General features: G+C 39.0%; 6 protein-coding genes across 8 annotated transcripts; 5 read left to right on the top strand and 1 right to left on the bottom strand.

Annotated features, from left to right (window-relative positions):
* The first annotated feature begins 7,504 nt into the window (after nt 1–7,504).
* LOC135477610 (solute carrier family 23 member 1-like) lies at nt 7,505–27,529 on the top strand. 2 transcript variants are annotated; one of them, XM_064757776.1, is made up of 15 exons: nt 7,505–7,678; nt 12,639–12,731; nt 13,519–13,676; nt 14,487–14,580; nt 15,188–15,274; nt 15,868–16,049; nt 17,218–17,338; nt 17,952–18,108; nt 18,806–18,955; nt 19,800–19,903; nt 20,489–20,618; nt 20,957–21,100; nt 23,182–23,277; nt 24,511–24,762; nt 27,318–27,529. In XM_064757776.1, exons 1-15 carry the CDS (start codon nt 7,634–7,636, stop codon nt 27,422–27,424), a joined length of 1,920 nt encoding a protein of 639 aa, XP_064613846.1. In that variant the 5' UTR covers nt 7,505–7,633; the 3' UTR covers nt 27,425–27,529. The 2 variants fall into 2 exon arrangements, with proteins under 2 accessions (XP_064613846.1, XP_064613847.1); XM_064757777.1 differs by lacking the exon at nt 27,318–27,529 and having other exon boundaries at nt 24,511–26,968.
* Nucleotides 27,530–33,673: 6,144 nt separating this feature from the next.
* LOC135478095 (solute carrier family 23 member 1-like) lies at nt 33,674–51,698 on the top strand. Its single transcript, XM_064758366.1, has 14 exons — nt 33,674–33,712; nt 34,366–34,458; nt 36,685–36,842; nt 37,688–37,782; nt 38,925–39,007; nt 39,670–39,851; nt 40,542–40,662; nt 45,650–45,806; nt 46,393–46,542; nt 46,822–46,925; nt 47,942–48,071; nt 49,529–49,672; nt 50,367–50,462; nt 50,986–51,698. Exons 1-14 carry the CDS (start codon nt 33,674–33,676, stop codon nt 51,294–51,296), a joined length of 1,863 nt encoding a protein of 620 aa, XP_064614436.1. The 3' UTR covers nt 51,297–51,698.
* An 11,094-nt stretch (nt 51,699–62,792) lies between these two features.
* LOC135477849 (uncharacterized) lies at nt 62,793–68,538 on the top strand. 2 transcript variants are annotated; one of them, XM_064758054.1, is made up of 6 exons: nt 62,793–62,864; nt 64,130–64,197; nt 64,855–64,884; nt 67,117–67,182; nt 68,030–68,077; nt 68,339–68,535. In XM_064758054.1, the coding sequence occupies exons 1-6, from the start codon at nt 62,856–62,858 to the stop codon at nt 68,379–68,381; spliced, it is 264 nt and encodes an 87-aa protein (XP_064614124.1). In that variant the 5' UTR covers nt 62,793–62,855; the 3' UTR covers nt 68,382–68,535. The 2 variants fall into 2 exon arrangements, with proteins under 2 accessions (XP_064614124.1, XP_064614125.1); XM_064758055.1 differs by lacking the exon at nt 62,793–62,864 and adding an exon at nt 63,652–63,798 and having other exon boundaries at nt 68,339–68,538.
* Nucleotides 68,539–69,184: 646 nt separating this feature from the next.
* Nucleotides 69,185–72,311, top strand: LOC135477848 (uncharacterized). The gene is made up of 5 exons (XM_064758053.1): nt 69,185–69,314; nt 69,758–69,847; nt 70,642–70,743; nt 71,083–71,187; nt 71,986–72,311. Exons 2-5 carry the CDS (start codon nt 69,831–69,833, stop codon nt 72,146–72,148), a joined length of 387 nt encoding a protein of 128 aa, XP_064614123.1. The 5' UTR covers nt 69,185–69,314; nt 69,758–69,830; the 3' UTR covers nt 72,149–72,311.
* Nucleotides 72,312–74,418: 2,107 nt separating this feature from the next.
* LOC135478094 (uncharacterized) lies at nt 74,419–83,897 on the top strand. Its single transcript, XM_064758365.1, has 7 exons — nt 74,419–74,464; nt 78,387–78,410; nt 79,358–79,387; nt 79,672–79,752; nt 80,950–81,039; nt 81,736–81,822; nt 83,744–83,897. The coding sequence occupies exons 4-7, from the start codon at nt 79,700–79,702 to the stop codon at nt 83,895–83,897; spliced, it is 384 nt and encodes a 127-aa protein (XP_064614435.1). The 5' UTR covers nt 74,419–74,464; nt 78,387–78,410; nt 79,358–79,387; nt 79,672–79,699.
* A 7,100-nt stretch (nt 83,898–90,997) lies between these two features.
* Nucleotides 90,998–130,272, bottom strand: LOC135478093 (solute carrier family 23 member 1-like). Its single transcript, XM_064758364.1, has 15 exons — nt 130,228–130,272; nt 127,129–127,224; nt 126,544–126,701; nt 121,987–122,081; nt 106,970–107,052; nt 104,700–104,881; nt 104,116–104,123; nt 103,512–103,642; nt 102,781–102,937; nt 101,095–101,244; nt 100,153–100,256; nt 96,450–96,579; nt 95,333–95,476; nt 94,555–94,650; nt 90,998–91,305 (listed from the first exon to the last, which is right to left on the bottom strand). Exons 1-15 carry the CDS (start codon nt 130,270–130,272, stop codon nt 90,998–91,000), a joined length of 1,887 nt encoding a protein of 628 aa, XP_064614434.1.
* Nucleotides 130,273–132,149: the final 1,877 nt, after the last annotated feature.

The raw sequence follows: 132,149 nt of genomic DNA, 5'->3' as shown, positions 1-132,149 counted from the left end.
CTGCGTACGTATAGCAGAGCAGACTACACCTTTCGATCAAAATTTGGGCTTGCTGTCAGGTAATTCGATTTTTTTTTAACCAATCTTACCTTTGTTAAGTCTACCCTTTCACCTGAAAGAGTCGTCTAACACGTATACATAGCAGAGACAGCGGAAGGATTAGATTGTGACATAGGGCCAGTTCATGTCTTGGAGTGCGCAGGCGCGGCTGACCTGTGACTGAAAAGTAGACATAAACAAACCTGTGTCAAGTGTGTCACAAATACATACATATATACGGCTATGTCACGTGTGCTTTCCATAACTTCTGTTTAACTTGTACACTCACTGGCGTTTGTGGATCCCCTTTTTATGGAGTACATGTGTATTAGTAGGGTAAGTTCATGATACACATAAATTTCTTTAATTATTGGTCACTTCAGTTTGGATCTGAGTCACTATTGCGCGGGGAAAATCCACCATTGAGCAGTTGGTCGATTATACTTTGTGACGGCGTCTATACCTTGACACAGACTTTTGCCCTAATTGACAGTTTCAAAGGCTGTTCGCTGCGCATGTGCAGGTTTGGTTGGGGGTTTGGTGCGCAGGACGGTTGATATGATTGGGTAAATGTGAACATTCCTTGTGTTTCTTTTTTTGCTAACTACAATTGAATAGGGTAATACACCAAAGAAGCTTGGGCCGTATAAAATTGAATGTTCACGTTTCCTCAACACCAAGATGGACAGTTTTGCGTTTGATGTATGGCAAATTGTAAATTAGCGTGGCACCGGTGATAGCCTGCCCAGATATTTAGTTTTTCTATGTTCTTTTCAGACCTGGGTTCAGTTTGTTATGTAGTGTATGTAGCGAATCTTAAGCTAGTGTGGTACCAGCGTTAGACCGCCCAGATATTTAGTTCTGTCTACTTTCTGTGTGATTTCCTTGAATATGTTTCAGCTTGAACTCACATCCTATATGATGCAGTTTGATATTTTAACTGTGCGATCTTGACTATTGTACTGAACATACGTCACGGTTAAACCTTACACTGGAATTAAGATAGCCCAGCCTCACGTCAACACCCTGTACGATGACGGTAGTGGGGAGAGGGCTGCTAGCGCGGTGTAATGGCTTAAGAGTCTCCCACCAATCCGGACGCTGTGAGTTCAAGTCCATCTCATGTTGGCTTCGTCTCAGGTCGTACGTGATAAGGCCTGTCAAAAACCTGCGGATAGTTGTGGGTTTCCTTGGCTGTGCCCGGTTTTCTCCTTTCATAATGCTGGCCGCCTTCGTATAAGAGAAATATTCTTGAGTACGGCGTAAAACACCAGTCAAATAAATAAATAAATATTAAATGTTTATATTACAAAACAAAGACGTCTTACATGAATGCCAGACGCTAATTCCTCTAACCCATATTTTAGTGTTAACCAGCGTACCTAACTCGGAAAAATCCAACTCTGGTGAAACGAAAATTAAAACTTTTTTGTATAACTTTCTAAAATTTATCCGTATTAGATTAATCGGTTTTCAAGTATAAATGAAATATTAATGCGCATGTCAGACATACAGCATTTGGATTTGGTAACATATAAGGTGATTTTCACAATACACAGCAAAACCGGAACTGTTAGTATGTTATTTACAAATCCCAAATCGTACCTATCTACGTATTTTGTAGATATACTGTGACATTTTATATCACGGTACATGTCAAAGTGACCGAATGTCACAAAGTTGCTGGAAAACACGTAATGCGGCTTGCAGCTGGGCCTTGGACAGGGAAGTTGTCGATTTCCCCGTTCTTACCGCAGTGCAGCCTTCGTTGAAGATCACGTACGTGTCTTCCATCATTGTGGTATGCATTTTTTGTAAATCAACCGAGAGAAACTTTGCCAGTAACTTGCCAAAGGTCAGTGGTTTACCCCCGTACACTCCTGTTTCTTCCAACCGTAAAACTGACCACCATCGTGTATATATGTGAAAATTTCTTCATTATAGCGTTTAACAATCATCAAAAAAATAAATCGAATATTATCGTGTTACAGGGACACGGGACTATAAAATCAATCAAGCTAGTTGCTTCTACTTCTGCTTGAAGTAAAGATATGGCAATTAAGTTGGTCTTACATGAAGTTCGTTTAAGGTCATTCGCCTTCAACACATATGACTTGCACATTAAACCATAGAGTCACTTACCTTCAACACGTATGACTTACACATTAAACTATAGAGTCACTTACCTTCAACACATATGACGTGCACATTAAACTATAGAGTCACTTACCTTCAACACGTATGACTTACACATTAAACTATAGAGTCACTTACCTTCAACACATATGACTTGCACATTAAACTATCGAGTCACTTACCTTCAACACATATGACTTGCACATTAAACTATGGAGTCGCTTCCCAAACACTCAGTTTGAAGGGGTGCTCCGTTTTTGTTTTTATTTTTTGTTGTTCACTACAACAGACCGACGTTTAAAGTGAAATATTCCTTATTATATGATTAACAAGCCTTTATTCTCTATGTTTTCTTTGCAGATGCAGATAAACATGCGTTTTTTATTGTTCCAACTCTTTATGACTTCATGGTCAGCAAACCGTTTGCTAACCTCGGGATGCTCCATTGCCGGAGAGTGGAAGCGACTGTCCGTTGAGGAGAGGATGTTCCTGTTCGATATTGTCGTGGTAGGCACCGATGTTCAGCACGTAAAGAACAACGGAACAGACTTCTACGACAGCGAGTTCAGGGTTAGTTGTGTGTTAAAAGGCGACGGCAAAGAAATCGGCGAAAACATCACGATTCCAGATATACAGCCTGAGAACAGCTGCTTGCGAACGGTTTTGACGGCTGGAGAAGACTTCATCGTTGGACTTGAACGCACACCTACAGGCTATCGAAGACACATAGTCAATGTTAATCAGCCGGTTTCATTCCCAAACACGACGGAATATTTACAGATTGCTTCGACAGTATGCGGATTACAGTCACCAAAACGACCGAATGGGACTATTCCGATGAGTTATGATTTCTGCCAAGCTCAAAATCAAACTGGGCCCTGTTTTTCGGGAAGCGGAAGAAACGGATATGTAACTGGTGTAATTATGGCAACGCTGCCTGTTGCTTTCATCTTGAATTTGTTGTAGCAGTAAGAGATTCTTCCTAGTTGTTGTTGTTATTTGTGCGTAGGGGTTTATGTATGCGTTTGGCAACAGAAGGATATGTGTGTATATATGTATATATAATTGTAAACAATGTTTATGAAGCCTATTATTGGGCCTTATGCATGATCTGTTGACTTTGTAACAATAAATGAACAAAGCATGTTTATAGATTTTATATATTTTTATATATTATAGCGACTGAATATCATTGGAGTCTTGTTGAGATCTTGTCAGAATATCGCGTTGTCCTCCACATCTCGACTGAATCGCGACTAAATCGCGTAGTGTCATTCCTTTGTTACCCGTCTGAGGTCCGCGCCTGAAAGAGAGATTGCCACTCTTGACCCCCCATAATACAGTGATAAAACGTGCTCACTTGGATGTACACGCAGTTTTGTGTCATTATTTCTCGTGCACCTGCCTCACTGTTATTTTGCAATTGTACCGTTAGAAAAAAAACTGACAAGAGAATTTAACTGATGACGTGTGGCCACACTGTTAGCACTGCTCTGATTTTGCTATCTATGAAGTAGTCTTTCATAGTATATTTTATATTGATATACATAAGTTGTTGTAGCTTTAGCCAGCTTTGTTATTTCAATTTCGTACATTTATTGTACAGTTCTTTGTCTTCATTTCTCCACTAACTTTATACATTTGTAAACCGCTATATTATTGTTCTGATCGTATTATTAATTCGGATATGTATACAGGGTACATAGATATGATAACTCTGGGTACGACACTAAGTTATGTATGTATGATGTTTACTATATTGTGTCAGCATAACTGTGCACTTGTGAATTATATCGACAGTCATAATAATATATTTATATCTGTTTCAGATATATTGTGCTAGAGGATGTCTTACTTACAGCAACTTAAACCTTTGCATAAACAATTAGAACATATCCCCGCAACAGGTAAATTGACAAGAGGCCATATTTCACTCGTTACATGTGACCATTTGCAAACTATCACACTGTCGTCGCTGCTCTCGTTTTACTCTGTATGTTGTAAGTCTTCTTTTATATTTGACGCACATGGTGGATAGGTCAAGAGGGGATTCATTTTTCCTTCGATCAGAGTCTCCGATGGCCCAGTGGGGTACTTCTCAACATTTGTCACAACGTTACGACCAGTAACTGGGATCGACTCAGCTGACTTCTTTTGAGCTTACTCATGAAATAAAAGCATGCCAATCAACAGATGTCTTCCCTTCATTCATTTGTAGGCAAACTATATGTAGGTCACCAAAAAACACCAGATATGACACTCCAGTTACATTATACTGACACCGGGCCAACCAGTCGTGTTTCCGTGATCTAACTTCTTAGTGCTGAGCGCCATTAGGCCACCGAAGCGGTTCGCTATCTGCGGAGTGCTACATCCAGGATCTTAGCCCTCAGTTACAAATGGGAAAACCCATTTTCCGTGACGGAGATATCTCTATCAGCGGCTGTATGTCGATAGCTGAATTACTGGCCCTGCATACGAGGCGATTGGTTCAAAATAGGTCCATAATAGGTTCAAATAGGTGCATGGCTTTGTTTATTGTCTCTCTTTCAAATGGTTTTCAAATGGTTTTCGGCAAAAGTTTATCTCTTTCTACAATTCAACAAGAGGGGGCTTATTTACAGTTTTACGGCAGGATCAAATCTTGCAGTCCACTTCATAGATCGGAGGTCAAAGGCCTTCCTTTGCAGGTCGAATAAATTTATTTATTTATTTATTTATTTATTTCATTGATGTTTTACGCCGTACTCAAGAATGGAATAAATTTATAAATGGATGATAATAATACTTTGAACCATATTATCAGTACTTCTGTCTTGGTCATAACTTGTTTATATCAAGATAAATATAAGTTAACAAACAACTAGAGAGCAATGAAAATGTCTAACAAAACCGAACGCTAAAATACACAATCTTTGCAAATCTATTCACCTTGTAGCCAAGAGTAGAATGGAAAATTAAATCACAAATCTTTGTAGTTTGGTTGAACTACATTTGTTAACCAGGCTAATGAATTAGGCAAGTTTGTAGCAAATAGCCGGCACTCATGAGAGGGATCGCGAGGATCTGTCTTTCGATTAAATCTGGATGATGCGTTGTGTCTGCTGAGCATGTCTGGTGCCGGCACTCCATTTGTTTCATGAGCGGGACCACGAGGATCTGTCTCATCTGTTGGATCTGGATGATCCGTTGTGTATGCTGAGCATGTCTGGTGCCGGCACTCCGTTTGTTTCATGAGAGGGATCACGAGGATCTGTCTGTTCCTTTGGATCTGGATGATCCGTTGTGTATGCTGAGCATGTCTGGTGCCGGCACTCCATTTGCTTCATGAGCGGGACCACGAGGATCTGTCTCATCTGTTGGATCTGGATGATCCGTTGTGAATGCTGAGCATGTCTGGTGCCGGCACTCCGTTTGCTTCATGAGAGGGATCACGAGGATCTGTCTCTTTGGATCTTGATCCATCGGTTGGATCTGGGCGGTCCGTTGTGTATGCTGAGCATGTCTGGTGTCGGCACTCCGTTTGCTTCGTGAGAGGGAACACGAGGATCTGTCTGTTCGGTTGGATTTGGATGATCCGTTGTGTATGCTGAGCATGTCTGGTGCCGGCACTCCGTTTGCTTCATGAGCGGGATCAAGAGGATCCGTCTCTTCGGTTGGATCTGGATGATCCGTTGTGTATGTTGAGCATGTCTGGTGCCGGCACTCCGTTTGCTTCATGAGAGGATCACGAGGATCTGTCTCTTCGGCTGGATCTGGGTGATCCGTTGTGTATGTTGAGCATGTCTGGTGCCGGCCACTCCGTATGCTTCATGAGCCGGACCAAGAGGATCCGTCTCTTCGGTCGGATCTGGATGATCCGTTGTGTATGCTGAGTATGTCTGGTGCCGGCACTCCGTCTGTTTCATGAGAGGGATCTCGAGGATCTGTCTGTTTGGTTGGATCTGGATGATCCGTTGTGTATGCTGAGCATGTCTGGTGCCGGCACTCCGTCTGTTTCATGAGAGATTTCAAGAGGATCTGTCTCTTCGGTTGGATCTGGATGATCCGTTGTGTATGCTGAGCATGCCTGGTGCCGGCACTCCGTCTGTTTCATGAGAGGGATCACGAGGATCTGTGTCTTCGGTTGGATCTGGATAATCCGTTGTGTATGTTGAGCATGCTTGGTGCCGGCACTCCGTCTGTTTTATGGAGGGATCAACAGGATCCGTCTCTTCGGTTGGATCTGGATGATCCGTTGTGTATGTTGAATAATTCTGGTAACTGGAATTCTGCTGTCACTGCAGACTGTCCACCATGGGCCAGACATTATCCAAAATCCATTTTAGTCAAGTCAAGGACTTAGGTGTATTTATGAAGTAAATGTAAGCTCAAAAATAACGTTTGGGGATAAAACTCAACTTATGGCCCTAAAACTTATATCAGGGCTCCACGTGACTTGAAGTTATAAGGAAGGATGAAGGCTCGCAGAATCAAGGCATTTTGGAATCAAATTGGCTAAAAGACAAATGAATTCTGAGAGGTGTCCCAGTTCTTCCCCGTCCCAATTTACTCCACTCTCCTCTATTACTGCGCACACGAAAAATCCCAGATGTCGGGAATCTTTGGGTTGTTTGACATTTTATATGATTGAATATAATAAAAGCACAGCACTCTGAAAATTCTCGACCAGTGACATTCAGTAAATCGCAATTCACAACACCGCATTTTGTACATAACTCTGCTTAATCCTTGATGCTGGGGAATATACCCCTTACTACTTTGTAAGCATTTATATCAACGGTTACATGTATAAAAATAAAACCCTAAGTAAGTTAAATTGACAGTTTCATTGCTTCCATATGATTTTTTATTAAATGCGAGGTTAAATTTGAGTAACTCCAGATCAGTGACGACCAATAAATTGCACTTAACACCACTGCAAATTTTTCTACCTATTTTTTTTAAGCCATAGCACTGCATGTATGGGTGTGCAAGTTGATATTATTTAAGCATTTATATGAACAGTTAGAATAAAATGCTAACTGAAATAATTTGACAAGAGGCCATATTTCACCATTTACCAGCTAATGCATTGTGGTCGCTGTTCTGGTTTTACTTTCAATGCTGTTTACTGTTATATTAAAATGTGAGTTTATAGTGTTCATAATTTTTCATCATTGCCTCTTTACTGATACTCTACCTGGCCGGTTTAAAGCACACATGTTAAAACAGTAAACCGTCGGTATAAACCTTGTTTAGTAGTCCTTTATTAGCACATTACCTGCCCTAATTTTGAATGTCAAACGTTCAAAGTACATGTACTTCTCGGTCTTTGTTCACAAAATGGCTGCCCAATGTAGCCCCGTGGATATCTCGCTGTCATACTTGTATTTTAACAGGTGAATTATCAATAGGCTGGTCACATTTACAAGTAACCTTTCACTGCGGGACCACATCGATTAAGACATCGTGCATAATGACTGGTGACAACAGCCAGTTACCTGAGGGGAACCCAGCCCAGGTAAGCCAATGCAGTCATGAACCTGTACGGTGAGCTGGGCCCAATGGATAGCCCAGCACAGTGAATGGATTTTTCACCTGTTTCACCTAGTGTTAATTGTTGCTAATCTCTGTTTCATACGATGCATAGATAAGCCAAATATGCTGTTTGAAAAAAGGCAGTTGTTATCGTCTAAAACCCGAACCCAAAATGTGCTCTAATGGGTTGACTGAGTTCCTGTGCTTTATACATTCTGAAATCTGTATTTCCTGAATTATAAACATACCTAATAATTAAAAGTATTGGTGATTATCTAAATTAATAGAAAATATTTGAATGAATTTGCGCCACTCAGTTTATTAACCGTAGAGGAATTCACTGTACAACAGTGATCAGGGTTAAGACTGAGAGACATCGCGTAGAGCAAAGAAAAAGTTCACTCACTACGCAGTGGATTCCGGCGAAATGGTTCGTCAGTGACAAAAGGTTGAGACAAAAGCTTGGCTTTAAGTCTCATGAGCCAGCGACAGGCATTTCATGGACAAATGTATGTTTGTATTCCTAATGGGCAGATATTGCTAGAATTCAAACAAATTATTTCCTTGCCCGAAGTTTACGGATACAGAGAATACTCACGCTGCCACTATGGTGTAACAATTTTTTAACTGTCTACATTTTACTGCTGTGTAGAAACATAGATATTCATATTCCAGTCCAATAGTGTATCACAGCTTCTAATCCCACAGCCTGGTTTGTAATAAGTGTGTCCCACCGTCCAGTCAATAGTGTATCACAGCTTGTAACCCCACAGCCTGGTTGTAATAAGTCTGTCCCACCGTCCAGTCAATAGTGTATCACAGCTTGTAATCCCACAGCTTGGTTGTAATAAGTGTGTTCCACCGTCCAGTCAATAGTGTATCACAGCTTCTGGTCCCACAGCCTGGCTGTAATTAGTGTGTCCGTCAGCCTGGTTGTAATAACTCTCTCCCACAGCCTGGCTGTAATAAATGTGTTTCACAGCCTGGTTGTAATCAGTCCGTCGCACAGCCTGGCTGTAATAAATGTGTTTCATAGCGTGGCTGTAATCAGTCTGTCCCACAGGCCTGGTTGTAATAAATGTGTTCCACAGACTGGTTGTCATCAGTCCCGTCCAACAGCCTGACTGTAATAAATGTGTTCCACAGCCTGGTTGTAATCAGCCTGTCCCACAGCCGGGGTATAATATATGTGTTCCACAGCCTGGTTGTAATAAGTCTGCCCCGCAGCCTGGCTGTAATAAATGTGTTCCACAGCCTGGTTGTAAGCAGTCTGTCTAACAGCCTGGCTGTAATAAATGTGTTCCACAGCATGGCTGTAATGAGTCCGTCCCACAGCCTGGCTGTAATAAATGTGTTCCACAGCCTGGTTGTCATCAGTCAGTCCAACAGCCTGGCTGTAATAAATGTGTTCCACAGCCTGGCTGTAATCAGTCCGTCCAACAGCCTGGCTGTAGTAAATGTGTTCCACAGCGTGGTTGTAATCAGTCTGTCCCACAGCCTGGCTGTAATAAATGTGTTCCACAGCCTGGTTGTAATCAGTCTGTCCAACAGCATGGCTGTAGCTTTAATAAATCTGTCTCCGAGCCTGACTGTCATAAATCTGTCCCAACAGTCCGGTTGCAATAAGTATGTCACATAGCCCGAGTCTCATAGGCCGGCTGTAGCTGTAATAAGTCTGTCCGACAGGCTGACTCTAATAAATTTCTCTTACAGGCTGGATATAAGTCTGTCTTACGGCCTGGCTGTAATCAATCTGTCCCACAATCCGACTCTAATAAGTTTGCCTTACAGCCTGGCTGTAATAAGTGTGTTCCACAGCCCGGCTGTGAAAAATAAGTTTCTTAACTTGTTTGGAATAAGTCTATCCCATAGTTTGGCTATAATCGGTCTGTCTAACGGCCTGGCTATAATATTTATTTATTTATTTATTTATTTATTTATTTATTTGATGTGTGTTGTCGATGTTCGCCGTACTCTAGAATATTTCACCTATACGACGGCAGCCAGCATTATGGTGGGAGGAAACCGGACACAGCCCGGAGGCCTGGCTGTAATCCTGCAGCGCGATTGTAGCTGTAATAAATCTGTTCCATAGCCTGACTGTCATAAAGTTGTTCCATTCCTGACATCCTTGTAAGCTGCATTATTGCTCTTCTGCCTGCATCATTGTAAGCTGTATTATTGCTCTTCTGCCTGCATTGCTGTAAGCAGCATTATTGCTCTTCGGCCTGCATCATTGAAGCTGCGTTATTGCTCTTCTGCCAGCATCACTGTAAGTTGCATTAATTGCCCTTCTGCCAGCATCATTATAAGCTGTATTATTGCCCCTCTGCCTGCATCATTGTAAGCTGCATTGTTGCTCTGCGCCCTGCATCATTGTAAGCTGCATTATTGCTCTTCTGTCTGGATCATTGTAAGCTACATTGATTGCCCTTCTGCCAGCATTATTGTAAGCTGCATTATTGCTCTCGGCCTGCATTATTGTAAGCTGCGTTATTGTATGCTCTTCTGCCTGTGCCATTGTAAGCTGCATTATTGCTGTTCTGCCTGCATCACTGTAAGTTGCATTATTACCCTTCTGTCTGCATCACTGTAAGCTGCATTATTCCTCTTCTGCCTGCATCATTGTAAACTGTATTATTGCTCTTCTGCCTACATCACTGTAAGCAGCATTATTGCTCTTCTGCCTGCATCATTGTAAGCTGCATTATTGCTCTTCTGCCTGCATCACTGTAAGCTGCATTATTGCTCTTCTGTCTGCATCATTGTAAGCTGCATTGTTGCTCTTCTGCCTGCATCATTGTAAACTGTATTATTGCCCCTCTGCCTGCATCATTGTAAGCTGTATTGTTGCTCTGCGCCCTGCATCATTGTAAGCTGCATTATTGCTCTTCTGTCTGGATCATTGTAAGCTGCATTATTGGTCTTCTGCCAGCATCACTGTAAGCTGCATTGATTGCCCTTCTGCCAGCATTATTGTAAGCTGCATTATTGCTCTCGGCCTGCATTATTGTAAGCTGCATTATTGTATGCTCTTCTGCCTGTATCATTGTAAGCTGCATTATTGCTCTTCTGCCTGCATCATTGTAAACTGTATTATTCCTGTTCTGCCTGCATTATTCTAAGCTGCATGATTGCCCTTCGGCCTGCATCATTGTAAGCTGCATTATTGCTCTCGGCCTGCATTATTCTAAACTGCATTATTGCTCTTCTGCCGGCATCATTGTAAGCAACATTATTCCTCTTCTGCCTGCATTATTCTCAGCTGCATTATCGCTCTTTAGTCTGCATTATTGTAAGATGCATTATTGTATGCTCTTCTGCCTGCGTCATTGTAAGCTGCATTATTCCTCTCCGCCTACATCACTGTAAGCTTCATTATTGTATGCTCTTCTGTCTGTATCGTTTCCATTCCTACACGTGTTATCTCCTGTCAGCACCACACTTTTCGCCTACACCGTACCACGCTAGCCACTATCCCCTGTGTGATGGGGAGAATACGCGCGCAGCCTTAAGGTTGCCCCTGACAAAATTACAAACAAGTATGCATTCGATTATTTCAGCAAAAAATAATGCCGCTGCTATTTCCATAGCACTCAGTTTCTGTTATCCCAAGCACTTTTTTTGCGCCTCAGCCAATCCGATTCGAAGTAGTCATGGCCTTTTAGGTTGCATTTTACGTTTTAAATCGCATAGAGCCAATTATTCTCACGACCCTTCCACCTGTATGACTGTAAACGTGCTTACGATTCTTTAGCTGCTACCATTACGCCTTCATTGAATTTGCTCTCAAAATATAACAGTGCTCACACAGACGAGAGCGATCGCCCTGTTCAAACATTTTTATACACATGTGTCTCTCCGTTCTGTTTAACCAGTCGCAATTACCTGCCTGAGCAGTGTACACATCCTCTTCCTCAATACAAGGAATCCCTTGCCCCCACGACCCCTAGACACTACTCATAAACCGCTCACTATCATTTGTACTAAGTGACTGGGACAAACAAATTTCCAATAACTCCTTTCCTTAAACAGAGAAAATTATATATCTCTAGCTACATGAAAACGAGCAGACGGTTAGTTCTACCCGCCGTCTACATAATGTCACAATTGTACGTTACAGATAAAGTTTGTCTTTGGAAACAATTCATAAATTTTCTAAAAAAAATTATAGGTTTTTTTTTAACTCCTATTTTGGATAGATAGAAACCATCTTTATTACAAAGCCCCATATCCAGAATGAGTGCAATTGTATACTTTGCTTCGTTACATTGTTTTCTGCAAGTCTTGTGTTTCTTATTTATTTATTTCTTTTAATGACGTAAAATGTCATTTTAATGAAGGATTTATCACTTATTTGGCCTTCACGCATTCTGTCGTGGCGCAAACTCGAGCAAAAGTGTTCTGTAACTGACAAAAACGACTGTAGTGTGAAGGGGTGGGGTGTCGTGTTTGGTGTCTTCGGCACGGCGTTCCAGTGAGGCAGCTCCATAGCTGTATCGGCACTGGGTCTGACCTCCTACAGAGAGACTCCATCTTGATATGACCTAAATAATTTTAAACAACACAAACCTGATTTATTTATTTATTATTTTTTTTTTTTTGATTGGTGTTTTACGCAGTACTCAAGAATATTTCACTTATACGGCCAGCATTATGGTGGGAGGAAACAGGGCAGCTCCCGGGCGAAACCCACGACCATCCGCAGGTTGTTGACGTTCCCACTTACGGCCGGAGAGGAAGCCAGCATGAGCTGGACTTGAATTCACAGCGAACGCATTCGTTAGAGACCTCTGGGTCATTACGCCCCCACACAAACCTGACCGACATTATATACGTTAATTACTCTTCAGTACGACTATAACACCAATCAAATAAAAAATAAATATTACCATAGACCTACGAAAAGAATTAGAGAACAAATTTTCATGTGCATGTTACAGGATGAGAGAAATAAACCAGGAGGGCCACGTGACCTACTGTACTCAGTGGATGAAAACCCACCGTGGTATTTCTGTATCGCTCTTGGACTACAGGTATTTATTTACCTTTTTTACTTACTACTGATAGTTTTGAGTTATTTGGTAGGCTAACTAACTTGGAAAATTGACTGCACGTTTTACTGTGTGGGAACTTTCAAGTCATTTCAGCCAATCAGTGTGATGGCTGGTAACTGATCACACGTAAAACATTGACATAGGGCCTCTTGTCAATTTACCTAAGCTCAGGGGTTTGTATTAACTGTTTATCTAAATCTTTAAATAGTTGCGACTCTCATGCCCCTAGCACATGACTTAGACGGAATTATGCCAAAAAAAATGCGGTGATGTCAGTTGCAATTTTTTAGACGTCAGTGGCCTTGAATTCTCATAATGCAGTGTTATCGTCACGCTAACCTTTACTGAGGTCAACTGACACGAGACTTCTATCAATTACCTGTATTTTTTGTTTACCTATGACACTGTCGCCGCTGCTCTGATTTTATTCGCTTTCCTGTTGTCTTTTGACTTACCAGAGGTAAACAAGCTTCCAATGGCTTCTTTTTGAGTATTCAGCCACTTTTTCCATGTAAGGGCAAGTATCATCGAAACATATGAGAGTAAATCTGATTTGATGTTTATTCTCTAAGAGTTCATATGCTAAAAAAAAATCTGCACATGGGAAATTCTTTTTTGCATATGTAACCTAAATGTTTATTGCACAGATGTAAAAATTCGTCGGGTGATGGAACGATGGTACGATGATACGATTATGGCCTTACCGGCTTGCCATGCACACACCTTCCTGCATTAAACAGAAAATCATATGAAATTTCTCTTTCAGCAATATTTGACGGCGTTTGGGGGGATCTTGACGGTGCCGTTGTTGTTGGCACCGTATTTCTGTATGGCGGACGATCATCTCAGCGTCAGTCAGCTGATCTGCACCATATTCTTCGTGTCCGGAATCTGCACCTTACTCCAGACTACTGTAGGATGCAGGTATTTATTTATTTATTTATTTATTTATTTATTTGATTGGTGTTTTACGCCGTACTCAAGAATATTATACTTATACGGCGACCAGCATTATGGTGGGTGGAAACCGGGCAGAGCCCGGGGGAAACCCACGATCATCCGCAGGTTGCTGCCAGACCTTCCCACTTACGGCCGGAGAGGAAGCCAGCATGAGCCGGACTTGAACTCACAGCGACCGCATTGGTGAGAGACTCCTGGGTCATTACGCTACGTTAGCGCGATAACCAACTAAGACACAGAGGCCCCATAGGATGCAGGTACACTTACTATACGTTGCGATGAGAAAGACTTCAACACATAATATAAAAACCAGAGCTGCGACTATAGCGTGATAGCTGACAAACGGTTACAGGTCTTTTTGTCTTATGACCTCAGTCAAGGTTTTATTCCAACTGTTCATGTAAATAACTGAACAGTATAAGTATGCACGCCTTCTATCACCATGAATTAAACAGAGTTTTGTTAAGAAAAATGCAGTGATGTTAATAGTGAGCCCTTAATCCAGCCGCTGCCTCCCACTAGTAAACCAGGTTACCACAGAGGAGTACATACATGAGTACAGTGCTAATCATCAGTCTATAACATTTAACCAAATAAAATAAATAAATAAATAAATAAAAACAGATCTACATGAATACACAAATGAATAAATGAAAATGTAAATATTTCATTAACTCTCTTGCCAATTCATTTGAACATTGAAGCTCAATATATTACCGATACGGTTTCCTATTCCTGTTCAATTTTCTGTTGACTAACATCCTCTGTGTTCAGGTTGCCGATCGTCAAGGTGGGACGTTTTCCTTCCTTACCCCTACAATCGCCATTTTGTCTCTACCCAAGTGGTGCTGTCCATTCACTGATACAGGTAAATTTTATTGCATATTACAAAATATCCACGTGACTGACTTGGCTGAATTGTACATTTTGACCCATGACCAGAGGTTTCACGGCTGCTGTTAAAAAATATGGAAAATCAAATTAACAGCCGTCTGCAAGGTGTAAATCTAAATACTGAAGACCCGCTATAATAGGATTTTGTGTCTCTGACACATTTCCACGCAAGACAGATATAAGAGACATTAAGTTAATTCGGTGTTTAATGTTGTAATTTTTGTGTCTTTTCTGTTATGACAAAAATTCCACTGACTTCTACACGAAGCTCGGGATTACGGGTTTACGTGACATAAATGGCCTCTCTCGACAATGATCATAAGGGGTTCTTTATAAGAGTTAGCCTTCAGGGAGAAACACGAACAGAGAGCGAACAGAACTTAGGGCCAGATTCGGTTTTCGTTATTCGAATATCGAATATCATGCCAGCACCACATTCTTTATTCGAAAAACGAAAAGCGAATCTGGTGCTAACTTCCGGTCGACCAGTTTCCTCCCATCATAATGTCGTATATAATATATAAAATAAATAAATAAATATATCATTAACACATTACTCTTTGTACTATCTCCAACCTCAGATTACTGTGGCCTTAACGGGACGTCTATACCGATCCCCGGGGGTGATGAGCAAGCATCGGCCACTGTGGCAGGCTAGAGTGCGGGAAGTAAGTCATGTGTACATCAATATTAGCCTTATCGGGAGAATAATAAACCCTGGAGAATATCTCTTATTACTAAAGTATTCATAACTTACGAATCTGTCGTATTACTGGAATGATTATCTCTTAAGAAGCAGCTTTATTGCTGGAATGATCTTCATAAGATAATCTGTCATATGACTCGAATAATCATCACTTACGAATCTGTCTTATTACTAGAGTGATAATGATTTAAGAATCTGTCTTTTGACCTGAGATTTCATCGCTTAAGAATCTGCCTTTTGACTGGAGCAATCATCACTTACGAATCTGCCTTATGACTGGAGTGATAATGATTTAAGAATCTGTCGTATTGCTAGAGTGATAATCACTTTGGAAACAAATGACTATCTCGGATCTTCCTGTTACTGTTACACTTGTAAACTATTTCCCCTGTTTAGGGATGATATTAGATTATTAAAACCAAACATTTGTTGGCCGCGGCTATAAGGGCTTGTGGGAAGAAAACCAAACGCCTTATTTTATCGCATTTTGTGTTTTTTAACGGATCAAAAAAAAAAAAAAAAAAAAACTGGCTCACTGCGTGTTGTTTTTCCCAGATTCAAGGGGCGATAACCGTGTCAGCTTTGTTCCAAGTTGTGATAGGATTCAGCGGTTTTATGGGCTTTATCTTGCGGTTTATTGGGCCGTTAGCGATAACTCCTACCATCAGTCTTATCGGGCTGTCACTGTTCGCATCTGCTTCTGAGCAAGCCTCACAGTTTTGGTGGGTCGCTGTCATGTAAGTTGCTGAAATGCATCAATGTCTGACGTCCATAACTTTATAAGAATTAAATAAGTAAAATACGATCCGTGACAGTAACATCACATGATTATATAACAACTTCTAAGTTTTAAAGTAAAAGAAAGCTTGAATATGAAGTAAGGTTCATCTTACAGACAACTAAAAACTATGCGTAAAAATACTTTCATTTATTTTTTCAGATTTTTTTTAACCGTGTTGAAAGGCATTTAAACAGGAGTAGGCTTATGAGCCGTACTGACGCTGTCTAGGAACTCCGACGTTATATCACCTTTTTTCGTGATGTTCACCAAAAAGAAAGGAATTTTTGGTGACATTGTTTCAGTAATCTTTTACTCATGGGTGTAAACAGTTATCCCAACATGCAGTGTCGTGATTAGAGTTGAAAAAACTGTCTGTGACGTCAGAGTTCCTAACCTCTGATAGTATAGCCGTAAAGTCCACCATAAAATTCACATGTTGGCCTTTAACTCTATTCACGAAAATCTAAAAATAATAAATGATAGTATATCTATGTATAGTTTGAAGTGATCTATTTAGTGATGCCTACTTCGACTTTTGGAGGCCTTTTCCTTTAAATGACTTAGTTTTAAGTGTTGCGATCTAATAAATCAAAAGTTTGCGAAGAATGAATAGTTTAAAAAAAAAACTACCTACATATTTTTGCCTACAGCTAATTTATATTATGTGCAACTTTATCCAAAAGCAATACTTTCAAATTATTTGCAAAAGATTGTTTCTCTGATTAGTCTGAAGCCTAATGGTGAACTAGCGTTAACGATGTTAAAATAATTATTCATATGTTAAAATTAATTAGTTATACTTAATATTAATTTTTATTACATGTACTTGTGGTGTAATTGCTTGTAAATACTATAATTTGCCTTTATCAGTTTCCTTGGGACTATGAGAAGCCATGTGCACAGTCAAATGTCGAAAATCAGTTATCTTCCAGCAATAGTGCTGAAAAAAATGTTAAGTACAACGTTAAACCCAAACACTCACTCACTCCAGTAACATTGTGCACGTTAGTTTTTCACATTCGAGACAGTTCACCCTGTTACGGCGGTGTAAAATGCCGGTATGGTTTTCAACGACTGTCATGTAAGTAAATAAATATATGCTATTTACAACCAATTATTTTCAGGACGATATTCTTTATAGCCCTGTTTTCACAGTATCTTCGCGAATTAAAATTTCCTTTACCTGTGTACAAGAGAGGAAAGGGATTTAGAATCGGTCGTTTCCCTTTGTTGCGATTATTTCCTGTAAGTATACACATTGTTATACGTTAGTGCTTTAGTTACCTTTACAAATTTCTCTATTGCTACATGAATACAAGGGGATATCTAGTTTTTTACCAGTAAGTGAAAAAGTATGGTGACAAGTTCGAATCCAACTGTCATTGTTTCGTTGGCACAATTAAGTAACAAGAGGGGAACGGGGGGTGAGGGTGGGGTGGGTAGTTTATTTCTGGCTTTTCCTGAAGTCTCATAAGTTTGATGTTTAATCAGAAATTGGAGATACCAAAGGTAAAGTGGAGGCTTCTAAATACTCATAAACTCTAATAATACAGATATGCGATGAGTGGAAAATACAAGCGTCCTCCATGCAGACTTTGCGGTGAAAAGTTGTCGGAGTATAGGCGTATTTCAGTATATCTAATTCATGATCCTAAATCTAGGTTTATCATCGGTATTTTACATTGCTGCTTTGAGCACTCCCCATTGCACCATTACTGACAAAAAAAAGCCATATGGCAATACACTTCCATAAGCGGATTTCAAAAGAGAGCATTGCGGGAGAAGGCAACCAGTTACAAAATCAATAAGTGCTATAATATATATTGGTTTCTATGATAAAGCAAACCTTTTCGCCCAGGTTCTTCTCGGTATGTGCCTGTCCTGGTTGGTGTGTTATATTCTGACGGTGTCTGGGGCCCTGACCTCTGACCCCGATGGCTGGGGCTATCAAGCCAGGACCGACTCCAGGATAGTGGTGCTGAACAGCGCCCCCTGGTTCCGATTTCCATACCCAGGTTATTACTAGTTTTGTTTTTCCCTTGTTTTCATTTTCTATTCGGTAAAACACAAGCAATAAAGAATCACGTCTAGAGAAACGACATTATTCAAACTATCGATAGTTGTCACAGTTTGGAAAGTTTTCAGATTTATACCATCTTTATATCTTTGACAGCTGTTTTTACATTTTCCAACGATAGAAAATATCTGAAACAAATAATTTTCTATGTTTACGATATATGTAGATTTGAAAAAAATCTTTGTACCCCAACCTACCTATACTAATTTCATTTGAGTGAATATCACACAATAAAAATACCTATTTTGTGAAGTGTGAATTTAGAAATGAACCATGCATTCTCACCTGGGAAGACATAGCATATCCTGAAATAGTATGTCATTTTGGCATGTTATAACACAAAACTGAGGGGGGGAAACGGTAAAACTGTAACCTCTTTATTCATGACAGGAAAAAATACATATACATATTATGGAAAGAATATAATTAAAGGATTTAGATAACTAAAACTATGGACATATGTTTTTTTTAAAAAAACCTCTGGTTGTGAGATATTTATTAAAGTGTGGCTTCCTAAGTTCATCGAAATGTTATTTTTAGGCCTGGTGGGTAGTTGTTGTTTTGTACCTCAACCAGCATTGCTCTCTCTTTTTCGGATCCATAGGCCTATATCTCTCTCACATTTCACATCACAGGACAATGGGGTACCCCAACAGTCAGTACAGCAGGAGTATTTGCCATGCTGGCAGGTGTCCTGGCATCAATGGTAGAGTCCGTGGGAGATTACTACGCCTGTGCACGGTTAAGCGGCGCTCCTCCGCCACCTGATCACGCCATTAACAGAGGTGATAAACCCCACAGCTCCATCCCAGTAAATTATTAACTGTATAACTCACCCAGGAATTTCTGATGAAATCATTCTCTTGTCAGTTTCCGCCAGTTTTCCGTTCATGTAAATGCTTAACTGGTAAGGCATTATACCCGCCTCTAAACTGAATTACCTAAAAATACACTGCAGTGATGTTAATTGCATTAATTAGAAGAACTCAACATTATGTCAGGTCAACACATCTTATACACAATAACATGAAAACAATACAAAGGAACCAGCTTTCGGCGATGTTTCATGTCCCTATATCTAAGAATCTATGTGCAGAGTAATTAACCTATGATAATTGCATTATTTAGGCAGCGAGTAGCATTGAATAAATCGTACTATGTCGGCACATACAAGACTATATATATCAGGTGGAGTCAGGTGGAGCTGATCTTCCGCTTTGGTATTGCTTTAAGCTCCAATCGTCTGAGATACTGACAATATGGACGTTACACGAACACAAAGTTTTCGATTTAAGCGTAAATTGATATGGCTTTGCTTCCGAACATTTGCCATATGCCTGACGAGGTGAGGTGATTTCACATACATGTAGTCCGTTTCTGTAGCTAAACAACTGTTTATGTAACGCTTACCAACGATGATCTTTGCACCGATTCTTATACTGTTTACTATGTTGCAAAAAGATAAGGAGATATCTAAGCCCCAACAATAGACAACTTAGCAATATCATGCAACAAGATAGCAATATCATACAACAAAAATAGCAATATCATGCAACAAGATAGCAACAGCATGCAACAAGATACCGATATCATGCATCAAGTGAGAAGTAGTTACATTGTTGCTAACAGGGATCGGTATTGAAGGTATTGGCTGCATACTTGCTGGTGTTTGGGGTTCAGGGAATGGCACCACGTCGTACAGCGAGAATATTGGAGCTATCGGCATCACTAAGGTAAAAGATTAACTACTAAAGATGAATCTTCTTGCAGTAAATAACGAAATGTGACAGCTAGAGGTTTCTATAGTTTGATTGATTACATGTTAATTTCCATACACCAATCCCGAAATGTTTCGTCGGATTCTTTCCGTAGCTGTAGAAATTCTATGAGCTACTCTTAACACAAAATACTAACATACAACAATTGTTAAGATGACAAAATAGACTTCAGTGTAATAGACTACAGCATACAGTGTAAAACCAAAACGGCAGCGACAGTGTAATAGTTGGCAAATGGTCACTGCCTCGTGCAAATTAACCTCAGTTATTTTTTATTTTAATTGTTCGTGTAAATGCTTAAATACTACAACTTACACACCCACTACAGCAACCATGGTTAAGAAAAGATACACTGATGGTAATTGCAGTTTATTACTCGTCACTGGTCTAGTGTAACTCAACGTATCGTGTCGCTATGCAATAACTCACGTCACCTACTGCACAGACAGCGTTTCAACTAATGTCAAATCCCGGGTAAATGTTACAAAATATAACTTATATTTTCAATACCCCCCCCCCCCCCCCCGTAAATGTTTCCAGGTTGGCAGTCGTCGGGTTATTCAGGCGGGTGGTGTGATTATGATCGTGCTGGGATGTTTGGGCAAATTCGGGGCTCTCTTCGTAACTATCCCAACTCCTGTTGTCGGTGGGATGTTCATGGTAACATTTGGTAAGATGTGAAATATTTCTTCCCACAACTCTCCTCGAACCTATGTTTATATGGTGTGATGTATGTGTCCTTTTGTTCTGCTTCTATCGAGCAGCTACCACGATTGTCGGTTTTAAGATCTCTAGTGTGATACAACTTTGCGCTGAATACAGGCATCTGACCTTGAACCAAGAACTCACAAAGTGGATAGCTCAACGTTGTAATGTGATTCTTGTGACCTTCTTGAATTCTTCAAGCAAAAAGCGACGGACAAAAGAAATCATAAGCTTCACAGATTTTCCGAAATAAACGATGTCTGATTGGATATGTTCGATTCTCTGACAGCTCTCATTTTTCAGGAATGGTGGCAGCGGTGGGATTGTCGAACCTTCAGTTCGTGGACCTGAACTCCTCTAGGAATCTCTTTATTCTCGGCTTTTCAACTTTTTTCGGCTTGAGTTTACCGGAGTGGATTGATAAACATCCTGACGCTATTCAAACAGGTTAGCGGCAACTATTTACTAGTAGCTATTACTCTATTTTCATGATTTAGAAACACTTCAGCAATCACGCGCGACACGTCCATAAGGGGCCCTTTTAACAATGCTGCCACATAAATACCAAAAGCTTTCACTTCACATTCATGTTCTGTGGTTCACAGCAGTCTATACTAATACAATGTGTTTTGAAATGAAAACAAAAGAAAAACATATTTAGTTTTTTGCATATAATACACAAAAAAGAACCTTGATTTACTTGTTCATTTACAAACTAAAACACACACACACACACACACACACACACACACACACAGATATATATATATATATATATATATATATATATATATATATATATATATATATATATATATATATATATATATATATATATATATATATATATATATATATATATATATATATATTGATGACATACATACAGAAAGAAAAAAGCAGTAGCAGCATTTATTTTTCATGCTGAACACAATGTGAAACGCTCTGCATACTGATGTCTGATTAAATTAAAAGTTCACAGTTGATGTCTTTCATTTTTTACCATCTTTATTTTGGCAAAATAAAGATGGTAGGTGACAGCGTTTTGGGTATAATACAGATCAAACAAGTACTGCACCATTAAAAAGTTGTGAGGAAAAGTTTACGTCACTTCCTTTGTGTCTTGTTACATGTGTTCCGTCCCCAGTCGTGTTGCTCGTGTGGGCATTTTGTCGATTCTTCAAAATAATAAAATGTGGTGGGCTTTTACCCGGCTCTGGAAATCAGTTTTTCCTCACCTGAGTATACAAAATAAAACTATGTGTACATGCACATAAAGTGCAAATATACTTAAACCAGTTATCTTATTAGCCAGAATTAATATTCACATTACGGAAACGGAATAACATTAAATCTCAAACACATAAGAAAAAACAACGGTACAAAACGTTACTCTACATTAACCTGCGTGTTCATGAAGAACTACGCATTTCACAATGAAATGTTTACATATTTAAAAAGGAATACTTAAATCAATTTCAACCATGAGCTGGGGCTTCTGCTTCCCCTTTGTATCAGATTTCACTGCCTGCTCAACTTTACTCATATTACCGTGTTATAACTGTATTACTTCAATGCCACTTTTCTTTTTTGGCTTTTATGAAATCAGAAAGAAAAAGTAAAGGTCAAGGTCAGTAATCTTTAATGGTAAATGTCCAATTATTCAACAACTTCTATTAATGCAGCCTATCAGAGTAATTTAAATTAGAATTCAAAAACACTAGGGCAGAGCAAATGATGTCTATTTGTGGGGATAGTGAAACAAACAAAACAGTGACTGTGTGTGTACTGAACCTGCTAAGACACGGCTAACATGTCACTGACTGTACCGGATGCCATGATATGAGGATAATCTAGCATGCTATCTTTGGCTTTGGCTATGAAAAAAAAAACTATTTTTTAATAATGCTGGCTTCGTCTCTGGCCGTACGTTGAAAGGTCTGTCAGCAATCTGTCAGATGGTCGTGGGGTTCCCCGGGTTTCCTTCCTCCATAATGTTGGTCGCCGTCGTAAAAGTGACAAACTCTTTAGTACGACATAAAACATCAATCAAACAAACGAATAAATAAATTCATGTCCCTACATTTCAAGGACGCTAGTAGCTGTATATGTGGTTTTCTTCTACCTCCATTGACAACGTACAGGTCAGTAGACACAAACTGTTCAAGGTATATTGTATATTGTATTGTACTCCCATGTATATAGAAGAAGATCCGTGGAGGAATTTTCCTCCAGACGCCATTCTTTATATACCTCATCAGTTCTCAGACTCTTATCTGTAATAGAGAGGACATTTATATGCTTTACATGAATTTTGGTGGAAATCACCTATTCCAGCAATACGGCATACACGGCAAGCTCTTTTCTGCAACGCATACTATTTGCTTTATGTGCGACAACACATATAGTTGCTTGCTTAAGGTCACTGGTTTATGCCGAGATCTGTTTCCTGCATTCAGTCCTACACACATACTGTATCAAAATGTACATTAAATCTTTTCAATATCTTTCGTTTTACTGGTCTCCAGGAAGCCAGGTAGCTGATCAGATCCTGACTGTCTTGTGCGGTACCAGTATGTTTGTTGGTGGATTCTTTGGTTTCCTGATGGACAACACAATTCCCGGTGAGCTTTTATTACTAATGGGCCGCCATCCTCCAGTTTATACATGTACTAATCTCAGTTTGAACTGAGGGAGACGGCAGTTCCTGATCAACTGAATGGTTTGAACTAAGATGGAGGAAGTTCTTGACCAAATTTATAAGCGACAATTTTTATTCCACATCTCTCCCTATGGCCAAGACAACCGACTCTATAATAAAGGGTAAAAGAAGGTGGAAATTTGGAGTGACAGCATTGAAATCCCTGACGCACAGAGCAATCCCATTAAATCCGCCCTAAGCAAAATTATACCTCGTTGTGCATGTCTGCAGATATGGGACAAGCACGGGTAGAGTCAGGAATGTTAGGGTCACGGAGTATCACATATAATATAAGCCAGATATCGGATTTAGAGCCTTTTGGAAAATGTTAGTTCCCCTTTATGTTGATCATGAGGTTCACTTCAAGCGACGGCCCCTCCGATACACAGGAGAACATTATATCCCGTGATATTTAAATTTAGGGGCCTCCGTGGCTCAGTTGATTGGCGCGCTAGCGCAGCGTAATGATCCACCAATGCGGTCCCTGTGAGTTCAAGCCCAGCTCATGCTGGCTTCCTCTCTGTCTGTGAGTGGGAAGGTCTACCCGGCTTCCTCCCACCGTAATGCTGGCCGCCGTCGTATAAGTGAAACATTCCTGAGTACGGCGTAAAACACCAGTCAAATAAATAAATACAATAAATGAACTTGTGGAAACATACCTGCAAGAAAAAATAACCGATACCATGGATTTATTTCTGCACGTTTTGATGACGTGGATTGTAGTATCAATAGGCCGGTAACACTCTGGGAGAATTCTCCATCTTATCCATTGGCATCCAGTCTGTTTCGTACGAGGACCGGGATATGATTGAGACGAAGGTATTCACTATTTTCAACTCGGTTTGTGGCAATTTCCAGTTGTCCATTCTTCCAAGGGAAAGGCTGCGATGAGCGATATTTCACATAAAAACTAGTGCGCACCTTAAATTAGAACAACTGAATGATAAAAGAAAATGATGCAACCGAAAAGCCCAGAAACATGTATAAATAAACTGTTAGTATAGTTGCTTATCACATCTTGGTGAATTAGCATCTGTGATGAGATGTTACTAAAAGATATTAGACTGAACTGACCAAATGCTCTTTAGTGTTGCAATGTCGTTTAACGAAGGAATGATTTGCTAAAATAAGCTGTGTTACACATTTTAATTAATAGGTACTGATGAGGAAAGAGGGATTCTGAAATGGCGCCAGATTGTTCATACGACCACGGAACAAGCCTCGGGTAAAAATGCGGCGGACTACAGCACTTACGACTTTCCCCTCGTTCAAAAGTTCTTTAACAGATGGAGCTGGATGAGTTATGTCCCCTTCTGTCCAACTTTCCAAGGATTTCGCCGGTGTTCCGGAGATCGTTTGAAGCCATCATCGGATAACGAGGCACAAGGAACGGACAACTTTGGATATGGTAATGAGGTTGAAGACTCAGAAAGTGTAGAGAAGCAGATGACAAGGCTGTGAATCTTATCTCATACATCGGGGATATGGTGCTTAATTCACTATATGTAGGACTGCTTGTAAATATTCCTCTCTCACTGTTGTTGTGCAACCCTGGTGACAATAACCGGTGGACGACGGCTGTGGCTTTTTGCGTCATCAGACGTTTGCTGAGGACTACATGTTTTCCTCCAGTATGAGGTGCACATCTGAACGTCACATATATATGCTAAAGTTCGTCAGAGACTTGCCAAAAATAGGTGGCTTGATGACCCCGGTAGCTGGCTTTCCTCTACCCATATTACTGATCATCATCGTTATGGACAATCAAATAAATGATTAAATGTATAAATCAAAACAGGGACGAATCAAGGGGTGGAAACATCAGCCGTCAACTATAATGCACTTTCTGGTTCATAAAACACAGGACAAGTTTCACAACAACCTTCAACACTAACCCTCAAAGAAACTAGGACGGATTCCTGCAAAGATAAGCTGTGAATCACAGAAACACAAGTTTATAATGCTGAGGGCAAGGCCCGACGAATATTATATGATACTAAATGAAATCAGTTCCAAATTTTGTATCATGTTAGCTCATGCAATATGTAATTTTGCCGATAAATGTCTATGAATTTTGATGAATGTCAGTGAACGTGAACTTTCTAAATATATGTTTTGTTTACGTGGTCTAAATTATTGTTTTATTATTCGTATAGAGTGTATTGACTATAGGTTTACAAATGGTCAGTTCTTTCCGGAATCGGCTTTCTGGGGTTTTTTTTTCTAAAAAGTTCATCGTGCCGAAGAGAATATTGGTAAAGGCTTGACCATGACTTTAGGTTTAGAAACGGTCTATTAGTCCGTTAAGTATGAGTTTTCCGGACTTTATTTAAAAAAAGGTGCATCATTATGAAACTTGGTAATCACGTGACCACGACAACTTTCTTGACTACTTCCTGTTTCATTCATTCGCGAAAAAATATGGCCGTTCTTGATTCGTGTTGGACATCGACAGTTTTGCGAACTTTTGTAAAACAAAACAGTTTATCCGTATTGAAAGTAAACATAGTATAAAGCTTTACCTTGAAGAGTTCAAGGTCAAGTTCGAGTTTCGGATCATTTCGTTAAATTTTAACAAAATTATGGCCATTCTGGCCAAGTTGTTGTCTGTAAGTTTTCCGGGCTTTCTTCAAATATGGTTTGTCGTATAAATGTAGAACGGAAACTTGAATAGTGGGCTCATCGTTAACACGTTAACATATCGAGTTCGTTTCGTTCATTTTCATCAAAATTGTGGCCGTTAGATTTTCTTTCAAAATTCTTACACAATTTTTACAATCTGGTAAAATTCGCATACAGCTTCATCATTGAAAACTTTGTCATGGCTACAATTCTGACGGCTCAATCCGTAAGGGGACAGGTTTTGCGAAATTAATACTACCAGAATGTTTGGTATTGTGTAAGAAGCAAGCATTCGCCTCTCCAGAGAGCGCGTGGGGACTGTCAGTGTACAATATTGTAACCATGCCAAGCATCGTTTATCTGTTCTTATGTTATTACACGTTAATTTGTCGTTGCCCTCGGGGGAGTACTAAAATATGCACGTCACAGCTCGTTGGTTAACAAAGGCAATTAGCTCAGACAAAATTCAGTGTAGATATACATTGCATGCTCCATGTCATGAAAAAACTTATACATGTTTCAATTTATCTGTTCAGAAAATAAAAAGAAAAACGCTTAAAAAGTTTTAGTGAAAATTCATAGCGGTACATGTATGAATCAGAAAGAAACATAACACTGAAAATGAAAGCGTTTTCTTTCCTTACGTCTATACGGTCTCTTTTTATTTCGGTTTTCCACATTTGAACGCTTGTTTACGGTAAGTACTCTGGGTAAGTCTCCATGATGCCCCTACCACCCACCAATCAACCCAATATCCCCCCCCCCCCCCCCCAGGTTTAGTGTATAAACCTTTTTTCGCCTGAGTGTACACAAATGCTATATTTTGACTTACCACTGATTAATTTACAACTCTGATAAAAATTTGTTTCTCCATGCAGAATTAAGATCCTAATAAAATATGTACAGCCTGCAGGGCTGTTTGGTTAATGGGGTACGCCGACGTCATCAGACTGAGGCGCTACATCCGGTGACAGTGTCCTGGAACCAGGCCGACTAATCCATGCATTTCTCTTAACGATATACTGTTTACATGACTCCGTAGGACAAAAGTATAGGTTGTACATAAAAAGCACGTCTTTATATGTCTAACTGCAGACTTTTAACATCCATGTTGGCTTGCGTTACTACACAAAATTATTTATTTCCTTTATTTATTTATTAATTTATTTATTTATGCGACGGCGGCAAAACCTACTTCATTGAAGTCTACAGTGCACTATTACAATAACACTGATATGAGATGTACTTTCTGATTTTAAGGTAAACAAAAAAATTTTGTTTACCTATTTAATTATTTACTTGCTTGTTGTTTTCAATAATATTTCACTTATACAACGGTAGTCAGCATGAGGAAACCGGGCAAAGCCCGCAAATATCCACAGGTTGCTGGCGGATTTTCCCACGTATCGAGAAGAAGCCAGCATGAGTTGGACTTGAAGTCACAGTGACAGCATTGGTGAGTGTACCTGGTGTCACTCTGCTACGCACTACTTTTTTCTGAAAAAAGTGTCACAAATTGTAACGTTTCGTATTAATGAAACAGATATTTGAGTCTGGACATGAGTGTAATATATGGCATGAAAACGAATTTTGTCCCTTTGTACGACATTCCGATAATTTTAATACTTTCAACCATCTGGGTGAATGCAAATTAAATCTTGTCTTCCCGTTTTCTGACTTAATTATGTTAATTTTTTTATACCGTGGGGGGTTTGTATTGTGACCTTAAATTTTGCATAAATATAGTTATTTAAAACTTTAGTACATAACAACCACACGGCAGATAACCTTAACACGTTGATGTGATCAGCCGAGTGGAGCTTCTGTTGAAAACAAGTGAAAAAAAGGCTTCAATTTTGATAAAACCCCAGGGAACTGTCGTTTTATTTTATTAACGATATATCATACGAGAAATATACTTATGTCAGTTAATTTATGCGTTTGTCTTGATAAGCAAGTGATAATTTGAACTGAAAACTGTCAGTGGTAAATTTATTTATTTATCTGTTTGAAGAGTGCGTGATACCTGCCAGCATTATGAAGGGTGAAAACCGGACGGAAACACACGCCCATCCGCAGGCTATAGGGTACTAGCTTTACGTCAGAAGGTTTATCAGGTGTCTTTACACCACCCACATTCATCAACAAATAAAGAGGACAGATGTGCTTACCTGTAAATTGTACTTGTTCTTCAGTCACTTGCCAGTGTTCCGTTGTGTATCCTGGGTACACTGGTTTCCTCCACCTGTCTGTCATAGTGTATCCCGGGTACACTGGTTTCCTCCACCTGTCTGTCATAGTGTATCCCCGGTACACTGGTTTCCTCCACCTGTCTGTCATAGTGTATCCCGGGTATACTGGTTTCCTCCACCTGTCTGTCATAGTGTATCCCGGGTACACTGGTTTCCTCCACCTGTCTGTCATAGTGTATCCCGGGCACACTGGTTTCCTCCACCTGTCTGCCATTGTGCCATAAGCGAAAAATTCTCAACAAATAATTGTTATTGCAGACTACACGCCTGGTTTTCATTTATCTATTATATATTCTCTTTTAACTTCTAAATGCCCCAGTCCCCTGGAATTGTCGCCAACTCAGTCCTCTGGAATTGTCGCCAACCCAGTCCTCTGGAATTTTGGCCAACCCAGTCCTCTGGAATTGTCTCCAACTCAGTCCTCTGGAATTGTCGCCAACCCAGTCCTCTGGAATTGTCTCCAACTCAGTCCTCTGGAATTGTCGCCAACCCAGTCCTCTGGAATTGTCGCCAACCCAGTCCTCTGGAATTTTGGCCAACCCAGTCCTCTGGAATTTTGGCCAACCCAGTCCTTTAGAATTGTCGCCAACTCAGTCCTCTAGAATTGTCGCCAACCCAGTCCTCTGGAATTGTCGCCAACCCAGTCCTCTGGAATTGTCGCCAACAAAGACCTCTGGAATTGTCGCCAACCAAGTCCTCTGGAATTGTCACAAACCAAGTCCTCTAGAATGTTGGCAATATCATTCTGTGTACTGTATATACATATGTTGTGCAAAGCTGTTTTGTGTATCCGAGCAAATGAAAACCATATTTTGTCTTTCTGGAAATTGAACTATGTGTTTGTTTCCCTTGCATGAATGACCTCTATATATTATTTGGGCAAATCTCTGAGTCAAGCCGTTTTTTATCTGTCCTTGAAAATTACTGGAGCTCCAGAGTTGAACAAATCGCGTGATTTGTCCCATATTTTTAAGGAAAAATTAACAATATATGTGCAGAAGTATTCCAGTACTGTATAAGATCTCAGTGTCTCCCAAATCTTGAACAGTGGAAAATACTTACAAAACATACTGCTATATATAGGCTATACAGTGTTTTTATCAGTATGCTTCCGTTGCGGTATGATAGTTGGTGCAGACCCAGAAGCCTCTCACCAATGCGGCTGTTGTGAGTTCAAGTCTAGCTCATGCTGGCTTCCTCTCCGTTCGTAAGTGGGAAAGTCATCCAGCAACCTGCTGATGATCGTGGGTTTTCTTCAGGCTCTACCCGGTTTCCTCTACCCACAATGCTGGGCGCCGTATCCAGTATAAGTGAAATCTTACTGAGTACGGCCTCAAACATATCTCAATCAAATAAATAAATCAATAATATCAGATATATATTGCCTAGAGCTGTCGCTCAATTTTTTGTATCTTTTTTTATGACAGCTAGTAGTATGTGATTGTCATTGGTGACGTACTACGTACGCAAGGGTTTTATTGTGCAGATACAATATTACATTACACGTTCCATGTGAGTAGTTAAAGGAAAAGACATCTAAGAATCGTAAGAAAAGTATTCACCAATGAATAGACCACTTAAAACTAAGCATAAATATACTTTCATTTTTTGGATTTTTGTGAAAAGAGTTAAGGTGTTTAAATATTTGAATTTTAAGGTGGGCTCTATAAACCATGCTATCAGGGTTTAGGAACCCTGACGTCACAGGAAGTTTTTCCAACTCTAATCACGACACTGAAGGTTGGACTGACTCTTTATATCCATGTGTAAAATATTACTGAAATAATGTTCCCAAAGATTTCTTACTTCTGGTGATCGTCGGGAAAGAAGGTGATGTGATGTCAGAGTTCCTAAATACCGTTAGTATGGCTCATAAAGTCCACCATAGTATTTAAATATGCAAATGCCTTTCAACACTCTTAAAAGATCTGAAAAACATAAATGAAAGTACTTTTACGCGTAGTTTTCAGTTGTCTGTATAATGAACCCTCCGTCAAACTTTAGCTTTCTTTTACTATAACAACATAGTAATAAAATGAATGTGACGCTAGAATGAGCTTATATTTTAGCTTTAACCATTTCCATGGTCATAGACGAAAGAAATGCTAGATTTAGATCTGTGAAGAGTTCCCAAGTGTTAATGTAAAACGGAATACAGCTTACAGTGTAACTTATAAAATGTATTTATTTGATTGTTGTGTAACAGCATACGGAAGAAGTATACCGAAGCAAAAACGTCAATCTTTGGCAAGTTACCGACGAATTTTCCCACATATGACGTACAGATATGCACACAATAATTGTGGCAGATAAGTGGTCTTGAACGAATGTTGGACTGTGTTAACGGCAACACTAGCGTTGTAGAAATCTGATTTTCACAAAGGCTCCACAAGTAGTGAGAGCAGGGAAATATTAAATTTGTATGACAGAGTAAAGGAAAAAATTAAACAAATAAAAACGAATTCATTTTGTATAATTTTCAGTACTTTCATTCCTTTGTGCCCAGTTATTTATACACTTGTTTTAACAGTGTAAATAAAACATATAAAGAGATGTCACAGTTTACTGACCCTAGTTAGTTTCACATCATAAAAAGTTTCAAAATGATGGAAATTGTGATGGAAAGTCAATTTTAGCCTCTGTCTTGCTGTAGAGAAGCCTTGAAGCATAATTTAGCCTAACAGAAAATCTCTCATGCAGATATGAAATGTGATAAAAATGTGAAAAAAAAACACAACAACAAAAGATGTTTTGAACGCAGTGAATACGTGACAATGAATAATTTAAAAAGAGTTCAAATGTTGTCTAACGTTGCATTTAGCAGAATTTTCCGATTAAAAATCTGACGTTTCGATGAGAAAATTGTTAAACATGCCTTAGCAGAAGTATATTTTCCCTCGCTGTGGCTATTCAGGTCCAAGCCGCTTTGACCATTATCCTCTTGTACGACGGGCCTCCGTGGCTCAGTCGGTTAGCGCGTTGTAATGACCCAGGAGCCTCTCACCAATGCGGTCGCTGTGAGTTGAAGTCCAGCTCACGCTGGCTTCCTCTCCGGCCTTAAGTGGGAAGGTCTTTCGGCAACCTGCGGATGGTCGTGGGTTTCTCCCGGTCTGTGCCCGGTTTTCCCATTTCTGTGCCCGGTTTCCACCCACCGTAATGCTGGCCGCCGTCGTATAAGTGAAATATTCTTGAGTACGGCGTAAAACACCAATCAAAAAAAAAAAATCTTGTACGACATTACTAATTTGCCCACTAAATAATGATGTCACAAGGGTAATAATGATTTACACATCTGTCACGATGAAAAAAAGAAATAGCGTATTTCGAGACATATCTTCGGCAAAAAAAATATAAAATAGAACTGTATATCAATTATAGCCCTCTAAATTTAATGTCGAAAAATGTTCTGATCTAGAAATGCTATCCCTGAAATAGGATACCTAAATGACGACGATTTAGTTGGCTGAACAGCTACGATACGTCGCTTCAGTGAACAAATGTACAGTAAAAGTGATTACGCTTTGTGTGGTAGGGGGAACTTCCCACTTAACATAACAAATCTTGCAGTATCGCAGATGGACCAGTAGATATCAGTTGCATGAGTTTGGATCGTTTTATGCGCATCACGTATCCTTGATGACTCCGGACAGACACATACGTTTTAAGTGAAATTCTATTAACAGCTTTTCTCGTAGAGACGCGTGTCCCAATGTGGTGGCCGAGTTTTAAGTCCGAGACAACATGGGGGCAAATGTTTTAAAACATAGATTGTTATTTCGTGGCTACATGTTAACACCGCGCAGTGTGAAAATACTGGCTCGAGTGAGACTCGAACTCACGACCCACTCGACCCACAATTTCACCAAGACAATATTTTCAGTCTCTCGTAATACTTATTTTCAATTTCGGAAGTTCAACATACATTGATGTATTCCCTGATGGCGACGGCAGTTGTAATTAATAGGTCTTATCGACTATTCGACACGCTTGCATATTAGGCTAAGCCTGATTTGGATATGAGGAGGCGTGTAATTTGTTACCATTGAAGTACCTACATGAACATTTAGTAAACTGACAGGTGGCATCGAACATATATCATTGTTGACTGCGCAGACTTTGGTCATAATCGGTCTTCACAGTCGAATCTATATTCAATTTATTTAGCGGCATTACTGACGATGCTGTCATTAGGTATTTGAAGGCAACTAACCTTTATCATAAAATGTCGTTCTTTATTATATATACAGATGTATTTATTTATTTATTTATTAAATTTATTGGTGTTTTACGCCGTACCCAAGAATATTTCACGACGGAGGCCAGCATTATGGTGGGAGGAAACCGGGTATACAGACATATCATTTGTATCAACATGCGACTTTCTAGATTATACATTATACAATAGTGTAGTTTTTGAGTTTTATCTGTTTGGTTCTTTTTAACTGGTTTTAAACATGTTCGTCTGTTTTTGTTTTATTTTTGGTGTTTTCATATCTAAAGTCCATTCCCTGGCTCCTATTTTGAACTTGTTCTCGCCAAGATATGGTTGAAAAATTGCTGATGTGTCGTTAAGCCATAATCATTCATCCGTTCATCCATTCACGTAAATGCTTAAAAAGTAACAAATTACACGCCCCCTAACACCAAGTGTTAAAAAATGTGTGGTGATATTAAAGAGAAAAGACTAAACTGAAGTATATATTAGTATGTCAGTAACAAAGTGTAAGAAAGACCATTACGCACTGTTCAGGACAATAGCTTAATTTATATGTTAATTACTTGTCCACCCGTTTAATTTTAAAGCATTAATTTCTAAGGTGATCCGTAGTGACACGGTGGATGCCACAGTGATGTCACATCAACCTGTTTACTTGAAAGGGCTAGATCCAACGTCCATTCGGCGAATGCATTCATAGATGTGTATACATTTAGAACGATGGAATCTCGCAGTCTGTGTATGTTAAGTGGCAAACACCCGTTGTGACGTCACAGGCCCCAGTATATAATCACAAAAGGCCACTGTTGAATCCAAAATTTAAAATATATTGGTTATATAATGTGTTAAAAAAAAACAAATTCAGTTATTTTGTGGACAATGTTTAATGGTTTTTAATCTGAAATATATTTTACGCTGGTGTTTTCTTGGCCTTTTAAAACATCTAAGAGGTGTAAAAGTTGCCAAGCTGCCTAATTCTGTCATATGTCCAGAGCGTGTACCTTGTTTATAGCGACTTGTACATTCTTTCCCTGAATCAATACAAACTTCGCATTAAATTGGAGTGTTCATAACCCTGTGATTAAGTTGAAAGTTTCTGGTGGAAATAGGCCTACATTTAGCCTACTTTATCCGACCCTGTATCATGACGCCACGCTTGTTCACGGTTATGTATATGTCAATCTGTATACACGTACGACACACAGCAGCCACGTTAACTGATGTGAAATATGACCCCAGGAGCGCAAGATCGGGAATATGGTATTGAGGTGAGGGAGACTTAATTCTCCACGCATGGATCAATATGTATTTTATGACCTGTCACTGCTTGTATGACCTTGCTGATAATATGCAAACGGCCGTAAACAAGTCAGTTTTCTAGACTAACCTGGAATCAAGTGTCCGGGCATGTTTTCAGCCTTTTGCACAGCACAGAATCGGTCATTGCAAAACATGTCTTTCGTGGAGGACAAGACTAAATCTTCAGCAATACATATACAAACATTCCACGAGCACAAGTGTCATTTTGTGCAAACAAGAATGCAGATTTGCCAAAACATTGTGTTTGAAAGCATGGAAAAGCCCAAAGAGTATTTTTAGATTCTATGTATTGTACTATTGCAATAATGGAAAATTTATAATGTAAAGTATTTACTCAAAAAGCTCTTTTGACCGATTCTTGAGCCATTTTGGGACAGTATAGAGATATTGGTAGCTGTACAGTTTTTGATAATATGATAACTATTAAACCGTTTTTATGTGAACTAACATATTTTAACAACTTTAAAAGTTGTTCGGCTCTTAACAAAAGTATTCGGCTCTAAAACTTAACAAGTCCACACCCTGAGTGAAAAAAAAATAACCCGTCCTGATCCTTACACCCGTGTTTATCATCGATAATATTTACAACATTTGATTTCAGGAAGAGAATCCCACCACAGACGAATCACATGACCTGCTGTATTCCGTGGAAGATGTGTCGCCTTGGTACCTGTGCATCGGCCTCGGACTTCAGGTAAACCCATGAGCATATCGATGCAAACAGTCCACAAATGTGCAATTTTCACTGGCCTCAGCTACACTACCTTGTGAACAAGTAACTCTCATAACAGGTCATAGATAACAGTTTTTCAAGACCATGCAAAAGCATTCTGTATCGGATGGGGAATTGCCTGGTTTAGATGGACGTGATCGTTAATGATTAACTCCTAAATATACCAGGAAAACCAAAGCCCTATTTTATTTCCGAGATATCAATGGAGTGTGTATATTTTAGAACCAAGTCATTAGTTATAGGACAGCGGCCAACATTATGGTCAAAGAAAACCGGGCAGGATCCGGTGAAAACCAGAGGAAGTAAGCACGAAATGGGCTTAAACTCACGCCGACCGCGTCTGCTCCACTAGCGCGCTAACTACCAGACTGCGGGACTCCCTATGTCATTTGGAAGCATTTCACGCGGTTCATTACGTCACGATTTTCTGTCATTCCACAACCTCGTTTTGCTGAAGTAGCTATTACTAGTACCCGATTAGTTGATGTACTTGTGGTCGTTTATAAAAGATTGAAGAAACGATTAGTGCGCATCGCCACTTTGACAGCATTTCAGTGAGATACAGACAGTGAGATTTTTGAACAAGGAATTAAAGAAGGAATCAATGAGCCAAACGCTGTACTTGCTCTATTTGAGAGTTTTAGAATCAGCAAAGTTACAGCTTCCAACATGAGTATTATACCACCTACAACGACAGCACAAATACGACGAATGATTTCAGCCAGAAATGTCACAACATAGAATTTAGCGAGGAATGGTTGACAGCTTTGACCCAAATACTTTTAGCCAGCCAAAACTTGCGGATCGTCCATTTTACCGACTGACTGAGCCCATCTATCTGTTCACAGCCCACATGTCAGGAAAAAATGTCAAAGTAGATTTTAAAGATGAATTATCAACAGAGTATGTTGGCTGGAAATGCCACAAAACAAAAAAGTTTCAATTAATTCACTGGCTGCATAGGCGCCTCACTCACTTTTTTGTCACAAAACTTGCGTCCAATCACTTTGATGAACGGATTGATCGTCTGTCTAACCCAAATAACCTGCCAGAACAATCTGCCTTCCATTTGTCCGATTGACAGACTGACTCAGTCACTCATGTTACGAACCCCGTCCTTAAATATTGTATTATATTTTTTATTTTACCGGGCCAATGTCTGACCTACTTTTTACCCTTTAAGTACGTTATAGCCTGCATTATAATTCAGTCGGGGGTTCTCGAGACTTCAGTCTTTGTGAGTTTCGTGTCATTCTAAATAGGGTATACATTGTGGAAATATGTATCGGTGTTGTAAACATGTTACGATCGAATCATTCACAACTTTTCCTTACGTTAGTGTATAAATATGAGAGACGTAGTTGTGAAGCTCGCAGTCATTTATTCAAGTCCACTTGAGAGCAGTTATATTTACTGTCATTCACTGTGAAGGACTTTACCGAGTTTAGAGACATCGGCTTCCACGCCATTCGTCAGTTATACCCATTTTCCCTACAGAGCACTTTGTGAGCTTGTGTTTTGCCACTTGCTAATTATCTGAGGCCTTATTATGAAGCTTGTATCGCTCATCGTCTCTTTGTGCGATTACGTACATTTCTTCCCAGTTTACCCTGAAAATGACTTTGTGCATATTTCCGAGGAGTGAAACATACATCGCCAGTTCGGCATCACGGACGCTACTGTCAACGCGTCGGCCTTGAGATGTTACACCTTCACAGGCAGTTGGGGATCAACCATCACCAGCGTGCCGTACCCACTACAGCTTGTCACTTATCTGACTGTCTTCCTGCGATTGGGTATTAATTTTCAACGTTTATCGCACATGTAGCTGGATTTATATTAACACGTAATTTTGACCTCTCTCGTCTAACTTGTTTAATGATGTCCAGAATCAATAGAGCCCATGCATCCAAAGGTCTGAAGATAGTTCATAAATACTTATAGTAAACAGGAGTTTGCAACAACATTACATGGATTATTTTATTACTGTGGATCGTTGCTACAGGCATTTCCGAAACAGTCCTAGTTTACAGCTTTTCAACTGAAATTGAAAACACTTTGAGATGAAGGGAGTTCAAGTTCATTCTTAAAGTTTCAACATTTGTTTCGAGTTGAAAGTACCGTGGACGAACAAAATCCACTCCATTTTTACCAATGAACACATATCCATGTTGTTTGTACTTTCAGCAATATTTGACGGTATTCGGTGCCACCCTGACTGTCCCTTTGTTGCTGGTCCCGAAGTTTTGTATGGCAGAGGATTACTTGAGCATTAGTCAGCTCATCAGCACGGTTTTCTTTGTATCCGGAATCTGCACACTCCTTCAAACTACCATAGGAAGCAGGTACACTTAACATATATTGCCATATTATATTATTTATGTTCAACATCATCAAGCAATTCCTAATGATTTCTGTTTAACTTGTTCTTTCGATGTCTGAAACAAAATCCTGGGTGAAGAGCGACATATTCAAATGTAAACATATAACATTTCGGAAATGTAAGTGAAAAACAAAATACGTACCACAAAAGTGTAATAGTCATTGACAATATTTTCATTTCTACAAGTATGCGTTAAACAAACCTTATCTCTTGTTATTTATCTTTTCATTACTTGCGGTTTAACACAGCTTCAAATATTTGTCTCTCACATTTATTTATTTATTTATTTATTTATTTATTTATTTATTTATTTATTTATTTATTTATTTATTTATTTATTTATTTATTTATTTATCTGAATGGTGTTTTACGTCGTACTCAGGAATATTTCACTTATACGACGCTAGCCAGGCAGCATTATGGTTGGAGGTAACCGGACGGAACCCAGGGGAAACGAACAGCCACCCGTATGCATCCGCAAACCTTCCCATGTACGACCGGAGTTTTTACCCTCTGTAGTTACTTCGCCTGTATAACAACGGCATCCTCTTGTAGTATCCTCTCAAAATTATAGTCCTGCCTCACTGGAATACCATGCCGATGATACGAGGCATGCCACTCAAAACAATCCACTGACACCAGACCAGTACTTGTTCCTACCCCATATGCTCATCCCCAAAATGAGGGATATATACCCGATGAATTCTGCCTAATTCCGCGAAACATTGACACATTTCTACGAGATGAAAAAAGATGAAAATACAACTCCGAAGTTCTAACGATAGTTATATAATTCATTTTCCCCAGGCTGCCCATCATTCAGTCTACTTCGTTTTCCTTTGTGGCCCCGGCCATTGCCATTCTATCCCTGCCAAGATGGTGTTGCCCATACACGGATGTAGGTAAGGCTGATTTAGCAGTACAATAGTGATACCTACATATATATATATATACACAACAGACAAGAAGGTTTATTTTCTGGAAAATTTCTGCATTAGTGACGAAATGCTTAAAATTTATTACAAATTAAAATTTACAGTTTTGCCTTATTTCTTTCACCAATAGCGTCAATTTAAAAAAGAGACAACTCACTTGCCAATATTTATAAATGACAATATTAAACAATATTAAACACTATGTCAAATTGTATCGACACCATGATGAGTCACGCGCATGAATGTGTATGGCATGTGTAGATGTCATTTAGAAAGTGGATTAAGTAACATAATTGTCCTTGTGAGGGATTACACTTTCTGAATAAAGCAGTGGTCTCAGCCAACTTTCAGCGATAGAATCTGTGCTATATATCTGGGGGGGGGGGGGGGGAGGGCAGTTATGTATGTATGCTTGGGGTTTTACGTAGTACTTAGCAATTTTTCAGTAATACATGTATGACGACGAGGAGTCAGTGTGTACATGTACCGTGTCTTCTTGGGGCAGGGCGAATCGATGCCAAAGTGCTGCCGCCACCGAAGCATAACATGCCGAAAACACCAGACATGAGACACCCCATGCAGTCATATTATACGGACTCTACGCCAACCAGTCATGTTTACTTGCACTAACCTCTCAATACTGAGCACCAAGCGAGGCAGCAACAAGTGCCATTTTTAAAGTCTTTGTTTTGGCAGGTCTCCAGACATTACGCTCTCACCATTAGGATTCATTAGGATACGGTGATATATCAGTTCTCAGAGCCGCAGAAACATTAAATCATATCCCAGAACGAGATATTATTTCACCTAGAAACGCTCTGATGGAATAGACAGGTCTAACATCTTCAATTCTGTGTCATATTGCAATTTTGCGTTTCAAGCATGATGGAAGTGTTGTAGTACATTCAGTAACGACGTATTTTTAAGACAGCCTCTAAGCCGATATCTCTAAGTCACCTCTACCTCTGAGCCACCAGTGCCTCTTAGAGATCTATTTTGGTACATCTCATTTCGCTCCTATTAGTGTTTTTTGACAGTTTCGTTTCGGTACTCAAACGTGTATACGGCAAGCAAGAAAATACATAATAATATTTCCACTTTGCCATCAGATCGCTGTGGTCTGAACGAGACGGACATACCGACTGTGGGTAGTGAAGAACATCGGTCCATGTGGCAGGCGAGAATTACCGAAGTAAGAAAGCGCTCTTAAATTATAAATGGTATATCTTTGCACTGGACAAAAAGTGGTTGACATTACGGTGTCTCAAAATCGAAATATTTGAAAAAAACTACATTGGGAGTAGTTAAATCTGTAATTCGTTCACCTTAGGTTAATCATTTTTATTTCTCATTTCATAATTTTTAACAATTTTGTGAAGCAAACATTGGCTCATTGAATGTCGATATTTATGATAGATGTTCTTCAAAGCACAACGAGATAAATATCGCCTTGAGAAAATCATTACAGGTGCTTCATTCATAACGAAGGTAATACATGTCCATAACATACAATATTCAGAGGTGAACAAAATGTGATCCGTCGATTTTAATCCGATGAGATTTTTTAGTATTGCTTTACGGTGAATGACACGATGTATATTTACCAAATTGGGAGCGCTTATTACCTGGTCACACGTTCCCAGTATTTATATCAAGGACGTGATTAAGAAATGTATGCCTGAAAAATGGACTCTTTTGTCGAATTGTTTGCTATATCTTTTTTTAATTTTCCTTAAAATCGTAATCTTCGTTTTATAATACCTCTTCATGAATCTTTTAATGCATGACCAACAGCTCCGTATTAACTGCAACTCGGACAGTATGATACAGATACCTAACATGTTGTCTTTCCAGATTCAAGGCGCGATTACGATTTCTGCATTGTTTGAGGTGGTGATCGGCTTTAGCGGCCTCATTGGCTTTCTCTTGAGGTTCATCGGGCCACTGGCCGTAGTCCCTACCGTCAGCCTTATTGGACTGTCTTTGTTCAAATCTGCTGCTAATCAAGCGTCAGACTATTGGTGGATTGCTGTCATGTAAGTTGTCTAATATTTAAAAGAAATTTTAGTTGCATGAGCATGATTTAGAACCGTGGGTGAAAGCAGACCCTAACTGTCACAGCCATCTTATTCTGACGTGGTTTGTAATCATCGCAGCCATGTTACGGCAACCGGAAACACCATGTCGCGTCACCCATACCCCTCGTACATGTGTTTGAAAGACAAAACAAGGTTCGGGTGACGTCAGCGGTAACAGCAGAGTCTTCGGGTTATAGAAATAATTCGCGCCTGATTGGTTAAAACTGATAACGTGGTAGAGCTTTCCACTGATACAACGTGCACGATTTTGTTTACTTTAAACTGCTATATCTCCGTTGTACAACATCACAAAAATCTAAAGCCATGCTGTTTAAAGCCCTCTTTGATATTTTATCGAAGCACATATATATATTTGGGGTTGTTGATATATAAAAATATCGCCTTGCCCAACCGACCATTGTCTTTAAAAGTTTCTTAGGAAAATTAAAATATCTTGGTTTGTACATCAATGATATTTTTAAAAAAATCTTCGGTTGAGCTACAGATTAAAAAAGGTTGTTGAATCGTTACGTGTACAGTAGGTCAGTGTGTAACACCGATTCATGAGTGTCTAGCCACTTAGTCGCCTTAAGACAATTGCTACATTTAAAAGTTTCAAAATTTTGATATCTCGTTCGTCTCTTCCAGGACTATGTTCCTAATTGCCCTCTTTTCCCAGTATCTTCGTGACTTACCCTTTCCTATACCAATATATAAGAAAGGTCAGGGATGGGGGATCAGCCGTTTTGCTCCTTTGAAATTATTTCCTGTAAGTACATCTTGTATTTGTTTTTACGGCATTTCCACTTTTTTGTTTTTCACACATTGGACAGTTATTAGGTTAGTGAGGAATTGCCTGTGTCAGGGCTTCTGAAACGCAGCAGTTCGAGTTCTAAGAATTAAGCCGTTTATAAAAAAAATCGCTTAATTCTAAGATTGTCTCGAAGCCCCCTTAAGCTGATTAAGGACAAAAATGTGATAATTAGCAATCTTCAAATTTGAAATTATTTCTTGACCCCTTCCTCGTGATGTTTACCTTGGATTAAGATATTTTACATGTATGTGGACGTGATAATGTTAAAGCCACTCCTTACAAATTGATGTCTCTATCGTATCGCTAACAGACGAACTTCTAAAAAAATAAGGCAGGACTGAAATCATCTGGGTGTTTGTGAACTAAATTTATGGATGGATAATCAACTGTATAAGAAACACCGTCTCATTTCTATTCGGAAATCTCATATAAACGAACTTTGCGGTTACTGGATCACTGCTTGTCTTGTTAACCCAGACATGGGGTTTGCTACAACCCCACTGTGCCGCAGTCTCTCAGACAGAGGCACGTAAGAATTATGGCCCGGGCTGGTGCGGGACGACCATTCAAATTATGACCAGGCAGAGCGTCCCGGGGCGTAATAATAGTATATGGTTGATATTCTAGGGCGTGAGGAGAATGTAAATATCTGAATCTCTATGCAGACTGATGATGATGATGTCTGTAGTCTTATGGCGACGAGCTCCATTCTATCAAATGGTGTGCGCCAAGCCATTGGTATATATGTTCAACACAACACATCCATTGTAGCTACACTAAATGTACCCACCATGACAACGAAAAATATGTAAAAAAATATACCAAATTAGACTAGACCATTCAAAAGCAAAACAAGAAACAAAATCACCCATAACCATGAAAATATCCGTCATTATGAATCTACAAAAGACACACGTACATGGGCAGGGTGTATAACTGGACTTAAGGAAAACGTAATCAATATCTCCCATGCGAATAGGTGTGTGCATATTGGTATACCTTAATAAAGATGTACAACACTCATATGCTGTTAACCACAGTTAACAGAGCCTACCCGTATGTTACCTGTTAGACGAATAGAGACAATCTTGCCTATGTTAGATTAATCTCATATACACATATATGACATGATCTAAGCTTGGACAGAACCTAATTTTGGCCACCCATATAAGACGTTCCAACGTTTAGATTGTTTCAGCACCTTGACAACTTAGTATGGACCCATGGTACTAAAATTTCTGGCACCTAGTTAGAACGAAGGCCAGAACTTGGAAACTATTTTGACAGATTGATCCTCTATTTCCATAGAGGATAAACCCTAGAGAAAAGTGTCCGGAATGCAGGTTACAGAACAAAACGAAGAACAAAACGGAAACGAGGCCAGAATGACAGACCGACTAAGTATATAGACAGGATTACCCAGGAGTCGGCTACAAGGGGTGGGTAAACTGAACCATGTAACATACACGTTCATCATAAACTACTGCATGGGCACTCAAGAACACTTACTAAATAAATCGCGTCTCAAACTACTCAGAAATGATAATGTACTATATCAACTGTTTTGACATTATTGGTTCGATATCAACGAGCTCACTGAAGAAGGACGCGACCCAGATCCCTCGGCTCGGAAGTACTGTTCGAGTTACGTGACCACAACGGCAAGACAAGCTCTGTCGGTAACCAACTGAAAATGTCCTCCGTGGCCAACGATTCCGGCCTATTCATAAAGCAGACGTGAAATTATTTCTGGATGAGTCTATATTTAGATAGAAATGTTTTTTCACATTAGTTTCCTTTGTGGAAGGTAATTTACAATAATTTCTGCCTTGCTGAAACTTACATACAGCCTGTCGGTCATTGCGTCTTTACACCAGACCTAAAAGATCTATCGATAATGTTTACTATAGAGGCATTAACGTATAAAGCTCGTTATCGAGAGAATCGTTAAGTTTATCCCCGGCATTCTGAAGAGGTGATCCCAATTCTTGCTGACCTGCCTGGATAGCACAGTTGCAAGAGCGTCCGCTTCGGAGCGGTAGATCCTGGATCAATCCTGGGTCGAGTCACACCTAAGACCTTAAAAGAGGAAGTTGTAACTTCCTCGCTTGGCGTTCAGCATGAAGGGGGTAGTGCAACGACTGGTTGACCCGTATCAGTATGATGGGTCGGGCGAGGCGGCTTACTTGCCTTCGGTAAGTCGTCTCAGTGAAGCAGTACTAGGTAAAAGAGTGGTGGAAATCCGTCCTGCAACGCGGAGGTACATTACATACACCCTAAGTATTCCTTCGTCGTCATATGAATGAAAAATTGTTGAGCACGTTAAACCCCAAGCACTCGCACTCGCCACCAATTCTTGCTCTTCTCCTGCTGCGCCCTGAGGAGACTCCACGCCCTGGTCTGTTGCTGATTTGGTAGACTTGCGCAGATCGTGAAGCTCAGACACTATCTGCTGTTTGTAGCTCTGCACAATTTATTTTGACTGTGGATCAGTCAACCTTTGGCCGTTGACATACACGTCAACGGAAACCTCGATGTTTTCACGCGAAATCTGGATATCTTTGCAGAAGTGTATGAATGACTTCCGAATTGCTTTCTTGGATGTTTTGCCTGCTGAGTCAATAGATTTCAGCAAAAAGAACTCTGATTAATATTAATACATCGCAGGGTACTTAATTAGGAGTAGACATTTTGCGAAGCTCTACATGTGACATTGTTTCTCACAAAAAATTACACAATCATAATGACATAAATGTTTCATTTTAACTATACAATTGTTTTTGTATGAACATTTTTGTGATGTGAATAGGAACGTCATCTGAAAGCTGATCGCCTCCCTGGATGCCGAACTCCAGACCGGGTCACGGAGTTAACCTTAATCCCTAGAGCAAATGTAAATAAGACTAAAATTTACGATGAATCCACGAGTGAACTCGGGGCCTCCGTGGCTCAGTCGGTTAAAGCGCTAGGGCAGCGTAATGACCCAGGAGTCTCTCACTAATGCGGTCGCTGTGAGTTCACGTCCAGCTCATGCTGGCTTCCTTTCCGGCCGTACGTGGGAAGGTCTGTCAGCAACCTGCGGATGGTCGTGGGTTTCCCCCGGGCTCTGCCCGGTTTCCACCCACCATAATGCTGGCCACCGTCGTATAAGTGAAATATTCTTGAGTACGGCGTAAAACACCAATCAAAAAAAAAACAAAAAAAACGAGTGAGCTCTAGATAAGACAGACTCTAGATGAGATAAGTTGTTTTGCCTTCCGTCTTTCAAATCCCCATTATTTATTCATTACATGGTATGGACGTGTTAAACTTCTTAATGGTAGAAGCAGTAAACCAATTATGGCATCAAATTATACCATACAGTTTTAGCAATTTGTGTCTTAGGTAGTATATCAATCTATTCCTGTTTTCCTTACAGAAATGGGAATGTTTGGTATCTGTTTCATCTTATGGGAATAAGATATTAGCTCGGCGCATTTCATTGACGTGACATAAGCATAGCCTGCACGAATCGCAGAATTACGCTCACCCATGCACACCACTAGGATATGTTGAAGTGTGCAATATTTTGTGAATATAGAGGCAGGGTGTTATTGTAACATGACTTAGAACACGACCTTGAAATATTCATGATTAATTTTATTACCCAAACGTAACACACTTAAAGATATGTCAAAATGAGATACGGTTTGTTCTCAATTTTCTCTAGTGCTGTGGAAATATAGTAATTGTTATAGTACATGTAATATACACGTTATTAATAAATATCTCCAGTAGATGTCAATTTATGTACTGCAAAGCAATTTTAATGAGGTTGACAGGAAAAAACTTTCTTGTATTTCTGGAAACTATGCACAAACTATGATTTGATCTCTAGACCTCTGTTCAACCTTAAACTGATTCGATTTTTCACAACTTGTAGTCGATATCGAAGTGTTTGGGGATGTATTTGTTACATTCAGCGTGTGACTATAAGTTAGCGGACATGTGTATGGAGAAACGACTACATAAATATATGTTGTTCATTCAAAACTTTTTTAAAAATATAACACGTGTTGTTCCAACCTAGGTAACGTTCCTGCATGTACACTACTTTGTCTGATGACCTATTGTATCTTATACATGTACGTACATCTGTAATGTGTGCTTTCATGAAAACATATAGGTTCTGTGCTTGTACTCCTCTTTTTAAAGTAAAGTTTCAAAATGTATCTTTGATTTCTGGTTACTCTTATGGGTTCGATTGTAACGAACAATGCCTTGTTAAATATTTTTCCTTGTAGTATTTGGAACGCATGTTCCTGTCATTCGCGACCTAGTTTTATCTAGTTTTACAATGAATTCAAGGGAGCCTTAGGGGAAAGGCCATTCAGTCGGAACCGGTCCGATATAGTTGTACTGGAAAATATCATTGCGCACCATGCTATCCACATCAATCTCTCCTGATAGCATAAATCGAGGTAATGTATTATGAATAGAAAGGATGGATGTTGAGTAGTCTAGACCCGATAGTAAGTTTAATCGGTCCAATATATTCTTTGTGTGGATGCTAATGTCTCGCGTCGTACACTACGCATACGCTTAATTATTACGCCCCGGGCGCTAGACTAGGTCATAATACGAATTGTCGTCCCGTGTCAGTCCGGGTCGTAATTCTTACGCGCCGGGTCTGAGTGATCGCGAGAAAATAGGGTTACAGCAAACCGCCTGCACGTGTTAACAAGACAAGCAGTGATACTGTCACGACAAAGTTCGCTTACATGAGATTTCCGCTCAGAAATGAGGCGGTGTTAAGAATTAGATTGTATTATTTGCTACACGTTTGAACAAGATAAATACACGTCATCCATTGTAAAGTAAAAGATAAATCGTTACGCGTCGTTACGCCATTGCACGGTCTTGCACATCCCCGTGTCTGAACTGTAAATTTTGCCTTATCCAGGTGTTGCTGGGAATCTGCCTGTCCTGGTTGGTGTGTTACATCCTGACAGTAACCAATGCGCTCACCTCTGACCCAGAGGAATGGGGTTACCGGGCTAAGACAGATTCCAGGATATTTGTGCTGGACAGCGCCCCGTGGTTCCGGTTCCCTTATCCAGGTCATTTTGGTTTTTAAATGTTGCTAAGCAGGGTTGGGAAGATCGAATAGAAGCTCTTCGTATAATACCCACTTTTTGAAATCTTTCATGACCGAGACGGGAGGGATAATCATGCGTCAGGGAGAGTAAAGCTGCTTTGTGTTTTACGTTCAACATCTTTCTTTTATCGCTTTGATGAAACAGTAGGCAAGGCAAATGACGTGAATTATCCAAGGAAACGAGATGAACAATGATTGATTATATATGTATGCTTGTGTTTTATGTCGTACTCCAATGTTTTCAGTCATATGACGACGATAATTGGTTATAATTGAGACAAAAACGTCTGGGCTAATCTTGCCTTAAGACAAATCAGGAAAATTCAGCACATATTTTGTTTCTATGCAATTCAAGCAGGCACAATTATTTTCATCTCAACAAAACTGGCATATATTTTTCCATCAATCAGCAATTAACTTTACAGGTTTGTGGAAATTTAGAAAGGCTAATTTCCTCTTGAGAGCTGTTTCCGTCAATAAAATGAACTACCACTTACCTAACATAGTTGTGTTTCACACAATAATATCTTCCACTTTTTGCACCACAGGACAATGCGGGACTCCAACGATCAGTACGGCTGGAGTGTTCGCTATGCTAGCCGGTGTTCTCTCATCAATGGTAGAGTCAGTGGGAGATTACTACGCTCGTGCCCGATTGAGTGGCGCGCCTCCGCCACCTGATCACGCCCTTAACAGAGGTAAATGAATCTGATCTCTAGATTCCATACCCCAAGCTCTATATAAAAAAAACAACGATTTGAATGGTGTTCCTTTCAAGCCATAATTACGATGCAGAGCCAATAATTATAACAAAGATATTTATCGATGCAGCCATTTCATCTTTTCCATGAACATAACAAATGCCCGGTTAAGTTAGATTACCATAGAACATCCAGGACTTCGTGAAGTGTAATTAATCACTGGTAATAGTTTTAAAGTTTGGGATACATTTCGATAACTTTAGAACTTTTCACCAGGAATCGGTTTCGAGGGCATTGGCTGTGTCCTAGCCGGTGTTTGGGGTTCAGGAAATGGAACTACGTCCCATAGTGAGAACATCGGAGCTATTGGAATCACCAAGGTAACAGAAACTTTCTGGCATACCTTTAGTTAGCCTACCTGTTTTTTTGTTGTTGTTTTTTTGTGTTTTGTTTTTGTTTTGACAAAAACTAACACCCACCATGCACCTTTCGTAAAGCAAATTATTGAAATGCATACTAGTATTGAAGACAAAAAATACTGTAAGTTAGAAGAAATGCATGAATGGGTGAGCAATTTACACGGTAGTAAGCAGGAACTGAGAGGGCATGGCATTAAAAACTTTAAAAAACGTATGAGAAACCAAAAACATGTTTTAAATAACATGTAAATTACAACAAAAGGTACATGTAACTAAAAACGACAAAGTATAAACAGTTTTACAATTCTGTACATATTATTTAATGGTGGCTGCCGTCGTATAAGTCAGATATTCTTGAGTACGGCGTAAAACACAAGTCAAATAAATAAATAAATGTATATATTATTTTTTAAAATTTTACATTCCTTAGAAGTTTTGATGTCAAGCTTTGTCTTGTTTAAAATTACATGTATACAAATGAAACCTACATGGGTATATGAACATGTACATACCCCCTGATGATGGCACCAGCGTAGTATCCAAAATATACATCAACTATGATATCAATAGTAGGAGTTACTTTCCTTCTGTTTTAGAGTTTTAATAATATTTACATTTTAATAGATTTATGAATATTGCTGAGATTCAGAGTCTCTCTACAATGCAGAGTTTCATTGACGGTGACTTTATGAGCGTTATGTCTTGATAGAAACAATAAAAATACATTGAAATAAATTTAACTTTTATTTAGAACATACTTTCCATTTTTCCAAGAGTTGGTCATAAATACACGCACCATATGAAAACCATATTCAAACATCTTTTCTTGAAACAAGACATTCAAAACCACATTTACAAACAACTTTTCGTATGTCTTATGTATCATTTCTATATTTTCTCTTTCAATGTACATATAAACACCCTGACATTGAAGAAAAAAAAGCATATATAATCCACCTTGTTACGAATGTTTCCAGGTTGGCAGTCGCAGAGTTATGCAGGTAGCTGGTATCACTATGCTCTTGCTCGGATGTTTGGGCAAATTCGGGGCCTTGTTCGTTACTATCCCTACTCCCGTCGTCGGCGGGATGTTCATGATCACATTTGGTAAGATACCGCATTATAGAGGACTTACAGCATAAATAATTAAACCAGAGAGTCGATGGCAGTGTGAATGTTGGCTACCGGTCACACCTAACCGGTTAAACAGGACCTCTTGTAAAATTACCTCGATCAGGGTTTTATTCTAACTGTTCATATAAATACTTGTTGCGAAATGTAACTCTCTGAATCGACCAACACGAAAAAGTGCTGGGGGAGTTACGGAGAATAACTGCTTCTAATGTGTCGTATCAACAGAAAGCCACATTAACCGGATCTTCACACACGCATTAAATCTTCCCTCGCGTAAATCAATGTCAACCGAGTGGTCTCATTAATCAACTAACCTGTTCGGAGTCTCGCCGAACCAAAAACGATCCGTGACAACAGCACAAATTCGCAAAATCAATACATTTTCAGACGCTACGTTCAATGTGACTTTAGGCCGTTTGTCACCATTTGCAAGAACGAACGAGCTTAAAGTGATTAGCGCCGTCTGAGTACAGGGGGAGTGAACCAGCCAAATGGACAACTAAACTTGCCTTATGTTACAATAATAGGTATTATCTCCCTTTAGCAACCTTATTTTTTTCTGCGCTCACATCGATCATTTGAGGGCGTGTGAAGATGTGGTAAATGTGCCTTACCGTCGATCCAACACATTACAAGCAGTTATTCCCCGTAACCTTGCAACACTTCGCATTAGTCGATACAGAGAGTTACATTCCGCAACAAACATAAATACATCACGTTGGTATATGTCAGTTCGCACTGACCATGTCTTGGCATGGCTCCAGTTAATAACTTGCACTGGCTTCCTCTCCGGCCGTAGGTGGGAAGGTCTGTCAGCAACCTGCGGATGGTCGAGGGTTTCCCCCGGGCTCTGCCTGCTTTCCTCCCACCATAATGTTGTCGCCGTCGTACAAGTTAAATATTCTTGAGCACGGCGTAAAACATCAATGAAATAAATAAATAAATAAATAAATAAATAACTTCCACAGTTATTCAAAAAGCGAGTTGTACATCTATGTTAACTTAGTACTTAGACGCCTCTCGGCTATAGGAGATAACACACACAATGAGCTCATTTTCACCTTTTTACACATTTGTGAAATGCAACTCACCTCTATGATCAATGCGTAATATTATTCGTATCCGGCTACGAAAACGTTTAATTATTTGTTCCCGTAAATGTTTTTGTCTTATTCGTTAAACACAGGAGCAAAACAAGAAAGAAAAAAAAACATGCAAACCGTTGCAGAAACGCTTCATATTGTTCTTCGTAATTTCCAGAAAAAAATTGTAACGTGACGAAGGTAAATGTCTCTTTTGTAGCCATTCAAGAAGTCGATTCTATTTTTTGCCCTTACGCTGCGGATAAACTACAACGTTTGTGTTTCTCCAGGCTTGTTGTACAAGTGAAAAAAAAATAATTTAACGCCCCGCGTATTCTCATTTGTCAGGAATGGTGGCATCGGTGGGACTGTCCAACCTCCAGTTCGTGGATCTCAACTCGTCAAGGAATCTCTTTATTCTCGGATTTTCTATTTTCTTTGGACTGAGTTTACCTGACTGGATCAGTAAACATCCTGCCGCAATTCAAACAGGTCAGTGCGTGTCCTTGCAAGGTGGTGAATTCTGTGATAGCTGAGGATGAATTTTATAACATTGACGTTTGTCAAAGTCGTCGTAGATTGTGCGATTTTACAGATTAATAATTATGGGAGGATTTTTATAAAATCATTGCTATTATTCTACGGTATACAGCTATACTACTTTGTATGGGTGTCGTAAATATTCATGTATATATATATATATATATATATATATATATATATATATATATATATATATATATATATATATATATATATATATATATATATATATATATATATATATATATATATATATATATGAGAAGGTCTGCTAGCAAAAAAAAATATATATATATATATATATATATATATATATATATATATATATATATATATATATATATATATATGAGAAGGTCTGCTAGCAAAAAATAAATAAATAAATAAATGTATAAACATAACAGAAAATAAATGACATGTAAAATATTATTGACCTGAAACGTCCATCTTGGTTGACGGCTGGTATGCGAATGTCTGTTTCCAAGGAATCAGCATGGGGAGTAAAACCAGAACAGCCACAATAGTGTGATAACTAGGAAATCTTGACAACGGATGAAACTCTTGTCAATAATCAGGTTAATGTCTGAATTACAAGTACATGTACATGGACGCTCGTTACTTCAAATCTTGTCACTTGTTTCAGGGAGCGAAGCTGCGGATCAGATCCTGACAGTCTTGTGCGGTACTGGTATGTTTGTCGGCGGATTTTTTGGCTGCTTGATGGACAACACCATTCCAGGTGAGCTGGTAATGTCTTTTAGGACCCCGGCTCATAATTTCAGTTGACCTCTTTAGAAAATCCAGATCGAGTGATGGGTTAATTCAGCCACATCTGTACTGCACATCTGTGTGAAAGCCTGTAGGTGTTGACGCCTACAGCCCACGCTGCTAAAATATTTTGAGAAATAATATTACAATACTGTTTTTCATATACCTACTAAATATACGTGGGCACAGATGTTAGTGCTTCAAGATTTAATCATTTTCGAACTTAGTACTGACATGTTCTATATTCTTCATGTGTTGGTTGGGCCTATTGCTCTGTGTCACATGACCACCTGTCCTAAACGACCACTTATTTCGTCTCCCTTTCGTCTCTGGTCACATTTGACCGAATTTCAAACTAGGGTGGAATAAAGGGTAATGGCTAATGAAATACAAACATAAATTTTATCAGGTGTTTTTACCCAAATAACCCACGACCATCCGCAGGTTGTATTAAAACTGAAAAAACACACTGTATTGTGATTTTTGCATTATAGGCACAGATGAAGAAAGAGGGATCCTGAAATGGCGCCAGATGACCCATACTGACAGCGAACAAACATCCGGTGGAAAAACGGCGAATATTACTACCTATGACTTACCACTCGTTCAAAAGTTTCTCAGTGGATGGAACTGGACGAGTTATCTCCCTTTCTGTCCCACGTTCCGTGGAATTCGCGGGTGTTGCGGTTGTTGCAGGTGCTGGGGGCGTCGATCGAAGTTAGAGCTGAATGAGGAAGAGGACACGGGACATGTTAACGAGATTGACGTCTTAAAAAGTACGGAGCAAGAAACAACTCAGTTGTAATCTCTAACATATACACGTACTGGCATCGCGAAGACCGTTTCGAACCAAGACACTGTTACACAGCGATCGAGTCATAAAAAGACTTTTCAAAATGTCGTGATTTTTCTGTTTTGTGCAGCAGACGGAAACGTTTATCCACGAGAAACCACGAGAGATGAACCGATAATTTAAAGGTGCTTATGTATTTAAAGTATGACCTCAACTTCTATGAATTTTTCAATTGACCACGTTATGCAATTCATACACATCTCTTTCAGAAGCCATACTAAACAGATTATCGAAACTCGACAGGAGTAACTATTTCGTTTGAATGTAAAAAACGGAGAGTAATACAGATTCAGAATTTTGCAATTTCTCTTGCTTGAAATTAAAACAAACTAACTAGCATTTAGATTGGCTTCATTGTAAGTTCCAAATACAGATTCGCCTTTGTTTTTGTTTTTTTGTTTTGTTTTTTTCTTTGAAGAGCTGGAACAAATTTTAACTGACTAGGATTCACCAAATAATATTCTGTGTGGGAAGTAGAATTTTGACCCTAGACCCGCCAAAACATAGTTGTAGCTATCTTGAAATAAACAACACTGGATCCAGACAGTGTTTGTTCAATTAACTGAGGACTAAGCAGAGTGGCATATGGAAAATAGGTAACTTAAATGGAGACAGATAAATCCAATCAAACAAATCAGGCTAGGCTTTTGTCTAAATTCTGCTTAATCTATGAGGTAAATCTATGGCATATTCAAGTTATTAAAAGGAGCAGGATAAATAAAACAAGGTATAAAAATTTAAGTACAACACTGAAAAACCCAGAAGAAAGTTTAAGGAAAATGGCGAGCTGATAGGCAAAGCGTATTTGAAAACATAAGGGAAGGAATCCAAGGCTTAACACGGTTAAATAAAATTTAAGTTTGCATGAATTAATAAACAGAGCACGAAAAAAACGTACTGCGGGAAAAACCGTCACAAAGTATTTTCTGAAAAAAAAAAGGCTGACAAAATTAGAATGCATACCGAAATCACATAACCGATCAAAATGAAATATTGAATGTGAGTAAATATTGTAAAAGAACGTTTACACAAAATATGATATGCACCTTATTGAACTCAAGTCAAGACTGACGAACGAAGACATGAAAACATGGAATGTCAGGTATCGTATAAATGAAAATTTGGCAGCTTTTTCTATTCAGATAAGGTTTCTGGCCTCTGTGGATACACATCGGATTTGTTTTTTTATTATTATTGGAGAGATTTAAAACAACAAATACTGAGCTCCGTGAATTATCTTCCAGAAAGGAATATTATCTAATGACGACCAAAAAGTGTTTATATTAAGTCGTTTCATTGGGTGGATTTCTGTATGGCGTAATGTACCATGAAGGAAAGAAAATACTACCAGAAATGCTTTTAACGATAGACTTCCAGAAAGTGTTTGACTTCCTCGATTGGGAAATTGTGCAGAATGTTTGATATCTTTTATTTTGGAGAAAGATTACAAATCATTGTCATCAAAAATGTATCCCTAATGACATTTTTGTAGAATGATTTTATGGCTTAACGCCACATTGGCAATTTTCCAGCCATATCGTGGCGAGAACAAGCTCAAAATAGGAGCTAGCATTTTAGAATTTTTTTAGAACCACATAATTAAAATACCTTTGCCCATATAGTTGTGTCAAAATTATCATTCTGAAAATAAACTCAGTGCCATTAAAATACAGAAAGGCAATACTGGTATAAAATATCTGGATAAACGAGTGACTTCAAACGCAGGTGGATCCAAGACGAGATAATAAATCAAGATGCAACGACTCTTGATTTTTCGTTAGCGCGCTAGCGCAGCGTAATGATCCAGTAGCCTCTCACCCATGCGGTCGCTGTGAGTTCAAGTCCAGGTCATGCTGGCTTCCTATCTGGCTGTATGTGGTAAGGTCTGCCAACAACCTGCGGATCGTCGTTGGTTTCCCCCGGGTTCTGCCCGGTTTCCACCCACCATAATGCTAGCCGCCGTCGTATAAGTGAAACATTCTTGAGTACGGCGTAAAACACCAATCAAATAAATAAAATTATGACTTCAGTTCATACATTAATTCTGTGTGCACAATTCTGTATTTATAGATTAAAATCTAGCCATCAGTTTCCAGCTTTAGAGAATATTAAACAGGAGATGAAAATTACCGATATGTCTGAATTTAGGGTGTTTTAAAGGTTTTTTTTTTTATAAAATTTTTATTTTTTCATTACTGACAGCATACTTTTTCATATGCAGCAAACAAAGCCTTTTACTTGTTATGTATCCACCGCTGTAGTAAGCATGGGTTATCTGTAGATGGGTTATATGGGTACTATTGAAACGGCGTAAGTGCACGGACAATATGTGTAAGAATCACGTGGTTTGTATATAGACAATTCTGATGTATAAGGATACATTGTATGCATCGGGAAAATGTTATATATGGACAAATATTTACATAAGTAATAAGTCGTTGGTACACGATGTGAAAAGTGCAGTAACTTGTATATTAAAATACATGTATGTGTGACACATGATAAAATAAACATAAAATATTAGTTATAAAAGATTAATTAATTAAAATCCATGTAGAATGTATGACAAAAGCGGGGACCGAGGTGGTTAGCACACCATCGGCGCTCAATCACTCATGAGCCTCTCACCAATGCAGTCGCTGTGAGCCCAGCTCCTGCGAATGGTTGTGGGTTTCCCCCGTAAACTGTCCAGTTTTCTCCCACCATAATGCTGGCCGCTGTCGTATAGGTGGAAATATTCTTGAGTACGGGGAAAAACACCAATCAAGTAAATAAATAGACAAACAAAAGAAGGTGATTTTATTTAAATATTCAAACAGCAACTTCACAGATGCAGTCAGTTATTAAATAAATCACCATCCATATGACTGTAGTCAAAACATCGTTTTTCAATAGGGGAACCAGGTCAACGAGTGCTTCCAATATCAGGCCCATTTAAATTCACTCTCGGGGTCTACGTGAGCCTCAAGTGGGTGGGCTGAACTGAGTGACAAGTGCCCTTGTGGTTGACGAAAAGTTCATAAAATCTGAATGTGTCCTATAATAACATGGTATGGAGCCTCCTTAGGATTGAAACATGTTCCGAAATGATTGTTTGGGAGAAATAAATTGTGCTTCATTGTAGATATATATAAGGATTATATATAGCGGTGAGCCGAGCATAACAATCTACGCCATAGTTCTAATTTAACGTGCCATTCAGGAATAATGGTGCCTTTGATTTTGAAAATATATGACAACCTGTTTGTTGCACGTATGTACGGCTGTTTGGGAACGCGTTGTCACCGACTTGGACAAGTGCGTGTCTATGCCAAAGGGGTGAAATAACATCATTAAAACTAATTATGATGGAAAGAAACCGGGTACAATTCGGATGAAATCCACGACAGTCCACAGGTTGCTGGCAGACTAGTTAGAGTGAACGATGTGTGTGAACATCAGCAGAGTTGCCAAGGAAGGATGGATCATACATGTCCAATGATTATGTTACTTTGCATTCCATTCTCGTTGAAAGCAAAACGCTACGATCACATAAAAAAACTGCGTATAATATATTCTGTTTATTTATTTGATTGGTGTTTTACGCCGTACTCAAGAATATTTCACTTATACGACGGCGGCCAGCATTATGGAGGGTGGAAACCGGGCAGATCCGGGGGGAAACCCATGACCATCCGCAGGTTGCTGGCAGACCTTCCCACGTACGGCCGGAGAGGAAGCCAGCATGAGCTGGACTTGAACTCACAGCGACCGCACTGGTGAGAGACTGCTGGGTCATCACGCTGCACTAGCGAACTGAGCCACGGAGGCCCCAGCATACATATAACAAATAACACCACAGCACCGAGAACAGTAACGACAGCTTATGTTCAAATATAACTGGTGAAATCTGACCGCTGTTATTACAACCAATTTGTAGGACGTCTCGCTGACGTATTTGCAACGATACGTATCCGCGGCCTTGACAGTTCGAAAATGTCATTTTAATAATCATGTTTTGCAGATTTTGCCAGACTTGTTTATTCTACTCCCATAAAATAATCTGTCAGACTAACCTTAATTTACACAATCTGTCACACTGGCTTAGACATTCCTTTGCACAACTGCACTCTTTTAATATCACTTAAATACTTGCAAGCGGACATCTGCTGTGAGAACTGGTTTCAAAGATGTGCAGTGATGCCTGTCAGCCACCGTAACGGATTCCATTCTAAGTAGATGGCGCCTAAATGTGGTTGACTGCTGGTGGACTAAGCTCAGTTTTACAAAATTTATATCACAATGACAGTGTCTGAAACACTTGAGATGTTTAAAAATGACTTCAAGTTTGTTAAATAATTTTTCGCAGATCTGCGACCTGAACAAGTCGTTAACATCGCCCAAATGCCAAGATTCACTGTCACGTTCCAATACAAAATCTTGTCGGCACATTAGAACCAGAGATAAGTAACAATTTATAGTATAATGATATGGACATATAACTAAGTCGTCCCTTATAGTGTGCGACTTTTTGGACCACGAAAATAATTTAAGGCCGTCACTGTCTACACAGGGGCAGATTAGATCACAGCTTCCGTTGGTGAAGCAAAAAAACATCTGAACACATGGTCCGAGCAGCCATTTCATTGCTCTTTCCATTCTGAAACTGCTCCAAAGTGTTTACAGTCTTGTTTGATTCTAGCTAACAGTTTCACATCACAAAATAACCTCAAGCTGATCTCTAGGTTATATTACAGTTATTTTTATTTATTTACAATTGGCTTCTCGCTAGGAACATTACTTCTTGTCAATATTCATCAGATTTCTAATTCAGCTATTTTTTAAACACACTGGTAACGAACGTTACATATGACAACATTCCTAGTCTGTCAATTGTACAGTGGGTGATTATTTTAATTCATACGGCATGCATTCATTTGTTTGAATAACGTGCGATGACATTAGTACAATATAGGAAACGAAAATGATTTCTGACATTAAAAATTGTTATTTGCATTTGACTGTGACTTTTAAAAGCCAGAATTCTTGGAATCGTTTTTAAATGAAACCTGTTGTCTTTGAAAGGCATAATATAGATGATATTCATACTGACTTCACAGATTTACTATTTGCCTGATGTTATGAATGAAGTGGAGCCCTGTGATAAGATACGGTGCAGAGTTTTAACGTTTGTTTTCTTCAGATTTTGCCACGTTGTTCTCACACTGGCAGTATCAGCATCACATGATGTGATAATATTCGAGTTTTTCGGTTTCCTTGTCCACTGTTACCAATTGAGTTTCGAGTAGAATACATTGATTGAAAAGTAGGAGGCTAGTATCATAGTCCACTAGATGAAACAAAAGATAGTCAGGTAAGACGATATAGTACATTTCTTACATTTGATTAAAACGTAGATGGCAAATTTTACCATAGTAAACAGCCAAAATTGTCTGTATCCAACTTCTGTTGAGAACAATGTCGTCTCAAATTAACTCTAGCTTTCCAACCAAAAAATTCATAATGAGGTCAAATTCATGAAAGCAGTAAAGTTTTTTTTTTCTATGACAGAAAATTGATGACTGACTAAGAGTAAAAAACAGAATATCACTTTGGTATGTGTGCGTGCGTGTATTAGTGCATACTAGTTTTTTAGTTCATTTTTATTTTTCGTCAGATTCCAAATTTCCAAGGTGGCTGTATCTTATCACGGCTATGTGAGAATTCACTGTTTATGTTACATTTGTGTTCAATAATGAGCAATACAATAAGCTCCACGTCTAATGCCGTAAAATGGCAGGTTGAATTTAAATCTGCATGCAAAAATCCTCCAATGTCTCATGCAACGAAAATGAGAGAATATACAGAGAATGAATGAAAACAAAACGAAGGTGATGTATGACATTTATTTGAGGAAAGACGCTATCCGAATGAAGAAAAGTAGATTAGAAAAACATGAGACGGAAACAAAAGATGAAGTTAAAAAGAGGGGAGAGAGGGCAATGTTATATTAGAAAACGAGAAGCAATAAAGAGGGAGTTAAATGAATCAAAAAAAAAAAAAGAAAAGTGCTCTTACCAAGGAATAAGGGGAAAAGCAAAGAGCATACTTGAGGGAATAGAAAGCAAAATCCGGGCCCAAACAGAGTGCACAAAGGAACAGAAGGGTGAAAAAAGGATAAGATATACAGAGGAAATGTTGGTCCTGTATTCGGGAATGTAGTGAGATCAGTGCATTCAGCCAGCGGATATTGTCATGGTATTTTTGGTGGTACTGCACACAGAGAGGTGAAAACATTCAAGATATGTGAGGCAAATAACAAAAAATAAAACGGCAAAACATGCCGGATGTAAACAGGGAAAATAGCTATACTATAATATTTCAAAATAATCGGGACCATTGGTTTCTCATTGGCTCACAGTATAAACATTCGCACCTGATGATTCCTGTGCTAGTCATCAACCAATCAGGACTTTCTGGGTCAATAATAGCAAGGCCAATTCCCACGACGGCGTTCAAGGACCATGAAAGTACATAAGTACGAAAATAGGATGTAATCATACAAAGAGAAGCAGTCAACAGTTTTCAATGATGTAGGGAAAGTGCAAGGTATGTTCCAGGCGACTAAGTGAAATCAGTATTCAAATCGTAAACATTGCTAAATTATAACAAAATATGTGCCTCAGTTGCACTTTGATTGCAACTGTTCATATATAAAATGTGGCGATTTAATTCAACACCATGAAGATACAGGCCCTGACCGGTTACGTCTATCCATTTGCCTATTATCAAATGTTAAACAGTAGCTACTTGGATGCTGCCCTAGTACCACGGCTTGTGTAGTATAAGGTGAAATTAAATGCATCGTTGTTTAGTGTATTTTACTAGACGTCCAAATGGAGCACATCAGGCCGTGTTTCACCGGTTAAGGAATAAGTCAGCCGTTGATCTGAAACAAAGAATGTGTTGCAATCAGATTTAACATACAACCACATGAAAGCCTCAATACAGGCCCGTATAGCATTTCAGTATAGTCTGTCAGAACGAACTGTAACAGAGGGATCGACTCTATTAGTATAAGACGCCACCCGTGGTGGAAAGATCAATACTACCTGGATTACAAATAGACCTACCCCCCAAGTTGATATTAGGGGTCTACAGAGTCCTGACCGGGGCTCTGGGGCGCAAAGTGCTCTTGTCGGCCGAGGCCTGAGGAATTGGGGATATTTGAGCATATCGTAGCTTTCATAGCATCGCTGTATTTGTATGAGCTGTTGACGTAAAACACGTAACTGGGATACTTTTTTTTAACTTTTCTTGCTGTATATAACAGGCTCATGTGCTTAAATTTAATATGATATAATATAGAATCTATGCTTTGAAACAGGTATTCGCATACGAGCCCTAAGTGGCGTTCCAGATCAATGGTCGCAAATCATAGAGAATAAACACACAGACAGTTTCATAGTTGGCAAATAGTCACAGGGAATCGGTGAAAACGCTACATTTAACACTGTAAAGATCACGAGGAGTGACTGCACTTTATAACAGTTACATGTATCTGACTAGTTTTTCTTAAGTGTTAATGATTCAACACTCTTCACAGGTGCTCATGCTCAATCTGCATTAATATGTTACAGTTTTTAAACTCTGTCTTAAGTGTTGATTTAAGGTGTTGATTGATCAACCTTAAATGGAGTTGGTATATGAATACTTTGAAGAGTGTCAAAACATTAACACTTATGGTCAGACAACTTCTATAAAAATTATGATCAGACAACTTCTGTAAGTGCAGTCACTCTTCGTGATCTTTGTAGAGTTAAACGTAACACTTCAGTTTTAAGAGTTCGGCGTCATGTCAATTTACCTCAGTTTTGCTATTTTCTTAAATTTTTTCTGCTCATGTAAATGCGTAGTTAGTAGCAAATTACAAACACCCTAGAACCATTGCTTACGCTGAATTAGGTAAAAATGCAGTTGTGTTTATTTCAATTTATTAGACGTCATTGTCTAGAAGTACTCAAAATTCTGTGAATATACAATCATATCAAAAAACTGCAACGGGACCAGGCCTCGGGAATGCTTAATTCACCAGCAGAATCCTTTTTTATGCTGTAATACAATATAAAACAGTTATAGCTTAGGAAGCAATTCCAGAGTGTCGAAGACAGTGTTAAAGTTGGCAAATGGTCACATGTAACAGGTGAAATACGGCCTCTTTCCTCATTAGGGTTTTATTCCAACTGTTTTATATATGTGCTTAAACAGTAGCAAATTACTCGGCTTAGACAGAATAAGTTTAAAACGGAATCCCATTCATTATAAGCCACTGGTCTAGAATTACTCAAAATGCTGTGTTGTCGTCACGTTTAATCAGCAATATGAAAACAGTGCGAGGGAAGCAGGCCTAGAGAATGCATAGTCCACCAGCAAAATCCTGGTTTATGGAAGAATACAATATAAAACCTTACATCATAAAGCGTAAAATCACAGTAGCGACGACGGATGATAGCTGTCAAATGGACTCGCGTAACCGACAAAATACTGTGACTGTTTATATTGACCGTTGTTTATCTTGGGATACAGTGATTATATAGTCCTAATTCTTAAAGTGCAAAAGAAACAGTTTCATTACCAATAATTGTAAGTCCTATAGGTAGAACTACTGCCGAGTACGAGGGTGATATTTATACCCAAATCTATGGTGAGATAAACTGAATATAAACTCGATTTGTGACCCAATGCCTCCAATCTTCGCCTAAAGTGTTGTCACGATTTTCTACAATTTCTGTGACCCGCGTTTGGTACATACAAGTAACGTCGAAATTTCAACTTTTATCTCAAACCTTAAGACACACAAAACGTTGTGACAGAACAATATGCAAACACGATTTATACGGTTGTCCGGTTTATACGTGCACCAGGATTTGCCGATTGCAAAATGCTGTTTAACATATTTAATTCTTAGTACTAATAGACAATCAACATTTCAATAAAATTATATATATATATATACATCTGTATGCTGACGGAAACAAATTGATCTAAAATATATAATTGTAAAATATAAACATCACGTGCTGCTTTGTTGAAAGTTATGGCTCAATTTGTCATGTATCAGCATGGCATTTACGTGTATATTTTAACTGCATTTCACACCTGAAAGAAAGAAAACCCGACCTCTCATTTTTTCATGTTGCACTTATTTTCATTAAAGCGACATACAGTTATGTACACATGTACAACCGGTTGTAGAGATATACACGTAGCTGATTTATTACATTTCAGCCTGTTGTTTCACATGCTTTGAGGATTAACAAATGTTTCATTCAACGTATCCTTGTGCATCCTGTTTCACAATTTCATCCGCTGAACCGGTATCACCAGTGGATGTCAACAAAGCGTTAATTAGGATTTCCTTAATGGCATATATCATTAGCAGGAAACTAGAACAGTTTTGTATAGCCATGTACTGCTATGAAAACCATGTAAACATTGTTTGCAACTACTAAGCCGCGACACTATTAAATCAGGTAAAAAATGTTTATTTTTAGGGATTCGTCAGCATAGTGGAAACCAAATAATATAATAAAAACATCGAATATTTATTGTCTTATTGTCTTAAGTATTTCCAGTAACACAACGTACTTTAAGTACCAAAAGCTCTTCAGACAAATTCTATTTTTCAAAACCGTTTTAACCTTGACTCGTTCCTATGTAGATTTTAGCCATTTTTTTTTTAATTTAAGGATTAGAAGTTTGGTAAATTAGTGACCTTGCACCTGTTCTGAAGTGGATTTGAGGGTAGAGGTGGAACGTAAGAATTAGCTTTTTATAATCGCTTTATATCAAGGTTATCCCTTGGTTAAAAATCAGCCTTGTATGCAACATGACCGATAAAAGTTCTAATTAGTGTTAATTAGGCCGTTCTTAAATTGTATTGGGCTGGGAGCTTAAGAGTCAGATTTTAGTGATAAGATTGGCGTGAGAAAACATAAAAAATAAGTGTCATCCTTGAACTTCTTCGTGACCGATAACGTTAGTTCCGGGTTAATTTCAACCCAACCCCAAGGGGACCGTGCACGGGTACGGAGCGTTAAATATTACCATTTTGGAGTCTGGACGCACAGGATTTGACCGATAAATCTCTGCTAATATATCATCCATGAGACATTCATGTGACACACGCCAGCATTGGGTCAGCAAGAAATGCATTTCGTGACCTCGAGGATATGAAAAGACCACTTCCTGAAGGCGCACATAGAAACCCGAAAAGGCGCCATTTCGTTCAGTGATTTCGGGGTTATTTGTTTGAAAAGAGGTCATTGACTTGTTTACGGTTTACCGTTAAAGGAACAGATATCCACAAGTGGTGAGCATATATTGCCGCGTGTCCTTGAGAACACGGTTTGATAAACAGTCTGTATCGCGACTACTGCGCATCACAAAGAGTGATCTGTGCCATTTTTTGATGTATCATTTTATAATTGAATCTAGGCAACACTAAGGACAGAGGTCATTGGTAGTTCAAACCCCATTTCAAGGTCTTTCAAACATTTCAACATCTTCCATACAGATGCATAAATGCTTTTCAAGTCCCAATCGAAACCAATCAGAATTTCTCAAATCGTCATGGTCGGGTGGAACTGGTGGGGAAAAACGACAATATGCTTTACTCTAGAGCAGCCCTGGACAAGTGTTCTCTGCCAATCACGAGATTTGGCTCTCTGTCTTTGGGATACATTTAGGTTTAATGCCACATTCATGTCACATGGGTCGGTGTCAGCTGGCTTACTAATTTTAACAATGACTATACAGTTCCCATATAAGTTCTGGATGCATAGTGTCCAGAATCTGTAGTACTCTACTTTATGTGTGTATCTAATTCCTGCTTATGGGGCAATTTGTTCATCGTATTCGTTTTGAACAAGCTCGCCACCTTGGATATATGAACAGTTGCACTCAAAGCGCATCTGAGATATATTATTAATTATCGACTACTTCGAAACTAGCAGTTAAAACAAACGGTTTGGATACTGAATTATTTCAGTACTTTATAGGTTTGCTTGTGTTGGATTTATTTTGGAATTGGTTTTGCAATTATTGATTCGGAACATCCATGAATGTTGGCGGCGTTTGAATATCAACAAAAAAAACGACAACAAAACACATCCAGTGGACTGTCGAATGTCAACCAATCAAAAACTTTTGTAGACATAAACAGCTCCACCCAAGGTAAAAAGTTTGCTGAAATTTACATACAGGTGCCCGTCCGAATACTCCACACTCTGACAGACAAACGTCCCCACCCCGACAAACTTATATTGAATAAAAGGTTTGGATTTGATTGGTCACATCTATGACTAATGGCCGTGCAGTAAACATTTTTGTTTAACACTTCCTCCTGCATTTAACTGGATGTCCCTGGGAAAAAAGACATCCGCTGCACAAAGAGGAACACCGAGTATAAAACAGGCCCCATAAGAGCAACACCAAAAAGCTTTGACGACCTCCTGAAGATTACTGAGCAACATGGCAAAGGTTTGTTATCATTATTTTTTGGCACCGTGTTTTAGACTTATTTCGAAAAAAAAAATAACCTTCTGTGCAACTGAGTGTGACACTTCTTAGCAAGGACAAAAATGTCTTCGTAAATAATAATAGATCATAAATTTTAAAACAATCTCGGATTCAACCAAGTTTGAGACGACATACGTGTATATTTGTTCACAGTCATTTCTGGTGAAGGTGGTTAACTGTGTGATGCAAAAAGGGTATTTATTTATTTTAATAAGTAACCTGGTTTTCCGAAAGCAGTAATAATTAGTTAGTATTAATAAGTAATATTGATTGCTTCTCTTGTTCATAATTTGAGATTTACGTCATATTCTACCATATCTTAGTCGTATATTAACACTGACAAAGCAACCTCACCTCTGAACAGTTGCCCTGGTGGAGAGATTGCCTTTGGTGGGGTATGTGTATGCCGAAGTCACATTTTGCACTGACTTCATGCCATTGTGTTTCACATGTGATGACAACACAGCATTTAGAATAATTCTAAATCAGTGACGTCTAACAAATTGCAATTAACGTCCGTGTTCTTTTTGTTGTACATAATTCAGCTGAAGCCATGTTACTGGAGGTGTTTTTTTTAAGTTAGTAAGATCATGAGCAATTAGAATAAAACCCTATATACTTATGTAAACTCACAAAAGGCCAGATATCACCGTTTACATGGGGCGATACCTATGGAGAACGCCAGCTTTGTTTTTATTTATTTATTTGATTGGTGTTTTACGCCGTACTCAAGAATATTTCACTTAAACGACGGCGGCCAGAATTATAGTGGGCGGAAATCGGGAAAAGCTCGAAGGAAATTCACGACCATCCGCAGATTGCTGGCAGACCTTCTCACGTACGGCCGGAGACGAAGCCAGCATGCACCGGACTTGAACTCACAGCCACCGCATTGGTGAGAGACTTCTGGGTTATTTCGCCGTGCTAACCACTTCGGCCACGTAGGTCGCTGTTCTTAATTATGACCGTTGAAAATGTTTAGAATGGTATATTGTCCATCCCGTTTAATTCCACAAACTTTACCCGGTTTTACCTTGCTTACAGAACTGAACTCTTTCTGAAACATGACATTGGGTTAAACCATATTTCAATAAATAATTCAGTAAAACAGGCCTTATACATGTATACACGAAACTAACACATTAAGCATTTTGCCAAGATTTTTGACTTAGATTTTGATCCCGCCTTCTACATTGTTGTTGGGGTGTTTTTTTCTTTATTTTTAGATGATGCATTCTCTTGTTGTCGCCCTTATCCTGCAGCTTAGTTGTGGATGCCAGGAGTCCGTCAGTAGGTGAGGAGCATCGCCGATAGTTTCTATCCAATTAGTGTTTGAAGAGGTAGTAGTTTGAAAACGGCCCGGGAAATAATCTTTTCTTTTTGGCATTTCCTCCGGTGTTATCCGTGTTCTGCTTAAGTCATGGCCCTATAGGGGCGTGAATTTGCTACCGTTAAGCATTTACATGAATCAGCAGAATAAAAACCCTAACTAAGGTACTAGCTATAGCTGCTGCTCTCCTTTCTACTACCTATGAGGCATGTCTTTAATTATTTGTCATTTTAGGCGTCAAATGAAACAATCGCGTTCCAGCCATCAATGGGGGTCGATACGACGATAAACATATTTTTGTGCAATGTGTAAATTTCGCCGTTGTTCACGTGTTTAACATTGCTGCAGGCGTTGCCATTGTATTTTGAAAGGTTAATGGTTTGTAATATAAAATGTAGTTTCTATACGTTACTGTAAAGCATTAGAAAGTTAGAATCTATTGCATTTTAACCGTTATATGTTTTGTTTATATTTTACATAATTTTCAAAATCGTCTCTTTGATTTTGATCTTGCAATTTTCATATTTAAAGCCACTCTGTCTTTAAACATGTTCTGGTTACGATATAACTGTATTATTGTCGATGTGTCGTTTATTCATAATTATTCATTGCCTTTCGCAGCACCATACCGCCAGGGACGACGACGCCCCCGTAAGTTCTTTTGTTCACTTTCCACGCGTAAATTAAAAGACGAATTTCTTTACTTTTCATATCGAGTACTGCAGTCAATAGTGCAACGTTAAATGATCCTCAAATATGCGGTGAAGTGTGACCAATCGACAGCACGCACGAACGGACACCAAACTAGCCCCTTTGTGACCATTTACCCACTATCACACGTTCGTCCCTCCTCCGATTTTACTCTCTATATCCTTTGAGGCCCGCGAACAAGTCGAATTCAAAATGCATTTAAATGCACGTATTTTATTTTTCACTGCTGTCTTAAAACTGAATGTTACATTTCACATCACGAAAAATGACTGCACTTGTAAGAGTTACGTGTATCTGATCAGTTTTATTAAGTGTTAATGTTTTAGAACTCTCCAAAGATGTTTATATTGCAACTCCATTAAAAGTGTTAACTTTCTTAAAGTCAGTTCCAAGTGTTGGTTTAAGATGTGGATTAAGCAACTTTTGATGGAGGTTGAATATGAACACTTTGAGCGAGGCGTCAAAGAAAGTTAATTATGTAAATAAAGACTAAAAAAAGCCTATTTATCTTTCCCATAAATCGAACTTTAGAGGCCCCGGGATCACGAAGCGATCTTACACTTAAGTCAAAATTTCAAATCTTAAAAATAGTATGTTTCCATTCCGCCATTTTAGCTGAATTTTTTGTTTGTTTGTATTTTTGTTTTGTTTTTTGTTTTTGTCTTTGTTTGTTTTTTTCTTTTTGTTTTTTTGTTTTTTTTTTGTTTTTTTTTTTAATTTTTTATGAGCTGAACTCCCTCATAATTTACGTTCTCCAGCACGATTGTGACCTTTTTCACATAAGAATTAACAATTTAATTTTTTTAAATTAGTGTTTTTAAACGCTAAGATTTCTTCGTGATCCCGGAGCCGGGACACGCAATCGGGCTCTTTGAAAGAGATACCTCTAGTAAACACAGTTTATGTACAAAAGTTAGATTGCATGTTCTTAATAAGATAAACGTTTTTGCTGCTGATGATATGTTCAAGCAGTTTCCATGAATACCGTGTAACTAAATGATTCAAACTCCATAAGATGAAACTGTGTACTGCCACAAAATGAAGGAGGCTGGGGGTGGTTTCCCCACCAATGCATATAAATGGAGGTGAACATGAACAATGTAACAAAGCCAGTTCCATTTAAAGTGCCAAGGAAAACTGCACCCAAAACTATTTCGTATATATATCACCATGCGCCATAAGAAAGCATGTGGTCTAGGATAAAAGATAATTAAGACGTACAATCTTTGCATACCACATCTAAGTGACGTGATGGGGCATCATGTGGCATCTCTGATGGACTGTCTTAAGATCATTTTAATAAATGAATTGATTTTTACACTGAAAATAATGTGAAAATATGACCTCAAAAACCGACCTGTACAAAATAATTGATTTTGTGGATTTTCTCGGTAATTTAGAGAAAAAAGTGTAAAAAAAAGAAGGTATTTCGCGTTTAGTTTTCATTTCAGGCACACATTATTTTTCAATTGCCCTTGGACAAATCCAGGCGGAGGCTTTCCTACATTTCTATAGTATTCACAAGAACCTAAATTTACCGTTTATCTGGGACTATTTTCCAATAATCACATTGCTCTATTTTTTTACGAACTACATGTATGTTGTAGCTTTTTTACATTGCGTTGTTGTTGTAGTTGTGAGTGATGTAGTATGGATATTTTTTATCAACCGGGTTACTGTAACTATCACTGTGATGATTTTAGTGTCATGAGATATTCTGTGGTTTTGATATTCAGTCAGTAGTTCCTTATTTACATTTAACTACAGTTAGCAACATAGTGAAATATTGTCTTCAGATGAATATATATAAAGCAGGAATAAGTTCTGTATGACGTTAGATCACGTAAAGTATGCTGCTATCAACCAACGGTTTCATCTTTAGGATTTTAAAAAGACGCAATTTTGCTACTCACATTACATCTGATGTCTTAGGTGAAAATTTATTATTTAATATACGCAACGCGTATCACTGTGGTGCTCATTTGGTTAGCGCGCTAGCGCAGCGTAATGACCCAGGAGCCTCTCACCAATGCGGTCGCTGTGAGTTCAGTTAGCATTATGCGTGGAAGTATATTTAATAATTTCCTGGAAATTGTATTTTTGTCTTCACACATTAACCGAAGACAGTCTAAGTTGTTTGCAGTTCTATGATTTAATCTGCTTTTATTACAGACCTCCAACAACGATGCCCTGGATAACAACAACACCTCCTCCTCCTACAACAACGACAACAACCAAGTAAGCTGGCAATATACACGCGACAAGGTTGTACTGTTAATATTTCATCGGTCATCATGTTTTCCTGAAAAAACATAGACAATGTTTACTTTCAATCTTGTTACTGTATCGTGGCATATGGGGAAGTAATTCTGAAAATCCCATAAGACATCATGTAGGTCCAAATTTATACAACCACTTGCTTTACGTTAGGCTAACTGTATGCGGACAGCATACTAACTCATGACTAAGATAGGGATAAGCTTTAATTATAGAATTAGATATATTATTTTAATATTCTTGGGATATCAACGTCGTATAATATTACGTGAAAGACAATTTTCAAATGAATTACAAAACTCCAATTACAAAAATGGATTTCTAGTTTATGCACTCATGATTGAGATGAGTTTTCGACAATAACAACTGTTGCTATCACAATAAACCAATCACTATCTCAGTATGTTATGTTTAGTGTTCTGCGGTGTAAGTCATGGAATTATGGGACGTGTAGTTTTACTACTATTTAGGAATAGACCATATCTGACTTCGAATGAATTCAAAATCGATTTCGATTTTATCCACTCCTGATTAACAAGTTTTCGGCAATAACGTTTTATTTCCGAAATTATAGCCATTTACGATCTCAGTATGTTGTCCTCGGTATTCTCCTTAAGCCACGGTGCTCAGGGAAGCGTACTTTACAACCACTGAGCATTTACATGAACCGACAAAATAAAACCGTGTCAACAGGGAGTCGTGTTTCACCGGTTACGTATTGCCATTTGCCAACCATCACACTGTAGTGGAGGCATTTATTTTACTCGCTATGCTGTAAGTCTTTTTTATTGATCTCTCTTTAATTTAGTATTCCGACAACTGTTCCATGGACGCCACAAGCCACAACCACCACCAAGTAAGTGTCCGTGCTACAATGTTACACAGCTGGTATAACGCACTTTAAATTAATCATTTCTGTTTTCTAGCACAGCCACTAGACTTGTCTCGTCAGAGACTATCACATTGGTAATTACGGGTATTGTTAATCACCATAATTTTATTAATACATGTATTAATCCACCAGAGCGCTGTTGACTGCTTTGGACTGATATACAGGTCATTTATTGATACTTTGCATTAATTTTACTTTTGACACCTGTTTTGCTCTCTTCCACAGTCCACCAACGACCCCTCCTCCTCCGACCATTTCGAGCACGTAAGTTAACATTCCCGACAAATACCAACATAGATTTTGTTTCCACAGGGTTTGAGGGGACTCTGGGCCTTGTGGATGACGTGCTAGTTCATGAGTTGAAACACATCTCATGCTGACTTGCTTTCAGGTCATGGGCTCCCCCAGCGGATCTGTCCTGTCTCCCCCCCCCCCCCCCCCCACCACCACCACCATAATGCTGGCCATCGTCGCATAAGCGAGCTATTTATGAATCGGCGTCAAACACCGTTCAAATAAATAGATCTAAAGGTATTGATTTGTACAGGGCGTTAATATCAATTGTAAAGACCACAGACCTTAGGTCAGTTGAATTACACTTACCCATGTGAGGTTTATTTTCGCAACCTGTTTGATTCCGACAAAAGTGTTTGCTTTCTCTTCACATAAAAAAGGTATATAAAATATCATAACATAAATAATAATGAAAGAAATTTAACTGACACTTTTCTTCCTTGCACAACTTTGTGACTAAAGAGGGTGGTTTTCGAATCGAAAGTAAAAAAGCCCTACTGTATCAACTGATTTGTCATTCTGTTCAGAGAACTTTTGTTGACACTAATTTGGCCACCGCTCCCCCCACCCCCGTGTTGTAACAGAGTTATAAATGACACCTCAGGAATTTCTGAAGTTTAACGACACTCCTCTTCCATTTTCTCCATCGTTCGTCTACTCTAAGTACCTTTTCGTGTAAACTTTTTCGTGTGATAGTAAAATGAGCATCAAACAGTTGCCTAAAAATTTGACAGGTCACGTGGTAGAGTTGGACTTTTTTTGCCTTTAGCGATAAAAGAGATTCCCGTATTAGATATCGGCTTAAGTGACTTTGATGTTTCCGCAGGTGTGGATCCGGCAGCACGCCAGTGTCATTCGACTCTTCGTTTCAGACATCTGACGACGTACCATTATCATCATATCCAGAGTACGTAAAAACTTATCTCAGTATTTCAATTAAGTTAACGCGACCAGTTTCAACGCGAAGCAAGTTAAAAGGTTGTATCTTTATTTTTTCAGTTTAAAAAAATTTTCATAATACATTTAAGCGTAAACCAATAGCTATTTAATCATTTTAAAATGCACGATTCAACGCATAAAGCACGCTTTTACATGAAGAATATCTCTATAACGTTAAACTACAAACAGAGTATTAAATACAATTGGTCCTGCATTTGAAACAGCAAGAATAAATACATGAATAATCATGGCTTAACGCCACGTCAGCAATATGTCAGCAAAATAGTGATTTACAAGAGGAAAAACACAGAATAGCGCGAGCTTACTTCACACAGAGAAATGAATAATGTTACCTAAAGAATGATACTTAAATATGTAGAGATTGACAATGTTCGTTTCCTATTGTTACAGGTCGGCTATTCGCCAAATTTTGGCGGAAAATAACCTGGACTACGACCAAATTCAGGCTTCTGCCTCCGCACAAATGGCTGCTAACCAGAGGTAAGTACACTCTTGTACCTAAGTAGGTTTATTAGATTTTGGCATTGTTTAAAACTGCAGTAAAACTACCGTTGTATTGCCTTAATAAACCGATAAATTAGGTACACAGAATGTCATCAGACATATCAGATAACTTTCAAAAACCAGAACTCTTACAGCGCATGCGCTTCTCTCAACACGTGTTCTAAAATGAAACGAGTCACTGCTGAAAATAGGTGTACATAACTTGTTGTTTCAAGAAATTTAGTGTTCAAAAATAAAGGGTCAACATTTCAACAAGCCACAGTTGACAGTAAACTTTGTCTATATATCTTTTCCTTATCATTGTTTCTGTTGAATAAGTAATGATTTATAGGTTACTAGGTACTTTGTATGTTGTCCCCTAGTTGGTGACCAGAACCTATTGATCAATTCAGCTACAGCTTAGGCTATGGTTGGGTCATATTCATAGCAAGATCTAGTTGTCGCCCACTGACTCTGCGCAAAATTCTTTAATAAGTGAACTTTTAAGTGGACTTTTAAGTGAAATGTAGCCGAATACAGCGTAATTATAAGTAAACCCATACAAAGTAATTCCTTTCCAGTCTGCGCTGTTTCCTCTGGGCGTAAGTCATTCTCGAATTTTCATAACCTCAGACCAGAAAACATAATCAAATCGTATTGATCGTTAAGTGATTATCCCTAAATCAGATAGATATTAAATCAATCCGAACAATAATTCAGATAATATAGGATGTTCCTATTTCCTGCTGACATTATTCACACTGTTAGTTAAATGTGTTTATTCTCGGCAGCGCCTCGGGCTGTGGTGGTTCCCCAGTACCTGCGGTACCAGTGGCAAATAACGGCGGAAATGAACAGGGCCAACTAAACGCGAGGTGCCAGGCTTTGCGAGAGTAAGTGTTGAGTATGCAGATGTTACTGTGCGCGTGACAAATTACATTATAAATTTTCACCTAAGAAAAATTCTTTTGTTGTACGCTGTGTATCTCCCTTATCCGTAGTCTGTGGACTTTAAGTTGGCTGTAAAAGTGATGGAGTGGAAATGGGAAGTTATTTCATCAACATCTGTCACCGTGATCTGTTAGGAATACTTCTTCACGTAAACACCAACTGGCATTCTATGTTATACGGGATTCAATTTCCACACGATGTGACTTAAATATATTGTCAGTATAAATTACTATCCATCGTTAAATTGGTATAAGTTTAAAGTTTTCCCGCTCTGTTTTCAGTTTAACGGAGCGCTGGTTAGACGGTTTACAGTGCCTCCCTCGTCAGAGACTCCTGCTTCTTAAGGACAATTGCTGGATTGTGCCCATTCCATTTGTCGAGTGTCCGTAAGTAACTTTGTCAGAGTAAAGCATTTCGGTCATACACCTTACAGCGCATGCGTGTTTAATTAGCATGATTGTACAGAAATATTGCACAACACCGAGGTCACTGCGGTCAAGACAGGAAGTGATGTCCGAAACGACAAAAACTCTCAACCTTAGTTTCTAATAGTACTTTGTACATTATTTTTATGCATTATTTTTACATAAAGTATCTACAACATGATTCTGACCGACGCGTGAAACAGTTTTATTACCAAATTCTGATCGCATAATTCCACGTGAGAGTCACCTGTGTGGTTAGATTAAAACTCAACAAAACCACGTGCGTCGCACAGGCTTCAAAGGCCGAGGTTGTCTGGTGGTGTCAGTGATGTAAAGCGTTGAGGGTAGCACATGCGCTGTAAGGGGTATGCACTTCGGTGATGAACAGATTGTGCGATGTACAACTATAATTCACTGGAAAGAACTTACTGTACTATACCGCACTCTACTGTATGTCTACAGTCCACATTATATGTGCCTTCATCTGTCTCATAAATTTCAATTACATCACTTTCATCCTTATTTAGGTGTGTTGTAACAATCCACGCACAAGTATGCATTCTGAAACGTTCACTTTTTTCTTGAACAAGTAAACTTAAGTAAACTGTGTTCCTTATTAATCATATTATTCAGGATACAAACGCATATATTTCTGTTACACTTTTGATATTTGCACCAGTTTTTTTTTAAACAGACGTGTACTGACGATGTTTCCTATCTACTGACATTGTTTTTGATAGCTGTTTTTTATGTTTGCAGCCTCGCGCCTTGTTGTACCGTGGACTGGCGTGAGGGTCTATGTGTACCCGTGCAACACGTTCGTGTCTGTGTAACGATGATCTGCATAACCCCGCAGCTGACCACCATCATTCAGTTCGAGGCTACCTTACCCGTCCGTTGTGGCTGTCGTGAGGTTGCTTAAGAAGTGGATAATGTATGACCTGACAAGAAAAGTGGCGAATCGTTTTAGATTATTAATTCCATTGCTATGATGTATGATGGATCCATAAAAGAAGATTGAGCGCCCGAAGAGATAGCTTGTCTGAACCAGTTATCTAATAAAATGAACCAAAATGGTTAACATGTTTTTACTTTTATTTGTGGGGTGTTTTACAATCTGGTAAACTTTACAGGAATTACGAAGTAATTTCCACAGAATCAGATGTTTTGTGAACATAAACCATAGGCAAATAATGCAGAAGATTTCATTAGGGAGCGAGCAATATTAATCAAGGGAGAGGAGAAAGTCAAAATTTGATATAAAAGAAAACCCTGCCCCAACAGAATCATACTTCATTTAAACAGATTAACATGAAAATAATAGTGGCTCAGTTGGTTAGCGCGCTAGCGCAGCGTAATGACCCAGGGGTCTCTCACCAATGCGGTCGCTGTGAGTTCAAATCCAGCTCATCCTGGCTTCCTCTCCGGCCGTACATGGGAAGGCCTGCTAGTAACCTGCGGATGGTCGTGAGTTTCCCCAGGGCTGTGCCCGGTTTCCACCCACCATAATGCTGGCCGCCGTCGTATAAGTGAAATATTCTTGAGTACGGCGTAAAACACCAATCAAATAAATAAATAAATGAAAATAATATGGAAATCCTTCCTGGTTATGAAAACCGTATATGTATTTTAAACAAAACTCATGCTTTTAAGTTTAAATTCCAAACTCGAAATAAAAAAATAACAAAAACATGTTTTATCTCCATTCAGAAGGGTCAAAAAGTAGTTCGACACATACCACATTCAAATCGATACTACCCCCTTGGTTATGCAAGTTGCTCCCTAATAGTTACAATCACGGATAGGCGATTCGTGGTGCACTTGAACTGTCATCATTGGAAGATGCTTGAACATGAACATAGAAAGCTTATTTTACTCTGGACTTTGAGGGATGTGGACATAATATTTGTAGACGAGGCAAATTGTACAGTATTTCTCTTCATTATGTCACATGACGTACTTCATTATGTCACATGACGTCCCTGGAACGCGCCACATCTACAGCGCGACTGGAGTTGGGTCTGAACAGCATATAGTCTTCTACGTATATACCTGAAGAAGCATTCCTAACAGATCACGTCTTCTACGTATTCTACGTCAGATGTCTTCTACGTATTATATATATATATATATATATATATATATATATATATATATATATATATATATATATATATATATATATATATATATATATATATATATATATTCGTTTCTAATTAAACTTACGCAGACAAGGGGATTCCCCCCCCCCCCCTGCCCAATTTCTTTGAGGGAGTATAATTACCCGCTTACCCTCTCTTATGAATTCGAATTGCGCAGTCAAAATCAGGCTCTATCAGTACCACAGCTTAGAACTGGGATACGTATAAGACCAGTCAGGACTAAAAGAACCTAATAAGCTACACGGAAATGTACACCCTATAAGAAAGGAGGTTTTTTTTAGATAAACATTCAACCAGGATATGTTTGATGTCATATTAGGCATCACATCCAACACACTCGGTAGCACTGCTCCCATCTAAGATGCAATTGTGTGTTAGACGAGAATGCCCCATGCGACACCTGGTTAAAACTACTTGGACTCTACGAGACATTCCACAAGTACAAGAAGTGTAGTCAGTAACAGGATGAAAAGCATGCAGTTTATTGTGGACCTGCAAGTCCCATTCAAAACTTTGCTGAGTTATAAGAGGGTTTTTATTAGATTCATTGTGTTTAAGAAGATCAAAGTGCCGGTTTCAGATAAAGTGTCAAAAATATCTTGCATTGCCATCTCAGCATAGTGAAGCAACAAATATCTCATCTGTATCATCTTTAATTCCCTTTCCTACCACCAAAAGTTCGAAGGACCGTTTCCAAAGTCGCCATCTTTTGGCACAGGTCGCTTCAACCGTCCAGTCGACGTTTGGAATTCCGCCAATTTCTATGTTGGTAGCCATCATCGCCATCTTGATTGCTCAGCAATTAAGAGGAAAGAACATATTCGACATCCTCGTCGCCATTGTTGAGTTACCTTACTGAATGTTGGCAGATTTAAATCGGAGACTCAAGTTTAATCAGATGAATGTATTCTGCACACCATGCTGACCATGCAACTACAACACACAGGTACGGGTACTTGCGAGTACTTCCGGTTACTTAATGAACGGGATCTGATATATGAGGTGGAAACACTACAGTGATCAATTGCCAACCACCACGCTGTCGTCACTGCTCTGGCTTTTCTCCCTGTGGTGTACGTCTTAATTATACTATTCTGTTTTATTTTAAAATTGTAAGTTGGAAGGTTTGTCAACAACCTGCGGATGGTCGTGGGCTTCCCCCGGGCTCTGCCCGGTATCCTCCCACCATAATGTTGGCTGTCGTATAAGTGAAACATTCTTGAGTACGGCGTAAAGCATCAGTCAAATAAATAAATAAATAAATAAATATTTTAAAATTATGTGTTTAAGATAAATTGTTCACAGAAATAATAATCAGTATTTTTAATCAACAAAGTATCTCAGACATCCACTACTGTAAGTGTAATTCATGCCAAGCGTTCACCGATGTAATTTATTAATTTGGAGGAGGCAATTTTTTTTTCAAATTAGCAATTAACCGTTATGAAGTCCTGGCCAAAAAAGAGCTCTCGAACAAAGGTTAGAAATAGTAAGGCACCTCTGCCAATTATCTTCGGGGGCAAATCCTCCTTCGTCCATAAACCTAAAAAGGCCTAAAACTGTATCAAAGTTATCATTGGTGTTTTTCAGTTGACAGCAACATCTACAGCATTATCAAAATTGGGACTTTCTTATACATATACACTCGTATGTTATAAATGAGAAAAAAATGTAAAAAAAAAAATATTTTTTGCGATTCACTTGATGCATCAGTTATGTGCCAAATAACCAATGTACTGCATCACCTATTTTCACAACATTCAGCCGTTCACCAGTTGTCTTTGCCTGTTGTTTCATGCCCAGATAATCGGAAAGGTAATGACAGGCATCCGTTCACCCGTCTGACATTCAGTATATATTTTATGTAGTGAACTCCTTCAGTTAGCAAAGGAAACTTCTGTGTGTCTACATATACTTATTTTTCTTGTGCCCATTTTTCTCTGCAGTAAATAAGGTAAGACTGTGGAACTCAGTAATCAGTGCTCAGTAATCAATGCTCAGTAATCAGTGCTCAGTAATCAGTGCTCAGTAATCAATGCTCAGTAATCAGTGCTCAGTAATCAGTGCTCAGTAATCAATGCTCAGTAATCAGTGTTCAGTAATCAGTGCTCTGTAATCAGTGCTCAGTAATCAGAGCTCAGTAATCTTTTAATTTTGTCCACTTTCAAAAACAATGCTCCGCTGACGGGGAATCTAGGCCTTCATTATCTTAGTGGCATATTGGTGATAAGTTACGATTTACACTCTGTGGTGTAAATGTTATGTAATGTACCTGTACATGATTTTTTTCCCATAAAATGAACACATGAACACAGGCAACTTTATGTAATAGATAACACAGGCACTATGGGAATTTTATGAAAAAAAACGTAGACGAATAACTTTTGTTAGCTTTGATCACTGAATGTATCATGAGAAGATGCGAGTAAAGAAACCACATTCACAATAGTGCATTAATATACAGACCTTATAAACTGATCTTACAGACTGATAGATCTTGTTATTATCAGTGAGCAAACACCTATTTTTAGTTTGGAGAACTAATACTATTCAAATACAGAAAATTGAGCTCTGGTTCTCGGGTTCATGCGCATCGTTTTAGTGTGATTGCATGACTCGCACTGGTAAATGGTGACTGGTAACCTGTGAAATATCGTACTCTTGTCAACTTACCTCACTTACGCTTTTATTCAACACCTAGAATGAGACCGTAACGACGGTAAATTGACAATGGGGTGTATATAGGTGTGGCCATTTGCCAGTTATAACAGTGTCGTTGCTACTCTTGTTTTATCGTCTGTACTCTAAGTCTTTATGGTTCACCGGGCCACATGGGAGAGCTCAATTTAGTTGCCTTTTACAACAAGCTTGCCTAGAGGGCTGATGTCCTACTCTTTTCACCCCGGGGTGGGGGAGGGGGGGGGGGGGGTAAACCACGAAAACAGGATCTTGCAACTTATACTGAAATTTAAATTCAAACTAAGTTACATTAAAGGGTGTAACCTGCTGCATTTTCTGAACTGTTCATCCGTGAATGTACTTCAAACCACACAATTATTGCGTAAGCCAGTGTTGTAAACATTTACTCTAAACCGTACGACAAAGCCGCCAGGTGTCGGTATCCCTCCGTTCACAAAACCCGCGTAACCGGCTTTAGAACATTCAGAAAACCGGAAACTTCATACACAGCAGAATCATTCAAGCTATCAACAATTTCTCCGAGACGTAAACAACTCCACCCAGATGTACAGATGACCTTCTGAATACTCGATGCCCTTGTATCAAAATAACACACTGTCAACTACATATATTTCAAAAGTTGTTTGAAATGAAAAACTTATTCCATACATAAACAACTCCACCTAGATGTATGCACGGCTTTCTGAATATTCGATGTCCTTTTACCAAATTTAACCACGTGTATTTCAATAGGTATTTGAGATAAAAAAAAATATTTGATTTGATTGGTCTCGTCCCGCCATCCCGTGGCCAGTGGTGTATAAACTTTTTTGTAGTACTTCCCTTTGTTTTGAGTTTGAGTGGATGCACAGGGAGCCAACAAACAGACTCGACGACCATCTGAGTAAGACGAGTGAGCAATTTTCCAACATTGCAAAGATTTGTTTTCGATATGTTTATATTCTGTCTAGTTCGAGGAAACACCTTCTGTGCTTAACAGTGGCATTTGACATTTAAAAAAGCTTTTCATTATGCATCATAGTACATAAATTGTACAATAATTTAAGATTCGTATTTCGCGGCTTTAAACGAAAACCACAACTATTTGTGCAGTCGTTTAAGGGACGGTTGAGGGGCCGGAGTAGAGTGTTAACGATAAGATGCATCTGGGTTATTGACTGAGATAGGATGTAAATGATCATCACTTGGACAGCAATATTCCGAAGAGGCGTGAACGTATCTCGCCTTTTGTAGCATTTGTTAGAGCCCGTGTCTTATGTGGCGATTTCAATCAACGTCACAAGTTATTACAAAAACTTGTGTGTCAAGGTTATTCCATTAAACGCCTTCACTCCAAGTTTCTTAAGTTTTACGATGAGTATAATTCTCTTGTAAGTAAATATGGGCAGAGCGTCCAGAACTCTGCTTCATGATCGTGTCTAATTCCGCTTAACCAAGGGCTAGGGGCTGTATGTTCATCATGTTAAATTAGATCACCTTGGTGGATATATGAACAGTTGCAATCAAAAGAAACTGAGATATTTATTTGGTTATCGACAACTTATATTCTAGCATGGTACACAGTTTGAACACTGATTTTACACAGTCGCCTAGAACATACCTTGCGTCTTTCCTACATCGTTGAAAACTGTGGATTGTATGATTTTGTCCTATTTTACATACTTTCTTAGTCCTTTGCTAGTTTGTGTTAAAAGTCTTTTTGGGAACTGACCTTGCAATTATTGACTCTGAACGTCCATCGTGGTTGACAGCTAATGTCTGTTTCAACGCATAGATTTTAAACTGTTATTTTCCAAGAGCATCTGTGTCTTTTTCATTTCTTAATTACCTCTTTTTTTATTAAATGGGCATTTGTCATATTCAAGTACATGCTACCCGCATTATGTCTCTCAGGTTTTTGGATGGTAGAAATCCTTAAGAACCCAGGTGCGTTACGTAAAATCTTGACCAGTAGTTGACCAACAGGTCCAAGATCCGAGCATGTGGCCACATTTGCCAGACCTGTGAAATAAATAAAACTGATGTTACGTCTATCATAGCGCAAGAGCTAATCCATGTGGACAGTCTTGAGGGCTTTTCTGACGAACATTTTTCTCCCACTTCTATTTTTGCTCCTTTTAGATTATATTCCCCCCTTGTTGCTGTTATTTTGTTGCTTGGCTGTGGATGTAAGGATTCCGTCAGTAGGTAAGGAATATCTCGATACTTCAGCAAAATGTGTTTAATAACTGTTGAATAGACAATTATCTAAGATTAGGTCGTAAACATTCATAAATCTTTCCTTTCGTTTTACAGCACCGTACCACCATGGATAACCACGTAAGTTCTTTTATTCACTTTCAACACATTTAGACGTTTTTGTTTACTTTAGATGTGGAGAATTAGTATGTGAATGATTCTCTCATATGCAGAGAAGTATGACTAAAGAGTACTACACCCGAGCGTCTCCCGTGCAACTTCACTGTGTACAATGTATCTTTTTTACATTAAATATTTTGACGCCGTCAAGCATGCGCCCTTTATTGTTAACAGTATAATACATTTACTCTCTACGCAAGGTGCTCTGAAAAAGCAAATGTACACCGTTAAGTACACGTCCATGTGTGGCTCGCAATGTAAACAAGACGTACACATCACAAATATACAATTTTATACACGTTAAAGGTGTAGGTGCATAAAAATAATAAATACAGTACCTAGTTATACTGAAGTCCACCGCATCGCCTCGATTTCGATCTTGACTACCGCGGAACTTTCCCTAACCCAAATTACGTCAATGTGTATCAACGCCGGTGCATTCTGGGAATTCTGGTTTGTATAACGCGCGGTTTTCAGGAGCTGCATAAATTTCCCAGAGGGCCTCCTTGGGCGAACTAGTTAGCGTGCCAACATGGCGCAGTGTCCCAGAAGCCTCTCAACAATGCGGTCGCTATGAGTTCAAGTCCAGCTCATGTTGGCTTCTTCTCCGGCAGCAAGTGGTGAAAGTCTGCCAGCAACCTGCCGATGAACGTGGGTTTACTCCGGCGTCTATCCGGTTTCCTCCCACCATACTTCTGGCCGCCGTAGTGTAAGTTAAATATATGTCAGTACATCGTAAAATATTCATAAATAAATAAATTTAGTAACCCTGCTACTAAAGTCATGTGTTGTGCCTATTTATTAACAGGGCGGCGGTTTAGCTCCATATACTGTAACCCCGATGTAACATTGGGTGTGTTTTTGTCTAACCTCAATCGGTTTGCTGCCCGTTTTCTTTTCTTCAACAGGGCAGAACCACCACCAACAATTATAGGCGGGTGAGCTTTCATCTTTCATTCTGCTTTTTGGTAGTTTTGTTTTATTGTTCAGTTCTTTAATATCGATTTTGGTCTTCGGAGGTAGTTAAGATGTCAGTTGGGTTGAACATGTATGACACTATTGCATTATGTAAGTTAAAAACGTGAGAAATTTAAGTACAATATTACTGCATTACCATGAAATAAGGAAATCGAAATTGCCCTATTTGAATGCAGCACAATTAAATGTTCGCTTCGACATCCCATGTTTGTAATGCTACATTACTACTTTGACATTTTGGCAGGTGTGATCCAGACAGCGGCCCCTTAACAATGCCCCCATTCTTCAACACATCTGACTACGTTCAGTCATCATCTTATCCAGAGTAAGTACAGTATATTTTTATTATACGATCATTTCTATCCCCTAAACTTTGTAGGTTACTAAGATTCCCTACAGTGAGAAACACGTGATACAGCGACAGAAGGAAAGCGATGGCGCAATTCTCACTGCCGACTCACAAGAAACGGTGTGGTTGCTCTTAGTGACAGAGACAACAAATTACCAGAGGCCTGGTAGCATTTGCTAAATCCTGTGTGTTGTGTGACGATTTCAATCAACGTCACAAGTTATTAGTGCAAAAACTAGCGTGTCAAGGTTATTCCATTAAACGCCTTCACTGTAGGTTTCTTAAGTTTTACAATGAGTGTAATTTTCTTTAAAGTATATATCGACAGTGTCCAGAATTTCTGACACGCTGCTTCAATATTGTCTCTCGTTCCACTCAACCCGGAGCTACGGGCTGTATGTCCATCGTATTGAATGAGATTGTCGCGTTGAATGTATGAACAGTTGCAGTCAATGGGCAACTGATTGGAATTGGCCTTGCAATTATTCACCTGGAACGTCCTTACTGGTTGACGTCTGGTATGCGAGTGTCTGTTTCGACGCATAGATTAAATGCTCTGTGTGTACTTGCTCACAAGGTACTTGAGAAATTTATTGAAAGTGCCTTTGATGGGGTTTCCCTAATAGTTTTTGTTTTATTCAGCATTAGTAGTAGACTGAAATCATGGTAATGTACACAGGATTCAGCAGATGCTACCATTTTTTTTATTGAAAATGGATAGAGCTCGAAAGAGATCACATTTTATAGTTTCTAACATGTGATCGTATTCATACGAAAACAGGTACAGATCTGTCCATAGAGTAGCGCAACTGGTACATGTACACACTGGAACTATTACCTTGCTACTACATGTTATTAGCGAATTTCACATACGTATTAACGTGAAATTGTAGCAAATCAATGGAGAGTTATACGTCACATGAATGGTAACCTATATAAATAGCATAACCAAAGAAAGTCTTGATGCTGTGCTGTGTCATGCAACAACTCTGACACTATCTAGTTAACATAGAGAAAATAATGGCGTAATTCTGTGAGTTAAATTTTTGTGAGGAATTCTAGCGTAGAGAAATGCCAGTTGGCATAAATCTCTTGCCGTGCTGACAGAAATAAAATGTCCAAATTAATACAATTTAACTGCATTTTGAACTCTTGCTACACCTTCTGTTACAGAGATCTTATTCGTCAGATCATGGCGGATAATAACCTAGACTACGACACACTTGAGGCTTCGGAAACCACACAACTGACTGGTGATGGAAGGTGAATACACCCTTCAGCTATTTATTCTAATATATGTCTGACCCTAATTCATTTGTGCAATCTTTGTTACTTGTTTGTTTATATACTACTGCCAAATCTATCTAATTCTCTTAAAAAGTTATTATATTGGTATCTTCCTTAATGAGCATATTGTCACAATGTCGTCACTGCTACGATTTACCTCTCCATGATGTAGTCTTGGATATTTCATCCCTGCATAAACCAGTATTATTTTGGTGGCTTTGTATTGTTTTCTTGCGACTGGTTATCACATGTTATGAAAACATAGGATTTTAAGCAATTCCAGAAAAGTGATGTCTGATAATGGGCAACTAATACCAATGCACTTTGAACTTATTCTTGTTAATCTATTATGCTTGGGGATTTGTTAATTGTTACTACTTAAGTACATAAACAGTTGAAACAGAATTTCAACTCCGAGTAAACTGACATGAGGCGAGCTTTTACAAGTTACATGCCATCAGCTGTCACACTGTCGTCATTACTCTGGTGTTCCTTTCTGTGGTCCTAAATTGTATCGTATAAATTTTATCGATACGTCAATGAGGATACTTTAAGTCATTACGTTATAGAATTGTTTAACATTAACATTTAATCATGTTATACATTAGGTAAATACATCGAAACCATAACATTTATAGGTAAACATAAACTGTGATTATTATTTGTATGCAGTCCGCCTACTTGTGCTAACCCTCCACGGCCTGCGGCAATTTTCGGCGGTAATGGACAATCAAACGTGGACTGCTACCAGTTACGCCTGTAAGTATAAACCAGGGATATGACAGGGCATATGACAGTATGGGATAAATTACATTATAATTCATTTGCTGCCAACAGTGACTTAGCGTGCACTGTATATTCCATTTCCGCATGGTCTTCACATGGGCTTAGTGCCATCGAGACGCAAGGATCCAAGAGCCTCTCCCCAACGCGAATTGTGAGTTCAAGTCCAGTTGATGTTCATGTTCAGTCTATCCATCTCCAGTCGTAGGTGGCAAGGTTGTCTTGCATCATGCGGATCGTCCCATCCATCCCCACCCACCCACTACTATAATGCTGGCCGCTGTCGTACGTGTCGTCTTGAGTAAGGTGTAAAGCACCACTCAATTAATAAACAGAACAAATGAAAGTAAGAGTGTGAAAATGGAAAGTTATTTGAAAAATTACTGCTCACCAGTAAATTCTGATGTGCCTTAAACCCTTAAAGCATATTGGCAGTTTTAAAGGAAATTATTTCCCACTCGCAACGTCTGAATTGATGATTTTGACAGTCGACAATACTATTTCTCTTATTTCTCAGTGAAGTGCAGTTTCTGATGGAATGTAAACAGTGCCCCCTTTCCCGGAGAGTACCGTCACTCAATCCGAACTGTTGGTCGATACCAAATGTGGAAACACACTGTCCGTAAGTAACTGTTATAAAAAATCACCTTCATTTCAAAATGAATATTCTTGAGTACGGCGTAAAACACCAATCAAATAAATAAATCATTTCAAAATGTGGCCCACGTGCTCTAGTCGTTAAGAGTGCTAGCGCGAGAAGTGACCCAGAAGCCTCTCATCAGTGCGATCGCTGAGTACAAGTTCATTGTATACTGGCCTTCTTTCAACCTGCGTATGTTCGTGGGTTTTCACCAGGCTCTGCTGGCAGCCAATTTCTTGAGTACGGCGTAAAACTCCAGTCAAATAAATAAATCATTGTAAAGAGACTGCACCTTGCACTACTTCTCAGGGCGTCACAATTTTGGACACACTTTTCCTAATGTTATATCCATTTCAAAGTCTGATTTTTGCAAGTATCTCGGCTCAAATTCCTTTCCGATTGTCGAGGTGAGTACTATTTCCGTACTGAAAAAAAAAACATTGGCGATTTGGAACATTACAGTTACGGTTTGGAATTGGAACAACTCGCCTCCCAGATTATGTAATAAACTTTTCTTTTGTTAAATTTTACAAAACATGTAATTAGAATGTGCAGCGGAATAGTTCCTCATCTTTTACAAAATAATTTTATTTCAAGATCATAACTGATTTTTCTGTTTTCGAAAGATATCAATGCTTCATTAAGGTTTTATATGATCTGGTTGTTCTTTCTCATTTGTCACTAATTCTACCTCCGCATGTTTTTCGCGATACTTTGTGTACATCTATTCTTTATCAAAACACTACATTGAAAACAGAATCAAACTGTATGTCAATCTATATACTGTAGTCGAGAACAACACATGGACTTCTTTGCCCATGTTTTCTGCCTTCATAATTACAGAAATTATTGTAATTATTGTAATTAATTAAACGTTCATGTGATTCTGTTACATTCGCAAGTTACTGACTAAATGTTACAACACAGCACTTCTAGACCTATGACATTGAAATTGCAGTTAAAAGCACTGCATTTTTTACCTTTCTTCAGCTTAAGATAAGTTGGCAAGATGTTATTTGCTACGATTACACGAACAGTAAGAATAAACCACAGCTAACGAGGAATGATATAAGACAGGATTTCACCAGTAATACATGTGGCCATTCGCCGACTCTCGTCGCTGCTCTGGAGCATACACATATGTAGGCCTATTCAATACATTCCATGCATTTTTATGAATATCGTTTTCTAAATTTGTACAGCTGTGTTTTTATTTTATGAATATCGTTTTCTAAATTTGTACATCTGTGTTTGCAGCCCTTATGCCTGTTGCACCGTGGACTGGGAATCAGGAATATGTACACCTGTAAGCATGGCGCCTGTGTGTGTGACAGTAGTCTGTGAAGACACTAGGGAAGTCCGCGAGCACCTTGTGGACATGCTTCGTCACTGTGGCTGTATTAAGAAATAATTTTAATAATTGATAAATAGAAAATTTACCTAATAAGAAAACTTTTGTGTCTGTCTTGGATTTCCAATGGCGTTGTTAATTGTATTTACTTTATTTATTTGATTGGTGTTTTACGCCGTACTCAAGAATGTTTCACTTATACGACGGCGGCCAGCATTATGGTGGTAGGAAACCGGGCAGAGCTCGGGGGAAACCTACGACCATCCGCAGGTTTCTGGAAGACCTTTTGCCAATTGTAGTGTTATGACGTAATTTTGTGGCAATAAATGGAGATTACACAACCAAGGCCCCTCGTGGGGTCTCCAGGGCTTGTCGCAAAAGGCGAGTAACCTAGAGCTCTCCCGTCTGGGCCTGGTGAATATAATAGGCACACATCGTCTGAGATAGGGGTACTTGGAGAACGTGAGGCCGTCACATGCCCATCCCAAAGCCACATAAGTTGGTCACATATCGCCAAGTCGCCAATAGAGTCTACCATAAAGATCTGTGTCAGCCGACTGACCAGAAAAGCGTTGTAAGAAAGAATATTTTAAAATTTCAGAAATAATATCACTAATTATAGATGTAAGATAAATATTTATATATGAAATGCCGTTTGACTTCTCAGAATTGCAGTGTTAGTCTTAGTGTGTAGACCTGCATATATGCACGTACATATGTATTCAACACTGTCAGAGGGAATTTAGAAACAGGATTATTTCCCCTTCCATGTTTATTAGTAGATAGACAAGTGCTACGTCGCGAAAAAGGGGCGTGACTAAAGAACAAAGGCATGGAAACAAACTGTCGCCAATCCACACCGAACACTCCTATATAATTTAGGTACTCTCCTCTAGACGCTCGGTGATAGTGGCGACCTATTAAACTCCTCACAGTGATAGAAACACCGAACACGCATAAATTTATCTCGTGCGAGCTCAACTCAAGTCTCAAGCGAAATGCATTAAACTTAAGGACACATTTATACTTTTCTTCGATCAGTAGGTACTTTTTCCTCATTTTCCAGCATCCGGAGTTAAAACAGAGCCACGTTACAGTAACGTGAGGGCAGATCACCCAGTGTACATTATAGGTACAGGCCTACAGGAGACATTTGAATACTTACATGTATATTCGAATATTTCCACTGAAATATGCTTATATTATTACAAGCGTTGTAAGTCCGGTGGATGCTGGTCAAGATTGCTGGTCAAGATTGTGAATGAGTTATTTGTATATTTTGTATATAGGCTCGATAGGACATAAGGAATTATCTCAGAAGGGGTGCCCATTTCTACTAAAAGAGCAAGTACCGTGATTTGCATAAATCTTAACTGAACGCCTCATTACATTCTATAGCCGTCTGTTTGTGATTATGTCTGAAAGGAATTTTTTATCACCATGTAACTTTCCTACGGATGAAGAAATATTTATATATAAATAATGAATGTGCCTTAAATGAATGCATGTTTTCAGATAATAGGGAGGGTATACGTATCTTGAAATAATTTACCGCCATGATGATGGATAAACGTTGTTCTTATTCTCGGGAAGTAATACAGCGTTCAGCCCGACGCTGATCACCGTTCAAAGACTTGTTAGGTCAGAGTTTTACATAGTTCGGCATGCATGTAAACACACATGAAACATAAGGTATACGTACTGGGTGAATTACCTCCCTTCTTTATTTGTGTTCCAATCGATCGTCGCGGACGAAAGACCTCCATATTTTCACAAGTTGTTAAATTACATTGAGGATATGAGTCCGTGAATTTGTGTTTCCTTTCAAAGCACAGAATGGTGTCAGAAATCTGAGAGGAAAGCGCTTTATTCGGATATGTGGCCACCCTGTGTGGCCACTCGAGCCACAAATTTCACCGTCTCCCTTTGGTGAGGCATGATTTGACCAAGTGTTTTTAGTGCAGTAATGTTGGTATGAGATATCCGCCGGACCACGCAAAAGTCATTTTTCTGGTAAGCAGAAAACGACATCAGTCTGGTGAAATGTTCATTATAAATCGTGAATGCCACAAAGAAAACGTGCTGGTAGATTTTTATTTTGGTGCGTGTAAGCTGACAGCTTTATCTATGCATGTGTGGGCTACGAACGAGAACGCCTTTCAATGGATGCTTTCCACTGACAGCATTTTGATGTTAAATACAAAAAACAGGTCGATTTTAAAATAAAATAGTTACCATATTTCCCCCGGCAGGTCGCAAATGACATTCGCTTCACTATTGTGAGGGCGGTTTCAAGCTACGTAAGAGTATTCACGTATTATGGTTCAGGTAAAACGCGAACCTCTAGAAATGATTGTAGGGGATTTTAATGCACATATATTGATGAGAAATATGGTTGTTTCGTGCCGACGAACCACGGTTTTACATAGTTCGGCGTGAATGTAAACACACATGAAACATAAGGTATACGAGCTGGGTGAATTGCCTCCCTTCTTTACTCGCATTCCTATCGATCATCGCGAACAAAAGACCTCCATATTTTCACAAGTTGTTTAATTACATTGAGGATACGAGTCAGTGAGTTTGTGTTTCTTCTCAAAGCACAGAACGGTGCTAGAAATCTGAGAGGAAAGCGCTTTATTCGGAATGTGGCCATCAAGTGTGGCCGTCCAGTGTGGCCATCCAGTGTGGCCACTCGGGCGACAAATTTGACCGCCTCCATTTATTTATTTATTTATTTGAGTGGTGTTTTACGCCGTACTCAAGAATATTTCACTTATACGACGGCGACCAGCATTATGGTGGGAGGAAACCGGGCACAGCCCGGGGGAAACCCATGACCATCCGCAGGTTGCTTCCCACGTACGGCCGGAGAGGAAACCAGCATGAGCTAGACTTGAACTCACAGCGACCGCAGTGGTGAAAGGCTCCTGGGTCATTACGCTGCGCTAGCGCGCTAACCAACTGAGCGACGGAGGCCCCCGCCACTATTTGGTGAGGCATGCTTTGGCCACATGTTTTAAGTGTTTTAATGTTGGTATGAGACATCCGACGGACTACGCAAAAGTCACTTAGCATCTTAGCAAGCAGAAAATAATATCAGCCTCGTGAAAGGTTTTTCATAAACCGTGAATGCCTCAAAAAATGTATTTGGTACGTGTAAGATGACAGCCTTACCTAAGCATGTGGGGGCTACCAACAGGAATGCCTTTGAATGCATATTTTAAACTGAAAATATGACCACAGTATTGTGGTGTAAAGGAGAAATAAAAAAAACAGGTTAATTTAAAATAAAATAGTTACTATATTTCCACAGGCACGTCACAAATCACAATTGCTTCACTTTGGTCAGGATGGTTTCAAGTTATGTTAGAATAGCTAATGTATTACCGTTTTGGTAACGAACGGACATGTAGAAATAAGTGCAGATGTGTTTGTGCACGGATGGGGGCGAGAAATGTTTTCTTTTTTACCCCGACAATTCACATATTTACTTTGTTCGGCGTGAATTTATAAACACACATCAAATTTAACGTTTATAACATCGGTGAGTTGTCTCCCTTTTCTGCTAGTATTGACGTCGATCGTAGCGAATTAAAAGACCTCCATAGTTTGATAAATTGCTTAATTCGATCGAAAGTAAGAGTCAGTATATTTAATCATGGAAGAAAACTGAGAAAAAAAGTGCTTAATTAGTGGGAAAAGTAGCTGCCAAATGTGAACACATGTTGGACTTGTGGCCAAAACATTCCTCGCCGAGTTGAGGCATGTTTTGGCCACGTGTTTCATAGACATTTATGTGTAACCACCCTTTCATAACCGAAATAAAATGTATCATGTATGACTTGATTTCGGTTAAGCGATTTATTATGCAAGTACCGGGACAGGCTGACTGACTGTGCAATCGAGATCTCCTGGGCAGTGAAATATTTTCAGACAAACAAACAAGAATCCAGGGGATTCAGGTTCCCCATCAACCGAGTATTATTTTGAGAGGAAAATTCTTCAATCATTGCACAAGCTCCGGCGTGTGTTATTTAAATGGCCAGTGGGCCTAATTGCCCTTTTCCGTAGACTATAAACACTGTGTACACCCCTTATGTACATCATATCATCTAGTCGAGTTTTTTTTTTTCGTGGAAGATATACTGAAAAATTTAAATTGGGAATATCGATTTGTTTTCCTCGGTAAAGGATGTTGAAAGCGGTATTCTGCCGAGATACGATTTTACTCGGAAAGCTGACGGGCTAAACACCTCGGCCACGGGGACATTAAAATCCTTAAAATCCACGATTATCGTGATATAGGAACGCATTTATCTGAGACTGGAAATGTACGTTAATCATATGGTAGGAGTAAAACCATTACACCTTAACGTCATAATGAATATTCAAGAGGAAGAAAGGAGGCTTTTCACTGGACATGCCCAAAACATGGCTGGGTTATCAATGTGCCTGAAATGGGTGGATTTTGTAGAAAATGGCCATGTTTAAGAAAAACAATCCACACAGTTTGTATACATCTTTAATTTAAGGCATAGGTTGTATAAACGTGATGTTTTCTTTTAAAGTTTAAAGGTGAACCGGTAACAAAATATGGAGGTAGCATTCACTTTTACTTTGAAGCGTACCTAGAATTCAGATATGTCTATGAGTGACCTACTAGTATTTTATACACCTGTATCATCGGTCGTTCTTAATTCATTCGTTGCTGTTTTAAACGTGTTCCCGCCACGACATGGCTGACAAATAAGGGATAATTATTCATTCATTTGTACTAATTTTCCTCCTTATATATTATAAATTTTATGGTTTTCGAGTTTGAACTATGGTTTGGTTCTTGTGAACTGTTTTTAAACTTGCTCGTCTGCTTTTTGTTTTATATTTGGTGGTCTCATTCTTTCGAAAACCATTCGCTGGCTTATGTTTAGGGCTTTTTCTCGCCAAACATTGCCGATGTGACGTTAAGCCATGACCATTCATTCCTTCTTCCATTTATTCATTCAATTATTTTATTAATTACATATTTGCTGTCTCAAGCCATACACGAGGAACCGTGGCTCCGAGGTTAGCCACCGACCCTCGGCAAAGTTACCCCACATTCCACGTGCTCAGTTCAGACTTTCGTGATATATACCGAGAAGAGTTTTTCAGCTATGTGTGTATGTATGGCCACGTTATTTTTTATGTTTTTATATGGATGTTCATATTTGCGGTCAATGGTATTTTGATTTCCTTGTAAACCCAAACAGCACGTGGTAAAAAAAACTCTTAGAGGGATCAGTGATCCTACGCATTGCACATTTGGGATGCTCGGGTCAGTTAAGTTAACCCTACGTTGCCGACTCATGTCATTGAAGATGCTCATTAGAAATGAGCTTTTTTATGTTCCATTTAGGAAGCATGACATAACTGTTCTGCCTCTTCCTCGTGGAATAGCAGTCTGTTTACCCTAGAGTGCTCCAAATCAATAAAACGCATCGCACGAATCCAGGAGTGACGTCCACAATAATCTTATAGCACGACTGATTGATTGAATGTGGCGCTGCCTGTCTGTGACCCCAATACTCTGACATATGGTAAAAAGCTGCCAAGTATCAATGAAAATGAATTACGATTATGCAAGCCATACTGAAAATGGACTTATGTTACCTACTTCGTTAGTACAACCAAAAGTATTGTCCCCTTATTTTATGACAGAGAGAGTAGTGTCTCCTGATTTAACAAAAACTGAACAGGCTTATTGACGCCCAAGGGCAAATATTTACGTTATGTAATACGTACAGCTTACGGTATCTAGTACATGGCAACAACTTCAGAAAATGTAATAATATATTACATACAAAACATTGGCACTATACCCTACGTATCTTGAACATAATAACATTACTTGCAGCAGCACGACGTCTAAAAAGTTATCTATGCTGTGTTGTAGTTGTAATTGGGCTAAAGTGCAAGTCATGTACTTTAGTATTACTTCGAATAAACATAATCATACACCAACCGTGTAATATTTATGACAATCACTTTCTTAACAATACTGACCCTGCGGTAGCGGCTTGGAATAACGTTAAACCTTTATCAGTCAAACACGTATATAAAGCTGCAATGTATGTAGCCTTGCAATGAACATTTCTTTATTCCCAGGAAAATAAAATATTTCTTTCATTGCTTTTTTGCGCCGTATTAAAGAATATTTCACTTACACAAAATATGCTAGCTTGGTGTGAGGAAACCCAGAGGAAGCCCACGAATATACACTGGTTACGGGCTTTGCTTTCCACCTACGACCGTAGAGGAATGCAGCATGAGCTGGACTGGAACTTAGAGCGACTCATTGGTCATGAAAGTTCACTATACCTGTCTTTAATTTTGAAGCTCAATTAAAATTTACTGGAGTGCGTGATTATGCACGCTCAGTTTTATATAAATGGCGATCATTTCACTCCATGCACACGCCAACAGAATAGGAAGTATTTCCACCAATGTTGTACCTTCAATAGGCGCTGTGCCAAAACAAGTATCAACAAAAAAAAACAGAAATAAAATCTTTCCACTTGCACGATTTATCACCTTTGCACTGTCAATGAAAGCTGAATAAATTTTTCAAAGCTCTTTGACGGTTCATAGTGTTGAATATGTCCTAGGTTCAGGGCGGCGAATTTTTGGCGACGTACATTATTATTTTGGTCCTATACCAATATGCATTCGGATACATAATCACAGTGAGACTAAGAACTGAATAATTTACATTATTATATATTTATTATGTTCCGGTCATATTTGTTTCTGAACTTTCATTATCTTTCTATCAAACGTAAATCACAGAAATGAGCCAAAAATGACAATGATGCAGGCACACGCAGGGTGACAGGTGTGACATGTAAGTAGATGGTTACACGACATTTATATTTTGAAGATCGTAAGAGTTAGCTTATCTTCAGAAACTTGCGCTGTTTAAAACACTATACCTGTCTACGGGTATGCATGTACTTAAACTTGGTCGAATAAAGTTTCTTGTCTATCACTTTCTGATATATTTCGACAGAAGCAAACAGTGAAAGCAGAAAAACCAATCTACTTGTATTATCTTCTTTCTGGTGAATTACAATCTACCCAGTCCCAAAACCGGAATCGAAAACTCTGTCGGTGAGTTACGTCTACAATTTCGTAGCCTTTTCCTCTGTACAGTCAGAGCGCTCAGTTCCGTTCACATATCCCATGTTGACGGTTCCTCCTTCTTCTTCATCATCAGCATCTAGCTTCTTTCGGCATCGGCAACAGCTGCTAAATCCGCGAAAAGTCGGGCAAAAGGGGAAATAACTCGTCCAGTTCCACCTGTTGAAAAACTTTTGAACCAACGGAAGGTCGTAAATACTGGTGCTGGCCACGTTCATGCCGAATGCTTCATCAGTGGCGTCATCGGTCATCTGGCGCCATGTCAGAATCCCTCTTTCTTCTTCTGTGCCTATTAAACAAAATCGAAAAACTAATGATGGATCTTGTGTGTATCACCATGTAGCTATATAATTAAAGACGTAAGAGTCAAATTATCCACCAAATACATTTCAGAAATAATGAGGTAATGCACATGAATTGCATGACACCGGAAGTGAAAAAGACAACTGAGCTTTCTACGTACATTGTTCCAGCATTTCGACAGTGATGTTTATGTTTATAAATGCGCCTTGTGCGTCCTAAGTTGCGACGGTTTCCAGTGACCTCCGAAAACATGTTAAATATTCATAATCTAGGAAAACCGTTACAACCCAAAAATTAGAGCAAGCCTTATAGAGTATATCGTCTGCAAGCCGCAGTCGTACACTACTTTGCAGAGAGAAGCACAGGGAAGTGATTTAGGTAGATGACTACATTCTAGTGTAATCGGCAGTCTTACAACTGAGTAGACCTTAAGACAGTATGGTATGTCAGTTACTGTATGGTGTAGTCAGAAGTGATGCAAGTCAGTATGGTACGTCAGTTACTGTATGGTGTAGTCAGAAGTGATGCAAGTCAGTATGGTACGTCAGATACTGTATAGAGTAGTCAGAAGTGATGCAAGTCAGTATGGTATGTCAGTTCTTGTATGATGTAGTCAGAAATGATGCAAGTCAGTATGGTATGTCAGTTACTGTATGGTGTAGTCAGAAGTGATGCAAGTCAGAATGGTATGTCAGTTACTGTATGGTGTAGTCAGAAGTGATGCAAATCAGTATGGTATGTCAGTTACTGTATGGTGTAGTCAGAAGTGATGCAAGTCAGTATGGTATGTCAGTTACTGTATGGTGTAGTCAGAAGTGATAAAAGTCAATATGGTATGTCAGTTACTGTATGGTGTAGTCAGAAGTGATGCAAGTCAGTTTGGTATGTCAGTTACTCTATGGTGTAGTCAGAGGTGATAAAAGTCAATATGGTATGTCAGTTATTGTATGGTGTAGTCAGAAGTGATGCAAGTCAGTTTGGTATGTCAGTTACTGTATGGTGTAGTCCGAAGTGATGCAAGTCAGTATGGTATGTCAGTTATTGTATGGTGTAGTCAGAAGTGATGCAAGTCAGTATGGCACATCAGTTACTGTATGGTGTAGTCCGAAGTGATGCAAGTCAGTATGGTACGTCAGTTACTGTATGGTGTAGTCAGAAGTGATGCAAGTCAGTATGGTATGTCAGTTACTGTATGGTGTAGTCAGGAGTGATGCAAGTTAGTATGGTACGTCAGATACTGTATGGAGTAGTCAGAAGTGATGCAGTCAGTATGGTATGTCAGTTACTGTATGGTGTAGTCAGAAGTGATGCAAGTCAGTATGGTACGTCAGTTACTGTATGGTGTAGTCAGAAGTGATGCAAGTCAGTATGGTATGTCAGTTACTGTATGGTGTAGTCAGAAGTGATGCAAGTCAGTATGGTACGTCAGTTACTGTATGGTGTAGTCAGAAGTGATGCAAGTCAGTATGGTATGTCAGTTATTGTATGGTGTAGTCAGAAGTGATGCCAGTCAGTATGGCACATCAGTTACTGTATGGTGTAGTCCGAAGTGATGCAAGTCAGTATGGTACGTCAGTTACTGTATGGTGTAGTCAGAAGTGATGCAAGTCAGTATGGTATGTCAGTTACTGTATGGTGTAGTCAGGAGTGATGCAAGTTAGTATGGTACGTCAGATACTGTATGGAGTAGTCAGAAGTGATGCAGTCAGTATGGTATGTCAGTTACTGTATGGTGTAGTCAGAAGTGATGCAAGTCAGTATGGTACGTCAGTTACTGTATGGTGTAGTCAGAAGTGATGCAAGTCAGTATGGTATGTCAGTTACTGTATGGTGTATTCAGAAGTGATGCAAGTCAGTATGGTACGTCAGTTACTGTATGGTGTAGCCAGAAGTGATGCAAGTCAGTATGGTACGTCAGATACTGTATGGTGTAGTCAGAAGTGATGCAAGTCAGTATGGTATGTCAGTTACTGTATGGTGTAGTCAGAAGTGATGCAAGTCAGTATGGTATGTCAGTTACTGTATGGTGTAGTCAGAAGTCATGCAAGTCAGTATGGTATGTCAGTTCTTGTATGATGTAGTCAGAAGTGATGCAAGTCAGTATGGTATGTCAGTTACTGTATGGTGTAGTCAGAAGTGATGCAAGTCAGTATGGTATGTCAGTCCCTGTATGGTGTAGTCAGAAGTGATGCAAGTCAGTATGGTATGTCAGTTATTGTATGGTGTAGTCAGAAGTGATGCAAGTCAGTATGGTATGTCAGATACTGTATGGTGTAGTCAGAAGTGATGCAAGTCAGTATGGTATGTCAGTTCCTGTATGGTGTAGTCAGGAGTGATGCAAGTCAGTATGGTACGTCAGTTACTGTATGATGTAGTCAGAAATGATGCAAGTCAGTATGGTATGTCAGTTACTGTATGGTGTAGTCAGAAGTGATGCAAGTCAGTATGGTATGTCAGTTAAAGTATGGTGCAGTCAGAAGTGATGCAAGTCAGTATGGTATGTCAGTTACTGTATGGTGTAGTCAGAAGTGATGCAAGTCAGTATGGTATGTCAGTTACTGTATGGTGTAGTCAGAAGTGATGCACTGTGAAATCGGGTTGTGGTGCATGATTTTACAGCATATCTGCCATAATCTCATTTGTACTTTTTTTTATCACCAAATAGAATAAACACCATATTATATAAATATCATGTATAATTGCTCGTAGGAAGTTCTGCCAGCAACCTGCGAATTGTCGTGTGTTAAACCAGGATTCATTTTAACAGGATTCTTCTGTTGGAGTTATTCCTTTGGTGTTCTCGATGACATTCCCGCTCAAGTCTTCTAAACCACAGTTTCATATAAGGCTTGTCATGTGCATAGATTGTCATACATACCTTAACCGTTATACATTTCTTAACATATGACACAGTGCATGTGCATTGATTTGTGTACTTGTATCGTGTTGAGCTTAAATCTATCTTGAAGTTGAACTTGGCGCACCTACAGTACTTTGGGATGTAGGCCAACACCACATTTTGGTGGGACCGCGGTGTTATGTGATCTTCTGTAAACTTACTTTTAAGATGACTTTACTATAGTCTTGGCTCACTAACTTTTTGACTGTGTATCTTTAACTCCATCCTAAATGAAAATGTTAATTTATTATGCAATCCGTTATTTCCAGACAGCAGACCTGAATATCTCTTCTCAGATAATGAGTCAACTAGCATGATAAGACATTACCAGCTCACCTGGAATGGTGTTGTCCATCAAGCAGCCAAAAAATCCGCCGACAAACATACCAGTATCGCACAAGATTGTCAGGATCTGATCCACAGCTTCGCTCCCTAAAACAAAGTGATACATGATTTGGTTTATTTAGTTATTTGATTGGTGTTTTACGCCGTGCTCAAGAATATTTCACTTATACGACAGCGGCCAGCATTATGGTGGGAGGAAACAGGGAAGAGCCCGGGGGAAACCCACGACTCATAACCATCCGCAGGTTGCTGCCAGACCTTCCCACGTACGGCCGGAGAGGAAGCCAGCATGAGCTGGGCTTGAACTCACAGCAACCGCATTGGTGAGAAACTCCTGGGTAATTACGCCGCGCTAACGGACTAAGCCACGGAGGACCCTGACGCATGATTTGAAGTATACCGCTAGCTGTTGCACATTTGACTGGTGAGCAATAAACTGTATTTATCATGTGAAATGTGGCTCCAATCACATCTCCAATCACAGGATTACTTTGTCATATATAGTGTGTAAAAACAACTAAAATATATGTTAGAACTCTACAAATTTCAAACCTTGCCATTTAGCTTTTAGGCCGCAGCATAAGCAGATTTTTAAAACTTTATAGTGGGCGTATGGTGCTTCTGACCGATACAACCGACTCATACACTCACGTCACAGGTACACACACACATCACGTTGTCAAACTGTATTAAGCTGCACATACAAACGCCATTTTTGTGAAACTCATCACCTTACACAAGTCGCCAGATCGCCCGGACATGTACTGACCTGTTTGAATGGCGGTAGGATTTTTACTGATCCAGTCAGGTAAGCTCAGTCCAAAGAAAATAGAAAACCCGAGAATAAAAAGATTCCTTGACGAGTTGAGATCCATGAACTGGAGGTTGGACAGTCCCACCGATGCCACCATTCCTGAAAATTATAAAAAGATGTTAGTGTATTATAAATTATATTTGTAATATAAATATAGTGAGTGCTTGAGTGCTTGGAGTTTAACGTCGTACTCAACAACTTTTCAGTCATATGACGGCGAAGGAATCCTTAGAGTGTATGTGATTATTTAAGGTGATTAAAATTTAATGAAGACGTACAGTATAGAGAGAAATCCCACAGCAGTGACGACAGTGTATAAGCTGGCTAAGCTACGTAACCGGTGAAATATGGCCTCTTGTTAATTTACCTCACTTAAGCTTTCAGTCTAACTGTAAATGCTTGAACCGTAGTAAATTACACTCCCCCGCGAATCATGATTCATGCAGAAGTAGGTAAAAAAAAAAGGCAATAATGTCAATTACAATTTATTAGGCGTCACTCGTGTAGAATTAAGGGTATTGCCTACGGAAGCGTGCGAGTTGTGGTCGTATAAAACTTCTAAATTTTTACACATACTTACCGACAGAGTTGCATTTGTATGGAACAAAGAATGTCTGTTACAAGACTAGGTTCGGCTGTGTGATTAAAAACAACGATTTTGTTTCATCCTCTTAAGTATGAACACATTCGATTATTTGAATTTGAGTGAATGAATGAATGAGTGAACTCCACATTGGCAATATTTTAGCCATATCGTGGCGATATGGCTAAAAAAAAATTTTTTTTTATCTATAAATATTTATAATAACTATTTACTACAAATATTCTATGGCAGCATCGCCAGCGAAGCTGTCAAACAAATCATATATAGAGTTGGCTGTGTAGAATACACTCAAACAGGATTGATTTGATGCCGTATTGAACACCACATCCAACATGCGCCCATCAAGAAAAAAATTGTGAGTCAGACGAAAATGCCCAATACGACACCTCGTTAAAACTACGTGATCTCTACGAGATATATCGTCTTCAGATAAAACTGTCATGCCGCCCAGTTTCAGAGTTATCTTACCAAACGTGATCATGAACATCCCGCCGACGACGAGAGTAGGGATAGTAACGAACAAGGCCCCGAATTTGCCCAAACATCCAAGCAGTATCATTGTGAAACCAGCTGCCTGCATGACCCACCGACTGCCAACCTGAAAACCTATAGCGCCAGAGCTTTTAATTTGTTGTATTACATTAAACTTGGTTTTACCCTGTACCCAAGAATATTTCTCTTACGACTACAACCAGCAATATGGCGGGGGGGGGGGGGAGGAACGGACAGAGCTCGTGGGGAGCCATGTGCAAGTTGCTGGCAAACTTCCTCGCGTACGAGAGGAGAGGAAGCCAGCTTAAGCTGGACTTGAGCTCCATGCGGCCGCAATGGTGACAGGCTATAGAGTCATTGCCTCACGCTGGCACACTAACAACTCGGCCACAGAGTTTCCCGTAAGAGCATTAACATGGGCAATATTGTAATTTCACTAGCATAATGGGGAAGCCTGCATTAGGGACTGATTCGCTACAAGGAAATACAGACGCCTTATGACAGAAATAACACACCCAAAAGAAACAAATAGCGTATGAAGGTCCTAGTACCAAGGTCTTGCATGGCTAATGTTGCACATTCATGTCCTTCGGTTTTGATATCACATTTATTTTGACTTCTTCGGATCTGGACTAGTTTTTACCTTGATTAACAGCCCAATACAGTTGTGAGACTAAATACATACTTAAACGTTGGAATCTCACTGTAATAATTTTTTATGCCTCGAAAGTCACTTGTGCATGGCAATATAACATGTCCCAGCCTATCCTCCGAAACCTTTACACACTGACTGATATAATTCTGATTATGCTGATTTCATTACAAAAAATGATCTTGTAGGACTGAACAACCATAAAAACGATAGGACTGAACAACCATAAAAACGATAAAACACCAATTATATTTTATACGTTATAAAAGTTTATACTTCTTACTTCAGGTGCAGCTTTTTTCACATTTCTTTGTCATGTATGAACGGCCAAAGGCATGAAATTATTTACATGTTGATTCCAAAATTCGTCTGTTAAGTGACAAAATAGGTTGACCTCTATAGTACGACGTAACAGTACTGTCTGCTACGGCATCTACCAGACTCACACAAGCCAGTAACATAGTTTTCTGTAATCTGCGTCACGGTCTTTTACGTCACATTTTTGCGTGAAGCAGATGACAATTCCCATTATGGAGGTGACAGCTATTGATACATCATGGCTGGTCTGTTAAGACAGACCGACACAAACGCACACACATACTTTGCTGCGTACGAAGATATATGTATATACAACACTGTATACAAGTCTTATGCAGGTACAAGTCTGTTACTTAATGAAAAGTAATAATTTGCTCTATACTTGATAAATGGAGAAAATTTGATCTGATATTGATTTTCAGCGAAACAGATTTTTACAAAAAAAATCTTCGGTATACCTCTTTAAACTATATATGTCTTAATCAAATCTCAAAAAAAGTTTTTGAAGAAAGTTTGGCTTCCGAAAGATAACAACTTAAAAACCTAGAACCCGGGGTTTTAAAGTGGTCTGGTGATTGTACAGTGCAAGTGCGGGATTACAAGGTAATAGCCGCACAAATGTGGGTCAAATGATCAAACGATGCACTGATGTATCGAGCAGTACTGAGCCACACTGACTAGTGGTATTAAATGGTAAGTCCAACGGATCTGTGACTATCGGCTGCAAAACATTATGTTTTAAACGATGTCATTGTTAGATTTTTGGGATCTACATTCGTGGTGTGAAGAAGAATGTGCTGTAACGTAATGGATGACTCCAGTAAGAGCAAACCTATAATAACGAACGTAATTTTTGTAAATCGGAACAGTGCAGTAGTTCGTGTTAGGCAATGTTTGTCTCCCGAAGAAAGAAATTCTCACATTTCTGGGGGGGGGGGGGGGGGGGAATTGAGTTGGCCCGAATTTAGCGACTCAAAACACCTTAGCCGCAACAAACATTTTTTAAAATCATGGCCTGGTCGAATCACTGGAAATGCGCCCATTTTGTATCATGTATACAGCTAAAGAGTGCGAACGGACAGCACTAACATTTTATTGTAAAAAAAACATCATTTGATCGGTATTTTATGAACTACGTATTGTGATTCACAATAGCGGTGCCCTAGGCGGGTTTACACACCCAGATGGAAGAAAACTTTACAGGAATGCTAAAACACACTGCAGCAGTACACTGGAACAACATCGGTAAATCGGTGACAATTCTTACCACTTCAGAAATGACCTCATTTGACATCCTTTGACCCCCCCTCCCGCCCCTCCCTCAAAAAAACATAAGGAATTTCTTCTTTCTGACTCCTCTCCTGAACTCATATTTGTTGACCGGGTTATAAAGAGCACATCTACAGCTTTTCATTTGACATGTTATTTCTAATAATAACAACGATATATTACCCATGCCTCTTTTGTTGACCTTTCACGTATATGTACACTTAAGATCCACGCATGCATCTGTAAGTGAATTACATACCGCCGTCTTTGTTACTTCTTCATTTCATTCCAAAGCATCAAAGTCAGGTCAAATAACTACTGAAACTTTGCCTCTTTGTTATTAAGTGTCATCTCCGTCACAGCATGTCACTTGCGTCACGTGACAGGTTTTCGTTAATATAATAACTATGTTATGCAAAGAAAGCAACATCTAATCTTTATCAGATGGACTTGTCAGCAAGATTTTGAAAACCAAACATAAGACTGATTATTGCAACTTTCTGGAGTGACAGTCGATAGTGAAGCGGATAATTAAAGAGCTTATTGTCATTTGCAACAGATGTTATCGCTAGATTTTTACCTTTTGACTTTTAAATAGATTTTAGAAATCAGATTTTATGTTCAACCTTTCACGGTGAAACTAAAGATAAAATTGCAAAAATTTCTAAAACATAGAGCAAAGATATTTGGAATTCAGACGACTACAATATGTGTATCCATTTTGTGAGGGACATTTTATGGTAATTAGTAACGCTAAAGGTGGAAAAATTAATTAAAATTATGTAAGTAATTTGTGTACACTGTTAAAATCATGTATTCCAATGCTATACGTTGATCATATAACCAAAAATTCATGTCAAATGTGAAGTGTTTGCCCCTTTAAAAACTCGACATCACCAAATACTGACCCGGATATCTGAATTGGCATCTCAGTGAACTGTGTAAGGAGGAAACGTACACTAATGTGAAGGCTTCTGTCTTACAAGTCAGCACAATATATTCCGGTAGGTCACCTTCATAATTATCTAATTCCGCTTGACCCGGGCTTAGGGGCTGTATACTCATCTTGTTAAATTAGGTCGCCACGTTGGATATCGCCACGTTGAATATCGCCACTTTGGAACAGTTGGGATCAAAGCGCAAGTGAGATACATGTTTTGGTATCAATAACTTACATACTGGCACGGTACATGATTTTAATACTGATTTCATTCATTCGCCTAGAACGCACCTTGCGTCTTTCCCGCATCTCTGAAAATTGTTGACTTCTTCTCTTTGCATGATTATGTCCTAATTTCGTACTATATATAATTTCTTAGTTCTTTGTTGGTTTATGGTAAACGTCGCATTGGGAATTGGCTTTGTGATTAATGACAAGGGATGTCCATTCTGGTTGACTGCTTGTATACGAATGTCTGATTCGTCGTTAGGATCCTTTACCTTGGTGATTCCAATAGCTCTGATGTTCGCGCTGTGGGTAGTTGTGCCGTTCCCAGAACCCCAAACCCCCGCTAGAACACAACCAATGCCCTCGAATCCGATCCCTGTAGTAAAAAAAGAAGTGACGGGGAAATTACTCAAGATTTGTTACTTTGTATTTACTGGTAGAGTGCGAAAATCAAAACATTGTATAAGGCTATTGCATTGTGCGCATTTGTTTTCAAAGGTTAACTCTAAGCTAAAGCGTACAAAAAAGGCACTAAACATATACAATGTGTCAAAAAAGTACAGCAAAAAAGTTGCTGATTTTCATTTTGTCATTGCCATAAAAGTACATCCTTAGCTTTAGAACAACGTTATGTTCTGATGATATGTTGTTCTGTCCATTAATGTGTAATTAACTACGGATCCATTTTGAAGCTGATTAGACAGAAATCATCTCGCAGACTGACCATCCCTACGGTTATCTCTATCCCAGATACATACTATTGTGTAGTGTCTTTTTGATTCAAGGACGTATATTTGTTGTGACCATTGTGTATGTATGTATAATGTATGCCTGTATGCTTTGGTTTTGACATGTATGCTTTGGTTTTGACATGTATGCTTTGGTTTTCACGTCATAATTTCCAGTTTTTCAGCGACATGGCGAACAGGAGCTGTTAGGTTTGTGTACGTATGTATTCTCACGTTATACGGACAACACCACCAAGCAGTCCTGTTTCATAGCTCTAACCTCTCAAAGTTAAGTACTAAGCGATGCCGGAACAAGTTTCATTTTTAAAGTTATTGGTATGTCCTGACCCGGTTTTGATCCCAACTATCAAGACTTCGAGGTGGTTGCTCTAGCCATTACGCCACCGAAGCGGTCTCGTGGTCATTGTGATTTATGTATCTCTTAATTTATACCTCTGTATGGAGTGCAAGGTCAGATACATTTACCTCTGTTAAGAGCGTGATCGGGTGGTGGAGGAGCACCGCTTAACCGGGCACAGGCGTAGTAATCTCCTATGGACTCTACCATTGATGCGAGTACACCGGCCAGCATAGCGAACACTCCAGCCGCAGTCACTACAGGCGCACCCCACTGCCCTGCCATTTAAAAAAATGCGGCACTTTAAAGTCTGGAAAGCCATAAACTGAAATATGAGCAGTCTTCATGTCTGAAAGAGAACACTCAAAGGGATGTTGGTTGTCGAATTAATAACTTAATTCTTATCATCTAAACTGTGAGCTCAGCAAGCATTCTTCCTACCCTACACGGTATATTACTTTGGACAACCTCTCTCCAATTCTAATGGTAACAATCAATAAATCTCAAATCCAGGTTTCAGAGAAAAGTTACTGAATTTTGGATGTAGAAAACAACAGTACGGAATAAACCCAGAAGACCAATGACAGTGCCATAGTTGGCAAATGGTGCAATACACTGTCTTCTGAAATCACCTCAGATGTATTCGATCCGTTCACGTAAGTGCTTAAATAGTAACAACTTGTACGCCTCCTCGCACAATGGCCTATGAAGAATTAAGTTGAAAGCCAGCATTGACGCTATATACTAAGCCGTGCCTACAGACAGTCCTATACGTGTAGAATTGTCTCCCAGCCGAGATCATATTAGTTCTTTGATTGGTGTATCGCCGGATACTCAAGAATAGTTCACTTATAATGTACGGTTTGTGTCCTGATTGGACGACACCGAAGTTACAAGAATCCTCTGTCCTGTGAAACCAACCAGTACCAGCAATCTTAGCCACTCCGACAATAACGCTTTTGTAGGCGTAAGGGGCCTCATGAACATGGCACTTTCATAAACGGTTGAAATCAATTCGCGGCTGAGACACCCATATTCATATTCTACCTGAAAATAATTTACGGGATAAGTGTTTACAAATCCCACGGATCATGGTTACAACATAACTGAGGCAACATTATATGGTACAGAGGATAGGTAAGCAATTATAATCCTCGTCGAGAGCACTTTGTTGAACTATATTTTCCTCGGTGAAATGGTTTGTTCGGTAACTTTTGAAAGTGGGTCTTGAAATTATCGATTTGGAACGCCCTTTTATGGTTTGCGTGTGGTACATGAATGTCAGACTTGACGCATAGATTCTGCGGACAATGGAAACCTGATCGAAGGTTATTATGTACTGCACCCAGACTGACCGCTTTACGGCGTATGTTTTATGGCGTAGACCATGACTTTCAGGGGAAACAAAAGTCAGAAAACAGTAGGTGTTTATAGACAATACATCATTTTTTCAAGGGCTACTCGTAAGATCGCGATGTGTCAGCAACCTGCGGATGGTCCTGGGTTTTCCCCGGGCTGTGACCGGTTTCCACCCACCATAATGCTGGCCGCCCTCGTATAAGTGAAATATTCTTGAGTTCAGCGTAAAACACCAATCAAATAAATAAATAAATCTTAAGATCGGTGAGAGCACTACCATGTACGTTTGTCATGTCAAAGACATATACCTGTACTGTGTATTTTTCTGTGCTTTAAGAATCGACAAATGACGGACAACAATAGGTTTCTACAGAAATAATGCAAAACTAATTCAACCGTTATTGAATTATTGAAATTATAATTCATATCGGATTGAAACAAAAGGAAAGACTAACCTGGATAAGGGAACCTGAACCAGGGGGCGTTGTTCAGCACATATATCCCAGAGTCTGTCCTAGCCCGGTACCCCCATTCCTCTTGGTCAGAGGTGAGCGCATTGGTTACCGTCAGGATGTAACACACCAACCAGGACAGGCAGATTCCCAGCAGAACCTGAGTTCAAGACAGTACAATGAAGTAACGACCAAGCCTCTGGCCAGCGATGGTTGCGTTGTAATGAACTGGTTCAGATTAAGATACATTAAACAGAGATAACATTTAGTAACACTTATTTTTGTAGATGATTTACCTAATTCTTTTTATAAAAAAAAATCGAGATAATTTTAATATTTCTTTTGGAATAAATCATTGCGGTGTTTGTGTGTGAATTTAACGGCTTGTAGAACTATAGAGATGGTGCTTTCTTTGAGGATAATACAATTTTGAGGATAATGAAATTTCAATTAATGAAAAGTGGTTTTGCACCATGCTACTGGCGATATAAAGCCATCATTCTGACTACTGACTTTTGTACATGTACAAGAAAAAATGTCGGGGAAGAGTCCAAGAGAATATGCGTAGGAAAGATAAGGAAAAACAGACAAGGTGTGATTTTTCAGTCTTTACGCGTTACGAAATAAGAATACCACCAGAAGTCCCGCTTCTCTTGTACTTAAACCAGAAGGGGGCTGGCAGTGGCACATTCTTGTTGTAAAGTACTATTAAGACCAAAACAAGATATAGTTACAGGAAACAATTTCAAGGGGGCAAATCGGCCGAATCCACATCCCTGACCTTTCCTGTATATTGGTATAGGAAAAGATAAGCCACGGAGATACTGGGAAAACTGGTTCGAGTTTTGAGATCGAACTCTCACCACTACAGGTCCAAAAACATACTGTATCGTACTACTTGTCAAGAAGAGTTCATGTCCCGGTTTCACGAAACCTCTGAGTTATTTGTTTCTTTGTTGGGGGGAGGGGGGGGGGGTAAAGCAAATGTGTTTCTCTGAAAGACCATGATACTACAATTATGTTTTGCTTGACAAGTATTTTTTTACATAGAAACACTCTATGCAGGGCTTCGTAAGGTAAAAAAATACCCGACTTATGCCATTTACTATACTTTCGTGAAACCGGCCCCAGGTGAACACAGCACACGTCCCAACAAATGCATTTGTTTGAAATGCATAAAAAGAGTACCAGCAGCATTGTTGTGAGTATAATCCCTGAGGGGAATCTTCATTGCAAGTGCAAATCCAACATTATGCTGAAAAAAGTTGGACTTGTAGCCTGGATACGAAATCATTTCTATTGATGTAGTATATATAAGGAAAATGGCTATCTAGTTACCATGACAACTGCAAAAATGGACAAATGTGATTCGAGACACATCGCTATCTGTGTGTCCGCCAAAAATGAAAATTCTTTGTGGAAAACTATTGGAGTTATACCCCGAACACGAAATCATATCTTTTTATATGATATATATCTTGGGAAATGGCAATCTGGTAACCATGACAACTGCAGAAATGGACAAATGTGAGCCGTGACGCACTGTCATCTGTGTATGTATGTATCTACCAAAAATTTAAACTCTACGCAGAAAACTGTTCTAGCCCGGACACGAATACGGACAGACGTACAGGCCGACAAAATCGTTATAACATAACACGTGTAAAATGCAATTTTTTTTTTGCAAATTTTGTTGACGTTAATTTACACATGATCTGTCTCACAGCGATAATAATAAGGCACAAATGACACCCCTATTATTGATGACATGATACAGCTGAATTCTTTTACCTTCAAAGAAGTTCGAACTCGGATTTTCCTATTGTTGTAAAAAAAATGCTTTTCTCCAAAGGTAAACGTGACTACCATAGGCGAATACTGTTATGAGTTGTGTTGCAATTGTAAGAAATTAAACAACTTACAGAACAGCCACCCACCAATAGTCGGAGGCCTGATTGGAGGCAGCTTTGAACAAGGACAGTCCAATAAGGCTGACGGTAGGGACTGTAGCTAACGGTCCGATGAAGCGCGAGAGAAAGCCCATCAAGCCGCTGAACCCAACCACAACCTCGAACAAAGCTGAAACCACTATAGCGCCTTGAATCTGCGAACACAATGTCAAACGTCTGATACGATGGGAATTGGTATTCACAAGGAAACAGCGATATAAGGTGTCTGTTAATTGTGATGAGATCACCGAATTTTTAGTAATTCTGAACCAGTGACGTCTAATAAATTGCAATTAACATCCCTGCTCTTTTTTTTTTTACCGAATTCTGCTTAAGCCATTGTGCTAGGGGGCGTGTTAATTGCTACCATGTATGTATTTACATGAACAGTTAGAATAAAACCCTGACTGAGGTAAACTGACAAGAGGCCGAATTTCACCGGTTACATGTGACCATTTGCCAGCTATCACACTGTCGTCGCTGCCGTGGTTTTACTCTCTATGTTGTAGTCATATTTCACCAGTTATGTGTGACCATTTGCCAACTATCCCACTGTCGTTGCTGCTCTGGTTTTACTCTGCTGTACGTTTTCAGTTATATTATACAGTTAAAATCCACGGTCACACTCAATTCAAATTACAAGTGCAACAATGTAAATAGCCCGGTTATATCTAAATACAGCGGTGAACTTGGAGAAATCAAATGTTTCAATAGCATACCTATGTCTATATATGGCAATAATTATATCCCTGGACTTACCAATGATTTTATCGCTGAATACTCAAGAATTGGCGACTTCTACAAAGGTTAGGTTCATGAAATGATCAAAAAGAACAACAGCCCACTTGTTGGGCACATCTTACTTATCATGATTTCAGGTGAAAGAAAGCTAAAATACGAATTAAGGTTTAACAGAATTTCATTTATATCTTCACATTTTAAGAGTGTTGAAAGGCATTCAAATATTTCGATAATGTGGTGGGATTCATGAGCCATTCAGACGGCATCTAGAAACTCTGACATCACATCACCTTTTTTTCCTGAAGCAAGGAAGTCTTGAGAACATTATTTCAGTAATCTTGTATTCATGTCTAAATACATTATTCTAACAGTCAGGGTTGTGATTAGAGCTGGAAAAGCTTCCTGTGACGTCAGAGATCCAAAAGTATAGTCCATAAAGCCCAACTTAGAATTTAAATCTGTGAACGTCTTTAATTCGTCACAAAAATCTAAAAGAAAATAAATGAAAGTATATTTATGCATAGTTTATGTGGCCTATTTAGTGATACCTACTTCGATTTTTTACTACTTCGGTCTTTTCCTTTTAAATCATAACCAAATCAGCAATATCCTGTGGCCTGATTGGCCCTGTCGGCTACTTCAATCATACAGCTTAAAACCGCATTCACACGATATAATGTTGCGAATCGATTCCTCGAATAAAATAGAACGGCTCGCTCACACGGTCTTTTTTTTAGAGAGATCAAATGAAGTGACGTTAGATCTCGAATTCAAAGGGTGTGAACGAACGAACCGTGCTATACTTTCCACAAGATATTCGCGTTAAAAGATGTGAAAACGTACAAACATCTTTTAATAACATACCAGTCGTTGAGAATTTGGAATCAAAAAGGCCAACTAACGTCCACCATGTTTAATGCTCGAACTTAAGGCAAAGTACTATTTGAAAAATAAAATTTTGACAACGAAATCCTTTGCCTACTGTGCCCTTTCAGTTGAATCCAAAAACTCGTATAAATTCTCAAGGAAAGGCACCGTTGGAAGAAATTTTCAAACAACCAACATGTACCATGCCGGGACTTGGAAACTTGAACTGAAAACATGGCGAACGTCAATTCAAAAGTCCAAACGGCTGGAGTACTCTTCAATTATAGTAGACGCAGGCTTTGACATGTCTACACTTCGAGTGACCTGATGAATCAGTGTATAATAAAATTATGACAGGTCCGAACTGTAAAGGCCAGTGAAATTTTCCGCGTGAAACAAATAAGCAGCCGTCCCTTTACGAGTGGATTGCATGAACGTGACCCATCCCTGATTGAATAAAATGACGGCCGCAGACAATTCTTTCAAATAAATTCAATTATTCACGCCTCGTAATACACAATTGTGCGGGTTAAACTTTTAAATTAATGTTTGAAGACAGGTAAGTTGACTTTTTATCAAGGTCAAGGACATGATTATTTACCACTGCTAATATAAATTTAGTTGCACATGCTTACTTCAGTGATTCTCGCCTGCCACATGTACTGATGTTCTTCACTGCCCACAGTCGGTAGGTCCGTCTCGTTCATACCACAGCGATCTATCTCAAAATAGAAACATTACGTTATGTATTTAACATTTAGTTGTCAAACGCTTAGTTAGCACCGTTTATAGTGGAAGAAAATTTATTTCAAAGAACACTTTTTTTGACTAAACTTATAATTAATCAGTGTCGATAGGCTATACCTCAAGTGTTGCGAACAACATTTAGTAGGTTTGATGTATGGGACATTACACCTGACAGTATGTATTCCGACATTACTCGAAACTGACCACTACGTCTACTTTCAGGTAACTATTTTCTTCTGTTTAACCCACGAATTGTCGTGGGTTTCATTCCAACATAATGCTGACCGCCATCGTATAAGTGAATTTTTGATTACGGCCTGAAACATTAATCATATAAATGAATACATTTTTTTTTACAGATTGTGATGCTAATTTTATTAACGAAATGGATCTCTGGGAGTCTGAACTATGGTTTGGATTCTTGGTTTACTACTGTGATTAACGTGCAGACTGATGTATAAGTGTGTGGTGTTCCTGCACTGAAGTGGCCCAGTGTCAGAGCATTCTTCTAGCAATTGGAATACAAGGTCATAGGTATGAATTTAAAATTGTTAAATTTTAACATGCAGTTTTTTATGCAGGTATTTATCATGCAGTTTTGAGCACAAGGTCATACACTGTAGATCAGGTACTCGTTGGTTCGGTATCAGTGTATAATGATATGACAATTATCAAATGTTGAAAGCAGACAAGGTATCACAAATGATTTATTTCCACGTAGTCTCAGGCAACAATAGAAACACTGATAATTTTGTCCTTGTTGGATAGGAAGACAAACATAATACGCACGCATTCACGACACCTACCTTATTCTAGAAAAATACGCTACCAGTTTACAGAAGAAATTACAACAGTTTGTCTGAATTTTAGGATCACGTTAGAGCACTGAGGATAAATTACATTGATTTAAAGACAGAAATTTGAATTGTTTTTTGTTGGCCAAAAGATGCACGGCACGAATATATACTTATTCTTGACAGTAGTTGTGTTTTGTAACTAATTTTATCACACATGCAAGGCTGAAGTTGACTCGAAGCAATTCCAGCGCGCAATGCCTCTAACTGTAACAAATTCTACACAGAAGTTTTGAAGGGTATCTCATGTGGAAGCAATCCCATGCTAAGGTCGTGACTGTACTCTGTACGAAGAATGAGCCAACTGAAAACATTAAATCCATCGGTAACTTTATGTTACACTCGCCATTATCCTTGAAACCATACATTCTCTGACCGGAATTTCCTAATAGGGGGCGGACGAAGGATGGAAAGTGCCGGTGGCGTTATTGGTTTTTGTTCGATTCTCCGATATCGAGGGCGGTTACTAACGTGAGATTAGAATACACATCAAGATAAAGGTATGGCATTTGTTACGATTAAATGCGACTGGGGGTGCTATATATTTGAAGAGAAAATGTATGCCTGGTAGGGGTTAAGCAAGCTAATTCTGAAAGTATTGACTCGAACCACAGGGACAAACACGGTCCTTAGTGAGTTAGCCTTACCTTCATCAGTGAACGGACAGCACCACTTTGGCAGGGATAGAATGGCAATGGCCGGAGTCACGAAGGAAACGAAGTTGATTGAATGATGGGCAGTCTGTAGAAAAAGGCAATCTCATGATATTGTTTAGAATGTTGATACGTAAGTACTGTTTGCTTGTATTACGTTTCGGTAAATGTACCCACTTTTGGTGAAATTAAAGGAAAATTCCCAAGGGACAAACCATGTGTGGTGATCTGCGTAAAGTGTTATGAAGTCAGCCCTGTTTCTGTGCCCCTTGACTGGGTGTGAGGTCTTGTATTCAGTCTTCGGCTTGAACTCTTGAAAGCTCATTACAAATTCCTTAGAATTCAGTTTGTTATTGCATTTGGTTAACGCCATGTTCAGGTAAATGTGTAGCTGGAAGAAGCCCTCGCCAGGTACAATAGCATTACCATCAGCTTAACATATTTCAAGAGACATTAAATCAAAACGAATATCAAGACAGACAGTTTGCATTTAGAAAGTAAACATCAGGATAGATCTGAAATCTATTTCATTCTTCCCAGCTTATCATTCAGAAATACCCATATGTTGTCGTCATTTTACTTTTGACAAATATGTAACCATTTGAGAAATTTCTAGTGAAAAATGACTTTAATAAATTGCAATTAAGATAAAGTTTGACATTGAAACACGAAACAACATCTCAAAATTGTGCAATTTTAAGGCAGTGTGCATCCGTAAAACAGTAAGTAAAACCCTCACACTACACGCGGGTAATGTCGGTATTATTGTAAGCAGCAAACATCAGATAAATAAGTGAAATATTCGATTGTAAAACATCAATCAAATTAATTTTTGTCCCCATGTTACCAACGTAACTGGGGTTCATACCGAAGAAATAATAGACCCGCACCTGAAACACCAAGTATTTAGTGTGACTCTAGTGAAATGAATCGTGTTACCTGGACAGTTTTTACGCCGTTCGAATTTAACATATGCCAACAATCTCCGTGGTATGTAAATTTATCGGTTGTATACATTGAAAGTGGCGAGGTGTTGGGTGTGCAGTTATTATTATTGTTAAAAATATGTAATTATTAAGTATTTTTCAACATACTGTGTCCATAGCCAAATGTGCTTATTTCGTTGAGACATTTATAGCATATCATCTTAAATCACGCAGTTATAAATTTCAGATTTTATTTGACTCATCGTCAACTTTCTCAAAGATTTTCAGGAGAAAATCAGTTAATCAGTTTGGAGTTAATGGTTCTTTGAAACAGCATAATCATGAGTTGAAATAAATATGACGTATAAAAGTTTATCCTTACCTTTGTGTTTGTAGCTCTTTTTTCTGCTTTGTTTGCAATTTGACCCCTTTTGACGCATAGGTAACCATTTGAAAAATTTCCCGTGAAAATAACTTTAGTAATTTGCAATTAAGATAAATTGTTACATTGTATAGCGAAATAACAGAAATGAAAAACATCGAATTTTTAAGGCATTGTCAATCTGTTAAACAGTAACTAAAACCCTCACACTACACGCGGGTAATGCCGGTATTAGTGTGAACAACAGATGTGCGTCATTTAGTGAAATATTCGATTGTAAAACATCAATCAAATTAATTTTTGTCCCCATGTTACCAACGTAACTGGGGTTCATATCGAAGTAATAATAGACCCGCACCTGAAACACCAAGTATTTAGTGTGACTCTAGTGAAGTGAACAAGGCTACCTGGACAGTTTTTACGCGGTTCGAATTCAACATAAGCCAACAATCTATATGGTACGAAAATTTATCGGTGGTATGTATTAAAAGTGCCGAGTTGTTGAAAGTGCAGTTATTATTATTGTTAAAAGTATGTAATTATTAAGTATTGTAGCGATTTGTTTTTATATATATATCTTCTTAACGATACAGATATCCCAGTTCCAAATCACACCATTTACTACAGGGGAAAGCACAATATTGGTAGCGTGAATCACCCAGTGTCGAACTCTGGAACAATATCTGTATACTGCTGGAGACGTTCGCTACTATGGATTCTTTTGAATGTCAGCTCGGTCAGTCCGTGTCATTCAGTAGTATGTTTGGGAAAACCACTAGTTAGCTCTGAACTTCGAAAAACCAAGAAAAGTCCGATTTTTAAGGTTCAACAAACAGCAGCAACAGTTTTATTAAAATAGAGTGACAGGAGTATGTTAATATATATATAGGTATAAGTGCCAGTACTGTGTACAAGCACAACATCTGTACTTCAGATGGTTCAGATAACTGTGTTAGGGATATCTCAGGGAGGTATTAAACCTAGTACTGCTGTGATAGTGGTATGTCCTACTGGTGTCATATAGACAATATGTCAGCCATGTGTGGGGACATTATCAGTAAATAATACTTTCAGGTCTTCTCTGGGAGTAACAGTTCCAGAATTGGTCCAGTAATAACTTGGGAAAACGAGTTCCAAATTCTGGGACTCGGCGTCTCACTGTGCCGAAACTGGGAATCCCAGTCCCACGATTGCTCAGGGGCACTTATGCACAAATTCTCCCAGTATAAATGTTTCAGCTCATACTTGGGAATTGTAAAATTTTGGTCCAGAAAATCCCAGTGACAAACTATTGAGATATACTGTCTCAATCATGGCTGGGAATATCAGTCCCACAGCCTGGGAAAGTCAGTCCCACAGCCTGGGAACACTTGTGTCACAATTTGGAACTAGCAGTCCCACTGTCTCTAGGCATGCTCTAAAGCTGAAATCCCTCTTCAGTGCTGACAACTTATCTAGCTACCACTTTACACTGCTTATATACATGTAAAATACCTGCCTTAGAAAGCTAACTAGGTGGAAATTTAGATGTTAACACGACGGTGGTCCGAGATCATCTGGGACTAAAAGTGGGAATTTGCCCAGTATTTATAGTCTACGCTCATAAATATTCATGAGTACCAAGGATGGTACTCAGAGCACTGATTGGCTAATACCAAAGTAACAACATCTGTGTATAGAAATACTATACATGTACATGCGTATCTAATGTCATGGCACATTTTTTTTTCTTTTTCTTAATAATCGAAAGATGAACAATATCTTGTAGGTAGAAAGGAGATGCGCCTGTGGAGTGAAACTATTTACTTTCGCAAATGCAAGTTAATACCCCTTTTGAAACTCTTCAATATGAGTTTAACACTAAAGGATGTCGTAAAGTAGACAACCTCGTCTAACGGCAGTTCACGGTGAACGACGATCGTGCGCGGCGAAACAACAACAACAACCAAAAAAAAATGATTTAGTGTCTTAAACTTGGTACAAAGGACGTTTTATGCCAAAATCATGCCACAGTCAGTGAGTACAAATGTTGTTTTAACTGGAAAGATGCCGTACGTGGTTTGTTACAGCAAGAATATGTCCAAAAGTAATGGAAACTCTACTCGAATTTGTCACTTCAAAATATTAACAATGGCGGATGTTTCGCCAAACTTAAGGTCGCTAAAAAAAAAATGTTGTTAGCAACCTAGCCAAACAATATCCGATCACCAAGCTTGGAGAGAAACTCCTTCAACATGTCAATGTATTATACGTGAAATATGGTGTTCTAATTAAGTCATCAAGTATTAAAATTCTTACGTTGGAAAGGACAGGGGTCCACGGAAACTGTGTCCTTCAAAAGTTATATTAAGGCGCCAAAAACAACTTGCTCTCATGAGTCCACAAAATATCCTGTCTCTATATGTTACAAAAAAAAAATATATATATATTTCAAAATATTCCACAAAAATTCTAATTTAATTTAAGGATATGTCTAATTCATAAAAATTTACATTCTACCGGTAAAACCTGTGTCTACGTTATGGACAAGGCAGAAAATTAACCCCTAACCTCCCATGCAATCATATGAAATAATATACTGTCTCTAGCAAAATCGCCACAGTATTCTTAAACATACTGTGTCCATAGCCAGACGTACCTATTTCATTGAGACATTAGGAGTATATCATCTCAGATGACTCATCGCCAACTTTCTCAAAGATTTTCAGTAGAAAATTAGGTAATCTCTTTGGAATTGATGATTGTTTTACACGGCATAATCATGAGTTGAAATAAACATGAAGTATAAAAGTTTATCCTTACCTTTGTGTTTGCAGCTGTGTTTACAAGACCACCCCTTTTGATGTATAGGTAACTGTTTGAAAAATTTCTAGTGGAAAATAACTTGAATAAACTGCAATTAAGATAAATTCTTTCACTGAACCACGAAGAAACAGAACTCAAAAATATGGAATTTTTAAGGCAGTATGTATCCGTGAAACACTAAGTAAAACCCTCACACTACACGCGGGTAATGTCGGTATTAGCTTAAGCAGCAATCTTGTGTGAATAAGTGAAATATTCGATTGTAAAACATCAATCAAATTAATTTTTTTCCCCATGTTACCAACGTAACTGGGGTTCATATCGAAGAAATAATAGACCCGCACCCGAAACACCAAGTATTCAGTGTGACTCTAGAGAAGTGAATCGGGCTACCTGGACAGTTCTTACACCGTTCTAATTGAACATAAGCCAACAATCTATATGGTTCGAAAATTTATCGGTGGTATGTATTAGAAGTGCCGAGTTGTTGAAAGTGCAGTTATTGTTATTGTTAAAAGTATGTAATTACAAAGTATTTTTAACACACTGCATCCATAGCCAGATGTACCTATTTCACTGAGACATTTGGAGCATATCATCTCAAATCACGCAGTTCTAAATTCCAGATTTTATTTGACTCATCGTCAACTTTCTCAAATATTTTCAGTAGAAAATCAGTTAATCAGTTTGGAAATATTGGTTCTTTGACACGGCATAATCATGAGTTGAAATAAAAATGAAGTATAAAAGTTTATCCTTACCTTTGTGTTTGTAGCTCTTTTTTCTGCTCTGTTTGCAGTTTGACCCCTTTTGACGCATAGGTAACCATTTGAAAAATTTCTCGTGAAAATAACTTTAGTAATTTGCAATTAAGATAAATTGTTACATTGTATAGCGAAATAACGAAAATGAAAAATATGGAATTTTTAAGGCAGTGTCTATCCGTGAAACAAATAAAACCCTCAAACAACACGCGGGTAGTGCCGGTATTAGCGTGAACAGCAGCTGTCTGTGATTTAGTGAAATATTCGATTGTAAAACATCAATCAAATTAATTTTTGTCCCCATGTTACCAACGTAACTGGGGTTCATATCAAAGAAATAATAGACCCGCACCCGAAACACCAAGTATTTAGTGTGACTCTAGAGAAGTGAATAAGGCTACCTGGACGGTTCATACACCGTTTTTTTTTGACATAAGCTAAACAATCTATATGGTTCGAAAGTTTATCGGTGGTATGGATTAAAAGTGCCGAGTTGTTGAAAGTGCAGTTATTATTATTGTTAAAAGTATGTAATTATTAAGTATTCTTAAACACACTGTATCCATAGCCAGACGTACCTATTTCATTGAGACATTAGGAGTATATCATCTCAGATCACGCAGTTATAAATTCCAAATTTTATTTGACTCATCGCCAACTTTCTCAAAGATTTTCAGTAGAAAATTAGGTAATCTCTTTGGAATTGATGATTGTTTTACACGGCATAATCATGAGTTGAAATAAACATGAAGTATAAAAGTTTATCCTTACCTTTGTGTTTGCAGCTGTGTTTACAAGACCACCCCTTTTGATGTATAGGTAACTGTTTGAAAAATTTCTAGTGGAAAATAACTTGAATAAATTGCAATTAAGATAAATTCTTTCACTGAACCACGAAGAAACAGAACTCAAAAAAAAGGAATTTTTAAGGCAGTATGTATCCGTGAAACACTAAGTAAAACCCTCACACTACACGCGGGTAATGTCGGTATTAGCTTAAGCAGCAATATTGTGTGAATAAGTGAAATATTCGATTGTAAAACATCAATCAAATTAATTTTTGTCCCCATGTTACCAACGTAACTGGGGTTTATATCGAAGAAATAATAGACCCGCACCCGAAACACCAAGTATTTAGTGTGACCCTACTGAAGTGAATAAGGCTACCTGGACAGTTTTTATGCCGTTCTAATTGAACATAAGCCAACAATCTGCATAGTACGAAAATTTATGGGTTGTATAGATTGAAAGTGGCGAGTTGTTGAAAGTGCAGTTATTATTATTGTTAAAAGCATGTAATTACTAAGTATTTTTAAACACCTATAGCCAAATGTACTTATTTCATTGAGACATTTATAGGATATCATCTCAAATCACGCAGTTATAAATTCCAGATTTTATTTGACTCGTCGTCAACTTTCTCAAAGATTTTCAGGAGAAAATCAGTTAATCAGTTTGGAATTAATGTTTGTTTTACATGGCATAATCATGAGTTGAAATAAACATGAAGTATAAAAGTTTATCCTCATATTTGTGTTTCTGGCTTTCTTTGCTGCTCTGTTTGCAATTTGACCCCTTTTGACGCATAGGTAACCATTTGAAAAATTTCTAGTGAAAATAACTTTAGTAATTTGCAATTGAGATAAATTGTTACTCTGTATCACGAAATAACAGAGATGAAAAATATGGAATTTTTAAGGCAGTGTCTATCCGTGAAACCATTGAAACCCTCACACTACACGAGGGAAATGCCAGTATTAGCTTGAACAGCAGGTGTCATGTGATTAAGTGAAATGTTCGATTGTAAATATTCGATTGTCGTTATTTTCCATGAAATTCTGCCCATCATGTGTATTATCCTCTACATGTCTAAGCTGTGCGCTACAAAAACACGTTTCCTGTAATCCTTCAGTAATTTTTAATTCACATCTCCTAATTATTTGTGAGTGATCAAGACAATAACGTCATAATTAAGACAAATGTACCTCTTTCATCGGCAGCAAGCCATTTTCAATTTGGGTTGAACGCACTCGGCATCGTCCGGAATTTAGATAAACTCGTGGAATGACTTGATTAAAACCAATGGGATGTATGCGACTGACAAATTATTTAGTAGTCTTAACTTCAATTTGTGTGTCAGTAATGAAGAGAAAGGAACTATAATCATCTGTTGTGAAAAAAGGAGACGATCTTAATCGTGCAAGCTCCCCAAAACCGTGATCCAACATGTCGTCCATAAATAAGAATTCTGAAAGCATCGCAACATGTCCTCCAATGGTTTGAGCTGTAATGATAACAACAGCTACATGTACGTCGGAATCCACAAGAGAATAAAAACGTTCGTATTAAATGCTTAAAAGTTATCACAGGAGGGTTTTTTTTTACGAAATATGCCAAATTCACCTCCACGTGTTTGTTACTCAAACCAACCGACGTTGTTACCCAGACATATTCATTTATTTATTTGATTAAAGTTTTGCACCGCACTTATACGACGGCGGCCAGTATTATGGTTGGGAGAAAAGCGGGCAAAAAATCATATCCACAACCCCATCCTCAGACTGCTTACAGACCTTTCCACGTACGATTCGAGATGAAGACAGTATGAGCTGGACTTACATAGTCCACATACGTGGGAGGCTTCTTGTGTCATTGTGCTGCGCTAGAGCACTAATCACTAGGCCACGGAGCCACCGGTCGTACGTGGTAAGGTCTGGCAGCAACCAGCGAATGGTCGTGGGTTTTCCCCAAGATCTGCCCAGTTTCCTCCCACCATCATGCTGGCTGTAGTCGTAAAAGTGAAATATTCTTGAGTACGGCATCAAATAAATAAATGATCGTATTTCTGGTGTATGTATTTGGTTTCTTCTTAGTGAGGAAAGCATACAAACTGTACCTGCATCCTACCGTAGTCTGAATTAGCGTACACATGCCCGACACAAAGAAAACCGTGCTGATCAGCTGACTGATGCTAAGGTAGTCGTCCGCCATGCAGAATTTAGGGGCTAGCAACAAAGGTTAGTTAGAGTGGAGCCAAATGCCGTCAAATATTGCTGAAACAGAGTAAATTAGTGTTGAAGTAAACCGACTGGAGGTTACGTGTGACCATTTTCCAACTATCACAAGGTCGTTACTGGTCTTGGTTTAGTCACTATGCTCTGTTAATTTGTCTTGGAAGGTCACAAATTGATACCCGCACAAACTAACCCGCCATACACGTAGAAGACAATTGGTCTTCAACGAACGTACGATTCAGCCTATAGTATTTCTTTAGTATGATTTTGTTAAAAAAAATAATTCAGGCCTGTATATTTAAGCTAAATGAGACCGAAATCACAATTCTAAGAAACGATAAGCCTAAAACAAAAATCCGCCTTTTTTGTGTCCAAGATTTAACCCTGTTAGTCCGTTTGCTGGGTATCACACGGTACTTTTTGTCCACTGACATAAATATATGCGTATGGTTTTACCTGAAGTCCAAGTCCAATACACAAATACCAGGGAGGGTTGTCTTCCACAGAATACAGCAGGTCATGTGACTTGGAGTGTGCGTGATTCTCAACCACCTGTAAAAATGTGTTTAAAAAAATGTGGGAATACAAAATATTTCCGTTGTGCGAACAGCTGAGGCACACAGAAGCCTAAGGTACATTTTGTTTTGTCTGCTTTGACATTCCTTTTTCTTCGGCCCGGTCTTTAACAACTACAATCTGCTGACCGACAAAAGTCCTCACTGTGATATTTTTGGACACACTTCTAACAGGACGTCATCCACAATACTGGCGAGTATCGCTTAATTATTTGACTGGTCTTTAACTCTTAAAACATTCCAGACGTGCAAGATTTGTATGGAATACCTTATAGTATAAATTGACTACAGATTAGCAAGACATTGGGAAACAACTTGCTTGTGTTTCTTGTGCATGACTTTTATGCACGATTTTATACTGAGTTTCACCTGTGTCCAGATACTTGTTCATAAACCTAAGACCCATGCCACTTAAGACCCAGACCCACTTAAAATCTGTTTTAATAAGCCCCTATTAACGATTAAAAAGGGACTTATTGCCGACGGCACAAACGTTGTGCTGCAGTTTTAGACGTCAATTGCACGTAGTTAAGACTTCCAGATAACTACTGACAAATATCTGACCCTAAGTGTATAATGAAATGTTCAGTTTTATCTTGGGTTTCCATGGCTGAAATATTGCCGATGTGGCGTTAAACCATAGTCATTCATTCATTCTGGGGTTTCCTTTTGACTCGTCCACTCGCTCAAGTCGCGAGTATATCTAAAAACATGCCCGAGTACTTTTCTTGAATGAGTTACCTCCGTGACGAGAGGCATTCAGTGAAATTCAAATGTCAGACACGGTACTGGTGTTGTAGTTATGCAGTCCACCATGCAACTTGCTCTATCTTCTACATGTAACTTCAGCTTTGTCGTATATTCTTGAGTACGGCGTAAAACACCAATCAAATAAATAAAAAAATAATCAGCTATGTCGTATTGTAATATAATACTAGGTCGTTAGAAAGGTAGATCGTATGTCCATTTGTTATACTGTTTGGTTAGTACATGTGCGATCCACGAGCTTATGTTGCATTGTGGGGATGTGCGGACGCTACCTCATTTATATATTATCTGGTCGGGCAGATAGATCACACCAATGACAGATTTCAGCGTGTATTTCACTAAATTGACATTTTTCTAAACTAGGCGTTCTAGACCAGTGATGTCTTATAAATTGCTCTTACCATTGCTGTACTTTTAGCCTAATTCTGCGTATGCTAAATATACGGTGCCAAAGTTGTTGAAGTCGATACTTCTTAAGCATTGACACAAACAGAATCACACTGCTGTCTTGCTCTGGTTTGACTGAAGTCTTTTACATTTTCAATCTCGTGTACTTTATAGTCTTTATTCTTACTAGTCCTTCGGTTTTATTTTGCTTGTGTTGACTTGCATTTACATGTACTTAGAGTGAGCCTACACAGTAACTGGATATTGAGGAGGTATTCTTTCCCGCCATTCGGGCCTAACTGAGTATTGAGCAGTACTTTATTGACCTGTTTTCCCAAATACTGCAAGGATGGGAATGAAAACAGTACTTTATTGACCTGTTTTCCCACATTCTGCAAGGATGGTGAATGGTTTTATTGGTGGCTCCGTTCTCCTCGAGCGTGGAGTTCGCCAGGGCTGTCCTCTGTCTCCTCTGCTTTACGTTCTGGCCGCATAGGTTCTTGGGGTGGTTGTGAGGTCTTCTGACATGAAGGGAGTGAGAGTCCCTGATGTCGAAGAACCGATCAAAATCTCCCAATATGCCGACGACGCATCTCTCTTCGTGGGAGATGATGAAGACTTCCACATTGCCGAGGCGATCTTGAACAAGTACCAGAAAGCGTCTGGCTGCAAAGTCAACAGATCCAAGTCAAAAGGGTTATTCTTGGGTGCTTGGAAGGGTCGTGCTGATACTCCTTTGGGTATTGAATGGTCACAGGATCACGTCAAACTCTTGGAGGTAAAACAAGGTGCAGAAAACGCGGCTTCTGTTAACTGGAATGACCGCATCCAGAAGGTCGGCAGCACCCTCAAGGGGTGGAGCAAGAGAGGCCTAAGCATTGTTGGGCCAGTCCTTGTATTAAACTTGTTGGCAATGTCGAAATTGTGGTATGTTACCTCAGTTTTTGACTTGCCGGCGGATAAGGAGCACACATTAGTTGGGATGTGTCGGGATTTTTTGTGGAAGATTAAAAAGCCTCTTGTCTCTTCCAAAGTTTGTACCCTCCCCAAGGCAAGTGGAGGTCTAGGCCTCGTAGATATCCCCAAGAAGGTTTAGTCCTTAAAGCTGGTTTTTTTGGAAAGTTCGTCTCGGTGGGCTCAGGTAGGCCGGAGGCTTGTGGCGTCGAAAAGTGAACCCCACGCTGTGGTTGATTTTTTTCCGGCTGCTTAAAGCTCCAACCCGTTTCAGTTCTCTTCCTCGGTGGTACTTCGAACATCTGAAAACCTTCTTTAAGCTGAAACGGACTGAGGCTGATCCGGTTTCGTGGCAGGAAGCTCTGGATCAGACTTTGTATTGAAATCCCCTCATTTTGGGAGAGGGTGGAAGACCCTTGATGCCTGGTAAGACGGCCACGCCCAGTATCCGGCGATTGTCGGATATTGTTGATGGAGGCATCAGAGTGTGGCTGGTCCTGGAGTCGGTCAGTTGGCGTCACCTAGCAGCTGTGCTCGGGCAATACCGAAGGCATGGTTCAATCTGCCGGATACTGTCACGAATCCCAGCCAGACGAGGTATCAAGTTAATCAACAGGACCTTTCTCAGCTTTCCTCCAGGAGATGGTATCGGATCCTTCTGGTGGACAACAACGTAACCCCCGCCGGAGTCCAGAAGTGGCAACAGTTGGGTTCGGTGCCATCGTCCTGGAGGAACTTGTTTTTATCGCTCTGGAAGTCTGGGGTAGACAACCGAGCTAAGGAGGCTGTTTGGCTGCTGTGGCACAGACTGTGGTGGGTCGGGCATAAGTTAGTCCGAGCAGGACTGTCTGCATCTGCCGACTGTCCTTTGTGCTCGTCTCAGGACGAGACCGTAGAACACCTTGTGTGGCATTGCCCAGTTGCGTCCAGCATGTGGCAGATGTTGGAACGGACAATTGGGCGCCTCCTTGGACGAGGGTTCTTCAGCTTGGAAGATGTGTTGTGGGGGGACTTGAGACAAGTGCGTCTTCATTGAAACCGGTCGTCAGAGATAAGGTGTTTCTTTGTATCTGGTCAATTTGGAGGCACCGGTGCTACGTGGTAGCACACAATCACGTGATCGACCATCTTAAGGTGGTGCCCAGCCTTTTCCACAGGGACCTGCAGTACCACTTGCTGACTGTTTTTGAACGGCATCGCAGGCTCGGAAAGTTGGCGACATTCAAGACCACCTGGTGTCGCAATTCTATTCTTTGCGTTCTGAAGAACGGCAGGCCCGTTGTCCAATTTTAATCTCGCAATTGTTCGTGACCTGGTGTCATAACTTCACGTTTTCAGCAGTTCCGCCTATTCTGAGGCGGAAGTTTTACTGTTAATTTTAATGGATATTTGTTTCTTGTGTCTGTCCTGGCTCTATCTGTCAGCCGGTTGTGACGTTTTAGTCATATAATGATGGGCTGGTCCTGTCAGTAAGGATGTAGGTATGTTTTACATACCGCGGACAGACTTGGTTCTGTTTTCCCACAGCCTAGATTGCTGTGGCGTACAAAAAAAAAAAGATAGATAGATAGTCCAACTCATACTGGCTTCCTCTCAGACTGTACGTGGGATCGACTACAGCAACCTGCGAATGGTCGTGGGTTTCCTACCAAATCAGAGGGCGGAAACATTAATCATATAAATCAATACATTTTTTTCCAGATTGTGATGCTAATTTTATTAATGAAATGGATCCCTGGGAATTTGAACTGTGGTTTGGATTCTTGGTTTACTACTGTGATTAACGGGCAGACTGATGTATAAGAGTGTGGTGTTCCTGCACTGAAGTGGCCCAGTGTCAGAGCATTCTCCTAGCAATTACAATACAGGGCCATAGGTATGAATTTAAAATTGGTAAATTTTAGTATTTATCATGCAGTTTTGAGCACAAGGTCATACATTGTAGATCAGGTACTCGTTGGTTCGGTATCAGTGTATAATGATATGACAATTATCAAAGGTTGAAAGCAGACAAGGTATCACAAATGATTTATTTCCACGTAGTCTCAGGCAACAGTAGAAACACTGATTATTTTGTCCTTGTTGGATAGGAAGACAAACATAATGTGCGCGCATTCAAGACACTTACGTTATTCTAGAAAAATACGCTACTAGTTTACAGAAGAAATTACAACAGTTTGTCTGAATTTTAGGATCACGTTAGAGCACTGAGGATAAATTACATTGATTTAAAGACAGAAATTTGAATTGTTTTTTGTTGGCCAAAAGATGCACGGCACGAATATATACTTATTCTTGACAGTAGTTGTGTTTTGTAACTAATTTTATCACACATGCAAGGCTGAACTTGACTCGAAGCAATTCCCGCGCGCAGGGCCTCTAACTGTAACAAATTCTACACAGAAGTTTTGAAGGGTATCTCATGTGGAAGCAATCCCATGCTAAGGTCGTGACTGTACTCTGTACGAAGAATGAGCCAACTGAAAACATTAAATCCATCGGTAATTTTTTGTTACACTCGCCATTATCCTTGAAACCATACATTCTCTGACCGGAATTTCCTAATAGGGGGCGGACGAAGGATGGAAAGTGCCGGTGGCGTTATTGGTTTTTGTTCGATTCTCCGATATCGAGGGCGGTTACTAACGTGAGATTAGAATACACATCAAGATAAAGGTATGGCATTTGTTACGATTAAATGCGACTGGGGGTGCTATATATTTGAAGAGAAAATGTATGCCTGGTAGGGGTTAAGCAAGCTAATTCTGAAAGTATTGACTCGAACCACAGGGACAAACACGGTCCTTAGCGAGTTAGCCTTACCTTCATCAGTGAACGGACAGCACCACTTTGGCAGGGATAGAATGGCAATGGCCGGAGTCACGAAGGAAAACGAAGTTGATTGAATGATGGGCAGTCTATAGAAAAAGGCAATCTCATGATATTGTTTAGAATGTTGATACGTAAGTACTGTTTGCTTGTATTACGTTTCGGTAAATGTACCCACTTTTGGTGAAATTAAAGGAAAATTCCCAAGGGACAAACCATGTGTGGTCATCAGCGTAAAGTGTTATGAAGTCAGCCCTGTTTCTGTGCCCCTTGACTGGGTGTGGGGTCTTGTATTCAGTCTTCGGTTTGAACTCTTGAAACCTCATTATAAATACCCTAGAATTCAGTTTGTTATTGTATTTGGTTAACGCCATGCTCAGGTAAATGTGTAGCTGGAAGAAGCCCTCGCCAGGTACAATAGCATTACCATCAGCTTAACATATTTCAAGAGACATTAAATCAAAACGAATATCAAGACAGACAGTTTGCATTTAGAAAGTAAACATCAGGATAGATCTGAAATCTATTTCATTCTTCCCAGCTTATCATTCAGAAATACACATATGTTGTCGTCATTTTACTTTTGACAAATATGTAACCATTTGAGAAATTTCTAGTGAAAAATGACTTTAATAAATTGCAATTAAGATAAAGTTTGACATTGAAACACGAAACAACATCTCAAAATTGTGCAATTTAAAGGCAGTGTGCATCCGTAAAACAGTAAGTAAAACCCTCACACTACACGCGGGTAATGTCGGTATTATCGTAAGCAGCAAATATCAGGTGAATAAGTGAAATATTCGATTGTAAAACATCAATCAAATTAATTTTTGTCCCCATGTTACCAACGTAACTGAGGTTTATATCGAAGAAATAATAGACATGCACCTGAAACACCAAGTATTTAGTGTGACTCTAGTGAAGTGAATCGTGTTACCTGGACAGTTTTTACGCGGTTCGAATTTAACATATGCCAACAATCTCCGTGGTACGTAAATTTATCGGTGGTATACATTGAAAGTGGCGAGGTGTTGGATTTGCAGTTATTATTATTGTTAAAAATATGTAATTATTAAGTATTTTTCAACATACTGTGTCCATAGCCAAATGTGCTTATTTCGTTGAGACATTTATAGCATATCATCTTAAATCACGCAGTTATAAATTTCAGATTTTATTTGACTCATCGTCAACTTTCTCAAAGATTTTCAGGAGAAAATCAGTTAATCAGTTTGGAGTTAATGGTTCTTTGAAACAGCATAATCATGAGTTGAAATAAATATGACGTATAAAAGTCTATCCTTACCTTTGTGTTTGTAGCTCTTTTTTCTGCTCTGTTTGCAATTTGACCCCTTTTGACGCATAGGTAACCATTTGAAAAATTTCTCGTGAAAATAACTTTAGTAATTTGCAATTGAGATAAATTGTTACATTGTATAGCGAAATAACAGAAATGAAAAACATCGAATTTTTAAGGCATTGTCTATCTGTTAAACAGTAACTAAAACCCTCACACTACACGCGGGTAATGCCGGTATTAGTGTGAACAACAGATGTGTGTCATTAAGTGAAATATTCGATTGTAAAACATCAATCAAATTAATTTTTGTCCCCATGTTACCAACGTAACTGGGGTTCATATCGAAGAAATAATAGACCCGCACCTGAAACACCAAGTATTTAGTGTGACTCTAGAGAAGTGAATCGGGCTACCTGGAAAGTTCTTACACCGTTCTTTTTTGACATAAGCTAAACAATCTATATGGTTCGAAAGTTTATCGGTGGTATGGATTAAAAGTGCCGAGTTGTTGAAAGTGCAGTTATTATTATTGTTAAAAGTATGTAATTATTAAGTATTCTTAAACATACTGTATCCATAGCCAGACGTACCTATTTCATTGAGACATTAGGAATATATCATCTCAGATCACGCAGTTATAAATTCCAAATTTTATTTGACTCATCGCCAACTTTCTCAAAGATTTTCAGTAGAAAATTAGGTAATCTCTTTGGAATTGATGATTGTTTTACACGGCATAATCATGAGTTGAAATAAACATGAAGTATAAAAGTTTATCCTTACCTTTGTGTTTGCAGCTGTGTTTACAATACCACCCCTTTTGACGTATAGGTAACTGTTTGAAAAATTTCTAGTGGAAAATAACTTGAATAAATTGCAATTAAGATAAATTCTTTCACTGAACCACGAAGAAACAGAACTCAAAAATATGGAATTTTTAAGGTAGTATGTATCCGTGAAACACTAAGTAAAACCCTCACACTACACGCGGGTAATGTCGGTATTAGCTTAAGCAGCAATATCTTGTGAATAAGTGAAATATTCGATTGTAAAACATCAATCAAATTAATTTTTGTCCCCATGTTACCAACGTAACTGGGGTTCATATCGAAGAAATAATAGACCCGCACCCGAAACAACAAGTATTTAGTGTGACCCTACTGAAGTGAATAAGGCTACCTGGACAGTTTTTATGCCGTTCTAATTGAACATAAGCCAACAATCTGCATAGTACGAAAATTTATGGGTTGTATAGATTGAAAGTGGCGAGTTGTTGAAAGTGCAGTTATTATTATTGTTAAAAGCATGTAATTACTAAGTATTTTTAAACACCTATAGCCAAATGTACTTATTTCATTGAGACATTTAAAGCATATCATCTCAAATCACGCAGTTATAAATTCCAGATTTTATTTGACTCATCGTCAACTTTCTCAAAGATTTTCAGGAGAAAATCAGTTAATCAGTTTGGAATTAATGTTTGTTTTACATGGCATAATCATGAGTTGAAATAAACATGAAGTATAAAAGTTTATCCTCACATTTGTGTTTGTAGCTTTTTTTGCTGCTCTGTTTGCAATTTGACCCCTTTTGACGCATAGGTAATCATTTGAAAAATTTCTCGTGAAAATAACTTTAGTAATTTGCAATTGAGATAAATTGTTACTCTCTATCACGAAATAACAGAGATGAAAAATATGGAATTTTTAAGGCAGTGTCTATCCGTGAAACCATTGAAACCCTCACACTACACGAGGGTAATGCCTGTATTAGCTTGAACAGCAGATGTCATGTGATTAAGTGAAATATTCGATTGTAAAAGATCAATCAAATTAATTTTTGTCCCCATGTTACCAACGTAACTGGGGTTCATATCGAAGAAATAATAGACCCGCACCTGAAACACCAAGTATTTAGTGTGACTCTAGAGAAGTGAATCGGGCTACCTGGAAAGTTCTTACACCGTTCTTTTTTGACATAAGCTAAACAATCTATATGGTTCGAAAGTTTATCGGTGGTATGGATTAAAAGTGCCGAGTTGTTGAAAGTGCAGTTATTATTATTGTTAAAAGTATGTAATTATTAAGTATTCTTAAACATACTGTATCCATAGCCAGACGTATTAAGTGATTAAGTGAAATGTTCGATTGTAAATATTCGATTGTCGTTATTTTCCATGGAATTCTGCCCATCGTGTGTATTATCCTCTACATGTCTAAGCTGTACGCTACAAAAACACGTTTCCTGTAATCCTTCAGTAATTTTTAATTCACATTTCCTAATTATTTGTGAGTGATCAAGACAATAACGTCATAATTAAGACAAATGTACCTCTTTCATCGGCAGCAAGCCATTTTCAATTTGGGTTGAACGCACTCGGCATCGTCCGGAATTTAGATAAACTCGTGGAATGACTTGATTAAAACCAATGGGATGTACGCGACTGACAAATTATTTAGTAGTCTTAACTTCAATTTGTGTGTCAGTAATGAAGAGAAAGGAACTATAATCATCTGTTGTGAAAAAAAGGAGACGATCTTAATCGTGCAAGCTCCCCAAAACCGTGATCCAACATGTCGTCCATAAATAAGAATTCTGAAAGCATCGCAACATGTCCTCCAATGGTTTGAGCTGTAATGATAACAACAGCTACATGTACGTCGGAATCCACAAGAGAATAAAAACGTTCGTATTAAATGCCTAAAAGTTATCACAGGAGGTTTTTTTTTTTACGAAATATGCCAAATTCACCACCACGTGTTTGTTACTCAAACCAACCGACGTTGTTACCCAGACATATTCATTTATTTATTTGATTAAAGTTTTGCACCGCACTTATACAACAGCGGCCAGTATTATGGTTGGGAGAAAACCGGGCAAAAAATCATATCCACAACCATCCTCAGACTGCTTACAGACCTTTCCACGTACGATTCGAGATGAAGACAGTATGAGCTGGACTTGAACTTACACAGTCCACATACGTGGGAGGCGTTTTGTGTCATTGTGCTGCGCTAGAGCACTAATCACTAGGCCACGGAGCCACCGGTCGTACGTGGTGAGGTCTTGCAGCAACCAGCGAATGGTCGTGGGTTTTCCCCAAGCTCTGCCCGGTTTCCTCCCACCATCATGCTGGCTGTAGTCGTAAAAGTGAAATGTTCTTGAGTACGGCGTCAAATAAATAAATGATCGTATTTCTGGTGTATGTATTTGGTTTCTTCTTAGTGAGGAAAGCATACAAACTGTACCTGCATCCTACCGTAGTCTGAATTAGCGTACACATGCCCGACACAAAGAAAACCGTGCTGATCAGCTGACTGATGCTAAGGTAGTCGTCCGCCATGCAGAATTTCGGGGCTAGCAACAAAGGTACAGTTAGAGTGGAGCCAAATGCCGTCAAATATTGCTGAAACAGAGTAAATTAGTGTTGAAGTAAACCGACTGGAGGTTACGTGTGACCATTTTCCAACTATCACAAGGTCGTTACTGGTCTTGGTTTACTCACTATGCTCTGTTAATTTGTCTTGGAAGGTCACAAATTGTTACCCGCACAAACTAACCCGCCATACACGTAGAAGACAATTGGTCTTCAACGAACGTATGATTCAGCCTATAGTATTTCTTTAGTATGATTTTGTTAAAAAAAATAATTCAGGCCTGTATATTTAAGCTAAATGAGACCGAAGTCACAATTCTAAGAAACAATAAGCTTAAAACAAAAATCCGCCTTTTGTGTGTCCAAGATTTAACCCTGGTCTGCCATGTTAGTCCGTTTGCTGGGTATCACACGGTACTTTTTGTCCACTGACATAAATATATGCGTATGGTTTTACCTGAAGTCCAAGTCCAATACACAAATACCAGGGAGGGTTGTCTTCCACAGAATACAGCAGGTCATGTGACTTGGAATGTGCGTGATTCTCCACCACCTGTAAAAATGTGTTTAAAAAAATGTGAGAATACAAAATATTTCCGTTGTGCGGACAGCTGAGGCACACAGAAGCCTAAGGTACATTTTGTTTTGTCTGCTTTACATTCCTTTTTCTTCGGCCCTTTCTTTAACAACTACAATTTGCTGACCGACAAAAGTCCTCACTGTGATATTTTTGGACGCACTTCTAACAGGACGTCATCCACAATATTGGCGAGTATAGCTTATTATTTAACTGGTCTTTAACGCTGTACTTAAAACATTCCAGACGTGCAAGATTTGTATGGAATACCTTGTAGTCTAAATTGACTACAGATTAGCAAGACATTGGAAACAACTTGCTTGTGTTTCTTGTGCATGACTTTTATGCACGATTTTATACTGAGTTTCACCTGTGTCCAGATACTTGTTGGGGCCTCCGTGGCTCAGTCGGTTAGCGCGATAGCGCAGCGTAATGACCCAGGAGCCTCTCACCAATGCAGTCGCTGTGAGTTCAAGTCCAGCTCATGCTGGCTTCCTCTCCGGTCGTAAGTGGGAAGGTCTGTCAGCAACCTGCGGATGGTCGTGGGTTTCCCCCGGGCTGTGCCCGGTTTCCACCCACCATAATGCTGGCCGCCGTCGTATAAGTGAAATATTCTTGAGTACGGCGTAAAACACCAATCCAAAAAAAAAAAAAATCCAGATACTTGTTCATAAACCTAAGACAAATGCCACTTAAGGCCCAGACCCACTTAAAATCTGTTTTAATAAGCCCCTATTAACGATTAAAAAGGGACTTATTGCCGACGCCACAAACGTTGTGCTGCAGTTTTAGACGTCATCTGCACGTAGTTAAGACTTCCAGATAACTACTGACAAATATCTGACCCTGAGTGTATAAAGAAATGTTCAGTTTTATCTTGGGTTTCCATGGCTGAAATATTGCCGATGTGGCGTTAAACCATAGTCATTCATTCATTCTGGGGTTTCCTTTTGACTCGTCCACTCGCTCAAGTCGCGAGTATATCTAAAAACATGCCCGAGTACTTTTCTTGAATGAGTTACCTCCGTGACGAGAGGCATTCAGTGAAATTCAAATGTCAGACACGGTACTGGTGTTGTAGTTATGCAGTCCACCATGCAACTTGCTCTGTCTTCTACATGTAACTTCAGCTTTGTCGTATATTCTTGAGTACGGCGTAAAACACCAATCAAATAAATAAATAAATAATCAGCTATGTCGTATTGTAATATAATACTAGGTCGTTAGAAAGGTAGATCGTATGTCCCACATATGTTTCCCCACATACTGCAAGGATGGGAATGAATACAGTACACAGCTTTGCCGGAACAAAAGTACCCATTGTTCCGCCACTATGAGCACTAAATGGTTTAGCCTTCTCATCACAACCACAGTTGTATAGCCCTGTTTACACATATCCGTTTTCTTGAGGGTATGTTTAGTTTTTATGTGGCCTACTGTCGGTAACAGTCTCCTGTAGGGATTCATTAAATTCAACGATTAATTAAATTCAACAAAATTCTCCCTGAGAACTCTGTATATATGTCATGGTGTACTGAATACGAAGGTGTAGTAAGGAGAACTCGCCAGCATGACCTATATTGCTCGGTTGGGCGATACAATCTTCCCTTTATTACGTCTGTATTTCATGTATTCAGCCAGGTGAGGAGACCTTAAGTCATTCCAGGCCGCGTATTTATAAAACGTCTAAAAGACTTCAGCAAAAATTTCGAACACAGCTGTGATTAAAATGCTATGCACTACGAAGTTTAAAACTTGTGCACTGATTCTTTACAGAAAAATAATGTACTGAACACAATTTCAGTTCTTTCCTGTTTTGAGTTGACTTTTTAAGCACATGCATTTTATGACTTAAATCTAAATTGCTTGATAAATACGGGCCAGCCCTACTCCATATGGCCTTTTCATCGGGCGTCCTGGATCAGGTCTCAGGACATGAGTACTGAAGTTTTCTCTGTTCTCATGTAGCAAAAAAAAATAAGGCATCTCTCTGCCCACGATAGGGTGATTTTCACAACAGACAACTCTGAGGTAAGTCAAATTCACATGGATCAAAGGTTAATGTAATAAATATTTTTGGTGTCGCCGATCATGATAAAATTTCACATTCAATAAAATGCGCCCTCCCCCCCCCCCCAACTCAACTGAAACCACTAAGTGCTTAACTCTTTAAATACACTACCGAACGTAGAAAGCTTTCCCCCGAGCTCTGCCCGGTTTCCTCCCACCATAATGCTGGCCGCCGTCGTACAAGTGAAATATTGTTGGTACAAAACATCAATCAAATAAATAAATAAATTTACATACTGCAAAATGTGAGAGGGGTTTTATGAAGCATAAACACGTGGCTGTGAAGGGGAAGCACAGGTGCTGCTTTATTTCACCGAATTTTCATTCTAGGCACAGTTCATCGGCCCTTGCTCGAATGTTCGGATACAAGGGTTTCATTCTGATAGCCGTTATATGGGCGAATTTATTTCTTAGGTGTTCTGCGCCGTTTTCGTCATAAAGGTGAAATATTCCATCGTAAGGTGGAATCCCTGATCAAACACATATGCTCATTCGATTTGTGTTTTACGCCGTACTCAAGAACATTTCACTTATACGACGGTGGTCAACATTAGGGTTAAGGAAACTGGGAAGAGACCTGAATTGTTCCAAGATTCAACATCCAACGTAGAATGGCCAGTAAATATTGAACTGAACTTTTTAGTCCATGCTTTAAAAGGTTTCCGAGATGGTTTGTTCAGGTTGGTACACGAAGCATCTACATCTGCATGTCATCCTCAAAACTTCAGATAAATTTAGGATAATCTGATTAAACTTTACGAAAAGGCATACAGCGAAAACTAGCGGGTGAGCTGGCTCAGCGCTGGAGATGTCCTGCTATCCTGTGACTCTTAATTCACTCTCACATCTACAAACTTTTGTACCTTGCTCAGTGATATCGTATGAGTCAAAATGTAGATGAAGTCTTACCTGGGCTGTACTTTCCTCACTTTGTTTCTTTCCATTATCAGCCATTGTATATCAATACCAAAGCCAGTGGCACACGAAGAAAGTTGCAGGTATGATTTTTCTTCAACGGTCTGATAGTTTTTCATCTGAGGCCCATATCAGCCCATATCTTAAGAGCCAGGTAACGTCACTTACGCTCGCTTTACAAAACAGCTCAGTTTGTACACTGCAGCGACTTGTGACGAATCAGCGAGTTCAGCAAATGTTTTGAAAACATTTTTGCAGTAAAAAGTCTAAAACAGATTAATATTTGAAACGAACTTTGGTGGCTGTACGTATTTTGAGGGTGGGGATTGGGGTAGGGGGAAGGAAGGCTGATGGTGGTGTTTATGACGTTAACCATGCACCTATTTGTTCAGGGGCAAATGTAAAATGAGGAATATGCAAATTTATCAGGGATTGAAGCCATTTAAACTTGAATCCCTATAGTATCTGTTCGGATTATAATTATTTATGAGAAAACGACAAGTGGTGCATGCGTAAGTGAAACTTCAGTATGTCTTAGGAAAGGATCTGAAGTAGTCCTTTTTAGCTTTTGAAACTTTTCGGGACTTGGCCGACATATTGGATTTTGTGCCAAACCTGAAAAATCTTCTCCAGAACGGCTGATCCGAGTGAGCTGAAATTTTAACTGCAGTTGCACACAGTCTAGGCATATTCAGGTTGAGAATGCGTACTTTCTACATTGGAAATTATACAAGCTCGCTATTGGGTGAAAACATCATGTGACCAAAACTGTCGTTTTTTTGGCTAATTTCTAAACCTCTATAAATAATGTCCGGCAAATGGTCCTATCTGATGCAGTTTGACTCCAAAAATGTAATTTTGCAAAACCGAAAGTTACATGCTCAAAACTTAATCTTAAGGCCCAACATCAATCCCAAGGCAAGGAGGCGAATTTTACATAACCGGAAATAGCGTTGTACTTGACAATTTTTCAGTCATTTGACGAAAAGGAATCAATAGTTCTGCGTACATATAGTGTGACTTCTTGTGACAGGGGACCGGCCCGGATAGCACAGTTGGTGGAGCGTCCGCTTCTGGACCGGTAGATCCAGGATCAATCCTTGATCGAGTCACACCTAAGACTTTAAAAGAGGAAGTTGTAACTTCCTCGCTTGGCGTTCAGCATGAAGGGGATAGTACAACGACTGGTTGACCTGCATCAGTATAATGGCTCGGGTGGGGCGGCTTACTTGCCTTCGGTAAGCCGTCTCAGTGAAGCAGCACTAAATAAAAGAGCGGTGGAAATCCGTCCTGCAACAAGGAGGCACATTACACGTACATGCACCCTAATGATTCCTTCGTCGTCATATGACTGAAAAATTGTTGAGTACGACGTTAAACCCCAAGCACTCACTCCCTCACTCTTGTGGCAGGGCGAGTCCAATCCGCCACTAAAGAATCATGCTGAAGACACAAAACATGATAACCCACCCATTCGCATTATACTGACACCGGGCCACCCAACCCGATTTCCTTGCTCTAACCTTTCAGACCTGAGCACCAAACGAGGTAGCAACAAGTACCATTTTTAAAGTATAACCCGACCCAGGTTTGATCCAGGGATCTCTAGACCACGAAGCCATTAGGCCACCGGAGCGGTCCTGCGTCACTGAAAAATGATGACTGTTTTTTAATTACACTGATGTCCGTAATCATGTGTATGTTTATTAAATATGTCTCTCCAAAAATGAAAGCTATGTACATCGCTTAGAGCCTGCCTGTGTTTTACAAAAGACAAGGCGAGTAAGACAGTGGGACCGACGGCTTAGCGGCTGAAGGTAAATTGTTACACGCATCTCGACTTGAACAGTAATACACTGAAGTGCCCTTCATATGACGTGTAAATATCTTGCTTCATAGCAGTTGTAAGGTCATAT

This window comes from Liolophura sinensis, chromosome 11 (genome assembly GCF_032854445.1).
Source record: "Liolophura sinensis isolate JHLJ2023 chromosome 11, CUHK_Ljap_v2, whole genome shotgun sequence".
Lineage (NCBI taxonomy): Eukaryota > Metazoa > Mollusca > Polyplacophora > Chitonida > Chitonidae > Liolophura > Liolophura sinensis.
Note: the sequence above shows the minus strand (reverse complement) of the source record. Positions and strands in the feature narration are given on the sequence as shown.

Excerpts from the sequence above, each read along its gene's own strand:
- LOC135478095 (XM_064758366.1), top strand. The coding sequence starts at position 33,674 with ATGACCCCAGGAGCGCAAGATCGGGAATATGGTATTGAG. Across the intron at positions 40,663-45,649 it reads CTCCTTTGAAATTATTTCCT|GTGTTGCTGGGAATCTGCCT; the intron begins GTAAGTACATCT and ends TGCCTTATCCAG. Across the intron at positions 46,926-47,941 it reads GAGCTATTGGAATCACCAAG|GTTGGCAGTCGCAGAGTTAT; the intron begins GTAACAGAAACT and ends GAATGTTTCCAG.
- LOC135478093 (XM_064758364.1), bottom strand. The coding sequence starts at position 130,272 with ATGGCTGATAATGGAAAGAAACAAAGTGAGGAAAGTACAGCCCAG. Across the intron at positions 122,082-126,543 it reads CAGACTACGGTAGGATGCAG|ACTGCCCATCATTCAATCAA; the intron begins GTACAGTTTGTA and ends CTTTTTCTATAG. Across the intron at positions 101,245-102,780 it reads GTTCAGGTTCCCTTATCCAG|GGCAGTGGGGTGCGCCTGTA; the intron begins GTTAGTCTTTCC and ends TTTAAATGGCAG.
- LOC135477849 (XM_064758054.1), top strand. Across the intron at positions 64,198-64,854 it reads TGCCAGGAGTCCGTCAGTAG|CACCATACCGCCAGGGACGA; the intron begins GTGAGGAGCATC and ends TGCCTTTCGCAG. Across the intron at positions 68,078-68,338 it reads CAAGCCACAACCACCACCAA|TCCACCAACGACCCCTCCTC; the intron begins GTAAGTGTCCGT and ends TCTCTTCCACAG.
- LOC135477610 (XM_064757776.1), top strand. The coding sequence starts at position 7,634 with ATGACTGGTGACAACAGCCAGTTACCTGAGGGGAACCCAGCCCAG. Across the intron at positions 13,677-14,486 it reads CAGACTACTGTAGGATGCAG|GTTGCCGATCGTCAAGGTGG; the intron begins GTATTTATTTAT and ends CTCTGTGTTCAG. Across the intron at positions 20,619-20,956 it reads GATGTTCATGGTAACATTTG|GAATGGTGGCAGCGGTGGGA; the intron begins GTAAGATGTGAA and ends CTCATTTTTCAG.
- LOC135477848 (XM_064758053.1), top strand. Across the intron at positions 70,744-71,082 it reads AGGTGCCAGGCTTTGCGAGA|TTTAACGGAGCGCTGGTTAG; the intron begins GTAAGTGTTGAG and ends CTCTGTTTTCAG. Across the intron at positions 71,188-71,985 it reads ATTCCATTTGTCGAGTGTCC|CCTCGCGCCTTGTTGTACCG; the intron begins GTAAGTAACTTT and ends TTATGTTTGCAG.
- LOC135478094 (XM_064758365.1), top strand. The coding sequence starts at position 79,700 with ATGCCCCCATTCTTCAACACATCTGACTACGTTCAGTCATCATCTTAT. Across the intron at positions 79,753-80,949 it reads CAGTCATCATCTTATCCAGA|AGATCTTATTCGTCAGATCA; the intron begins GTAAGTACAGTA and ends CTTCTGTTACAG. Across the intron at positions 81,040-81,735 it reads CAACTGACTGGTGATGGAAG|TCCGCCTACTTGTGCTAACC; the intron begins GTGAATACACCC and ends ATTTGTATGCAG.